This window comes from Lepus europaeus, chromosome 20 (assembly GCF_033115175.1).
Source record: "Lepus europaeus isolate LE1 chromosome 20, mLepTim1.pri, whole genome shotgun sequence".
Taxonomy (NCBI): domain Eukaryota; kingdom Metazoa; phylum Chordata; class Mammalia; order Lagomorpha; family Leporidae; genus Lepus; species Lepus europaeus.
In genome coordinates this window covers 45,445,227-45,589,405 of record NC_084846.1, presented here as the reverse complement: position 1 = coordinate 45,589,405, position 144,179 = coordinate 45,445,227, and the positions used below count along the sequence as shown (strand labels likewise).

General features: G+C 40.6%; 1 protein-coding gene across 1 annotated transcript; it reads right to left on the bottom strand.

Moving 5' to 3' along the window:
• Nucleotides 1–48,424: 48,424 nt before the first annotated feature.
• VWDE (von Willebrand factor D and EGF domains) lies at nt 48,425–126,590 on the bottom strand. Its single transcript, XM_062178552.1, is given in 44 exon segments — nt 48,425–48,520; nt 56,133–56,344; nt 61,008–61,103; nt 61,871–61,966; nt 62,060–62,155; nt 63,117–63,212; nt 64,448–64,543; nt 65,100–65,195; nt 66,446–66,541; nt 66,624–66,719; nt 69,289–69,435; nt 69,438–69,566; nt 69,598–69,837; nt 73,368–73,393; nt 75,214–75,473; nt 76,603–76,739; nt 77,689–77,732; nt 77,885–77,985; nt 78,103–78,258; nt 78,945–79,140; nt 79,620–79,822; nt 81,972–82,051; nt 82,054–82,149; nt 82,152–82,213; nt 85,030–85,108; nt 85,314–85,526; nt 88,111–88,188; nt 88,191–88,254; nt 89,810–89,932; nt 90,465–90,707; nt 94,094–94,103; nt 94,442–94,511; nt 97,530–97,621; nt 97,623–97,715; nt 97,717–97,757; nt 99,146–99,327; nt 104,776–104,834; nt 105,748–105,835; nt 105,924–106,341; nt 106,431–106,653; nt 111,013–111,257; nt 113,618–113,714; nt 124,631–124,827; nt 126,387–126,590. Coding segments are annotated over 44 exon segments (5,772 nt in total).
• Nucleotides 126,591–144,179: the final 17,589 nt, after the last annotated feature.

The window sequence follows — 144,179 nt, the reverse complement described above, 5'->3', positions numbered from 1 at the left end:
TGTGTTTCTGCATGGGTACAAACTGATGAGATCTTTACTAATTAAAAAAAAAAGGTAAACTCAAAAATATTTTTTAAAAGATGAAACTAGCACAAGCCCACTCTCCTTCACATGTATTTATTTGTTATCGATTTATTTTAAAGTATTTGATAATTTACACTTGAAATCACAAATAAAGAATCTAGATAAAATGTGGTTTCTTTCAGAGTAGAAAATGGTTTAAAGGCTTTCATTAACTATTGGTGACACAGGTACAGAAATGGTTTTAATTGAGCTTTCTTTTGGTAAGAGACTTGGTATAGCCTCATTGGAGAGCAAACTGTTGTCATCCCTTAACTTCAAAACACATTTGCATGAACCCAGCAACTCTTGTTTCTAGGAACTTTTCTCTCTTGAATATCTACATGAATAAATATATAAAGAAGTAGGAGTTTCAAGTTTTAGCATATTTGTTTCAATATACACTGCAGGAAATATTATTACTGACTGAAAAATATTTTTTCAAAAAAAGGGGGAATAACTACTCAAAAAGAGGAATTTATAATTGTTGAGCAACTGAAGAAATCTCTGTGAAATATAAAAGGAAAAGATCCTGTGGAAAAAAGGAGGACATTACACAAAGAACAATCCAGTTCCAAAGGACCAAAGCAAGAGGCTACCTGCATTAAGGGTAGGGATGGGAGTGAAAGAGAGCCTCAGAGCCACGTTGAGTATAGTCAGCTCTGGATCAGAACAGTGGGAGCTGAACCAAGCAAGAGAGCTTCCAACTGTAGAAAGCAAAAACGTGGCACTACACATGGAGAAATCAACAGGTGCACCATGATAATGGGGACTTAACACTTCTTTCTCAGGATACTGAGGAGTTGAGTGAAATAGGTAACCTTTGATCTAATAATTACATGTGAAGATATGTAGCCCAAAGCAGAGAGTACACATTCAAACACATAGAATTGTGTCTGAATGTTAATATATACTATTCCTATTTACTACTAGCATAGACTACACTACTATACAGTACAATATAGATTACCTCCACTCACTTGAGTGCAATACAACTAGGAAACAAAAATAACAAAATTCCATAAATCTGGACCTTTAAATAATGTATAACTCAAGGCACAGAAGAAATTAAAGTGGAGATCCTTTAGATTCGAATGTCTCTGAGAAAATTACAGTTCAACACTATCAGGTATAATTAAAGTGACAGAAAAAAATTGGAGCCTTAAATGCATTTATTAATGAAAACAAGAAAGATTTAAAAGAAGTAATAGTGAGGCTGGCACTGTGGCACAGTGGATTAAAGCCCTGGCCTGCAGTGCCAGCACCCCATATGGGCATCAGTTCAAATCCAGGGTGCTCCACTTCCAATCCAGCTCCTTGCTAATGCACTGGGAAAACAGTGGAGGATGGCCCAAGTGGAGACCCAGAAGAACCCCCTGGCTTCAGATCAGCTCAGCTCTGGCGATTGTGGTCATTTGAGGAGTGAACCAATGAAATACCTTTCTCTCTCTTCTACCTCTCTGTAACTGTCCTTCAAAGAAAATAAAATAAATCTTTTTTTAAAAAAGTAATCAAATTTCTAACTCAGTAAACTAGAAAAAGCAGGGGGAAAAATTCCAAAGCAAATAAAGTTAGAAAAAAATCTATGACAAAAGCAAAGGCTACGATGCAGCAAAAATTATTAAAAATAGATTCCAAAAAATCACACCTGCTTCCAGCATTGTAGTGGGCTGGAGTGCCTAGAGTGCTCTGCCCAGCACAGAACTAAAAACACTAGAAATATATAGATTGAAATGTTTTTATTTATGTATTTGGAAGAGAGAAACAGACTATCTGCTGGTTCATTCCACAAGTGCCTGCAATAGCTGGGACCGAGCCAGGCCAAATCCAGGAGCCAGGAACTAGAAATCTGGGTCTCTTAGATGTGAGGCAGGGATCACCTGCTGTCGCACACAGTGTGCATTAGCAGGAAAAGAACTGGGAGCAAAACCAGGGCTTGAATCCATGCACTTTGATGGGAGTTGTGTCTTAGCTACTACGCCAAAATGCCTGCCCCAGAAAACCATTTTAAATCCATGCTTAGGCTGGAGAAAAGGAGACGTCTTTGGAGACTGACATCACGCAGACTAGAATATATAGAATACATAGATAAGCATCATTCAGGCATGAGCCATAGCACTTTGGGCTGTGAGTTTAAGGTTAGTGAATCAGCAGTATATATTAAGTACTTCACCTTTAAACAGAAACACACACAAAACAAGGTTATGTATTGATCAGTTGATGAAAATATTATGACCAAAGGCCGGCAGGGACCTAATTCTGTTTCTCCCCTACATGTGATTCATTCAGTATTTGCTAACTCAGTGTTCATGGTAACTATATAGAACAGCTACTATAAATAATAAAAATCAATTGCACACGCACGCACACACACACACATCAAATGTGAAATACTATACTCAACACTATCACAGTCCCCATTTTTGCAGCTGATCCTCTACTTCTTGTTCCATATTCCTTTTGCCCACAGCAAGCACCTCCAGTGCTCTTGGTTGTTTTCCTGTTGGTTGACCCAAACCTTCATTCCTAAGGAAGGGGTCTAAGCCATTAGCAGTCCTGCCTCAACTGAATGATAGTTTTCCATTGACTTTAATTACAGGTTGTGACAGTGCTGAGATCTGTATTCCAGAAAAACTCCTCCTTTCCCCTCTACATAGCAGCAACCTCAGTTAACAGCATCGATCTGGCCAACCAGTACAGGACCTCCCTTCTCAGCCTATTGATTCAGAGACATGAAGAGCTACCCAGGTAGAATTGAGAGCTGTGATGATTATTGCCAGGACTGAAAGCGAATGGAATTTTCCCAGGTGGATCTTAAAACTGCATTGGGGGTAAGCATTTGGCCCAGCAGTTAAGATGCCCATTGAGATGCCCATGTCCCTCATCAGAGTGCCTGGGTTCAATGCCCAGGTTCTGGTTCCAAGTCCAGCTCTTTGCCAATGCGGACCTTGAAGACAGCAGATGATGGCTCAAGTAGTTGGGTTCCTGACGCCCATGTGGGAGATGTGGCTTGAATTCCTACCTTCTATCTTTGGCTGCTTAGGAGTTAATCCATCTGAGTAGGGAACCACCAAATTCTCTCTCTCTTTCTCTGCTTTGCAAATAAGTAAATAATTTTTTAAAAAAAAATTGCATTGGATCAGTGATTCAGTTTTACTTCCTAGCCCCCCCATTTTTACAGTAGAATATTTATAACTGTTCTCTATGCCTGTCCTCCCTCATGGACTGGAAGGGCTGGAAGAAGATGATTTTTTGTCCTCAGAGTCTCAGGCCCGAGGTCGGAGCAGAGTTGTATCTGCGATGCTGTGCTAGGAGCCCAGTGTTCCCCTGCTCTCAGTGACTTACACGAGATTTTGGATCTTGAGCTGATGAAGTCTAGATGTGAGGACTGGAAAGCACAGTCCTGGTAATGTTCAAATCTCTGGTTTCTTTTTGTTGTTGTTGTTGTTGTTATTGTTTTAAGATTTATTTTATTCATTTGAAAGGCAGCGTTAGAGGGGTAGAAAAAGAAAGGGAAAGAGATCATCAATCCACTGGTTCCTCCCCAAATGGCCACAATGGCCAGGACAGGGCCAGACCAAAACCAGGAGCCAGGAGCTTCTTCATGCCCCCTCCATGTGGATGCAGGGGCCCAAGCCCTTGGGCCATGTTCCACTGCTTTCCCAGGTACATTATCAGGGAGCTGGGTTGGAAGTGGAGCAGCCAGGACTCCAACTGGTGCCCATATGGAATACTGGTGTCACAGACATCGACTTTACCCACTGCGCCTCAATACCGGCCTCCAAGTCAGGTTTCAGCCTGGTCTAATAATTGCTTTTCCCTCTGTTGCTATTGCTTTGTCCTTGAATTCACTAGAGTTTAGATCAAAACTTCAATCTCATTCTAAAGTTAAAATTTCTCTCCAATTTCAGTACAGACCTCATCTCTTGGGTCAGAAAGAAGCAGAAGAGGAAGGGATGATCTATTCCTTTATGTTTGTGACCTACTTCTTCCCTTTCTACCCTAGATTTCAAATGTGAAAATGCAGAGACAAATAACTAGACGAAAGGAGACAATGGTCTTTTTAATTAGATGGTAATGTTTTTAATTCCCTGTGATATGACAAAGACCTACCATCATGTCTTCTTGTTAAAGCAGGAATCTATATATTGTCTCTGTTGTATAGAATAGTTCGGAAGTCTTTGAGAACTCTGTCATAGGGACACCCTGTACCGTTCACTGAAGTTCTGTTCTACAACCTTTCTCCTGAAGTCCTATTGTCCCAGGAGGCAGTCTCTTGTCTAACTCTGTCATATTGCAGCAGTGACCCTAATCATATGACCTGGGGAAAGTTTATGGAAAGGGGGGTTTACTGTGAGTTGAGTGTTAATTTCAATATTCAGAAGAGACATATAATAGTTTGTAACAGTGAACATCTCAAGTAATGGGATTATGTGTGGTTTTAATTTATTAGGATGAGTTATAATTCCTATTTTTTCTATAATGAACTGGAATGCACAATTAAAGCAATTAGTATATTCAACTAGTATGAGTCAGAATTGTTCCAGAGAGGCACATTTTATAGCTTTTAGAAAAAATTTTGAAAGTTGTCAATTCAACCATATGTATCTTTTAGTTCCAATGTGAGCAACAATTACTAAAGCTGAACCTCATAATTGTTTGTGATACATTGGTGACCGATCCAAATTTACTATAGGAGGTCTGTGTTTATTTTTCCTAGCGATATTCAGCAAATCACTTAAACATAGATTCTGCAATCTGTTTTCTTTCTTTTATTTGGTGCCATTTAATACATTATTCTTATTATGAAATCCATTTTCCAGATGAAGACAGTTTTATGTTTTGTTCCCCATATTAGTAAGTGATTTTCATGGAGCAGGAATCAAATAATATTGGCTAGAAAATGGAAGAGTACGGAAATCGGGTTGATATTGCTCTGTCAATCTCTATATGAAGTATGCTTATGGAAATGAGTATGTCATTTATGAATTATATACAAACAGTGTGGTGCAGGTGAATTGTGCTGACACTGTAAAGGTGATTACCGTGTCTGGATTTATGTGAGCTCAAAGAATAAAGCAGCTAAAGGACTCATAAATCAGCTGCCCTTTGTGTGAGTGACTTTTTTATGGATCAGTCATGTATCTGCGGGGAGTCTTTCATGATTCTAATGACACAGCTCCTCACCGAGATAATGTCGCACCTTCCTTCAGGGGGACTGCCAGTTGCCTCACAGTAGTCATTCTCCTCTTCTTGCTTGGAATCCTGAGTTTTAGGTGGGCCCATTGCCAACCAGTTAAAGATTGCCTCTACCAGCTTGTCCTGTGGCTAGATGTGGTATATGATTAAATCTAATCCATTCATATGTGAGCAGAAGCACCCCATGGGACTCACGGGTGGTTTGATAGTGTTTAAAGGGAAAGGCATTCTCTTTTCACCATTCTCTTTTCTGTTCCCTGGAACCCAGAGTTAATGGCAAGAGCTCTAGCAACTCTTCCAGGCTACGAAGTAATCATGAATTTGGGACCAACACCAAAGCTGATGAAGCACAGACAACATTCTGTCTTTGATGACAGCATGAAGCCTCCGTGCTGCTCCCAGACTGTTTGGCTTCAGGCTTCTTTTACAGAGAAAGAAATTTCTATCTCATGTAAGCAAATGTTATGTTGAATTTTTCTGTTGTATGCAACTGAATCTGATAGAATCCTAAAATTTCTCTTACACATGGGAGATTTATAATTTTTAAAAACTAACAAGGTCACAATGTAAATCTATTTATTATACTCACACACACAAAATACAAATCTAGGAGGAGGAAGTGATCACTTTATTCAATTGCAGTTGATATTACTCAGTACAATGAAAACTAAGAACCAAGCATCAAATTTAGTAATGGGAAGATCACTGATTGCTTTGAAAAGAATAGCTTCAATGACATGGAAACAGTCAAAGCACATTTGGAGGAATTTCAAAAGCAAAAAGGAGGACAGGATTTGCAAACAGGATACCAACAATCCTTGTAAGCAATTTTGTTGCAACAGTGAGGGGAAGGAAGGTGAAAGTATGTAACAAGGTAAGGGGGCTAGGAGAGGATGTTTAAGAGGAAGAAATAAGAGCATTGTTGAAATGATAAAGTCAAGATTGTTACAACAAGAAAGAAAAGGAAATCTTGCTAGGAACTGCCAGGGAAAATGGGAGGGACATGATCTGGTGACCAGAGGAGTGATTTCTTCAGAGGGAAACAGATTACACATTTCCAAGGCCAAGTGGGAAGGCAGAGACTGGGAGAGCTGATGCTGACTGGCTAGTACAGTAGTCAGAGTGTCTGGCCTTACCTATTGCTGCAATTTTCTCAAGAAAAGTAAGACATAAGGTCTTTGCCTGAGAATGCAAATAGTGAGAGAGACTTGGAGGTTTGAGAGTGATGCTACTCAAACTTCAGTATGTGTAAGAATCTTCTGGTACATTGATTAATTCAGAATTTATTCAGTAGCTCCAGGAAGGGTCTGAGATGCTTAATTTCCAAGATGTCATAAGAATGGGTGCTGATGGCCATGGCCCACACATAGTGTAGCAAAATTCTTGGGGAAATAAGAAAGTTGAATGAATTAGCTTCATACATTCAAGTCCTGAGTAGCTGCTGAAGAACAAATGTAATCATAAATTTGATTCACGAAGTGAAAATGTGACAGAAGAGAAACACATGAGTCAAGGGCAGATACACAGGAGATAGGTAATCATTAGATTTTAGATGTATTAGTAGAGGCAAGAAGTTATGGATTGAGTGCTTGTGACCCCTTTATCCCGAATTCATATGCCAAAGCTCTCATCAGTGTGATGGTATTTGGAGGTGGCACCTCTGGGAGGTAGTTAAGGTTATGTGAGTCCCTAATGACTGAGTCTCTCCTGCTGAGATTAGTGCCTTACAAGAGAGATCTCTCTCCTTCCAGGTGTACCCAGGAAAGGTCACATGAGGACATGTGAGAAGGCAGCCATGCAACAGCCAGGAGGAGAGTCCCCACTAAAAACTAATCTGGTTCCATGATCCTGAACTTCCCCAGGCACCAGAAATATGTGAATAAACTGTGTTAAATCTTCCAGTCTCTGGCATTTTGTTATGTCAACTCAAGCTAAGTCAAAAAGAAATAGAATAAGAAGAAAGTGAGGTAGGTTTAAAAAAAAAAAAACAACCACCCATGGATGGCGGCGTTGACATTTTTGAGATAGGGAAATTAGACGAGATTATGGTGGGAGAGATGCCAAATCTTGAAAACTTGAAGGTCTGGTACATGACCATGGGAATGAGTGACTGAATTGCGGTGGATAACAAAGTTTTAGGAGAGCAGAAGTTCAAGGAATTGACACCTGTGTTTTACAAGGACTATTCACGTTCTTTTCAAAGACTGGAACAGAATAGGAAAGAGCCACAGAAGCCAGGGGATGAAAATTATACTAGCTGAAATAACTGACAATACATTCAAAGAAGTAACTGTTAGAAAAAGAGATAACAACATGGTAAAAAGAATACTAATAGATACCTATCATTGAATGTTTTCCAGAACAAACTAAGTACGCCTTGTACAATGTATCTGGTAATCCTCACCCCAGCACCAAGAAGCAGGAGTATGGTCATGTTTACAAGCAAACAATCCAAAGCTCAGAGAGGTGCACTAACTTCCCTCAGGTCACACAACCAGTAAGTGATATAATAGGATTTTAGCACCAAGTGGTATAAACGTAAAGCTGCATGATAGGCCAGGACACTGATTTTTTTTTTTTTTTGGGGGGGGGGGTGGGGGGGCAGGCAGAGTTAGACAGTGAGAGAGAGAGACAGAGAGAAAGGTCTTCCTTCCATTGGTTCACCTCTAAAATGGCTGCTATAGCCGGTGTGCTGCGCTGATCCGAAGCCAGGAGCCAGGTGCTTCTCCTGGTCTCCCATGTGGGTGCAGGGCCCAAACACTTGGGCCATCCTCCACTGCACTCCCGGGCCACAGCAGAGAGCTGGACTGGAAGAGGAGAAACTGGGGCAGAACTGGCGCCCCAACCGGGACTAGAACCCAGGGTGCCGGCTCCACAGGCAGAGGATTAGCCTAGTGAGCCGCAGCACCAGGCAGGACACTGATTCCTAAGTTATTTTCTTAAAAAGTTTTTACATATATGGAAGCATAAATAATTTTTCTTCAACAGCAATGTTTCTCCTCAAAAATAAACAAAAACTAGGTTTAGAGCAACCAGATTCTCATTATCCCCCTTTTCACTGTACCTATAGCCTCTCTGCACACTGCCACACACACCTCAGGGTCAGGGGCCCAGACTTTAGGCATTGATGTCCCAGCTTTATGATAGTGATCATCCCCACTAACACCCTAGTCCCAGCTCTACCTACTTTAGCTTTCTCTTAAGCAGCAATGCCTATCATATCATTATTTGATAGGAAAAGTATATACTTTAAAAATGCACTGAACTACATAGTTATTAAATTAAAATGCATCTAACTACAGAGAAAAATGAAGTCTTGTGCCCCTGGTAGCAAGTGTGTCGCTTTTCAGGAAATTCAGGAATGTGAGTAGAGCACTGGGCTAGACATTAAAGGGCTGGAGCTGTGGAACTAGCTCTGCAGGTTGGGAGCTGAGCTTTTTTTGCAAAGTGTGTAACTTCTCATGGCCTCACTTCCTTTGTCCCTGGAATGAGTTTAGCACCATCCAGCCACATAGTGTATATTTCAAATATATCAAATATGCCAATAATTTTCATGTTCCCCACTTATTATTGCCATTCAGCAAGTATTCTGCCTCTTTTCCATATCTGTGGAGGGAGATAAAATGGTCTTCCCAGCACAGGTTCTCTAAAAGCTGGATAAGCACAATTTCTGCTTTGCTACCTGAAGTGGATGAAACCTGGTAACTCACAAGAGACAATCTGAGGAAAAATGAGTTAATTTTATAAACCTGAATTGTGATTCTCAGTTGCAGAATATTAAAAAAGCCAACATTTCTGTAAGAGCCATGCAGAACTCCAGGGGAAACTTGATCTGTCGGAATAATAATAAAGTATAATGATAATAGCCAAGCATACCTCACAGGGGTACTAAGCTTTAATGACTCAATATTTGTGGAACCCTTTGAGCACCTCTGAAGTTATGCAAGCATAAATGAATAAGTAGGGACATCATATACCATTGTTATTTCTGCATTAAATCTCTCCTGATAATTTCTTATAATATCTTATAAGGTAGGCACTACTGTATGAGATTAATATTTGAATAAAGTTATAGAAGACATAAAATATAAAATAATATATAGTAGTACCTCCCAATGAAATAATTACACTCTCAGATTAATGAAAGAGAATGAGGTCATTAATTGCCCCCTCTAAAAGTCATTCCTAGGTTGTAAAGAAGGAAAATGAGGATCTGGAATGAACACTTAAGAAATAAATGACTCGGAGGGAGGGAAATATTCCTACATTCTTGAACTGTATCTTTGAAATACATGAAATCTGTTCTCTTTATATTAATAAAAAGTGCCAAAGATATAAATGACTATAAAGAGTTTGAAAAAATATTTGCTAATTTTTTATAGAAAAGATAGCTAGGTTTTCCTTTTTTTAATATTGAAGAAATGTTAATGATACCTTCACTGTTTATCACGTGATATAAGCTTATATATTATTTTTATATATTTTCCATCCCACCTTTCTATCTTATTCTTATGTCCTAAATTAGAAAGAAATGTTCATAGCCCTCTATGTTTTTTATCAGATTTTTCAAAATGCACCACTGTGATTGATAAATCATCCTAAATTTCAATTGAGACAGCTAAAAATAGAATATAGTGGTTCAAACATCTCTTCAACAAGCTTTGCTGAAATTCCTGGATCTCCACCAATGAAAGATTCATTTCTACCAGTGAGTATAACCCTTTAGAATAAAAAATATCCTGAGAGGATTCCATGAAGAGACTGCTCTTCTAATCCTTGCTTTTCCTCTTTCACCTAATGACGTCCTTGTCCTCAAGACAAAGGGAGTTTCTAAGGATGGGAAAGAGAAGAAAAAAAAATGATCGTCTTTCTACGGAGAGTAATTTTGGAATGGACAACTTCATACCAGGCTTTGAGAAGGTTCTACTTCCTAAGAGAAGGCAGGGGGCATAGGCAGGTGAGAGGTCATCAATGCCAAGTGGTTGCCAGTAGGCAGCAGAGTCAGAGATGGTGTTTCTCAGTCAGGGAATGCTGCTCCCATCATGCCACTCTTCGGTTACGGTATGGACTTTTGACCACGATCAGTTGTTTTAAGTGTCGAACATGTCTAAATTTTGTCATCCCAGTGACACTGTGATCAATTAAACGCCGACCCCTGGATAAGAGGGGCTTTTCTGCCAGCAGGTGCTAGAGCTGCCTTTTCTCAGGTACACGATCAAGAGCATGTGTCCACTCAGAGCCCGTGTTCTGCCTTCTAGATCCTGCCATGGTTGCCTGGGCCCTCAGGGCCCACAAGCCCTGAGCTCATTTCCCAAGATGCTGTGGGGCACTTTCCTGGAGTCTCTGCTGGCTTGCTTCCGGGGTGGGCCATGGCAGAGATGCTCACAGATCTGGAACGTGTCCGTCGTGAGGGTGTCAGGCAGGCCCTGAAGCCCTTCTGAGTGTGGGATGACGTTGAGGTGGAAGGGGAGGGGAGGGGCGTGGATGCTGGGATGGGGAGAACCAAAGGTGGGGAACCAGCTTCCATCATCAGCTCATTCAGCTGCAGAACAGGAGTCTGAAAATTCTAAATTGGAACCTGCCCTCCCAACCTCAGGCTCCTCCCAAGATGCTGGGAGAAGAGGCGAGGGCATGAGGCCAGAGCTCACTAGGTGGGCAGAGGATTCCAGGTACAGAGTGGGTCAGGTGAAGGTTGAACCTTAAGCCACCAAGGAATGTCTCCTCTCCCCTGCCCTGGCTTTTTTGCCCCATAACATTTTTGGCAGAGAATGAAATTGCATTACTGATCCTTTAGACATACTTTTTAAAAAAATTTTTTTGTTGTTATAAAGCTATGTAGCCACTTATCCTCCATGTTTTAGTCAAGAATAGAGAAGTAGAGGCATGATGCTAATTGATTAGCTAAAGCGAACATAAGTGTGGGGTCAACTGATAACTTCTGCTCATTGTTATCCCCAAATGAAGCAGTTTTATTCTGCAGTCTTTTTCTTGTTGAGCTGAGGAGTCCTTAAATTAACAGCTGAGTACCATAGCCAACCAGTGCACTCTTCATGTGCAATTTCCCCTTGGTCTTCACAATATAAGTTTAGTAACAGCCAGTCAATTCCAGGGAAGCCATTAAACAACAATCAAATATTGAACAATCATGAGGAATTATTAGACAACAAATCAGGGATCCAAAGGTATATGTTAGTGGAATGTTTAGACTAGTGTAGTGGAAATATAGTCATTTAATGGGGAGTCATAAGAAAAGTTAGTGCCTTTTTGGGCACTGCATTTTAATAGCAGATCAACTATTTGTGAGGTATTATAGAAAAAAGCTCCTTCAATTAGGAATGTGGCATCACACTATTTAATTATGGGGTCTTGGCTGAGGCCCTGGGTCTCAATTTCATTATACATATAAAAAGAAGGATTATTTCTAATGCTTTTCTATTGCTTAAGATAAAGTTCTACAATCATTTTTAATATATTATATTATGGGTTTCTATATAATAAGCACTTATCTATGCAGACTTCTTATTAGGAATTTAATCATCTTCCCATTTTATATATAGATCAGTGCTTTGCTCACAATGGGGAAAAGAGCCACTTTGAGATATATTTCTTAGAGTATGACTTAAGCAAACTTCATAGTATGCATAATATTCCTTTTTTGCATAGTGGCATGAAAATAAAATAAAAATACCACCCGAGTCAGTGGTTTCCTCTCATCCCGCTCCCAAAGCTTGTACTCGGGAAAATCATAAGTTCCCGTTACATAATCTGGTTCTGCCTATGTGAACATAACAATTGTATTGAACAGGACAACAAACTATTTGGAGCCAGCATCGTGGTACGGCGGTTAAGCCCACTACCTCCTGCACCCACATTCCGTACGGGAGAGTGCTTGGGTCCCTGTACCCACGTGGGAGACCCCAGTGGAGCTCCTGGTGTCCACCTGGCCCAGCTCTGGCTGCTGCAGCCATCTGGGGAATGAACCAGTGGATGCAAGGTCTCTGTGTATGTGTGTGTGTGTGTGTCTGTCTGTCTGTAACTCTGCCTTCAAATAAATAAAAAAATCTTCAGGCCTGTAGCATCAGTGTCCCATATGGTACCTTTTTAAGACCAGAGTGCTCCACTTCCAACCCAGCAAATGGGAAAGCAGTGGAGGATGGCCCAAGTGTTTGGGCCCCAGCATTCACATGGGAGAGCGGGTGAAGCTTCTGGCTCCTGGCTTTGGCCTGACCAGCTCTGGCCATTGCAGCCATTTACGGGGTAAACTTTCTCTCTCTCTCTCTCTCTCTCTCCCTGTCTTTCTCTGTGGCTTTGACTTTCAAATGAGTAAATAAAAAATAATTTTTTAAAAAAATATTTAAAAAATAAACTGTTAAGTAAAATAACTTCCACCCTTATAAGAACAAATACATGTATTTGAAATACCTTCTTCTCAGTTACAACTTACATTTCATTCTTTTAAAATTTATTTTAACAAATAGAAATTATTTTAATAAATGTTAGTATTGTTGTGGTTACCTCATAGGTATGTTTTATTGTTTTCTTTAAAAATGTTGATTGTTTTGGTTTTTACGTTAAAGTCAATGCCCTATCATCAAGTAATTTTGTATGTGCTATAATATAGGGGTCCATATTTTTATGTTTTTTTAAATATTCATGATACAAGTGACTCAACACCATATTGGGAAAACTATCACGTCTCTCTTGAATTGAAATTGAACTTTTTGGAGCTGGCGCTGTGGCATAGCAGGTAAAGCTGCTGCCTTCAGTGCCAGCATCCCATGTGGGCACCGGTTCAAGTCCTGACTGCTCCACTTCTGATCCAGCTCTCTGCTGTGGTCTGGGAAAGCAGTAGAAGATAGCCCAAGTCCTTGGACTCCTGTACACACGTGGGAGATCTGGAGGAAGCTCCTGGCTCCTGGCTTCAGATCGGCACAGCTCTGGCCATTGCAGCCAGGAGTGAGCCAGCAGATGGAAGACCTCTCTCTCTCTGCCTCTCCTTCTCTCTGTGTGTAACTATGACTTTCAAATAAATAAATAAATCTTTTAAAAAAATTGAACTTTGTCCTAAATCAGTTGATCATATTTCATGGGTCTGTTTATGGATTTCCAATTTCTGTTTCATTAGTTTATTTGGCTCTCCTTGGACTAATATCATCCTGTCTTAATTATTGTGTTTTTAAAAGAGATATTTATATCTGATAGTTTAAGTTTTTGATCTTTCTCCTTCAACATTGCTGGATTATGCTAATCCCTTTTGCATTTTCACACACATTTTAGAATCAGTGTCTCAATTTACACTAAAGAAATGGAGCTGTGAAAGAAAGAAAGAAAGAAAGAAAGAAAGAAAGAAAGAAAGAAAGAAAGAAAGAAAGAAAGAAAGAAAGAAAGGGAGGAAGGAAGGAAGGGAGAAAGAAAGAAATGGAGCTTTTTTATGGCATTGATTCTATAGAAAAATATAAGGAGAAATCACGTTAAAATATTTCCATCTAATTCAGAATACAGTATCTTCATTAATTCTTTAACTTCTGTAAGTAATATTTTACAGTTTTGAATGTGTAGCAGTTTCTCAAGCTCACATTTTTTTTAGAATTAATTTATTTCAGAAGTAGAAACATGCACACAAAGAGAGAGACAAAGGAGAGGGAGAGAATGTCTTGACAACTCCCAACTGCTGGTTTATTCCCCATATGGCCAGAAATGCACCAGGTCAAAGCTGGGAGCTGGGAACTGAATCTGGATCTCCCACATGAGTGGCAGTAACCCAACTAATTGAGCCATCAGCTGATGCCTCCCAAGGTATACGTTGGCAGGAAGTTGCAGTAGGGAATTAAGCTGGAACTCCAATCCAGGCACTCCAAATGGGATGCAGATATCTTAACCACTAGATTGAATGAATACCACCAAACTCATTCTCTTGGGTTGGGTAATTTTCATTGTATTTGCAAGCAGGAGAGAGAACGGGGGTCCTGTTATGTTCACTGCATTATGTTGAGCAGCAGCCCTGCCCCTTACCAATTGGATGCCAGCAGCATCCCCACAGCCAACTGAATAGACTGAAAAAGTCTCCGTATAAGGCCAAATGTTCCATGGGGGTAAAACCACTGCACTTGAGAACCACAGATGTAGACTATACTTTTTATTAGATTTATTTCTAGGTATTTGTGTGGTTTCCTTGTGTGATCCTATCATTTCTATTTTTTAGATGCTGTGATCCAGTATTTTTTGCTACTACAAAATATATTAACACAGGGGTTGTGAGCATTTTGTGAGCATTACTCCATAGTAAACTTGACTAATGATTCAAAAGATACTTGTAGGAACCAAGCACAGACGTAGCATTTCTTCTGGAGGATACCGAATCAGTCTAATGTAGCTTCTGAAAGACATTCCTTGGTTGATACTTGCATACGTCTTAGTTTTGGAGTAATAACTGAATTCTAAAAAAAAATAAACAGTTATTTAAAAAGTTTACTTTAAAATGGAAGATTTCTAGTTTCAATTCCCACATGTAAAGTGCTTAGAAGTTGTCACTTTGATCCTTATAACAAGGAAAGGAAAATGCTGGGGGAAAAAATAACAGTTAATGAGTTTTCTTGGATCCATTAGAGAATCGAGGTTTCATAGGAAATCACAACCCCAAATGTGAGATATATGCAAATAGATAAAATTACAGTTAAAATCAGCTTACCAGGAGCATACGCCACCAGGGTGATAAGGTGGTAGGGCCACTTAAACAGTGGTTTGACAAATTGTCAGGAGCCATGTATGATCAAGTACAAGAGTCAGAAACTCCTGGGAGACACAGTCAGGTGGATCCCCCCTGTTTCTTGGGGTTATTTCTAGTTTTATCCCCATAGTCACTAATTCTGTATTCTCTGTCTAATATGCCTTTGAAACTATTTGATAAGTTGTTAATTTCATATTTTACTGTTCTAAATGCCCATTTTAAGAAACTTTATAAATTATTTGTATAGATCCATAGGAATGTTAACAATTATTATTATTATTATTATTATTATTATTATTATTTTTTGACAGGCAGAGTGGATAGTGAGAGAGAGACAGAGAGAAAGGTCTTCCTTTTTGCCGTTGGTTCACCCTCCAATGGCCACTGCGGCCAGCTCATCGCACTGATCTGAAGCCAGGAGCCAGGTGCTTCTCCTGGTCTCCCATGCGGGTGCAGGGCCCAAGCACTTGGGGGCCATCCTCCACTGCCTTCCTGGGCCACAGCAGAGAGCTGGACTGGAAGAGGGGCAACCGGGATAGAATCCAGCACCCCAACCGGGACTAGAACCCGGTGTGCCGGTGCCGCAAGGTGGAGGATTAGCCTGTTAAGCCACGGCGCTGGCCAACAATTATTTCCATAGGTCCTAAATTTCTACAGGAATCATTCATTGTTTCCTCATTTTTCTCTGTCATCTTCAATATGTAAATCACAGTGATTCCAAAGTGTTTTTCTCCAGTTTCATCCCCTTAATCATCTCTGGCTCTGATTCTATGGACTATTTTATATCTGGAACATCAGTCATCAGCTGATTTTTTGCCTGTTTATTTTTTATTTTATGTTAAACATTGTGAATATTTTTAGGTTGTACTCTTGATTGTATCATATATTTCTAGATTTTTGTCTATCAGTTAATTACTAGCATCTACTTTGAAACTGGCAATCATTTATTTGAGGATTTTTAGCCTTGTTCTATGTTGGCTGTCCTGTTACTCCTAGATTTTAAAAAAATATTTATTTATTTATTTATTTGAAAAGTAGAATTACACAGAGGCAGAGAGAGAGAGAGAGAGGGAGAGAGAGAGAGATCTTGCATCCACTGGTTCACTCCCCAAATGGCCGCAATGGCCAGAGCATGGCAAATCTGAAGCCAGGAGCCAGGAACTTCTTCTGGGTCTCTCATGTGGGTTTAGGGATCCAAGGACTTGGGCCATTGTCTTCTTTCCCAGGCCATAGCAGAGAGCTGGATCAGAAGTGGAGCAGCCGGGACTGAAACCAGCTCCCAAATGGAATGCTGCACTGCAGGTGAAGGTTGTACCCACTAAGCCACAGCACCAGCCCTACTCCTAGTTTTTATAGAATCCTCTCTGGATTCTCAATTGAAAGCTCTGATTTTTAAAAAGGATGCTCCACTCCAGTGCATCCAACATACAATCTCGGTTTTCACAACACTGTGGAGCTTCTGAAAATCTCTGCTCAAGCCTTCAGGATGCCAGCAGCAACTCTCCGCTAGACTTTCTGATGCTTCATACTAAACATGCAAAGCTAGGAGTTGGTTAAAAAACAGAGGAAAATTTTATACAGATTCTGGGGCTCACATGTGGGTGGGATCTGAAGAAACTCAAGAGGTGGTACTATACCCTGGGACCAGTACTGCCCTTAGGAAACAAGAGGTGGGGCTGGCGCCGTGGCTCACTTGGTTAATCCTCTGCCTGTGGCACCAGCATCCCTTATGGGTGCAGGGTTCTAGTCCCGGTTGCTCCTCTTGCAGTCCAGCTCTCTGCTATGGTCCGGGAGGGCAGTGGAGGATGGCCCAAGTGCTTGGCCCCTTGTACCCACATGGGAGACCTGCAGTAAGCACCTGGCTCCTGGCTTCTGCGCCTGTAGCAGCCATTTAGGGGGTGAACCAATGGAAGGAAGACCTTTCTCTCTGTCTCTCTCTCTCACTGTCTAACTCTGTCTGTCAAATAAAAAAAAAAAAAAGGAAAGAAGAGGCAAGGGCACATTCCCAAAAGAGCTGAGATGTTTAGTGATGGGACTTGCTCAACCCACATCACCCTACAAGGAAAGGCAGGAGGAAAAACTTCTGTATGTGGCTGTATGTTTGTATGTTTCTGTAATTTGTTATGCTTGTTAGACTTCAGTTTTTTCTTAATGTGAAATTTAAATTTGGGAATATATTAATTACTCATTGAACTAAAGAATTTCATAAATTTGAAAACATAAATTATTTTTATCATATCTTGACTTTTTTAGATGCTTCAAAGGCAAAGTTGTACTTTAAGTCTTATTTTTTGCTTACTTTTTAAAAAAGATTTATTTATTTATTTGAAAGTCAGAGTTACATAGAGAGGAGAGGCAGAGAGAGAGAGAGAGAGAGGGGTCTTCTATCTGCTGGTTCACTCCCCAATTGGCTGCAATGGCTGGAATGTGCTGATCCGAAGCCAGGAGCCAGGAGCTTCTTCTGGGTCTCCCGTGTGGGTGCAGGGGCCCAAGGAATTGGGCCATCTTCTACTGCTTTATCAGGCCATAGCATAGAGCTAGATTGGAACTGGAGCAACTGGGTCTTGAACCAGCGCCCATATGGTATGCTGGTTCTTCAGGCCAGGGTGTTAACCCGCTGAGCCACAGCGATGGCCTCTGCTTACTTTTTTTTTTTTTTTTAAGATTTATTTATTTTTTTGAATGGCAGAGTTATAAAGAGAGAAGGAGAGATAGAGAGAGAGGTCTTTCATCCACTGGTTCCCTCCCCAAATGGCTGCAATGGCCAGGACTGGGCCAGGCCAAATCCAGGAGCCAGGAGTTTCTTCTGGGACATGGATGCAAAGGCCCAGGGACTTGGAACATCTTCTGCTACTTTCCCAGGCACATTAGCAGGGAGCCGGATTAGAAGTGGAGCAGCAAGGACTTGAACTGGTGCCCATATGGGATGCCAGAGATGTAGGCCATGGCTTAACCTGCTCCACCGAAGTACCAGCCTCTATCCTTACTTTTAAATTCTTTCTTAATACATTACCAAGACCTCAAGGCCCTAGCACAGTGGGCTCCCTCCATCATACTGTGCCCAGATTTTGAATATCTTAAAGAGGACTTTCTATCCAACAACGAGGTCACTTAAATTTTAGAGACCATCGCAATACATGTCATCTCCATAGGTTACATTACATTTCGAAGATGATTTCATGGGACAAATCCTTAAAGCCATAGTGATGATAATTTCAATGCAGAGACATGGCAGGGGAAAAAAACAAATCACATAGTATCCTTTTGTCTACATGAAGAGAAAAGTCCCACTTCCCAGTAACCTTCACTGCCTATAACAGTTGAGTCGATCACTTGGCCTGACAGCAGACCACAGCCCAGATGTAATGAATGTCTTGACACTACTCTATTCCCTTCCTCCAACCTCTTGACCTGGTCCAGCTGGCTGAAGAGAAAGCCTGTGCTGTTTCAGCCTCCTGGAGCATAGACCAGGATGGGGAAAGCAGAGTATCTGTAGAGACAGGCAGAAGGTATTGGGCAAAGCAATGGAAACAAGACAGAAATGAGTATCTCACAAATGTTACTCTTGCATAGGAGTAAATTCATTAAGTGTATTAAGCTAAAATATAAAACAGTGATTTCAATGAGGTCTCAAAATTGAATTACTTTATCCTACATCTTTGATGTGTCCCACAACTTTTTAAATAAGTTCACACAAAGGCTTAATCAGAAATATGAAAATTACATTAGAAAAAATAATCAATCTTCTTAATGACTATGTAATAAGCCAACTGACTTTAAAGCGTTGTTGCATGGTAACTGGCTTGGCATGATTGTCCAAACCCTGTGGGGTTCAATATGAGTGCTACGAAGTGGAATGAAAAGATATGGAAAAACAAAGCCTCTCAATTGATTTTAATAACCTTTGAAATTAGAAATAGATGTTCTCTGACAAAGAGCTTAACCTCAATTTTCAGTTGAAGTCTTATTGCACTGTAGCTTTTCAAACAAGATATTAAAGAAAAGCAGATTTTGCATATGCAGCCTTATCTCTTATTAATTGTACACTATCCATAACCCATTTTCTAATGTTAAAAAATCATATTCCAGAATGACAATGGATACTGAAAAATAATAATAACAACTAGATATTTTAAAATTTCAGTTGCATTTAGAAACTTTTTTGGCAGCCTCTTAAAATTCTTTACATCAATCCAGCATCATAATGCTGAGAAAAACCAATGCATAATAGATTGTGTATAGTATATTATCAAATAAATTTATTTTTTAAGTTTGAAACTGCAAAAAGTAATGATTTGTAGATTACCTAATTATTATTTATTAATTAAATTGCACAGCTTTATAGATATAATTATATTATTAATCATTGTTTATTATAAATCATTACCCCTACAAAGTGTGCTATCAGGTAATTAAATGATGGTAAATTTGTACTAGGTAAAAATAGTTTTTACCCCTTGCAAATATATTCCCCGAAGTTAATGTTGCTAGTTGTTTACAAAATGGCTGTTTTTGTTTTCTGCTTACCACCTAAACCTCAACTTTGTCTGCGATGACAGTGTGTCTAACTACATCACCATGCTCCAGAGTAGCTTTCAGCCTACAGCGTTCTCTCCCAAAAGAGAAAATGTGAAGCTTTTCTAGATAATTTTTGTTTTCCTGATAGGGCCATCAATCATCTCACCCATTTTTATTTTCCTTTCTGACTAAAATACAGATGTGAACAGCAATCTTAGGATCATGGGTTATCAAGCAACCAAATACTTGAATGGCAGAGTATGAAAATAAGCAGCCCATTCATTGGTTATAATCAAGTAACCACAGCATCAGCTCTAAATACTCAAACCCTGAATTATTGTTATATAAGAAAAATTAATCCCTATTTATTAAGTTATAATGGCTAGGTTTTCTATTATCATCAGCTGAATGTAATTCTAACATAACCACATATATTTATATATGTTAGATAGATGGATGGATAGAGTGATTGATTGATTTGAGATGGGCAAGGTAGAGTGTCAGAAGGGATAAGGAGCTAAGTACTGCTAACACCTAAGCACGTGTACCACTCAAATCCCATCAGCTTCTATGTTGATTCAAGATGGCTAAAACTTGTGCAGCTAAGCAGTCACTTTCACTCATGCTCCAGACACCTTGACACCTGCCTGCTATATGCTATAGACCCACACACATGACATAGACCCACCCCAAATCTTGCCTCCTTTGGATCTTCACTGAGGTCCTTCCCTGAGCACTCTCCCTACCCTATACGAAGCATGACCCCAGCCTGGGTAGCGGCAATTCTCTCGTGTTTGCTTGCACTCAGGTCTGAGTGTGTACTATCCTTTTGCCTTTCAGTAAGTCTTGCTCTTGTGTTCACCTCTGCTGACACCTCCCAGTCATATTCTTACACATGGGAGACAAGAACCTGGGCTAAGTCTAGCAAGGGGTCACTCCAAGCTCAGCCAGGGCTCCTGATATCCTACAACATAATTTGAGGATCCACATCCCCACAAGAGTTAGAAATATTATCCGTATCTCCCATGCTTTCAGAACTCCAGTGTGCACAGAAAATATTGGAGATCTTCTTAAATGCAGGACCTGGAATTCTGCATGTATAACAAGTTCGCAGGTAGTGATGAGGCTGCTTGGCTAAAGATCACACACAAAGCAGTTTGAGCGGTAAGGTTCTAGAGATGACTTTTAAGCTATGTAATAACCTCAAAATCAAGATTAATGACAACCAGGGATCATTGTCTTTCTTTGAACATTTTTGGTACTACTCAGAGATTGGGAACAAAATATATGAATAGAATCAAGAGTGAGATTGAGGTGAAGGAAAAACTCAAGTCTGGTACCTTTTTAAAAATGTAATAGCCTTCATCTTGTTGCAAATGACTGGGTTTCATTGTTTCTTACTGCTGTATAGTATTCTATGGAGTACGTGTCCCATAATTTCTTTATCCAGTCTACTGTTGATGGGCATTTGGGTTGGTTCCAGGTCTTAGCTATTGTGAATTGAGCTGCAATAAACATTAATGTGCAGATGGCTTTTTTATTTGCCAAATTAATTTCCTTTGGGTAAATTCCAAGGAGTGGGATGGCTGGATTGTATGGTAGGGTTATGTTCAGGTTTCTGAGGAATCTCCAGACAGACTTCCATAGTGGCTTAACCAGTTTGCATTCCCACCAACAGTGGGTTAGTGTCCCTTTTTCCCCACATCCTCTCCAGCATCTGTTGTTGGTAGATTTCTGAATGTGAGCCATTCTCACCGGGGTGAGATGGAACCTCATTGTGGTTTTGATTTGCATTTCTCTGATTGCTAGTGATCTTGAACATTTTTTCATGTGTCTGTTGGCCATTTGGATTTCCTCTTTCGAAAAATGTCTATTGAGGTCCTTGGCCCATCTCTTAAGTGGGTTGTTTGTTTTGTTGTTGTGGATTTTCTTGATTTCTTTGTAGATTCTGGTTATCAATCCTTTATCTGTAGTATAGTTTGCGAATATTTTTTCCCATGCTGAGTGAATTAAGCCAGTCCCAAAGAGAAAAATATCATTTGTTTTCTCTGATCAGTGACAACTGAGCACCAAAGGGGAAACCTGTTAAGTGAAATGGACACTATAAGCAACAATGAACTGATCAGCTCCTGTCCTGACTTTAGATGTACAATGTAATACTTTATCCTTTTTAGTATTTGTTGTTGTTGTTGTTGTTCTAGTACTATTGGTTGAACTCAGTAATTAACACACAATTATTCTTAGGTGTTTAAATTTTAACTGAAAAGTGATCCCTGTTAAATCTAAGAGTGGAAAAAGAGAGGGAGGAGATGAACAATTTGGAACATGCTCAATCGGACTGGCTGCAAATGGTGGAGTTAGAAATGTGCCAGGGACTTGCTCCCTCATTTCTCTATTCTAAGCCCAACTTGTTCTTTCATTTCTCTATTCTCTTCAAGGTAGGAAACTAATTCTATTATGAAGGAATCTGTAGGACGCACAATTTAATCTTTAGGCCTTATAAAAGAGATGGCTAACATTTTTCTGTAATAGCATAGCCAAAATAAGAACTTAAATAATAATCTCATAGCTAGATTCACTTCGCCATCAGCGAAGTATACAGTAAGTAGAAAAAACCTCCCTTTCAGACCAAAGGGAAAGAAAGTTTTAAAGTGAGAATATAATTTTCCTCATGGGCATTGTCTACCTTAGAAAAACTACTACAGAACATGCCTGTGACTATAGACTTGTAGTTCAGGCCACCGAAGATTAGAGATGGGACACGGGCACTCCCTTGACTTGCATCGTCTGGTCTGCTTTAACACAAACCAGGAGGAAAAGAAAGCTAGGCATCAGAAGCAAGGGGTGGCAGGCCTATTAATGGCTGATCTGTACAGTGATCTGCCCTCAAGGAGACCCAACAGGCCAGTCCACTGCAGTGGCTTTCAATGTGGTAAGCCTGGGCTTCAGCAGAAGTCAGCTTGTGAAGAGCCTTGGCAGCTCTGCCAAGAGTTGGATCACTGGAAATGGACCTGCCCTGGAGTCGAAGGATGCCCAGGTCAGAGCCACAGATCTTATTGGCTCTAAGCTGAAAAGCCCTTCACTCAGCCCAACTTCCAAAGTGACCACTGCAGCTGAGGGGATGGTCAAGTAGGGTCAGCAACATTGCAGGCAGAACTGTAAATTTCTTGTTAGAGATGCCACCTGCCTTTACCTGGGCAGCTCTCCTCCCAGGCCAGCCAAGTAATGAAAGTCAACAGAGTGCCTTCCCCTAGGAGGTTCACACCTCCCTTTAGGATATACCCCATGTGAAGAGATAGATAGGTCTGGGCCTCTTAACTTACAAGGCCTAAAGCCCACCAGATTATTATCAAGCCCCTTCTATCAGGTTCTATTTGCCTCTCAATCAGAAAACTTAATTGTAGCTTAGACAGCACCTTTCTTAGCTCCTCTAATAATGACTCTGTCCTTTGTTCTAGACCCTGTCTAGCGTACTTGGGCCTCATTCCTTTGTAATCATAACCTCTACTCTACCACCAATGGCTCTACTCCCAACCTGTGTGTACTGATGGTCCTCTTCCCCACTTAATGCTGTATAATTGTTCAAACCTGGTAAATGCCACTCTTAGGATCATTGGTTACTATCCTCACCCTCTCTTTTATGACCTTGTCTAAATATGATCAGAGTCGGCAAACTAGGAAGGCTTCCATAGCCTTGGCAACTCATGATGACAGCCTAGGGTGGTTACTGGCGCCATAAACTAGAGTGTCAATTTGTTGGGTCAACAACAGGAGCCACTGTGCACTTGCTCCTCATATGGGATCTCTGTCCTTAATGTGCTGTACATTTTGATTTGATGCTATAACTAGTACTCAAACAGTATGTTTCACTTTGTGTGTCTATGTGAGTGCAAACTGTTGAAACCTTTATACTAAATTGATCTTCTGTATATAAAGAGTATTGAAAATGAATCTTGATGCAAATGGAAGGGGAGAGGGAGCAGGAGAGGGGAGGGTTGCGGATGGGAGGGAAGTTATGGGAGGGGGAAGCCACTGTAATCCATAAGCTGTACACTGGAAATTTATATTCATTAAATAAAAGTTTAAAAAAAAACAAAAAAGAAATGTGCCAGGGGATTCCAACACAATCCCATCAAGGTGGCATGTACCAATGCCATCTCACTAGTCCAAGTGATCAATTTCAGCTCACAATTGATAGCTCTGATAGGTCTAAGAGTCAAAGAGATCACACAAACAAGACAAGTATCTGCTAATACTAACTGATAGAATCAAAAAGGGAGAGAAAGATCCAACATGGGAAGTGGGATACACAGCAGACTCATAGAATGGCAGATGTCCTAAACAACACTCTGGCCTCAGAATCAGCCCTCAAGGCATTCGGATCTGGCAGAAGAGCCCATGAGAGTATAGCAGGCATGGAAAGCCAAGATATCATGGAAAAAAAAAAAAGACCTAAATGAAAGATCTCTGTGAGTGAGATCCCAGTGGAAAGAACGGGGCCATCAAAGAAGGAGGTACCCTTCTCCGAAGGGAGGAGAGAACTTCCACTTTGACTATGACCCTATCGGAATAAGATCAAAGTCAGCGAACTCTAAAGGCTTCCATAGCCCTGGCAACTCATGACTAGAGCCTAGGGAGATTACTGACGCCATGAACAGGAGTGTCAAATTGTTAAATCAGCAACAGGAGTCACTGTGTACTTACACCCCATGTGGGATCTGTCCCTAATGTGTCGTCTAAAGCCAAGTGATGCTATAACTAGTACTGAAACAGTATTTTTATACTTTGCATTTCTGTGTGGGCACAAACTGATGAGGTCTTTACTAATTATATACTGAATTGATCTTCTGTATATAAAGAGAATTGGAAATGAAAAAAAAATCCTGGTGTTAAAATGGAAATGGCATAGAAAATTAATTAATTTGAAAAAAAATTATGTAGGATCTCTGTCTTTAATGTGCTGTACATTGCTATTTAATGCTATAATTAGTAATCCAATGGTAGTTTTTTCACTTTATGTTGCTATATGGGCAAAATGTTGAAATCTTTACCTAATATATACTAAACTGATCTTCTGTATATAAAGAGAATTGAAAATGAATCTTTACATGAATGGCAGGGGAAAGGAAGCGGGAAAGGGGAGGGTTGCGGGCGGGAGGGAAGTTAGGGGAGGGGGGAAGCCATTGTAACCCATAAGCTATACTTTGGAAATTTATATTCATTAAATAAAAGTTTAATAAAAAATGTAATAGCCTTTATATGTTTATGTAAAGAACATATTATTATAATAACCACAGTGTTAACATTTTGTCCAAGCCATTTTGTGGATTCTCTTATAGAGAATCTCTTATAGAGAATAAAATAACATGGAAGGGCACTGTAATCTTATGCAATTGTGACATATTCCAAACCATCTTCTCATCTTAGTGATTCATAATGTATCTTTAGGACTGTGCGAAGTCCTAACTGTAAATAGAGTTTAACTCAGAATTTCCTACATATATTGTATGTCCTAGTTTGTTTCTCTTGAAGGTGGACTCTGAGACAGATTCAAGTGCATGGAGACAATTGGGGACATGATGCTAAGAAACACGGATGGGGAATACAGGAGCATGAAATCAGGAAAGAACACAAAAAAGAATACCATATGAATTTTCAAGCAAGTTGCCTCTTGGACAAGTGAGTCTTGCTTGGGAACTTGGGACAACTTAGCTCATACACCTAGTGAGGGGCTATCTCTGGTGAAGGGCCACATCAAAGGGTGTTAATTCCCAGGCACTTCTAGCTTGCCAACTACAAAAGAACTAGTTCCCACTGCCAGGGAGTCCATAACATCAGACATGATGTTTTGTTACAAATGAGAATTAAGAACTAAAATGATAGGTTAATTCCACTTGTTGAAGATATGAGATTTTCCTTCCTCCTTTTTGTTGGAACATTTCCCTTAAAGAATTTGTAAATAAGTACTTTCTCTCTTTTAGAAATGTACGAGGTCTTTCTAGAAACTAAAGAAGGCTTTTGTTCACTTTACCACCGACCTGAGAATGTCTTTCTCAGGGACCTGCAGCCATTTCTTTGGAAATGTAAACATCAGAGAGATAGTAGTAGGAGCTCCCAGTTTTTAGTGTGGCAGTAGGAGTCTAACATTAGTATGTTCCTTGCTTCTGTCATAAAGATGTGAGAGGTTTGTTTTTGCTCTGGATAAAGCCAATTAACCAATACAATTACTAGGCAGAGTGAGTGATGGGGCAAGGACATAGTTCTCAGAGCCGTTTTGGCTCCTTGCCTGAGAGCAGAGCTGGTCCCCCAGGGACTCCCCAGCTCCTGCATTCTTAGGCCACCTTGGTCCCATGCCTTGTGCATTCTTTTCCAACTAACTGATCCACAGAGAGGAAGGCCCATGGAGTTTGAAAAATCCTCAAAAAGTTCACTCAGCTCTGCTGCCCCTCGTGGGCCTTACCTGGCTTTTGTTGTATAAACACATCCTGTAACTACATTCTTGCTCTCTGCCACGTGTTTGCTCTGTGTGCACACTGGCAATTAGCTACCTCTGACGTTTTGGCTGTGAATTCCCATCATGTTCCCTCTCTGTTCTGCCGGATGAACTACATGTGACAAACAGGCTACAGATTCCTCTTATTGGCTGTTGTATGTGTTGAAAACATGGCTTAAAAGGATTCTATCTGCCTGCTTGGCTACATAAAAAAGTGAGATTCCTTCTGTCTTTGAGATCTCTTAGCAGATAGTCTGTGATGAGTTTCACATTCTTGTTTGATGCTTACACAGTAAAAGAAGTGTTTTCTTCCCCCCTCTACCTTTGTAGTGGAGATTGCTGGGTTGTAGAGAAGATATCTAGATTGAGAGAAGAGTATTTTTACCAAGTGAAGAGCTACAGATGCTGGTAGTGAGGTCTTTTGAAAATGTTACATGCTGGCCGGTGCTGTGGCTCACTAGGCTAATCCTCTGCCTGTGGCGCCGGTACTCCAGGTTCTAGTACCAGTTGGGGCACCGGATTCCCAGTTGTGGCCTGGGAAGGCAGTGGAGGATGGCCCAAGTGCTTGGGCCCTGCACCCGCATGGGAGACCAGGAGGAAGCACCTGGTTCCTGGCTTCAGATCGGCACAGCGCGCCGGCCGTAGCAGCCATTTGGAGGGTGAACCAACGGAAGGAAAACCTCTCTCTCTCTCTCACTGTCTAACTCTGCCTGTCCAAAAAAAAAAAAAAAAAAGTTACATGCCAAGAGGTATGAGGGTGTACACCAGGAGCCATATAAGGTATGAAGGATTGTCAAGCAGAAGACTATAAAGAGATAAGATAAGGCATTTTGAGCAGCAGTTATGGTGTCTCTTGGGGTGCCCGAGGTCCAGTTCACAGCGCCACACTCCGCACTTGACTCCAGCCTCGACGCCAGCTTGCTGCTAGTGCAAACCACGGAAGGCATCAGGTGATGCCTCAAGTGCTCCCTCCCGTACGGGAGACCCAGACTGAATTCACAGCTCCTGGCTTTAGCCTGGCCCAGCCCTGGTTGTTGCAAGCACTTGGGCAGCAATCCAGCAGATGTCTCCCCACACCTCGTTCAAATTAAATAAAGAAATAATGTTTTTAAATAGTTTTCAGCAAATATATGAAAACACTCTTCCCTCCTCCTGTTTGCCTAAAAGCAGGACACAGATTTACAAAGACAGGTGTACCGCCTCCTGTCCCCAACACACACGCACACACACCCCAACACCTGCTACCAGGGACAGTGAAGAGAAATTTGGCTCTTGTGGGCTGGGTGATGGTCCCCGAGGTGTCCAGTTGAGAAGCTGTTCTAACTAGCCTTTATCTGCCATTTGTTTCCCTTTCTCCTGCTGTTGCCTGGTGACTCAAAGTCCTTTTCCTTTCTCTTGCCATTTCTCTAAAACTTCACTGTTCTTCGTTGAAGGTATTACAAAAGCTGGAATTCAAGGTCACCATTCTTCAGAACTGCTAATTTCTGGGGTATTTCCCATCTTATGTATAGTATACATTAATAAACTGTATTTGTTTTTTCTCTTGGTAATCTGGCTTTTCTAACAGGGGCTTACCGTTCCAACTAAAAATCTATGGGTGTTTAAAAAGTTTTTTTCTTCTCTCCCAGAGCCCTCTGGGGACACACTGGGAATTAATGTGATTTTACAGGATAACTTTCTTAATGGTAGTAAGCATCCTTCTCACCTGGTAATGAAAAATTGCTTAGGTCCAGAAACTGGGAAATGGATCAGTGATCTTCCCACTGTAGCAACTGACATCAGCCTTCTACTGTCCGGCTCATGGTATTTTTTAGGTCATATAAGCCAAGAAGTATTTTTATCAGCTGCCTCTCCATCTTGCTTCTAGGACTCCCAGACTATATCACTCTTACTTCCAGCTATCAGCCATATGCATTTCTCTGCTGGAGGAATTTTTCTGGCTGCTCTACTCTGTCCATGCAGACTGGAATGTGCATGATTTAACCTCTGTCTTCTAGTCCTCAAAGAGTGGCTAAGTGGGAGTATGTGGACAAGGGTCATTGCTCCCTCGGATTTCAGCTAAGTTTGAAGTATGAATCCAACACTGTAGGAGACAAGGCTCAAGTTGACAACAGTAGTAAATTTCTTAGTTGACTTTCTTTTTTCTATTGGCTCATTTTCCTACTATTCTACAAACTCATCTCCTATCAATAAAATATTTACTTTCAAATGCTGTTTCAGAGTATGCTTGGGGTAGGGAGATGTGAAACCAAGACAACAGGCACCATACCAAATCCTCAAGAAGAGATAATGGAATTGGAAAACTTACCAGTTAAAAGTCAACAGGACCCGAAGGCTGGTGCAAACAGAAGCTGACAATCCTGGGGTGCTGCAGCAGCTCTGAGGCCTTCACCTGTGGCGAACAAGGTGACAGGTAGGTGGGAAGTAAGACATGGCTCATTTAATATCACTTGTGCCTGGGAGATTTGGAGGATTAAAAAGAATATTGTGGGCCGGCGCCGTGGCTCAATAGGCTAATCCTCCACCTAGCGGTGCCGGCACACCGGGTTCTAGTCCCAGTCGGGGCGCCAGATTCTGTCCCGGTTGTCCCTCTTCCAGACCAGCTCTCTGCTGTGGCCCGGGAGTGCAGTGGAGGATGGCCCAAGTGCTTGGGCCCTGCACCCGTGTGGGAGACCCAGAAGAAGCTCCTGGCTCCTGGCTTCAGATCAGCACAGCTCTGGCCCTTGTGGCCAACTGGGGAGTGAACCAGTGGGTGGAAGACCTCTCTCTCTCTCTTTCTCTCTGTCTCTCTCTCTCTTTCTCTTTGCCTCTCCTTCTTGCCTCTCCTTCTGTCTCTGTGTAAATCTTTCAAATGAATAAATAAATCTTTTAAAAAAATCTAATGGCATTCTCCAAAATCTTTGATTTCCTCTCATGAGTGGATGCTGTTTGCTGTGACAAAACCTGGAATGCACAACTCATTATCACACTTGCTCAGGAGCGTCCATCAGCAATCATGTCAGTCCAAACCAGCAGGTGGAAGACCTCTCATGTGCTCCACCTCTGCCTCTCTGTAATTCTGCCTTTCAAATAATTAAATTAATCTTTAAAAAAATCCACTTTGCACCCTTAAGCTTGATGAACTTTTTTTTATATAATTCCCTATTACTTTGATGATATTTCTGTGGTTTGTAGAGAAAATTGTAGTAATACAGTAGGATAATAGTAAAGATTTCTTAATCATTGTATGCTAGTATTTATTTCATGTCTTGAATTTGATGGGTCAAATATCTCTCCTTTTATCTGTGTCTAGAAATGCTACTGAATCCTACTAATACCACTCAATTTGAGGCAATTTTTAAATAATTTTGAATCTGACGGCATCCATGGAAACTGAGCTCTAATCAAAATCAATATGTGCATGTGTGCAAGAAATTCCTCTGAATCTATATCATCTTTATTCTCTGAATCTATATTGTCTTTATTCCTCTCTACTTATGTATCCTTAATCCTTTACATGTAGTAAATTGCAGTGTATATATAACATTATATTTTCAGATTGTTACATTATAAAGTACATGAAGTATAGATATTTACCTTTGTATTAATCATTCATGAAAACCCTCCTCATTATTGTTTCTCAGTATAGCTGGGATTCACCTTATTAAAACAGTTTATTTATATATCAGTTTAAAACTTAAGATGTTCATTTAAATTTTTTTAGAAAAATTATTTTTTTATATTTTATTTATTTGACAGATAGAGATAGACAGTGTGAGAGAGAGAGAGAGAGAGAGAGAGAGAGAGAGAGAGAGACAGAGAGAAAGGTCTTTCTTCCATTGGTTCACTCCCCACATGGCCACCACAGCCGGCGCTGTGCCGATCTGAAGCCAGGAACCAGGTGCTTCCTCCTGGTCTCCCATGCGGATGCAGGGACCTAAGCACCTGGACCATCCTCCACTGCCCTCCAGGGCCACAGCAGAGAACTGGACTGGAAGAGGAGCAACTGGGACTAGAACCCGGCGCCAATATGGGATGCCAGCAACACAGGTGGAGGATTAACCAAGTGAGCCAAGCCCCATTTAAATTTTAAAAGCTATTTGGGGCTGGTGCTGTGGCACAGCAGATTAGCACCCATATGGCTGCCAGTTCGAGTCCTGGCTGCTCCACTTTCAATCCAGCTCTCTGCTATGGCCTGGGAAAGCAGTAGAAGATGGCCCAAGTCCTTGGGCCCCTGCACCCACGTGGGAGACCTGGAAGAAGCCCCTGGCTCCTGGCTTCCGATCAGCGCAGCTCTGGCCATTGCAGCCAATTGGGGAGTGAACCATCGAATGGAAGATTTCTCTCTCTCTCTCTCTGTCTGCCTCTCCTCTCTCTGTGTAACTCTTTTTTTTTTTTTTAAATCTATTTTGAGGTCTCATAAACAGGAACCCAGAAATGCTTTTCCAAAATGCAGATTATTTGCATTTTTTAATCCATGGACTTAGCTTTATTTCTGAAGCTTTTGACATTTTTGGTATGAACTTGAGTGTTTCTTCACAAATAACTTTTCATCTGTTTGACAAGTTCCTAACTAATCCTTTCTAGGAACATTCAGATAATTCAATCATATTTAAATACTTGGCTTTTGTTATCACAAATAAAGGAAATGAAAATAAGAAATATATCACATGTGGTGGACAATTTATCTCTTTTGGCTTTATTCTGTTTCAAGTATTTTGATAAATATGTATAAGTCCTCTGATTTAACTTGAAATTATATTTACTGAAAATCTTAAAAGATTTATTCTAAGGCAGAGAATAAGAGACAGAGAGAACACACATCTGTCTACTGGTTCACACCTGAAACACCAGCAATAGCTGGGGCCAGGCCAGGCCACATCCAGGAACCCAGGATTTAGTTCACAGCTCCGATGTGGGTGGTGGCAGGGACCCAAGTATTTGAGCCTATTTGAGCCTATTTGAGCCGTCACTGCTGCCTCCCAGGGTGTATATTCACAGGAAGCTGGAACCAAAAGCAGAATTGGGACCGAAACCTGGCACACCAATATGGGATGTAGGTGCTCTGAGTATCATCTTTTTTTTTTTTTTTTTGAAAGGCAGAGTAGACAGTGAGAGAGAGAGAGACAGAGAGAAAGGTCTTCCTTTTCCGTTGTTTCACTCCCTGATGGCCATTGCCGCCGGTGCGCTGCGGCCTGCATACTGCGTTGATCCAAAACCAGGAGGCAGGTGTTTCTCCTGGTCTCCCATGCGGGTGCAGGGCCCAAGAACTTGGGCCATCCTCCACTGCACTCCCAGGCCACAGCAGAGAGCCGGACTGGAAGAGGAGTAACTGGGACAGAATCCGGATCCCAACCGGGACTTGGACCTAGGGTGCCAACTCCGCAGGCGGAGGATTAGCCTAGTGACCCACGGCGCCGGCCTGAGTATCATCTTAACCACTGCAGCAAATGCCCACTTCTAATGGAAACTTTATCAAAATTACTTTTTTTTTTTTTTTTGACAGGCAGAGTGGACAGTGAGAGAGAGAGACAGAGAGAAAGGTCTTCCTTTTTGCCGTTGGTTCACCCTCCAATGGCCGCTGTGGCCGGTGCATAGCGCTGATCCGAAGCCAGGAGCCAGGTGCTTCTCCTGGTCTCCCATGCAGGTGCAGGGCCCAAGCACCTGGGCCATCCTCCACTGCCTTCCTGGGCCATAGCAGAGAGCTGGTCTGGAAGAGGGGCAACCGGGATAGAATCCGGCGCCCCAACCGGGACTAGAACCCGGTGTGCCGGTGCCACAAGGCGGAGGATTTTAGCCTGTTAAGCCACGGTGCCAGCCCAAAATTACTTTTAATAGTAATACTGAATGATTAGGTTTTAGTTTTTCTTTTCCTTTTGATGCATAGTTACCAATGTGTAATTATCATTTACTCAGTGGAATTCATATTTATTTATGATTTGCTATAATTAACAATTAAATATATTTACAAAGAAACTAAATATTGAAATTTTCACAATAATCACCCATAGAAGTGAGAGTAAAAGCAGAGCTATGGAAATCACATTTCCAGGGTGGCTGCTCAGTGCAGCAGTTAGGATGCTGACTGTGAGACCACATCCTACACTGTAGTGTCTGAGCTCCAGCCCCAGGTCCATTTTCAACTTAGCTTCTTGCTAATGCATCTGGAGGCAGCAGGTGATGGCTCAAGTAGTTTGGTCCCTGCTATGTATATGGCAGCTCCATATTTGATTCCTGTTTTTTTTTTTCAAGATTTACTTATATATTTGAGAGATAGAGTTACAGAGAGAGGGAGAGACAGAAAGAGAGAGGTCTTCCCTCCACTGGTTCACTCCCCAAATGGCCACAATGGTGGGAGCTAGACTGATCTGAAGCCAGGAGCCAGGAGCTTCTTCTGGGTCTCCCACGTGGGTGCAGGGGCCCAATTCCTTGGACTATCTTGTACAGCTTTCCCGGGCCATTAGCAAGGAGTTGGATCAGAAGAGGAGCAGCCAGGACACAAACTGGTGCCCTTATGCCATGCTGGTGCACAGGTGGAGGCTTAGTCTACTATGCCACAGCGCAGGGCCCTAGGTTGCTGGTTTTGATTCCCATTCTCATTCTCATTCTCTCTATCCTTGTCTTTCTAACTAAATAAATAATGTAAAAACCACATTTCAAAGCTGAATGCTCAGGTCACAATTTTTTATATAAGGCTGCTACTTTTCAATATAAAATTTAATTTGTGCAGGAAAACTTTCAAAGCTCAATTACAAAGTTACCAAGGTTCTATTCTCATTAGAAATCAAAATATAGACTTAAAAGCACTGGTATCAGTTTCTAAAAACTTTTTCGGGAGTTTGAAACCTAACTCATCAGACAGGGCTTCAAAAATATAGAACTTTGCGAAGTAGGAATTTATCCTGTTAACGGAGGGAACATCTGGGCAGACTTGGATGAAAGCGGAATGCCACCATCAGCTTATAATACAAGCCAATTCAGACGGAAAGGCGCGTCTCAAAAAAGAAAACCCATTTTGAGAATAAAGGAACATACTCAAAACCTACAATTTATTCTTAATGATGCTTCGTTTTTCATTTCCTTCAAGACAGCCTTCTACCCAGGGGCAAAAATTGACAGACGGGTCCTTCGTCCCTTCATTTGAGCCATTCCTTTCACTGTGACTCTGGGGCTAGACTGCACAAACAGGACAATAAATCAGAAGGAACAAAGAGCTGTGAAAATGGTGAGACAGAGAAGGAAGAAAAACATGCTGAAAAATTCCCTGGACAGGGCTCCTTAATAATTGATAAAAGGTATCGAGTTTGCTGAGTCCCGTTATACATTTTTCAAGACAGACACATTTGCTCATGGTTTTTCCTATTTTTAAGAAACACAGGGAGTACTGCTTCACGTTTCCTTGTGGAAGTTATAGTTTAGTCAATTTATTTGAAATTAGGACAAACCCACTTTGGTTTTAGACATTTATAATTCTCACACCGTCTACAGTCTGAAAACAATGTATGGTTTTGTTGGCTTAATGCAAACCATCATTTAAACACCATCTTTTCAAAAGAAAGCCTTTTGCTTTAGCCCATTATACTCTGAGTTGAAATCTTCTCCTTAGACAAATCTCAGACTTCCGAGATGAGCTTGACTTGCTCACTCCAAAACGTGGGTACCAGCACTTTTTAACTTCTTGACCAGATCTAACTATACTTTTTCTTCTCTGTGTCTAGAGAAGAAATTACAAGAAACTTAAAGATCATGACTGGCTTCTATTCAATGATGCTCGAACCTGGCAGTCCTCAGAGGCAGAACATGTCCAAAGAATTCCAGGACCGCAACTGGTCCGACAATATTTGTGGACAGAAAGTGAAGGGACACAGAGACAGCTCAGGGGGTTACGATTCCACATTCTGCCTCCTCTCAGTCAGCTGTCCATCTGTAAGGGTCTGACCCTCCACTGCCAGCAACTGTTGCAGCTACTTGTGCCAAGTTAGGATACAGCTGGTCACTTAAAGACTCAAACACAGAGGCACCCTCAGGCTTACCACCTTTTTTTTTTTTTTTTTTTTTAAGATTTATTTTATTTATGTGAAAGAGAGAAAGAGAGAGAGAAAGAGAATCTTCCATCTACTGGTTCATTCCCCAAACGGCTGCAACAGCCAGGACTGGACCAGGCTGAAGCTAGGAGCCGGAGATTTCATTCATGTCTTCCACGTGGGTGCAGGGGCCCAAGGACCTGGGCCATCCTCCGCTGCTTTCCCAGACGCCTTAGCATGGAGCTGGATTGGAAGTGGAGCAGCCGAGCTGCAGGCAGCGGCTTAACCTTTTATGCCACAATGCTGGCCCTAGGCTTAACACCTTATTTAAATGTATAATTTAAAAGTTGTATGCTTTATGTTTGCTGAAATATTACGGAAACTTTCTTCTAAATAACAAGACATGATTTAAATATTTACTTAATTATTTTGTTTATTTGAAATATGTCTCCGAGCTGCTGGTTCTCTCCTCAAATGCCTTTTTAGCTATGACTGGGCCAGGCAGAAGTCAAGGGTCAGGAATTCAATCTGGGTCTCCCGCATGGATGGCAGGGACCCAAGCACTTGAGTCATCACCTGTTGCCTCTAGGGTGCACATTAGAAGCTGAAATCCGGGACAGAGCTAGACTGGAACACAGGCTCTCAGCATGTTAACCACGCTAACTCAAAAAAATCTACTTTTCATCTGTATTATTTTTCCTTTTCTGAAAGCTTTTAACCACACCATGCCAATCTCTAAGCATTCTCCTTCCTGTAATCACATTCTCCATCTTCATACAACAATGCCCATTCTGTTACCAGATGTGCTGCATCTGAAGAGAATTGCTCTGCCTCTCCCATTTAGCCTGGAAACAGATTCGTTTACCCATCTTTAATACTTCTGAAGCAATTTTACATAAAATACTCAGTAATGATGGGCATAGCAATATTCAGGTGAAGCAAACATGATTTGTTTTTCCTCATTTATTTGAGAATCGGTCATGACTCTACAGAATGCAGTTCTGTTTTCTTTGGGGGTAAAATACTCTTTGTGTCAAAGAATAAATCATGGCTTCAAAAAGAAATAAAATGTTCACTCTATTAAAACACAAGTGTTATGCTAACATAGGGAGAGAGAAGGGACTCAGCACCCTTTCCTGTCCCTACTCCTGACTAGATTTGCTGCTGCTGCTACTGTCCTGGCCTCACCAGGGAGTCTAGATGAGGCCCTCCATACAGGTCAATGTTCAGGGCAGAGTCAGGCAGAGGGTAGGGGTGGGCCAGTGCACTTGAATGGCTAACTACCAGCACAGATGCATGAAACAGCAGATTACATGCAACTGAAACAATAATTCATGATTTTGGAGTTAGGTCTGAAGTAGCACAAAGTGCCAGAATTGAAAACTAGGCAAGACTAGTGAATTTACATGGACACTGGAGAAGTCAGTGCCTTGTGTTTCTAATGAGCATTCTCAAGGAAAGAACGCAATAATGCAGGTGGGGGCAATATGAAAGGAGACAATAATAAATGTAATAATGATTCCATAATAATGATAGACACATACTCTACATTTAGTATGTTTCAGGTACTGTTCACAGCACTTAGTGTTCCTTAACTAGTTTAATCTTTATAACAAACAATGAGTAGGTATGACATGAGTCCATAGGTATAAGAAATATAATAAATATCAAATAGTATGAATAAAAAATAAATCAATATCCAGATACTTTGTAGTCAAACTGCAGAACACCAAATTTTGAAAAAGAATAGAAAAATAGCCCAAATAAGATGCTACTAACAATTACACAGTTATCAGAGATTTTGAATAACAGAGAGAACACTTATTTTGATATGAAGGAAGGACATAATTATAAACTTGGTATGAAATATCCATTAACACTGTTTCCAAGAACAGTAGAGCTGTTAGTATAACAGTTCCAAAATCACACTATAACAGGGGGTTATAGCAGTACTTTAAGATAAAAACAGAGTATCTGCTATTAGCATTCTTTCACTAAAGGAACTTCAAAGTGAATGTACTCAAGGGGCAAGAAAATTCCTCCAGGGGCCTGCTCCATGGCACAGTAGGTTAATCCTCCACCTGCGATGCCGGCATCCCATATGGGCGCCAGTTCTAGTCCCAACTGCTCCTCTTCCAATCCAGCTCTCTGCTATGGCCTGGGAAAGCAGTAGAGGATGGCCCAAGTCCTTGGGCCCTGCACCCACATGAGACACCAGGAAGAAGCATCTGACTCCTGGTTTCAAATCGGCACAGCTTCAGCTGATACAGCCATCTGGGGAGTGAACCAACGGAAGGAAGACATTGTCTCTGTCTCTCCCTCTCACTGTCTGTAACTCTGATGTTCAAACAAATAAATAAATCTTAAAAAAAAAAAATTCCTCCAAAAAGCAGCTCAAGGGGCAAGAATGGTGAGAGACTGATAAACATTTAAGCAGATATTATCTTTATAAAGCAATAATAATACTTTCTAGGATTTGGATGCACACAAAATTAAAATACAACAATAAAAGAAAGTTCAGAGGAGTTAAATTGCTCCAAGAATCTCATAATTTCTGAGTAACAGTGAAGAATTATTTTGTCTGTTAGGTTGACAATTTCAAAGATAATAACAGAAAGATTAAAACTAGTATATATTACTCCCAAGTCAGTCCAAGGAAAAGATGAACAAAAAATCAGATGTAACATCACAACCCATTAAAAAAAAGAGAAAAGGCCAGTGCCATGGCACAATAGGCTAATCCTCCACCTGCGGTGCCGGCACACCGGGTTCTAGTCCTGGTCGGGGCGCCGGATTCTGTCGCGGTTGCCCCTCTTCCAGGCCAGCTCTCTGCTGTGGCCCGGGAGTACAGTGGAAGATGGCCCAAGTGCTTGGGCCCTGCACCTGCATGGGAGACCAGGAGAAGCACCTGGCTCCTGGCTTCAGATTAGCGTGGTGCGCCGGCCACAGCGCGCCAGCCGCAGTGGCCATTGGAGGGTGGGCCAACGGCAAAGAAAGACCTTTCTCTCTCTCTCTCTCTCTCTCTCTCTCACCGTCCACTCTGCCTGTCAAAAAAAAAAAAAAAAGAAAGAAAGAAAGAAAGAAAGAAAGAAAGAAATTATTAACGTCTTAAGCAGACAAAAATTTTGCAAGATGAAGAATTGAGCAACAGAATGTAAAAGTATGATTGAACAGAAATGAACACACTCTGCACCATTTAGCAAAACTTTCTAACAGGCAAGGCTCAATATTGGTTACCTACTGCTAACACATTTGTCCAAAACATAGGGCTTAGAACAATATGCATTTATTATCTCACACTGTGGTTTAAGAATTTGGGCATGGTTTAACTTAGTGCTCCTGGCTGAAGATCGCTCATGAGGTTGCAGTCAGGGTGTTGGCTGGAGCTATGGTCTCATTTCAACCTGTGGCTTGAGACATACATCAGAAAGATAAAGCCAAATTCACTCACTTTGTTGTGGCCCACATCCAACTGCCCCGGAGTTGCTGGATTCAGGGTTTCCTTTCTTTTTCAGTTGACTAACCCCTTGCCCTGTGTGCCTTTCATAGGCAAACTCAACAACTGGTTTACCATACAACAAGCAAAGGAATAGGAGAGAAAGGGTGAGTGAGAGACACAGAGAGATTATAGTTATTTTATGACATAACTCAGAAGAATTATCCATTACTTCCACCATGTTCTTTTGTCGGCAGTAAATCACTAAGTCCAACCCACCCTAAAGAGAAAGCAGGTCGACAAGGTATAAATATTAGAAAGTGGGAACCATTGAGGACCATTTGGAGGTTGCCTCGTACAGAACACAAGCACACTATACACTATAGTAGCTTAGGGTAGAGAGAAAAGCAGGATTCTAAGAGGAGTATGTAAGTTAGCCGCACGATTGTATTTGCACTGGCATAATTCTGAACTGGAGACTCAACTGTGGGTGTCCACTGGCTATACTCTCTGACTTTAAAGAAGCAGTATTTTATATATATTATACATATTATAAATATATATATAAGACATAAGAGATCACTTCTTTTTTCTAAAGGAAGATAGTTGCCATCTTCTGAAACAAAACAAACTCTACCTGTTTCAGACTGACCCTTGATACAACCAGTTTTCAGTGAAAATTAACCACAGCATTTCATCTGATTAATGAGTCCTGGGGCAGGTCGTTTCATTCCTGCACACCTCAGGTCCCCTATACAATGAAACAGTGCATTCTAATTTTCTCTATCTTTCAAGTGAAATGTTCATTAATTCATTTTGAAGAGTCATTAATTCAGCTCTTTAATAGCCTCACAATTTTCACACAAAATACATTCTACAAACTTATAAGTAGAAACACTATTATGTGGTATATTTGCTCTCATAAATTTAGGCACATGTAAGCTTTTTTCTTGAAGGGGTTAACTATAAACTAGACTCTTTGCCATAAATATAGTCTCTGAATGTTAGAACTAATGCAAACAAAAGAACTTGGCATTATCCTTTTGATATGCAGTACATCTCTGTCCCCTCCACCCCCTTCTCTGGTATTATCAGAAATATATTTTGATAACATGAATCAAGCTAATAACATTAGCCTATGACAGATTACCTGTCCGGATTGGCCCCATATGAAAAATCCTGAGTAATTAATTTTAATCCTATGATAATACTCATGAGACCATAAAACATTCCCTTTAATTTAAATACAACAATTTCCAACTTTCATATATGTGCAGTAATGAGATGGCAAAATATTTTACTGTGAAAAGGTACAATTACAAATACCACAACTGTATGTATATAAAATGTATACAAAAAACATACTAACTACTTCATTCATTTTTATTGTTCCTTTTGAGCTAAAAAAAGAGAAAAAACAAGCAATATACAGTTTGAGGCAAATAATCTGCCAAAAAAGAAATCATAAACACCAAAACTAATTTAAGGTTACCATAATATATTTATATAAAGTAGTAAGTAAAATCTACCTAAGTTACCCCTAACCTCCCAATCTCACTCTCCTGAAGTAACCAGTTTGAAGAATTTGAAATCTTTTTTAGAAATTTTCTGATTTTAAAAACTTACATGTGCTTGTACGCATGCAAAATATAATTTTTAAATGAAAGCATTTCTAATTATTGTCCCAGAAATTTGCCATTTCACTGTTTTTGTCTAAGACAGCCATTTTATAGGGTATAATCATTTTTTATTGTCTATAGTGATTTTATTGCTAGATATATAATAATTTTCCTATGATTGTCAATTAAAATTCTTATTATTCATTAATTTTTATTTGTTAATGTTACAAACCATGCTACAATTAACATTGACATAGGAATTATTATTCTAATTAAGATAAATTATTAGAAGAATAATATGTCATAGACCTTTATTAAAATTTGATTTAGTGCCATAAATGACCACAGCTCTCAAAACTTCTACTGAGAGGTCCCATTTCATAGCACTGCTGTTAAAGTGGCTATGAAGATTTATTAAATGTGGTCCTCAATGGAAGATCACAAATCTTAACTTTAATTTTTACTTGTTAATTCAATTATTGTTCAATATTAGCTAAAGTATTGATAATACATAACAACTTTAATTCAAATTGTTGTGGGCTCATTTGTGTCTAAACTGTTGCCTGTTACTTACAGAAGCATTCTAAGCACAGGCACAAATACAAGGTACAAAGTGATGAAGTTTATTTAAAAGATGAGGACAAAATAGACACCCATGGGCATTGTTCAGGAAAAGTGAGCCAGGAAGGGAAAGGAGAGAGAGATGTCAGTACCCTGCTTGCTCTGGGCCCACGTGAAGAGAGAGAAAGAGAGCTCCTTCCCCTTTGCCAGAGTTCCTATGAGCTTAGAAAAGGGAGTGGATACATGGTACTGCCCCCAGGTTCCAGGTAAGGGAGGTACACCTTGAAGGGGACATTTGATTGACAGGTGAGTAGGTAGGATTACATAGGGCAAGGGGAGGTGTGGCTTCCAGCTAGTGATCCTAAAAACAGCTACCTGCCTTATCCCAAATCATTATGAACAGTTGAAAATATGAAAGCTCATCTTACAAATATTTTATCTATCTCAGCATAAAAACTGTAATAAGCTAGTTTAAGTGTGTTTTTTTCTTCTCTAACAGTTTTGTATGTAGAAAAAATAATTTACTTGTTTTTTTAAAAAAGTAATGAGTAGCAATCATTTTAATTAATTGCAATGTGGCTTTTAAAAAGAGCTTGGGGCCTATTTAGACTTCCACATGAATATTATCAGCATGAGTGTTCTATTGGAGGTTACTCAGGGATAATTCATTTTTGACTGGTTATTCGTTTTTTGTTGCAACCAGCTTGTCATTTGAATATCCCCTGCGGGTGGGTAACCTAACAACTTCCTCACTCTGCTGAGTAATCAGACTGGCAGAGCCTGTAAGCTCTCTGCCCACCCAGGCTGGGAAAGGTTTGCATTGTGGTAGAAACTCAGTATTTACTCACTTGGAAGACACTGGTGGAATTCGAATATTCTCTTCATTGTGTCCTTTAGCAGGGCCTGGAAGATCTGTCATCTAAGCAATGCTGACAAACATTGCCCTTCTTGGGAGATCTCTGTTCTCCCATTTCAGGAAGAAGAAAACTTAGGGGTATTCATTGGCACTCTCTTCCTTGCTATCACAAACCTAAGGTCGGAAGATTTTCAGAAAATCCTATGCATGAGGGCTTTATCGTGTGGTGCAGCCTGCCTTCTGTCCTCCCTAGTCTGTAGCTCCAGAGAGATCCCACTCTGGCCCCACAGAGCCTACACAGCTGAATGACAGCCGCAACATGAGCAGTTTAGGTTTGATGTTCTGGGAATAAAGAATTCCACTTCCTACAGTTATTTTTTTTTTCTTTTATGGGGAGAAAAAGAAACAACTTTTCCCAAAATATTTGGTTTTGGCTATTGTGAGCTCTTTTTCCAGTGCAAGTGCCCACATTTTTCAGCAAGCTCTGTGGCTGCCCTGCAAGTTTTTCTCATGGATTGAACCAGCCAGTCTCCGTCATGTCTTCTGGATACTGGAAAGGAAGTGGTCAGACTCTACATTTGCCTCTCATGTTCAGCTGGTGACATCTAAAGTGTTGCAGGCGTGGTGCCTGATGGCATTACACGGGTCATGGCTGGCCTCCTTGAAATGGGGACATAGGTTCAAATCCAAAGAAATAATTGACTTATCACATGAAGGAGTTCGAAAAGAATTCCTGTTCACTCTCTTAGTCCTCAGAAAATGTCAGTCAGCTGAGAGACTGCATCAGTAGCGTGCACAGTCAGATGAAGTATCCTGAAGCCAACCCTTTACAGAATCAAAGTCTTTCACAGAAACGAACTCACAGGTTTTGGTGCCTGCATTATTTGGGATTCTGTAGCGACACAGAATTGCTAGGTTATGCATATGGGTATGCGGAGAATTTATTAGGAGGTTTGGCTCATGTGATTGTGGCAGTGAGAAGTCCCTCCACGGGTGGTCTGCGGGCTGGATGTCCTGGGATGCTGGTAGCACCGCTCAGGCCAAGTGCAGGGGCCTCAGGACCAGAGAAGCTGAGATGTGGGACTCAGAGGTTGAAAAGCCCGAGTGCCAGCAATGGCGCCGCCGCTGTGGTCCCAGAGCCCGAAGGTTAGCAGCTGACATCTGAGACAGGAACGGAACGGATCCCAGCCCTTCTCATTTTGCCTCTCTACATCTCCAAACCATTGATGATGCCCACACACATCAGGGCTGGGTCTTCCCACCTAGTGCACTCACACTCGTATGCTAGCTAATCTCAGTTGGAAACACCCTCAGGCACACTCAAAGTTATGCTTTTCCAGTTTCTATGTATTCTTTAACCTAGTCAAATTGACATGGTAAAATGAACTATCACTGTGCCTAGAGCCATGGCTTCAGGTTATGGAATAAATAAGCAAACCTAAGAATTTCTTGCAATTAATAATCTGTTCTCCAGACTGGCCTTGTGGTGCAGTGGTTAAGCTGCCACCCACAATGCCAGCATCCCATATGAGTGCCAGTTCGAGTTCCAGCTGCTCCACTTCTGATCCAGCTCCCTGCTAATGTACTGGGAAAGCAGTGGAAAATGGCCCAAATATTTGGGCTCCTGCCACCCACATGGGAGACTCAGATGAAGTTTTAGGTTCCTGCTTTTGGCCTGGCCCAATCCTGGCCATTGTGGCCATTTGGGGAGGGGACCACTGGATGACAGATCTCACTGTCTGTGTCTCCCTCTCTAACTCTGCCTTCCAAAGAAAGAAAGAAACCTTTAAAAAAAAATCAGTTCTCAGCCAAGAATGGAACATCGATCTCCACTTGGGAAGCACTGAGTTAAAACTGTAAAGTAAATGAAGGCGATTATCCAGAGATCCTAGAGGAAGGAGCCAAACCAGACCAGGACACTATTTCTTGAGCACACTGGGCAAGAGTTATCACCAGTTCCTTTGTGAGGAAGATGGACACTGGATATCAGAGTCCACTTGACATTCATTTATTTTCTCTTTCATTTCTTTCTCTTTATCCATTTATTGAATTAGAAAATAAATTGGGATAATTATCAATATAATATGTATATCCAGGAAGTCTTATTAATTTTCTCAAGATCATAGTATCTCAAATCATAGACTATATATTATCATGGATATATATTTAGCTGGGGAAACCCTACTTACTGGAGACAAAACTATGGTGCCAATAAAGCATGTTCAGAGCAGCCTTAACCCCAATAAAGACTTTTTTTCTGTATTAGTGTTCTACATATTGACTTATGATTACATTTCAATGACAAGAGAAAAAGTATAATCTTTTTCAAACTTTTATTTATTTATTTAGAAGGCAGAGCGAGCAAGCAAGCATGAGCACAGGCCACCCATCTGCTGGTTCATGCCCCCAGATGTCTACAACATCAAAACCTGGCCAGACTGAAGCCAGGAGCCCAGATCTCAGTCTAGGTCTCCCAGGTGGGTGGTAGGGACCCAATAACTTGAGCCTCCCAGAATGCATGCTAGCAGGAAGCTGGAATCAGAAGTGGAGCCAGGGGGCCAGCCCTGTGGCATAGCGGGTAAGGCCACTGCCTGCAGTGCCAGCATCTCATATGAGCACTGGTTTGAGACTCGGCTGATCCACTTCCTATCCAGCTCTCTGGGATCCAGCTCTACTGCTTGGGAAAGCAGTAGAAGATGGCCCGGGTCCTTGGGCCACTGCACCCACATGGGTGACTCAAATGAAGCTCCTGGCTTCTAACTGGCACTACTCTGGCTGTTGCAGCCATTTGGGGAGTGAATCAGAAGATGCAAGATCTCTCTCTCCCTCTCTCTCTCTTCTTCCCTTCCTCCCTCCACCTCTCTGTAACTCTTTCAAATAAATTAATCAATTAATTTAAAAAAAAAAAAAGTGGAGCCAGGACTGGTACCCAGCCATTGCAATATGGGATGTGGCTATCCCAAGCAATGTCTTAACTATTGTGCTAAACACTTGCCCCCCTAAAAAGTATAATGTTGAAATATCTGAAAGCATTGGTTATTTTTACTTCTTTACTTTTCTAAGTTCAATATATACAGGGGGCAAAAAGTTTTGTCTAACTTAATACTACTCAAGAAATTTTAAGCTCAGGCTGATGCAGTAGGTCACATTTTCAAGCAAAAGTAATATCCTTTGTTAACACAATAGAAATTGTTATCTGCACCCAGGCAAGTGGCTATAATTATTGGATAATCACCAGGTATAATGAAGGTATCTAGGCTCATGGGAAAAAAAAAACAAACCTGGTGTCATACAAATGAAGAATCTTATTTTTGAAAAAAACATCATATTTGTATTAAATATTTAATATGTTCATCTATCAAAATACTAATTTAGTATTTATGGCATCTTTCTTGGCAACTGAGGATCTAGCACCACCTGCAGGCAAAATATACTAATTTCATTTGGATACAGAAACAATTTTACAAAACCTAAAAGGGAGGTTGGAATTATCTCAGCACTGATAGATAAGGGTATTCTTACCAAAAAAAGAAAAGAAAAAGAAAAAAAGAAAAAAGAAAAAAAAGAAAAAAGCTGTCGTGTTCCACACCAGACCGCCTGGGTTTGATTCCCTTCTCCTACTCCTGACTCCAGCTTCCAGCTAGTTCAGACTCTGCGAGGCAGCAGTGTCTCAAGTGATTGGTCCTGTCACCCATGTAGAAGACCTGAATTTAGTTCCTGGCTCCCAGCATTAGCCTGACCCAGCCCCAGCCCTTATAGGCAGTTGGGGAGTGAACCAGTAGATGGGAGTGCTTTCTTTCTCTGTCTCTCAAATAAATAAATTTTAAAGTGTGTTGGAATGCCATGTAGTTTGTCTTCTTGTTCTTTGAAAGCATGCCATTTGAAAGTGGCCATTGAAAAGCTAAGCCTATATGCTGAAGTCTTCCACAGTGTTGTAGGAAGGACCCATTCTTTTATTTTTACTTTAATTTTTTGTTAATTTGAAAGGCAGAGAGACAGAGATAGAGAACTCATCCATGTGATTATCCACTCCCCAAACGTCAGCAGCCAGACAGATATCCAGGGATGAGTTAAGCTGAAGCCAAGAGCTTGAAACTCCATCCAGGTCTCCCATGTGAGTGGCACGGACTCAACGATGTGAACCATCACATGCTGATTCCCAGGGTGTGCATTAACAGGAAGAAGTGAAATCAGCATATGAGAGAGAGATCTATACTCCCATGTTTTAGCAGCTCAATTCACAATAGCAAAGGTATGGAATCAATCTAAATGTCAGTCAACTGACAATTAGATAAAAAATAAAGAATATGTGATACATATACATAATGAAATATTATTTTTCCCCAGAAATTTTTAAGGAATACAAACTTTATGCATTTCATAATAAAGAATGAAATCCTGACACCTGCAACCAAATGGATGGTATGAGAGATCATTATGGTAAGAGAAATAAGCCAGACCCAGAAAGACAAATATCACGTTTTCTCTTATTTGTGGAAATTAATGTATATAAAGATTATGTGGCTATCATATCATCTGGTATAAGTTATAAATATTGCTCCACTGAATCATACCACATACATGACAATATCCCCTCCTTCCCCAATATTATGCTCATTACCATGAATCCTTCACTTGGTGATACTAATACCTGTTTTCAAGAAATATGTGTATGTATATAATGTCTGCATATGGGCTGAATGTGGCAAAATATTAAAATTCTTAAATTTTAGATTTTAAAGATTCCTAACAATTATATACATAAAAAAGGAGCAGTTAGAACTCAAGCCCCAGCACCATGATATGGGATGTGAGCATCCCAAGCACATCTTAGCCACTGGGCCAAGAGTGGGCCTGTAGCCCCTCAGTGCTCAGTGCAGTTGTCATGGTAATGATGGACCACAATCCTTTCAGAAGCCTACAGGGATGCTTTAATTTTTTTTAATCTTAGGTCAGAAGAAAAAAAAACTCTTGGATCAAATAAAACCTTTTAATATATGATGTTAACTACATTCATCTTTGCATCAGCCCTATTATAAAACAGAAGTTTTGCCATTGCTAAATGGAGGGAGGGGATTGTCAAGCCGAAAGTGCCTCTGGCCCACCGGGGCCGGGCTGCCCTCACTCAGGGGCTGACTGTTGAATGCTGCGGAACTACACGGTGAGCATGAGGCACAGCCAACTTAAGCCTTGGGAACTAGAGCAGAGTGTGGCTCCCACTGAACTCTCAAATTTTAGCCTTCTTATGCCTGCTTCTGTCATCTTCTTCAGCCTAATTCTTACTAATTATATGCCAGTTGATTTAAAATTTATGTTCAGTGATGTTACCTTGTTTCAAAGTGACATGTTGTTTAATTATTGATTTCTCAAAGTAAATTCTTTAACCAGAGAATTTAAAAAGACCACCATTGAATAATCTTAAAAATCTGAAACCCAAATGGGGAGCCCCAGTGATCATTCCCTCAGTTGGTTCCCCTGATTTGTTTTTAGCAACAAAACCATAATAAAACCCAGGTGTTGTGCATTTGTTAGGCGATGTCATGGTGCAGTAATTATCATCTTATATTAATTTTAAAATTATCTACCAGTTCTATGAAATAGAGATCGTATATCCCCATTTTACAAATGAAGGAATGAAAATGCACAGAAAGGTTCAGGCCTCGGCACAAGTTCACGTAACTGAGAAGACAGAGCCAGGGTCTAGGACTCAGTTAAAACCCAGATGCACCTGACACTCGGGCCTCAGCCCAGTGTGTCTCCCTGCTCTCCCGTCTCTACCTCTGCTTCTCCTCATATACTTAACAGATGCCTTGGAAGGCACAGATGCAAATTTCAGAGCTCAAATCAAACAGGCTACCAATTCATAAATTCTTCTCGAAATGTGTTCCTTTCAAAATGTTTTTGTCCAATAAGTTAATAACCTGAAAGTTTTATCGTGCATATTTTCATCCATCAACCCATAATGTGGATTGAAACCATAAATAAGATACTCAAGTAGGATACGTTAACAAAATTGTCACGTGGTCTTGAGCCTTTAAATATTCTTCTAAATAGGTGATATTATGCACTTGAGAAGAGTGAAAGGCCTTGGTATCAGATGGACATGCTATCAGATATGAGGCTAACCCCTGCAGGGTGTAAGCCCCATGATATTAGATTTCAACAATTAGAATGATCTGGGTTTCAGTGCCTTTATCTGTAAAACAAGAGTAAGTCTCTAAAATTTTTTCTGAATTAAAAGTGATTAATATTGGTTAAAATCCCTGGCAGTGTGCTCAATAAACTTAGTTTTATTTTCTCTAATTGAAAGTCTCTTAACTGAACAAGATGATACTCCTACCTTTCATAGCATTTTACTGAATGACTTACGAAAATGAGACGGGGGGTCATGCTGTGGCATAGCAGGTAAAGCCGCCACCTGAGGTGCTGCCATCCCATGTGGGCACCAATTTGAGTCCTGGCTGCTCCACTTCAGATCCAGCTCTCTGCTATGGTCTAGGAAAGCAGAAGATGGCCCAAGTCCTTGGGCCCCTGCACCCATGTGGGAGACTCAGAAGAAACTCCTGGCTCCAGATCCGCCCACTACCTGCCACTGTGGCCTTTTGTGGAGTGAACCAGCGATGGAATGTCAGGGTCTCAAGTCCGAGGCTGGCCCCTGACCAGCAGGGGCCAGTACAGACACCCCCCAACTAGGCGAATGGGAAGGGTAAGGTCCACGGGTGATGAACACACCACAAGCACCTGTGAGTTCTGTCGAAGCAGGAACCACTCTATTGAGGAAGCGCACAGGCTTCTAAAGCTTACGAAGGACATGCGCAGTAGGGGAGCCAATCAGCAAAAAGGTCATGCAGGCACGGGTGGACCACGCACAGGGGCACCTTAAGCAAGGTATAGGGATCACGCACTGTCCGATCTCCTACTGTTTAACCACAGCGGCCGCAGGCACGCCCCCAATCATCTGCCAGGCGCCATGTTGTTAGGGACTATTTTAGGCAACGCCCAACATTTCCATGATATCTCTCTCTCTCTCTCTCTCTCTCTCTCTCCCTCCCTCCCTCTCAAATAAATAAATCTGTAAAGGGAGGGAGGGAGGAAGGAAAAGAAGCGGATGTTAAGTGAAGACATCATCCTGCCTAACAAGTCTTTTGATAGGCCTATCTGTTCACATGGGTTTAACTTACCTGCCTGCCTTAAATTTAACAAAGAACTCCATCAGCAACCATAGTCTACCTAGAATTACCATAGTTTCTCAAGAACAGTCACTTACTTTAATTTCAGTATCACACAAGTCAAGCTCTGGAAACCATGGCGTACTGGAACCTTTCTGCGTTTACAAGTGCCGCATGTCCAGCTCAGAACAGGAACTTCCCCCCAGCCTGACAGATGAGCCTGTCGACCTCGTTACTCGGCGCCCTGATGGTGGGGAATTGCTCAGGGTGGGAGCTCACCCAACCCTCACTTCTCACTACCCTGGGAGATCTGGCTTGCTCAGGACTTCTGAACATAACGACGTGTCCTCTAGTCAATGAGGGACGATTATTGAAACTGAAAAATCACCTGATAGATCTGGCGGCCACACTGGATTCAGGAAAATCAGTGAAGGACAGCACTAGGCAAAGAGAAGATTTGCAGAGGTGCCAGGGAAGATCATCTATGGAGCTCTGCAAAGAGAAAATTCTGAGTGGTCTCTTTTCTTGATTGCTTCCAGTTGCCATTAAACCCAGCTTCACTTATTATCTTGATCGCTATGTCCTTTAATTAGCCAACCTTTTCACTGAGTTAAATTGGACAAAACCCCTCACATTGATGGCTCCCACCTGGATGCGGTGTTTTGCACCACAGTAGGACTATTTAGGATAAAACCAGAAAACTCTTTAATACCATCTGAGCTTCTACAGGCAAGCTCCAGGCCAGTCCAGGCCACAGCAAATATCAACACAGAGTTTACAGTGTTAGGTGTGCAGGTCCCTGTGAAGACGACTGAAGACGGGCAGAGGGGAAGGTGCAGGCAGGAGCTCGGCCCCAACGGCCGTTTTTGCACCTGTTCTCTACGGTTAAGGGGCGAGTTTTGTGAATATTAGTGATTTCAGCACACCTCTTTTTCAATGTTATTATAAATGGTTCCTCTACGTCACCAGACAAGGAAAATGTGTTATGTCTTAGGCAGTTTTTAAGATCACTGTCAGATTCTTACTACAAACAAGAATTGAGTTGATGTTTTTAGTCCCATTTGCTAATGCTGATTGGAAATATTAACTGAAGCATCTATTTGCATAAGAATTATTTGGTGTATTCCACTTCAATGTGCTCTACTTCACTTTCTATAAACAAAACTCTATTCCACTTTTTAAAAAGAAGTTTATGAATGCTGCCTGTTACTTCTTATTTATACACTATAATAATGGAGATTCACAGTATAGTATGTATCCTGTTATATTTTCTGCCTCTGAATCTCATTTTAGAAGTAACTGGCTTGGCTCAAGTGCTTGGGCCCTGCACCCACATGGGAGACCAGGAGGAAACCGCTGGCTCCTGACTTCGGATCCGTGCAACACGCTGGCCTTGGCGCAGTAGGTTAATCCTCTGCCTATTGCGCCGGCGTCCCATATGGGCACTGGTTCTAGTCCCAGCTGCCCCTGTTCCAATTTCACTCTGCTGTGGCCTGGAAAAGCAGTAGAAGATGGCACATATCCTTGGGCCCCTGCACCCACGTGGGAGACCAGGAAGAGGCTCCTGGCTTCGGATCGGCGCAGCCACCTGGGGAGTGAACCAACGGACGGAAGACCTTTCCCTCTGTCTCTCCCTCTTACTGTCTGTAACTCTCTCTCTCAAATAAATAAATATTTTTTAAAAAATGAAGTAACTGGCACACATAGCATAAGGAATAATTTATCAAGTAGCATAAAAAGGCAAAATATAAATTTGATTAATACAATTAATATACCTGGTTTAAGCTCCCACAATACTTTAAAAAGAATCATAAAATTATAATGGTGTTTCATAACACTGATATAATACATACATGTCTATATTTCTGTTATGGGCCTCAAATAGCCCCAAGGAGTTTTAACCCTAAATTTCAGATTTCATCCCAAATACTGCAATTAGGGCAAGCTTTATAATTTGTAAATATAAAAATAAATTTATAATTGTATTGAAAAGGAAATGATGCTTTAATATTTTAGAATAAAGACTACTTGGCATCCTTTCAAGTTCAGGGAAGTGCTTTAAATACAGAATCAAAGGAAAGATAAGAATACAGGGTAATTCAAAAAGCTCATGGGAAAAGAAGATAAATTTATTTTGGTGCAAAAATTTTAAAATCCAAGCATAGTTTGTTCATAGCATACATTTTTCATGAATTTTTTGAAGATCTCTCATATTTGAGGATATTTCATTTCAAGGGTAACACGAATAATCACAAAACAGCCAAGCATATTAATAAGGCAAGGTCTGTTTTAATTATATTTGGGCAAATATTTCTAATGCAAATATTCAGTTATATATTTTGAACTACTTTTGCTTAAATTCTTACTCTATCCTTGAAGTATTTTCCAAGCAGATTTTGAGTAATATTTTTAATTGACATCAAAATATCATTAAGAATTAAGCAAAAAAGTACATTTTTTCCCCATGAACTTACCAAATTACTGGCTTTTCTAAACTTAGATTATACTTCTAAAATATTACTTTCATTTGCATGAGTCATTAGATTTCATAAAGAGTGGTTTGTGTAAAATCTGTAAACCATAGCATTTCTTCATTATTAGTATATAGAGGTCCATTAAACATATTATAAATAGATAGTCACTGATTAATACTTTAATTGCATCTTGAGATTCTTGGTGTAGAGCTATGAAACATGTAAAAATTTAATGTATTAGTTTATGCATTTCAGAAGAAATCCTTGAATTATAAGTTTTTATCTACAAAAAGTTTACAGTGAAAATCCATTTATTAAGGCAATGGATAACATTGCTTAGTTTCACACTAAAACAAAAGTTGGAAACAAAGTTGGAAAATGAGTTGGTGGAAAAATTATATCTGTTTTCACACCTGGGATTTCAATATAACTATTAACTTTATCAAATTATTCAATTTTTTGTGTGTAGGATACCTTTTTTTCTAGTACTCATATGTTCAAAAGAGTTTAAATTTTTTTAAAAGATTTATTTATTCATTTGAAAGGCAGAATTGCAAGGAGAAAGAGAGAGAAGGGGAGGCAGAGAGATCTTCCATCCACTGGTTAACTCTCCAAACTGCCACAAAGGCCAAAGCCAGGAGCCAGGAACTTCCTCTGGGTCTACCACGTGGGTGCAGGGGCTCAAGGACGTGGACCACCTTCCACTGTTTTCCCAGGCACATTAAAGGGAGCTGAATCAGAAGTGTAGCAGCCGGGACTCAAATTGGTGACCATATGGGATACTTGGTTGCAGGCCACAGCTCTGCCTGTTATGCTACAGTGCCAGTTCCCAAGAGCTTAAAAACTTAAGTACACATTAAGTGTCAAAGATTTATTTTGAATTTGTATTTCTGAATTTTTGGTGATGTAATACATAGCAAAACTTGTTATATCCTCTTTAGCAATCTTTTTAGTTGTTTGCATGCATCTCATAATTACATTAGGAACATAGCCATTCTTCTCACCATACCTACCTTCCCACCCCTCTTCCCTCTCATGTTCCCTGTCCTGTTTTTCACTAAGATCTCTTTTCATTTAACTTTATATACAAAGAATTAACTCTGTTCTAGGTAAAGAGTTCAAGGCTTGGTCTAAGAAAGAAAAAGAAAGGGTGGGTAGGGGGGGAACTGTTCCTCAACAGTCCAGACAAGGGCTGATCTAAGTTATTGCATCACAAGGTGATTTCACTTTTTCTCCTTCCTCTTTTCCCTGCCTTCCTCCCCCTTCTTTCCTTTTAGAAACTTAATTTGTCTTTAAAGAAGGACCCAAAAATGATACATCTTTTGCAAGCTCTTAGACATAACTATAACTCATGAGACATAAGAATATTCTCCATTTATTACCCTAAAAGGGGACGGAGGTCTTGCATGGTGAGTTAGTGCACAGTGACTCTTATTATTTAACAATTACGCATGACATCAGATGCCTAGACTATGGAAGCCTTTTGGATCCACCAGCGTGACAGGCTATAACCAAAGTGGAAGTTCTCTCCTCCCTTCAGAGAAAAGTACATTCTTCTTTGGTGGCCTTCAGCAATCCTTTAAAACTAAGTTCCTTCCAGCAAATATGAATATACCTCAAAAAGCCTGTGGAAAATAGTTTTGGTTCAAAAATTTTTTAAAATCCATGCAAACAAGAGGCCTTCAAAAGGTTTGTGAAATCTGTATTATGAAAGAGCTATGCATGAATTTCAATTTTTTTGCATATATTTGATTCCATTTTCATGTAGTTTTTGAAGTACCTCATATCAGATAAAATCTCTTTAAGTATGACATTGGATACTAATACTTAAAAGAGCTTCATCAAAGTTGGCAATAATTATATTCTAATTATGTAATGCATTATCTTATAGTTTAGAAATCACTTAGTGCAGGAGCCAGAATTGTGGTGTAGCAGGTTAAACGCTGCCTGCAATGCCAGCATCCCATATGAGTGCAGATTTGCATCCTGGCTGCTCCATGTCTGATCCAGCTGTCTACTAATGACCTAGGAAAGCAACAGAAGATGGCCCAAGTGCTTGGGCTCCTGCACCCACATGAGAGGCCCAGATGAAGCTCCTGACTTTGGCTTGGCCCACCCCTGGCACCTGTGGTCATTTGAGGAAGGAATCAGAAAATGGATGCTCTCACTCTCGCTCACTCGCTTGCTCTCTTTCAGTAACCCTGCCTTTCAAATAACTAAACAAGCAAACATTTTTAAAAGGGATGACTAGTGTTTAATCTTGCTGCTTAAAAAAAAAAAAAAAGAGCTCTGGGGCCGGCACCGTGGCTCACTTGGTTAATCCTCCACCTGCAGCACCGGCACCCTGGTCCCAGTTGCTCCTCTTCCAGTCCAGCTCTCTGCTGTGGCCCAGGAGGACAGTGGAGGATGGCCCAAGTGCTTGGGTGCCTGCACCCACATGGGAGACCAGGAGGAAGCACCTGGCTCCTGGCTTCAGATTGGTGCAGTGCGCTGGCCGTGGTGACCATTTGGGGGGTGAACCAAAGGAAGGAAGACCTTTCTCTTTCTCTATCGCTGCCTGTCAAATAAAAAAACAAAAGAGCTCTGTACATTTTTATGACTTAAGATGGATATGGAATAAAATGTGTTGAGAAGTTTGAAGTCAAATATGAAATAGTAAGGAAAAGGAATATTTAACCCAAACTAATTGGCAATCATTTGTGTCTCTCAGGCAAAACTTTCAATTATATGTGTATTCTCTGTTGACATTACTCACTTCCCCAACAATCCATGTAATTTAATTTTGCTTTTTTAGGCACCCACATCCACTTCTCTTTTGATATTTATAGAAACATTTGGTTTTGAAATCATCTCTCCTGATTCTAAACATGATATTTTTCATCAGTGAAAAGTGATGGCTTTGGTCTTGAGCAGTGTGACAAGCAGTGAGGTGCAGACCTTGTGGCCATGTCCCCTGTTAGCTCACTGCTGACCCCACTGCACCACTGCCACAGGAATTCTCTGTTATGAGCTACCCTGTGTTAGAGTTTCCGAGGAGAAAACTTGGCAGAGTTGGAAGACAGAAAAAAGAGGAAGCTGTCATTCTGTTCAGAGGTGCTGACAGCTACAGAGACGTTTGTACAAAAACATTCACAGTGGTTTTTTCAGCAAATTTTTGAGAATGACCTCTTTGCTGAGACAATTAGTGGTAGTTTTTGCAACTTCTCAAGTATTGTAGCAGCCTCAGGAAAATGATCTGTGGGTGCCTCAGGCTGACATCTTCAGTGTTAACCTCTCTGTCCGTCAGCAATTGCTTTCCTGACCTCCACTGCCCGTTCTCATCCTAGATTCTCCCAACAGTCGTCAAGTCCCTAACTCTGCACTAAGCACTGTATATCTGCATTAAGCAGCAACTGGCTTCTGTTATGCTGACAGAGCCCTGATAACACAGACATAGTCACAGGTTGAGAAAATATTCAGTTTATTAAAAACTGAGTGTCTAGAATATCAGATATAACATCTCAGTATGTAAATATCAAATCTCATTTCAAGGTCAAACTTAATTAATTACATGGATGTTTCCTTGAATGACAACTATACTTGATCTTAGCAAAAAGGCTGAGAAGCGATCCTTGAATAACAACTAAGTTCATTCTATATTTGTTTCTTCAATATTAAAAATATTTTTTCAAATAAGCATCAAGAGTTCTTTTCAACTTTTTCTCAATAAAAAGAATTATTTTTAAGATAAAGGCTTGCAGCCGGCGCCGTGGCCTAACAGGCTAATCCTCCGCCTTGCAGCGCTGGCACACCGGGTTCTAGTCCCGGTCAGGGCACCGGACTCTATCCCGGTTGCCCCTCTTCCAGACCAGCTCTCTGCTATGGCCCGGGAAGGCAGTGGAGGATGGCCCAAGTCCTTGGGCCCTGCACCCGCATGGGAGACCAGAAGAAGCACCTGGCTCCTGGCTTTGGATCAGCGCGATGCGCCGGCCACAGTGGCCATTGGAGGGTGAACCAATGGCAAAAAGGAAGACCTTTCTCTCTGTCTCTCTCTCTCACTATCCACTCTGCCTGTCAAAAAAAAAAAAAAAAAAAAAAGAGATAAAGGCTTGCAATTCACAGACTTCATGTTTTAGCTGTAGTGTTTATCTGTATTTTTGTCTGGTGTTTTATCTGTAGGAGAAAGAAGGAAATCAAATTTAAATGAATACTAGACAGTCGTTTAGTAATCAAATCGATTCACATATTTAATCTTATCATGTGCTGCATTCTTTCCTCTGACATGACACATAAAGCTCTTTGGGTTGGGTGTGCCATTAGCCTCGGTATTGTTTTCATAAACTTGAGACCTAATCAAGATAATATTTCCAGGTCAAAGAACCTGTAGCTGAATGGAGCTTGCACAGCATGTGACTCAATCCTGGCTAAAGGTTATGCTTAAGAAATACTCATGTCCAGTAATACAAATCTTTTCCTATATCCTTCAGGAAAAGACTAATGATATTCACAATGCTTTGCAACATTTCTCTCATCTCTTTTCCCATTCTTTCTCTACCTCTTTCTATTCAGTGTGATACACTCATCTCTCCATATCCACAAGTTCTGCATCCATGGATTCAACCAACCATGAAGAGAAAATAGTTTTTTAAAATACTGCATCTGTGGCATGAGTGTTTGGTGTGGTGGTTGAAGTAAGTGCTTGGAACCTTTGCTTCCTCAATTTGGGTGCCTGGTTTGAGTTTTGGCTCCTCTGCTTCCAATCCAGCTTCCTGCCGATGCCCATCCCAGGCAGCAGATCATGGCTCAAGTGCTTGGGTCCCTGCCATCCTTGTGGGAGACCAGACTAGATTCCAGGCTCTTGGTTTTGGCTTATCTTACCCAATAACGACTAATGCAGACATTAAGGGAGTGAACCAGCAGATGGAAGATCTCTCTGTCTGCCTCTCTCTCCCTCTGCTTTCAAATAAAATGATTTTTTAAAACTGCTGGAAATGGCAACTGTACTGAACTTGCAGATTTTTTTCTTGTCATTTTCACCAAAATGATACCACACAGCAACTATTTTCATAGCATTTACAATGATCAAGTATTGTAAGTGATTTAGGGGTGATTTAAAACCTATGGCAGAGGCCGGTGCTGTGATGCAGCAGGTTAACACCCTGGCCTGAAGTGCTGGCATCCCATATAGGCACTGGTTCTAGTCCCAGCTGCTCCTCTTCCAATCCAGCTCTCTGTTATGGCCTGGGAAAGCAGTAAAGGATGGCCCAAGTCCTTAGGCCCCTGGGAGACCTGGAAGAAGCTCCTGGTTCCTGGCTTCGGATTGGCACAGCTCCGGGCATTGTGGCCATCTGGGGAGTGAACCAGCATATGGAAGACCTCTCTATACCTCTCTCTGTAACTCTTTCAAATAAATAAAATAAATCTTAAAAAAACCTATGGTAGGATATACCTATGCTATATGTAAGTACTATGTCATACAAGACTTGAGCATCTGGATTTGGGGATCTTCAGTGGGTCCTGGAAGCAGTCCCCCATGGATACTGAGTGATGACTCTGTTAAACTCTTACACAGTGCTTGCTGTATTCCACCTCCTTCACACTGCTAACATATGTAGCCCTTACAAAACCTCTGATGAACCGGCGCCCCTTGTTGCAATGGGAAAAGGAAGCTCAGAGGGAATAAATGACTCTCCCAAGGTCACAGAACAGACCAGTGGCTGGGTCAGTGGAAGGTGCTCCCTGCAACTAGCAGCAGGGTATGAGGATTCTGAAAGCTTCTTATCAAATCTTGCCCATTGTCTCCTTTTTCTGTACCTATGGATGTGGCCAATAATCCTTTGTCTTTTTCCCTGAAATTCTAGCAATCTTGGCTGGACACCTCACTTTTTGTGTGTGCATTGGCTACATCACTTTGGCTGTCCACGGCCAGGCCAGGAGGTGATCGGCTGGCTTGAACTCCCCTCTGGGACAGACAGGGGAAGAGAGGAGCAAGGGAAGGTGTTACAGCAGGCTCGGTGGAGGCCTGTGCATGGGGTTACTTTTTCTCCTGCTAAAGATAAATTTCTTTGTACTCTGTGTTGAGGAGCCCAAGAGATACAGAAACGAGTAGAAAGGACGGCCCTGGGGAGCAGCAGAACGAAGCCGGAGAAGTGAAGGTCGGGACTCGGGAGACAACAAGTGACAGAAAGGCAGGACGCGGGGTCCTCGGCTGCTCTTTCCCCGTTTTCCTCCCCCATCTTTACTGTTGTCCCTAGTGGGATCAAGATGCAGTCAGAAGTAACGCTGCAGGGACTAACATGATCAGCTACTGATCGCAAGCATTCCAATGGTAAATAAGTACAGACATACAGAATATGGAGAAGCAACCCAGTTCTGTCTTGTCCAGCTGGAGTTGAAAAGCTTTTGAGGCCACAGGGCTTTCCGACCATGAAAATCTCAAATAAGATAAATATATGTATATTAGTTATTATTTATTTATTTATTTATTAGAAAGGTAGGCAGAGAGAGAGAGAGAGAGAGAGAGAGAGATCTTCCATTCTCTGTTTCACCCCCTCAAATGGCCACAATGATCAGAACCGGGCCAGATGAAGCCAGGAGCCCACAACTCCACCTTGTCCTCCCACGTGGCTGGCAGGGACCCAGGTAATTGAGTCAGTTTATGCTACTTCCCAGGATATTATCAGGCAGCTGGATCAGAAGCAGAACAGCTAGGACTTGAATCAGCACTCTTAATAGGGGATGCCAGCAATGTAGGTGGTGGCTTAACACACTGTGCCACAACACCAGCTCCAAAATGATGTAGACTTAAGGTGATCTCAACCCAGAGAACCCGAGGTTCTGTTTGTCTTTTTCTCAACACTATTTAATCAAGTAAGTACTCAATAACTTTTGTCTTCTGATGTTCAAACACAGTCCTGGTTATTTCCAAAATGGGGGCCATAAACTTCAGTGCTAGCAGAAAACATATAGATGAAGATATTTCAAAATGGTTTGTGGCAAATGGAAATAAGTTTTTTTTGTTGCAAAATCTTTTTGAAAATCAAAGATACAATAGGTCTTCAAACAGTTATGACAAATGCAAATGATGAAAAACCATACAAGGGTTAAAAAAAAATTTTGTGAACCAACGGCAAAGGAAGACCTTTCTCTCTGTCTCTCTCTCTCTCTCTCTCTCACTGTCCACTCTGCCTGTCAAAAAAAAAAAAATTTTGCCCCAGAATAAACTAACCTTTCATTTCCATTTCCATAAAAATTGTGAATTACCCTTATATACACATTTTGCTTCTAAGCCAAACTAATCCAGCATCAAGCTTTAAGAAGAAAATACCATTTCCAAAATTACAATGCTCCAGCATACTTTTGATGTTCATGACCCCTGTACCTTCTGAAGTCCCACAGAGTATATAATTGCTTTATAAATTGATCTCCTGCAGATTAAGAAATTTTAAGAGATCTGCCATATTGTGCTAGGGAAGTGGCGTGGGTGGTTATTAAGAGTTATCCTGGTATACATAGGAATTAAGGTAGAAAAATGTCTTTCTTGTAGATATTTAGAGATGGGAATCTTACACAAACAAAACACAGTTCAATATTACATGCAAAAAATTATAATCAGTTTTAAACCAGATGTTCTGTAGCACTGGCCTTCCAAGAAAATGTGAGGCCATATTAGGAACCCCAAGGAGCCCTCTATTCTTCTGCTGGTTCTTTGTTTCTGAAATACAAATACATCCTAATTCTAATGATGTGAAGAGTTTTCTATTGCTTTTCTGGGGATGGATTTTACTAGGGAGCAAGAGAAGAGAAAGCATTTTTATTAGGGGAAAGAATGGTAATAGACAAGACCTTAATGATACATGACCCATTGAAAATGTTTAGGGCCGGCCGGCTCCGTGGCTTAACAGGCTAATCCTCCGCCTTGCGGCGCCGGCACACCGGGTTCTAGTCCCTGTTGGGGCGCCGGATTCTATCCCGGTTGCCCCTCTTCCAGTCCAGCTCTCTGCTATGGCCCGGGAGTGCAGTGGAGGATGGCCCAAGTGCTTGGGCCCTGCACCGCATGGGAGACCAGGAGAAGCACCTGGCTCCTGCCTTTGAATCAGCGCGGTGCGCCGGCAGCAGCACGCTGGCCGTGGTGGCCATTGGAGGGTGAACCAATGGCCTCTCTCACTGTCCACTCTGCCTGTCAAAAAAAACAAAACAAGTCTCTCCCTCTCTGTCTGTAAATCTGCCTTTTAAATAAATAAATCTTAAAAAAAATAAAGTCAAATAAATGACCACTGACCACAATAAAAAGGAAAATAATATAAACCACATATATAATTTAAAATTTTTCTAGATTATTAAAGCAGTAAAACGAGTAAAAAAATCTACTAGTGATCTACGGATGGATATAATCTAAGCACTCTTATCTTTAAGAACACATATATACACACACCACAGAAACTGAAACACCCAAAATTCAAACAGCATTTTTTAAAATTCCACAAAGATGGGGCCGGTGCTATGGCACAGTGGGTTAATCCTCCACCTGCAGTGCCGGCATCCCATATGGGCACCTGTTCTAGTCCTGGCTGCTCCACTTCCAATACAACTCTCTGCTATGGCCTGGGAAAGCAGTGGAAGATGGACCAATTCCTTCGGCCCCTGCACCGGCGTGGGAGACCTGGAAGAAACTCCTGGCTCCTGGCTTTGGATTGATGCAGCTCCGGCTGTTGTGGCCAATTGGGGAGTGAACCAGCGGATGGAAGATATCTCTCTCTCTCTCTCTCTGCCTCTCCTCTCTCTCTGTGTAACTCTTTCAAATAAGTAAATACATCTTTTGAAAAAAAGAAAAAAAAATCCACAAAGATACGATTAAAGGAAAACAATTTCACTGATTATGTTCTATATTTTAAACATTTGAAGTCATTTTTGAGAGAAGTTCAAATCAGTAACAGAAGGTAACATTTATATTTTCTTTTTAATAACTTAGCAAAAATTATAAAAAGACATTTCAGTAGTGGCTAGCATATGGAAAAACACAATTTTATAGACTACCATTGGAAGTTGAACATGAATCAGCTCTACTGAAAAGCTTCCTGAAGATTTTAACACTGTCTGTACTAGAAATCTTTTCCTTGAAATGCCTCCCCAGGCAATGAGAACATAACCATATTTCAGTCTCCCTATGTCTCAGCTGCATATCTTTTTATCAGCTGTTTTTACAGAGAAAATGCTTATACTACTTATAACAACGTCTAAGTAAATAAAATGTTCAACTTGAGAGAAAAGATCAAGGGAATTCCAGCATTTATATTATGAAACTTACCATAGCAGTTAAAATTATATCTTAAAAATATGATCTATCCTGGTAAGGAATGTTGAGTGAGAATGAGCACACTATAAAATTATATACAAGTTATTTTCATGGAAGAGGTACTGCTCCAGTATCTCAGTACTGAAAGCTTGCACAGTTCCCTTTGATACAGATGTAATACTGACGGGTATGTTTTCACCAGGGTGGCTGTACAGAGTTGGGCCGGTTGATTAAGGCACAAGGGCTCCATCCCTAAGGAAGCACCATTCACATCACAGACCTCACAGACTTGAGTGGTTATTACAACAATCTTTCAGTAGATGGCAGTAACACATTTTGTTTGAACAATATCAAAATTCTAGTTTCTAATTCACAAAAGGTGCATCAGTGTGCATAGCTTCAGACTGTGCCAAAGAACCTCAGTCTGCCGCCAGTGGACCATATCTGTACATTCATCGTTCTTGCTCGTGTCCACATGGCCTCTCTCCAGGAGGAGCAGCCCACGTTGGGGTTGGCAGCTCTTTTTCTGCAACATTTTATCAGATCTAACATCCAATGGGAATTATCAATGTTTGAAAATTAATACTTAACATATAGCACTTTGCTATATTTTTTCCTAGCAGAGGAGTTATAATTATAAATCATAATAGTAATTACTAATACAATAAGGTCTAAGAGTCATGGAAATTATATGCAAGAGTTCTGATGTGTGGGAACAACCATGAGGTTCATGAGACACTGAGGAGGTACTGACTTCCAGGGAAAAGGCACAGTCACGCTGCAACTGTGTCATTTCAGCTTACAATTTACTTGTTTACCAGTTTGGGAATGACATAATTATTACTCATTTGAAAATATTTTAGGTATTTCTAATTTTTCCCATGATATTAATTTTTTAAATATTATAACATTATTTCATGTATTCATATATTTAAAACTGTATATCATTCAGTTTTCCTCTATATCCTTAAGATTTCATTTCTGTAGAAATGTATGACTAAAACTGTATAAAAACAAGTTAAATAAACAAAAAAGGAGAAATTTAATTCTGGGTGATGAAATTTGAAGTAATTTTGTAAGCTTTTTTTGTATTTTCTAATATTTCCATGATATACGTGCACTTATCATATACAGTGAAGAAATTTTTAACTTGATTTCTGTATATTAAAATATTTTAGGGGGACAGTGCCAGGCCAAAGTCAGGAGCTTCCTCCAGCTCTTCCACATGGGTGATGGGGGCCCAAGCACTTGAACCATCCTCTGCTGCTTTCCTAGGCACATTAGCAGGAAGCTGGATCGAAAGTGGACTGCCAGGATATGAACTGGCGCCCACATGGAATGCAGGCGCTGCAGGTGGTGGCTTAAGCGGTGTGCAAAAAATTTTTGGGGGCCATCTGAGAGAACTTTGTTGCCAACAGAGCATAGTTTGAAGTTACTCACATCACACAAATATTAATATTGGCATGCTTTTTATGGAATTGATATAAAATTGGACAAGTTTTCATTTGTAAAGCCGTTTTTTAAGGTTAAGCACGTTGGATTTTCTAACACTGTAGTTTAACTATTATAGCAGGTTCCTGCTGAGATCGGATAGTAGAAAAGAAGTCCTGTGGCTTACGTATTTGACACTGCACTCCTTCCCAAGCAGGGGGACAGTGGCAGATGCCAGGAGCAATGCATTCACCACCATTTTTACATTTCTGAAAGCAGACAGCTGCAAGTAGAAACCAAGACAAGTTAAAATGCTCAATCACTAGACAAATCTGATCATAAACCACAACATTTTGGATTAAAGAGAAAAAAAACCACTGTGAGAGGTCAATGTTTACAGGACCTCTCACATTTATCCCTTAGCATTTTATCAAGAACATTTTTCAGTGTCACTATGTACTCTAAGGAAAATGTCATTTCCTTGTTTGTATTATGTCCCCTTGTGCATCGTGACTTAATGTTTCCCAACTGTTGGACATTTGCACTGCTTATCATTTTCTACTTTGATCAATACATGATAGCAGATGCTAAGTTTCAATCATAGTTTTATAGAAAGGGAAAAATGAAACATTTCAGTGATAGAAGACACCATCAACTCAGAAATTTCACAGAATAAAAGCTCTCCACCGCGGGAAGGGCTGAACAGGTTGGTTGGAGACGGGGCCGAGGAATCAGTCATTTTTAACACCCTCCCGTCCAACCTACTTCAGATTAGGAGCCCGAGATTTAAGGCCTGTTACTCATCCTGGCAAGTGTGGCTGAAGACCTGCAGAATACGACATGCCCTCTTCCTTTGCTAACCCAGAATGAGCTCTGGAGAATTTGCCTTTTACACCTATTGGGAAAAGATATCTACTAAAGCAGGAGAAAATAAGCAAAAGTAAAAGCAAACACAAGTAAAGAAGAAGGGAAGCACTGTTCATTTGGGGTTCTGCCCGTGTGCTCGTGAGGGGGCGGGCGGGAGGAGCACTGTACCAGCATTCTGCTTACGTGTGTTGCATTGCTTTCCACTCCAGCCAGGAGCACAAGAGCAGATGTCTGGCCGCACACACTTTCCTCCATTCACACACATAGGATCACAGATGCCTGAGGCAAAGAAGGGAACGTCGGCCCTCACACAGCAATGGTGTTGCATTTTGCTTTACCTGCGGTGGGCAAATAACATTCGGGGTGTCTTACTTTTTTGGCATCTCCTGCCAGTGTCGCCTTCACGACAGACGCACACATTATTTCTCACACAGTGGCCACCATTCTTACAGGGAGGGTGACAGAGAGCTGAGAGAACACAAGGCAGCACTCTGTGAACATTACAAAGTCCATGGTTATATATCATGTATTGCATCAAGTGCTCATTATCTATGGGTCCATAAAGCAGAGGAATGTGCTATTAAAATAAAAGATCACAACTGCAGGTCATTAAAACTGTCCTTTCTAAATCATACAATGCAGGGCTTATAGCTCGAAGCTGCCAATGGATTAGCACACCTTGAAATGTCTTGATGTAATGATCATAGCAAATAGAGGATCTGGTATTATAAGAGCACCTGTTACACACCTTAACTTATGCTTCACCATATGAGGAAATAAAGTGTGAAATGATATGGGCAAAACCAAGAAAATAAGTCAAAAGCTAGCTCAAAATGAGAATATATCTTTTTGTGGAAATCAGAATAATCTCAGTAGTTTGTCATGGTATTCAGAAAGTGTGTATAAAATAATGTTTGAATACCTACTGAGGTCATGAAGGCGCAGTTTTATAAGTGACATGCCTGCGAAGCTTGGTAAAAATCTTATTTTTAAAAATGGTTAGGTGTAGGGTCAATTTTTTAAAAATTTATTTTAAGGGTAGAAGAAGGGAGAAGGATGAGTAGGAGGGGAGGAGAGGCCTAGTTTCACTCAACTGTGTTTGGTTTGCACCGTGAGGTATGATCCACCTGGGTTCCTTCCTGGGTTTTATGTTCCATGCAGACAACTGCAGTGAGGGGTCCTACAAAATTTAATGAACAAATGCCAATGTTGTGAGCCTAACATATGTGGAATAAGTACACCCGTTTTACATTATCACTCTGATACACTGTATGAACTGGTCATTTGGTGGCCATACCTGCAACACCCTGAGAAACGGGAAATAAAGCACATCTTCTCCTTTCAAATTGTCTCATGTCTACTCAGAGCTCCGTTGCTGTCCAACTAACTTGCCATTTGTCTTTTTTTTCCACTTATAAACAATAATTACCATTCTGACATCGTGCACCAAAGAATCTGTTTGGACAAAGGCAAGTGTTTGGCTTATTACAGGAACCACCATTGAGGCAAACGGGGACACACAAAGCTAATGAACAGCAGGAGAGAAGGAGACCATAAAGTTTTATTATTTAAAAAATGAAAGCTATACAGAAGTACAAAATTATATATAATGAAATATTTTATTTTTACTGCAAGGAAAACCCATAACCTATAATGAATTAGAATTACCAAAAGTAAGAATGAAATAACTAGATAATTGCTTTGGAAGTGTGTTCATTAAGTTTACAAATAATATTAAGCTAAGAATGTGAAGACAATTATTAGAGTTCAAAATGCCCTCAGTAAGTAAAAAAAAAAAAAAATTACTGTAGGTTAAGAGGAGACAAATGCAATAGCACTATCAGGACCGTTTGTAATTTACTCAAATCCGAATGGCCATGCACACCTCTCTGTCTCCTACCAATTAAAACAGGAACATTGCACTCAAGTCCTGGCACACTCAAATACATGTCTATCTTTGCTTCTTCACTTTTAGTTTGCTATGAAAGGCACCTCAAATTCCAATTTTCAACCCAGATTTTACCTGTTCTCCAAGGTCTAATTACAAATATTTTCTCCCAGACTCTACTTGCCAGAATTAATTTCTTTCTACTTCTAAGGAACTGTGCATCAATGACATTATTTATCATAACCCAACATGTGTAATAGTCTTTCTTACAGTTGCATCCTGTGTCTCCTTCAATAACAGAATGCTAAGTGAAGTCAGGGCAAACGTTTTGATCTGTTTCACTTTGCATCATGCTTCACACACAGCTGGTGAACTGTAAACACTGGATTACATTTTCATTGAGAAGCCATTAAAACACAGTGGCTACATCAAACACAGGTAACTGGAAATGTTGCTGTCAATGCAGCAAGCCTGACACTGAGATAAATAAATAGCACAACATGATGGGTGCATGCTTACCTTGGAATTGCTTAGCTGTCTAATGAAACAGGATGTCTGTGTTGCAATAAAAAAAGTAAGAGAAACCAAGAAAAAGAAACACAGATTTTTTTTTTCTACACAACAAGGTAGAAGAATGAGGAAACTACAAAGGCAAAAAAGTATTGGTTGGACAGAATAACAGTAAAACTTTAAAATATTGGTGCTTCAATATAGGAAGAAAAATGATGGAAAATGTAAAACTAAGTCTGAAATAACAACTTCATACCTGTATTATCAGATCAGTTTTATATTTTTATGTGTAAGTGTTTAGCATATTAGCAGAATTTAATTTCTTTTCTTAATGTAATCATTGAAGATAATTCTGGGTTTACCTGCACTACAGGTTGGTCCATTCCAGCCAGGCTTGCACTGGTAAACATCTGGTGTAAGACATTCACCTCCATTTTCACAGTGCCTGTTACAGATCACTAAGATCATGGGACAAAAATAAAACAAAAGTAAATCAGGATTTGAATGGTCATACTGTTGATTACTTACCTTGCTCATAACTGTCAATCACATATGCTAATGAATGATATTAGAAAGACAAAATATACTTTGGCTGTAAATACTATCAAATTCTTACATACAGTTATTTTCTTGTTAATAGAGATGAGAAGTAGAAAACTATTGAGCTGAGTGGTAAACAAGAGTTGGCTATTAGGGGAAATTACTAGTTACTGATGAAAGTAATCAGACATCAATTAAATGATTACATACACATACAATTAATAAATCTGGATTCATCTTATCTCAAAGAAACGGTCATGGATAGAGTCAAGAGGAGAGTTACATCCGAGGCAAACTCCTTTATCTTAGTGTTGGGTACCCACAGTTGCCTCCAGTACTACCCAAGATGGTAACCATCATCACAGACCGTGAATGTGTGTTCTTTAGTTAGGCTGTTGGGTTCATTTCATTAAGTGTTACAGCCATCAACTATTCAAAAGAGTAAATTCATTGTTGGAAGAGAGTTTTGCTTACTTGTTTCACATCTTAGTCCAACAAAACCATAAGCACAGGTGCAGAGCTTGCTGGCCAGGCACGTGCCGCTGTGTTGACAAGGTGGGTGACAATGTTCTGCAGACACACGTTATCAAGTCAGCTCTTACTTTCACAAGTCAGTTTATGTTTATGAAGCACAGCCAGAATAACACCTTGTTGTAGGAGCAAATTAATGATGAGCTCAATTCTCCTTATCCAATTTAGCTATTGTGACACAATCACAAATGTAGTATTGACACAATCACAAAACACTCACAGCATGTTTTGGGTTGCCAAAGCTTTTATTCACTGGATATAAGCTTTGGGTTATAAAAAGCTTTGGCTAACCAAATATTTAACCCTAGGCACCTTCTAAAAAGTGAGATTTATGGTATTTCTGCCCTACAAACAGAACATTACTATGTTTCTATGTTTCAATTTTCATGTTACTGATATTGAATGTTAGTTCACCCTAAATTTACTTTACTTTGTTAACTTGTAGCTGGCCTTGTCATGAATGCATTGAACCTAGATATCAGTTTGCTCATAATTATAGGTACCATATACAAAATATATTCCTTAATGACACTATTTTTAAAATAAGCAACAGCCCTTTCTGCCATGGACCCGGCTTAGCAGTACCACTCTCATTTTCCTCTCTTTCTGCCATGGACCTCGCTTAGGGGTCGTGCTCCCTCTGTCTCTCTGTCCACCACAGAAAGCCCTTGATTGCACCTCTCCTGTGTGTGCTCTTCCGCCAGGGACGACTCTTGGACAGACCTCTCCCTCTCTCCTGCTACCCTGCTTGCACACAGACCTTTCTAATTATTGGTATTTTTTCAACTTTTTTTTCTTCTCTAGTTTACAGACAATTCTTTGGCCCACTCACATTGAGTATTTCTATTTTTAAGAATGCCATTTGACAAATTCTCCACTTAAGATTTCAGCGAAAGCAATGTAATTATCCCAATACAGATATGTTTTTCAAAATGACGTTTTAGGTTTACCTTATACCTTCTAACTAGCTGATATTTATCTGTCTTTGTCTTAAAGCTAAAATATTCACAAATAACTAAATATCAAATATCTAAATATCAAAAAATGAATCTCAGAAGATAATTATGCCAAAGACAACCTATTGTTCTTTAGATCTGATTCTGAAAATTTAAGTTTTCAAAATTCTCAAATTATTTTTAAAAACTATTTAAAAATCTTAAACTCTTGTAATCAGCATTAACAAATATGTATCAGTATATACACAGAAAAATGAGTTACCTTTTAGAAAAAGGTTTTAAAACAATGTTTCATTTTAGCTTTATCATTTGATTGTAAATCTGAATGATCACCTTTGTCACAGGTTGGGCCACTGTGTCCTGGAGGACACTGACAGAGGTCAGGCTTGACACATTTTCCATGGTTCTTGCAGTCAGGGTGACATACAGCTGTATAAAATAGGGCCCATGGTTTAGAAACATCACTAGTGAAATAAAATTTAGTACGTAAACCAAGGACTGACATACTCACCAGTATGGCAGTTAGACCCAATGTACCCAGGCCTACATTTGCATACATTTGGGGCAACACATTCCCTGGTTTTTCCACATGGGTGTCTACAAATGGCTGTAGGAATCAAGGGGGAAAGGCTGTTGTTGATACGACAGATGCATCTTGCCTACAGACTAAGCTATGATAAAAGCAAGATGCTCAAAAATTTGAACATTTTGATTCTGCTATTAAACAACTATTACTGGGCCTGTGCCGCGGCTCACTAGGCTAATCCTCCGCCTGCGGCGCAGGCACACCAGGTTCTAGTCCCGGTTGGGGCACCGGATTCTGTCCCAGTTGCCGCTCTTCCAGTTCAGCTCTCTGCTGTGGCCCGGGAGTGCAGTGGAGGATGGCCCAAGTCCTTGGGTGCTGCACCCACATGGGAGACCAGGAGAAGCACCTGGCTCCTGGCTTCGGATCAGCATAGTACACTGGCCACAGCCCACCTCCGGAGCGGCCACTGGGGGTTGAACCAATGGAAAAGGAAAACCTTTCTCTCTGTCTCTCTCTCTCACTGTCCACTCTGCCTGTCAAAAACAAAAACAAAAAAAACTACTACTACATTACTCATATAATTTTTTCCTTTAAATTTGTCTTACCATTAGAATGACTGAAGGAAATGATTAATAGAGTAATATACATCTATAAACACACACACACACACACATACACACAAGGCCTTCAAAAAGTTCATGGAAAATTCACTTTTAAATGCATTTTTCATTTCTCTAGAGCTCATTTTATTTGTTTAATTTTTGTATTTGAAAGGCAGAAAAACAGTAATAGAAAGACAGAGATTTTCTATCCTTTGGTTCATTCCCCAAATCCCCACAACAGCTGGGCTAGGTCAGGCTGAAGCCAAGAGTTGGAAACTCAATCTAGGTCTCCAATGTGAGAGTCCTAGACCCAAGCAGCTGAGCCACGATCTGCTGCTTTCCCAGTGTGAACATCAGCAGGAAACTGGAATTGGAAGCAGGGTAGAACTCCTCGAACACAGCACTCTGATGCTAATGCTTTTGAAGCCCCCTTACCTACTCACACACAAATATACATATAAATATATGCTGTATGTGAATCTACACACACACACACACACACACACAGGATGTTGAAGGTAACACTTAACTACACATGGGCTTACAGTCTTTTTTAGATGACAATGAGGTTTTAGATACTAATCAGCTAAATCTTGGTACATGACAGGGACAAGCAAGACTTTCAAAGAGCAAGATAACCTTCTTTCCATTGTTATGATCATTACCACGAATCCCTTACTTCATAATATTAATATCTCTATTTTCAAGAAAAATAGTATATATGTATATGATGTTTACATATGAAGTGAATGTAGTAAAATGGTAAAAATTATTAAATCTTAAAGGTAAAAAAATTACAAAGAAAGAGCAAAATAAATGCCAGGAATATATCATATACTAACAGATTTGTATTCCTTAAGCTATACCTGATATATTCTGTTTGGTTTTTAATATTTCCCAGAGTAACTGAAATGTATGAGGTCTATTTATTAACAATGAATTTTATATTATAAACATATGAGTGTTGAGGCTTACACAAAATTCCTCTAGGTAATACTGAAAACACAGGAATACTCTAAGAGCTCTTTTCCCTAACTCTGGTCTAAAATACACCTAAACAAGACAATAATAACAAAACATGACCAACAAAGGACACAGCTTCTGTGTCATCAAAGCCTAAAATCTGACTTACACCAGAGAAAACACTGCTGATAACTGTAAAAAGATGAAAAAAAAAACTTTTAAAATTAAAGTAATGCACAACTTGTTTTAGTTGAGTCAGAGAAATCAGAGACACCTAGTTTATGAAAATAAGCAAGTATGCTGTAATTAGCATCTTGAAATGGTAAATGCCTGCTGTGGGCTTCAAAAACCCAGATCACAATGTTAGTCAGATCTATAAGAACATCCTTGTTGTATCTCCTTAGATGCTTGGTACCAGGAAAGTCAGCTTCCAAAGCTCTACTTTCTCATTTATAAAATGGGAAAAATAGCACCCACTATGTGGGGTTCTTGGAGATCACGGACATGATTGATACAGAATGCTTCTACAGTCAGTACTCAATATTTACAATATATATTACACAGGTTTACTACCATATAATACTAAATGATTTTTTAAATCAGAAAACCTACTTTTTTCAAAATGTCATGTAAATAAACAGAAATAATAAATAGAAATAAATTAAGTAGAATAAAATTTGTCGGGAAAAAAAAGTGTATCTTCTTAATTAGTAAAAAGAGCTCTCTTTGTATCTTATATTTTAAAATGTTCATTTATTTTCATTGAAAGGCAGTGCAACAGGGACACAGAAAGAACTCTTTCAACTGCTGGTTTATTCATCAAATGCCTACAAAAGCCATGGATGGGCTATGCCAAAACAGGAGCCAAAAATGCCATTAAGGACTCCTGTGTGGATGGCAAGGGCCTAAGCACTTGAGCCATCATCTATAGCCTCCCAGGTATATCAGCAGGAAGCTAGGTTGGAAGCAGAGTAGCCTGGACTCAAACCGTCATTCAGATATGGGATGTAGACATCTTAAGTGGTAGCTAAACACTCTGTGCCACACCACCCTCCCTTTTGTATCTTCTGAAGTTTTCATACTACCCCTACAGTGGATACCATTGCCATAATACCCCGAGGGGCAACGTCCACATCTGATGTGGCCATCTATGGCCGGCACACAGGAAACACCTGGGAAACAAGATGATTCAACACAAGTTGATGCTTTGGTCGATCCAAACTTTTCTGGATTGCAGTGATTGCATTAGGGACTGATGATGCGAGCCCATCCTTATTCTGTGTGTAACCTTGGGAAGAACTGTTAATTTGAGAAATAAACCCTCCTGTTTCTGTTTGGATGGAGTTTGGGATAATATCCTTTACTGCAACATGGGAGCTGTCTGATTAAAGAACTACTGTTGTCCAGAGAAACTCCTGACTCATGAAGACTAAGATCTGTCCTGAGTGCATGATCCATGTGTTCATAACTTGGTATCTGATGGGAAGCAGCCTTCTCTGAATTATCCTCTTGAGTTGTAACTGATTTTGATGACAAGTGGTAGACGTTGGTGATTGTATTCAAGAACCTTCTGGTAGTAGCAGGACTTGTTCCAATAAATGAATGTTCAGTTGATGTTGGCTTAAAATCTTTATCTAAACACCCAAGAGAAATAGAAATGTAAGTCAATAATACGTATTAATGTTCTGCTCTACACACAGTACAATTTGACAATAAGTAACTGATTTCTTCATTTATTAACTACTACATGTGTATAACTATCCTTCCGTGCATAAGGGAATAAGTCATGACATAGCTCCTGATGTCAGGAATTTATAGGCTAGTTGGGTACACAAGATAACAGAATTTTAACTGGGGCCAGTATTGTGGTGTAGAAGGCAGGCTTATAAGAGCCCTCCTGGAATACTGGTATTCCATATGGATGCCGATTCAAGTCCTAGCTGCATCACTTCTGATCCAGCTCCCTGCTAATGCACCCGGGAAAGCAGCAGAAGGCGGCCCAAGTGTTTGGGCCCCTGCACCCACGTAGGAGACCTGGAAGAAACTCCTGGCTCCTGGATTCGACCTAATCCAGCCCTGGCAGTTACAGCTATTTGTGGAGTGAACCAGAAGATGGAAGATCTCTCTCTCCCTCTCCTTCCCCTTCCTTCTCTCTCTGTACAGCTGCCTTTCAAATAAATAAATCTTTTTTAAAAATGGAATTTCAATAGCATAAAAGTTGAAGAATAATATTTTATTAAGAACTTGAAATAGCCAACAAAAGCTTGTTGAACACTTAATACATATTAAATTCAAAGTAAAGGATGGCCTCTGTCCCTGAGAAAATCAGAGAACTGTGTCCAAGACACAGACATATGAGTTACTCATTTTAGTTGTCTGTGATAACTATTGTAAGAAAGACTGCTATGGGATGGAATCTATATGGAAGAGTAAGTAATTTTGCTTGGAAAGAGAAGAATAGAAGCTAAATGCATAAATAAAAGCTGATAAGTTATATAGGTGATATTTTGTGTAAAAGCCAAAGAACTGCAGCTGTAATAATTTTTAAAGATTAATTTATTTGAAAGAGTTACAGACAGATGGAAAGAGAGAGACAGATCATCCATCCGCTGATTCACTCCCCAAATGGCTGCAATGGCCAAAGCTGAGCCAATCAGAAGCCAGGAGCTTCTTCTGGGTTTCCCACATGGGTGCAGGGGCCCAAGGACTTGGACCATCCTCTGCTGCTTTCCCAGGTGCATTAGCAGGGAGCTGGATCAAAAGTGGAGCAGCAGGGACTCAAACTGGTGCCCATATAGAGGTTCCAGTGCTACTTTGGTGGATTAAACTTTTCTGGCAAAATAGTGTCTGCGTTAGTCCCAGATGTAATAATTTTACCAATGTGACAAAATAGTATTTCATATCCTCATCTTTTTTGATTCATCAACTCTAAATTAAAATATTTTTGTTATTTTTTAAAGAGGAAGTAATCATTTATCTCTATCTTCCCAAAAATTCTTTTATAACTATTTATTTAGTATAGCATAACCAATGTGGTGGAATGAGGTGAAAAGATCATATCAAGATGGCCACTGAGGTGAAAAGGTCATGCCAAGATGGCCGCTGACAACAGAAACTGCCTGGCAACAGGCCATGATTGGATGGCTTCAGAAACCACACGACAACAGAGGAAACCACATGACAACAGAGCCTGAGTGATGGTAGGCCGTGATTGGATGATTTCAGAAACTGCTTGGCAACAAGAGCCTGACTGGCAACAAGCTGTGATTGGATGGCTTTGGAAACTGCCTGGCAACAGGCTGTGATTGCTTGGGGCATAGACCGCCCCTTGACCAGATTGGCTGGTCTTGGCTTTTATAAGCTGTTGTACTAACTGAAATAAACGAGTCTGTGGGCTGCTTGCCTCAGGCCCGCTTTCACCCGACTCCCAGGGTCTGTGTGGTGACTCCGTGCCTCTTGCCCCCACCACACCCCTCCTCTCAGAAACGAATCCACTGCAACATTGTTGAGAAATCAACTGAACATCTGGTGTGACAACATGACTGAGAGAAAGACAGCGTGTCAGACTCCGCGAGGTCCCCCCTGGATTTCGGCAAGAAGGCCCCTCGGTGTTTTGTGTGCTGTTCGGTTCTGTGAGGGTGAGCACAGAACCCCCTCCTAAGCCCCTTTCCTTGTCCTTGTCCTAGGTCTAAGTGACCCCAGGTTAGCACACACCGCCCAGAAGCATACGCCGCTTCTCGGCTCCTCCTTTTACTCTCAGTTCGCCCGGCGAATTCACATAAGGGACTGATCATCCCAGAATTCGGAACCAAGTCATCTTCCCTCACTCGAGAGAGGTGACGCTCCGGAGACATCGTGTGGGCATACGGCCTTGACCTAACGAATCAAGGAAGTCCCCCACTAAGCACAGGACATACGTACGATCTGATACACCACTGTCTGTTTGTCTAACATAGGGAAACCTCCTGCAAAATGCCATCAACAGCTGAGGTGCTAGGAATTTGCTTTGTTATGGCAGCAGTGCTGTGCGTGTCTTTCCTTTGGCTAGAGTTGGCGTGCTGTGCCTCTCTTAAGCACTCAGACATGGGAAAGATATCCCCCTCTCAGAATCCTGCGCAGATTATCAAACATAGTGAATCTGTGAGTGATACGAGCCTGACACTCCAGGTCCCTGTCTCACAGACAACAGTTGATGACTTAGGGAGAGAGAGCTCCTACAGTGAAAATGACAATGTAGCATACAAGGTAGCAAACAATGTAGCAGACAAGGTAGCAATGCCTAGTCAGCCACCCCCCACATACCCGTGGGATGAACTTAGAGGACCTCTAGACAATAACTCATGCGAGGTCATCCCATTCGCACCCAGTGAGAATCCCCACATTTGTGGCAGTACTCGGACACCCCAAGCTCTTAGGGCAGCCGCTAGACCCCATCCCACCTGCACATTTGCTGTTAATGTAGGAGCAGATGCAGAATTCAGGCCCTGGATTCCAACACCCATAAATGACCTTACTATGCTAAAAAAGGCTTCTCAAGAGTCAGGTCCTGACTCTCCCTACTTTGAACAAGTTCTGAAACAATGGGCAGTAAACCTTCAAATTCATTTTGACTGGGTTGCACTGCTCAAAGCATGTTTGTCGAGACCACAGTTTTTACATCCTATCAGGAAGAGGCTGAAACTGTGGCAAGCAATAATGCTGCCTATGGAATAGCAGTGACCTTTGATATGCTTACAAGCTGTGGCACCTACATATATCCTCAAGAAGAGGTCCACATTGGAGTAGTTGCCTATTTTGATCAGGTCAGAGATTTAGTAATTAAAGCCTTAAAAAATATAAATCCTCCTGATTACAGTCAGCTCTTTAGAAATCTAGTTCAAGACCTAGGCGAATGGTTCCCCGATTTCCTTGCCAGAGTCTTGGAGGCTGTAGAGAAAAAGATTACTGCCTGGCCCTGATCAAGACAATTTGGTCAAACAATTAGCTTGGGAAGGTGTTACCAAAGAGGCAAAAGCAGCAATTGCCCCCATCCGTAATGAAGACATATCCTGGAGCGATTGTCGTAAAATAGTAAACAAAGTAGATGCCATGCTTATGATGGGACTTAAATTAAGATATTATACCAATAAGATATTTAACACAGAGCCAGACATAGTGGTCCTACCACTATCACAATTAGAACTGTCGACACTGATGCAGAATAGCATGCTCTTTCAAACTTTAATGATAAATTTCCCAGGACAGGTTGACAATCACCTGCCAGCGGACAGGCTACTCCAGACACTACAAACCTTAGAAATAGACTATCCAAAACATGCTTTCCCTGATAATCAACCTATACCCATGGCACCATGTGCGTTTACAGATGCCAACAAGTCACTGTTTGGAATAGTGATCAAATCTTTAACAGAAAAAGATAAGATCCATGTAGAACCCCACAGGGGATCAGTACAGTCGGGAGAAATGAGCAATAGTCAAGGTTCTACTCCTTAGCCAAGATGGACCGGTAAATATATTTTCAGACAGCAAATACTCAGTACAGGTAGCAAGGACGATCCCTTTTGCAGTCTTTAACCCAACCAAAAAGCCAATTGACCAGATATTCACAACACTTAAAGATCTAACTGAGAACAGAAAATACCCATGGTATATCTCACACGTAAGATCACATACTGGGTTACCTGGCTTTATTTTCCAAGGCAACAGAAAGGTTGATCGTCTTATCTCCTGCAACACGGCTTCCATTGGACACTTAGAACAAGCCCGTATTTTACACCAAAAATTTCATATGTCAGCAAGCAACATAAAATTGCTTTTCCCAGAGTTAACAATGAGCCAATGCAAACACCTAGTGCACTCTTGCAAGAATTGTGCACTCCTTGCCTTGTTAGGCCCACTGCAACAAGCAGGAGTGAACCCGCGAGGCCTTGCTCCTAATAAGCTATGGCAAGTGAACATCACCCACATTAACTCCTCTGGTAAACTTAAGTTTGTCCATGTGGTGGTAGATACTTATTCAAAGGCTGTATTTGCAACAGCTCAATCTGGAGAAAAGGCTAGTAATGTGGCAAAGGTGGTTAAATCAGCCATGCTGGTTCTTGGTGTTCCCTGGACCATAAAGACTGATAACGGGCCAGCATATACATCACAGGAATTTAATTCCTTCCTGAAATCTTGGAACATACAGTCTGCCACAGGTATCCCATACAACCCACAGGGACAGGCAATCATTGAAAGAACTCATAGGATGATTAAAGATCTCTTATAAAGACAGAAAAACAATCATATGCCCTCAGACCCACAGCTTGCTTTGACTGAGGTCCTTTTCTCTATCAATTTTCTTACTTTTGATTCCCAAGGGATAAGCCCAGCTTATAAACACTGGGGATCCTTTCCATCCCAGACCCCAGCCCCTATGGTTAGGTGTAAAGACCCCCTGACAGGAGAATGGAAAGTACCACACCCTTTGCTAACCAAGGGTTGAGGATATGCTTGTGTCTTTCCAGAGAATGCAGAACAGCCCATTTGGGTTCCAGCCAGAAACGTCAAGCCTGCAACTGACAGCCAACCAGAACCAGCTGAACAAGACTGAGAATACGCCTTGTTAGCAGATGCACCTGCCCTATTATCCTACCCTGAGAAACTGCCCATAGCCATATTGTTACTGTTTTGTACCCCACTGACTCTGGTCAGCCACTCAAATGGCCCACAGCCTGTGTGCAGTCATGCCATTCCTGATAACCATTATTCCTCATTCCTACCCCTATCTGAGCAAGCAATCCTGTGGTCTCTCGATTTGAGCGCTGGTTAGTCAATGATGGGTAAGATCCCCTGGGGCACAACCTAAGACAGGCACAGCTGCGTACGGAGACCACATGGAAACGGGGTCAACAATGGTATGGCCAAGAATCATGCTTCCTGTTGCTCAAAAATAAACGAAAAGGGGGAAATGTGGTGGAATGAGGTGAAAAGGTCATATCAAGATGGCCACTGAGGTGAAAAGGTCATGCCAAGATGGCACTGCAGTCATCATGGAGCGCAGAGAGAACAGCGCAGTGGTCTGTGACTCTGCTCTCCATGTCAGGAGCCCTGCACCAGAAACCATGGCTCCTTCAGGGCCAGAATCCAGGGTAAAATGGACATAAGAACCTTCTGGATCAAAGGCCAGGAACTGGTACACAAAGTTTTCGCCATAAAAAGTCTGTAATTTGTCTTATGATGTTTGCATCACTGGGGGTTGGTTGTTTGTAAAACAGAAAACATCTCTGTACTTTTGTAGAAAAGCAAATGGGAAGTGTGGCTCCAAGAGCTCCCACAGAGACAGGCACTGAGGTCAAGAATGGACTCTGCTGAAACTCCATGAGCTACTTTCACTCTCCTTTTTGAACATTTTGAGTAAATTCACTTCCATTCTTAGAAAATAGAAAATAAGGGGCCAGTGCTGTGGTGTAGTAGGCTAAGCTTCCACCTGAGGTGCGACCATCCCATAATGGACACCAGTTCGTGTTCCAGCTGCTCCTCTTCCAATCCAGCTCTCCTCAATGGCTTGGGAGAGCAGTGGAGGATGGCCCAACTCTGGCCATTGCTGCCATTTGGGGATTGATCCAGTGGATGGAAGACCTTTTTCTCTGTTTCTCCCTTTCTCTGTAACTCTGCCTCTCAAATAAATAAAATCTTTTAAAAAATATGAAATAAGTGATAGATGGGAGACTTAAAGCTTTGCTGTGACAGTGTGAAAGTATTTTGAATACAGCATGAAACATATAAATACATTTTCACTGTTCAGTTTGGATATACCCTGTCTTAAATTATTTCTAAGTGTTGAATATCTTCACCTCTCCCCGCCCACCTCCCCCCTCTCTCTCAGCCTCACTTCCTCCCTTGGCAGCCCTCTTTCTCTGTTTCTCCCTTACTGTGTCTGCCTGGATTGCTCAGTGGCTCCTTGGACTCTGCGAGCTGCACCTGCTTCCCCAGTTGGAACTGCAAGTCATTAGTGGACCTATCTTCAGTTCCTTCCAAGGGCTGAACTCACAAACTAGCAAAGAACTATTTTAGGGGATAGAGTATGTTCCCTTTATGCTCATGAAACAATGTTTAAAAATTGTATATTGTCTTATATTAAACATGTCTGCCTTCCTTGCCTGCTGATTTGACAGACAGAATTAATGGCTTCATTATATTGTATTGGGCATGAATACCCTGCTTGAAGCAATGAAGCACTTATGCAGGAGACAGTGGCTCTGGCTTCCACCACCCCTATAGATGCTTTCACAAGCAGGTTAATTTAATGACCTTAATTTCCTCGTCCTTAATATGTGGGGTTAGAAACAGATATTTTAAGACCCCATATCCCTCTGAACACTAGGAATATATCCTAAAATAAGTCATGGTATACCAACTAACAAACCCGACACCAACTCAGAATAATACTCTGGTTTATTTGTCTCTTGCACTAGATTTTTCCTCAAATTTCCATTGCCTTCCTGCAATAAACCATGAGTCTTGAGCCCAAGCTGTGATTCATCTGGCAAATAGTCTAGCGCAGTAATGAAACTTGCACACACATTAACATGTATAATGATGTTGCCAGGCACTGCATAAATGACACAAAGCTTTTTTGACTCCTTTGTTAAAATTACATGAGGCCAGAGGAAAGTCCTATCCTACTGTGTTTAATAATGCCTGAGCAAGAGAACCTGGACACCCACATGGAATCACACATGACAGTATTTAGAAAAGTGAGGAAGTTATGTGGTATATGACTAAATCTGGGATATTTTTGGCAGAATAAAGTATCCCAAAATCATCTATAGCCAACAACACTACACACACAGCCACAGAATGGCTGTGCTGGAAGGACCTTTATGGATTAATGAGCCCAGATTTCTTCATTAACAGGTGATGAACCCATGGCTTTTAGGCTTAAATGGTTAAATGCCTTGTTACAAAACTGGACTGAGACCAGGTCAAGAAGGAAAAATTGTGTTTATCTTTGAATTAACAATTTCCATTTCTCTCATTAATACATAATTCACAGTTGCTTTTCTTATCAAATATTAAAGCAAAAATCCACATTATATTGCAGTGCAATCACAGAAATTATATGTACATAGAGATTTTTTTCATCCTATATTTCCTTCTGACAAAGTAAATTATGCAGTTAGGTGCCAAATTAAACATATTATTACTACTGAAAGACCCATGTAAAGAGCTGTGAAGGAGTGATTAATCCAGTCTGCATTCCCTCTTGATGTTTTTTAGAAATAAACAATCTGCCACTTTAAAAGGTTGAAGATGTAACCTCTTCCTTGCTATTTTAACAAGAGTTATAGGAAGAATAAAAATTTCAATTAACTATTTATAAACTTGAGGAAGGCCTTTCTCTATTAGTCTTTCTAATATGAACATGAAAAATTCACAATTTGCCAGCCTAGGAAATTAAAATGCTTATGCTATGAATGTGAAAAGGATGAAAAGATACATACCTTTATCGTACTGAACTATGTCAATGACTAAAACATGTTCCTTGGAGACATTTGTCTCTCCATCTAGCTCATGAGTGCTCTCCTGGGGGAGATGGGATTCTTCGGAGACATAGAAATGTCCATTTTGACTCCTTGCACCTCCAGCAGTGGGCTGTTCAAGACCTGATCTGTGACCGCTCCCTCTCCCCCTGATGGTATTGTACATGAGTCATGTTCATGGAGACCACAGACTTGACCAACGCCACCATACATGATTATTGTTTTGGAATTACTGAATTTATGACCATCGTTAGATACCTGTAAGTAGTAGCTCTGTAAGATAATTTGCTCTAAGTGTAGCCTCATAAATTCACATGAAATTTTATATAAAAGTTTATTTTATTTATAAATATGAAGGTAGCGTTTTATGTTTACCTTTAATTGCCACTTTGCAATTAGTTTCTCAGCCATCAGGTACACAGCATCAGACAGCTGGACACCAGCAGGCAGCTAACAATCCACAGTTCTGCTATTTTTGAAAACCGCCTGTGTATAGACGGGGTCTCCCAGCACCCACTTACTGCTATTATACTGAAGGCATAATGAGAAAGCAATTAGCCTCTGTTAAATTACGGAAATATTTTGCTAGTCTATTACATACAATAAAAATGTATCTTTTAAAATACATGCCTGGTATAAAGAATCTATAATAAGGGAACAAAAGACATATTGAGAGTGAGTTTTATTAACAATAATGGAAAAATGTATATATCTTAAGTTTATGTAAACTGCTTCTAACAAGTCTTATATTTCTTGAGGATTTCAATTAAAAAATATTATCGATTGGCCATATATAATGGGTAACTATGTAATGACTTTGGGGCAAGAGGAAATGTAGTTGACTATGTACTTGATAAAGAGTGGATTAATCTCTGGCCTAGAAACACTGTTACTTGATCTCTAAAATACCCCACCTTTTCCATCTCCTTGAAACTGGTTTTTGTGCCCTCTGCATGGTTTCCAAAGGTTCTAGGACCCACCTCTCTGACAAAGCCGGACTGGACCAGACAGGCCAAAGCTGCGACAGTGCTTCACTTCTTTGGGCTATTTTAACTTTCTACCAAAGAGGTCATTGAGCCAGTCTGCATCTGGTGACTTGAGCTGCAAGATAAAAAACTCTGGGATTGTTGGTAGCCGTGTTCTTTACTATATGAAGAAAGTCAACACACAGCAAAATGGAAAAATGAAGCCCATGAAGTACAGCAGAGCTGACCCACATACAAATGTGTGCATATACGATCTTCATGGTGCTCATTGCAACCTGAAGCACGTTCTAATTGAAAAGTACCGTCCAGATGATTAGAAGATGGATAAAACAAAGCAGTGTCCAATGAGCAGCTACAATAGGATGGCTTTCCAGGTGATGCTGCAGAAATTGGCTTTGTGTCAAACATGCTTTTTCCTGGTAAAATCCTTCCAGATGCAACAAAGAAAAGAGCAATTAGGACAAGAACAATTTTCCTAGAAATGTCTTACAAAAAAAGTAGACTATTGAGTCACCATGCATTTTAATTCTAATATTAACAATCATAAATGAAAACAATTTATGGCCAGCACCGCAGCTCACTTGGCTAATCTTCTGCCTGCAGTGCCGGCACCCCGAGTTCTAGTCCTGGTTGGGGTGCTGGATTCTGTCTCAGTTGCTCCTCTTCCAGTCCAGCTCTTTGCTGTGGCCCGGGAAGGCAGTGGAGGATGGCCCAAGTGCTTGGGCTCTGCACCCGGATGGGGGACCAGGAGGAAGCACCTGGCTCCTAGCTTTGGATCGGCGCAGCACACTGGCCGTAGCAGCCATTTGGGGGGTGAACCAACAGAAGGAAGACCTTTCTCTCTCTCTTTCACTAACTCTGCCTGTCCAAAAAAAAAAAAGAAAAGAAAAACAATTTGCTTCTTACCTCCATTCATTAATAAATGCCACACAATTATTAAAATTTTTATCAATTTTGATTCCATTTTTGTCACGGAAATCATTTTCTGGATTTTCATCAAAAGTACCACAAAGTCCCAGTGTTTTTAAAATCTACACTAGGTGCTCTGTTATGCTCATGCCCCATTCACTAAGATCAGCACGGATAAATGCTCCTGAAGAAAACCAGACCTGAAACACAGAAATAATCCATTAAAAAAAAAAAGATATTGGAGCAATATTCCATAAGGACTTAGGAAAAAACTATTAGGTAATTAATAAACTCAGTTATTTCTTCAATACGAGGAGACTTAAAACCCATGAAAAATTAAAGTAAAAATTTCATGAAGTTTTCAAAGCCTTCTCATATAAAAAGAGAATAAAATGATAATTAGGAAATGACCTTCCTTTTACTGTCATATTGAGAATATAATGGATTTTTGCATTTTGATGACTTGAAATTTGATTACCACATTGGTCTTTTTATTGTGATTGTTTTCAATCTCATTATTTGATTAAAGTGAGGTATCTTACACAATTAAAAGAGATATACATCTTGAGGCTAATGTTATCAAGTAATGATTCTGATAATTGTTTAATACAGAACTAGATTGTCATGCAGTTAACTTATGTAGATAAATATAATTCCAGAGGAGCCCATATCCCTGTGGCTACTCAGGTTTGTCTTGCTATCAGTAGGCAAATAGAGTCAGAAGCCAAATTATAATCACAAGTTTGCTTGGAGAGTTGGCAAGCAAAGCAAAGGGAGTTTGCTTACAAACTTACAGCCTCTGTTGCATTACTATGAACCACCTTTCTGTCTAGGAAAGATCTTATCGCCCAGAATGGCTCCATGGATGTCTATGTGGTGAATTTTCTAAAAATCACTGAAGATATGCTACCTGTTTGCTCCCCAACCCTCTTCCAGGTTTTAATTTTTTTAAAAAAAATTTAAAAATACAACTTTTTCTTTTTACAAAAAATCCATGTGTTCACTACAGAAAATTATTTTAAAGGCAAACAAACTTCTCATTCTGACCAAGGCAGGAGTAGTTAATATTGAAATCTTATTGCAAATTCTTTGAAAATCTCTCCTATACTTCAAGAGCATCTTTGCCTGTCAACACAAATACATCCACTCTGTCATTTTCATAACCAGAGTGTTCTATTAGGTGACATCATTACACTGAGTTTTAGTTAAGCTCCTTTTTTGGTCATGGACTGTTTATAATTTTCCCTTCTTATGAGAAAAGATATAATGAATGTTATTGGTGTTATGCACACCCTTAGTTATTTTATTATAATAAATTTCTAAGAACTTATTCTTGGTAAAATCACATACGTAAAATCATGCATAGGATCATGTTATATATATCAGCACGTGCCCTCTGTAAAGTCTGTTACTATTTGTATTCTATCCACTCCTACCAATTCCACAAAAAGACACTTGAACTGTTTTTCTAGTATATATTTGATTACTAGTGAGGTCACAGAATTTTTTGCTGGTGATTTATACTTCTGACATATTTATCAGTTTTATTTCTTTTGTAAATTACCTTTTTTATTGTATTTGCTCATTTAAACTGGGAGTGCTGATTATTCATTAGTGATATATAAGAGTCTTTTCTATTACTATTTTATATATAGGAATTATGTTCCCAATTTTTTATTTGTATCTGGTGCTCAATGATGGAATTCTGTAAATAATGTTATGTGTAACAATCATCATTAATTTCAATAGGTGTTATAAAACATACACTTATATTTTTAATATCTTCATTTAAATTTAAATTTGATTTATCTGAAATTTACTTATTTGAAAGATGAGAGGAAGATGAACATGACCTTAAGATACAAACAGCTCACAGATATGAAATACAATCTTTAAAAAATATTAGTGAATATATAACCTTGGGTGTTTCTTGACATTAAATTCTCTCCACATATTTATCAGCTCTTTCCTAAAGTTATATCATGCTGCATTTATTCATTTCAAAAATTTATTACCTATTCTTGAATAATTTATTTTTAACTATTTCCTGTCATCTCTGCCTGACAAACCATTTATTAAACATTGTCAAACTTTTATGAATAATTACCTAATTCATCATACTGAAATCTTTAAATAAGGGAGATTAAATTTGAGTTTTAACTTTGTTGTGTCTATGTGTGCATCACAGATGAACAACATTTTACTCCCTCTAAGATCAGAGTTAATCTAAATGTTACTTCTAGAATGAAGTAATGTTGACAAATCATAGCTCCTATTTTTTAATAGATAATAGGAGCTCATACAAATTAAAGAGATGAAAATATATCTAATATTAAAATTCATACATACTGTGACTTTTGTTCCTAAGTAAGATTCAGTTATCTTGATATTGCTGGCTCCATCTTGGCTCTTTACAAACAAATACAGTGTGATTTGTACAGGTGACCACTGCACATATCCAAGGTAACCACATCACCTTCTTCCTTGGCAACAAACCCGCAGTTACATGACACAGGATAGTGCAGGCTTCAAAATCACGTGGCATACTCTTATAAAGCACAAATGTTCTGGCCTTGAAATTATCATATAACCTATCATTAACAAAAGACAATCACATTAAGAATCTACATGAAATATCACAATAGTATGTTACAAACCAAAAATGTTTATTTAATTCATTCACAGGCATTCCATACATCTTGATGCCAGAATGAGAAATTGAGATTTCCAATGGCTTCCCACAACATAAGGCACTGAATGAAATAAAATGGCATTAAATCCCCCAACCTCCCTCACTAATCATTTCTTCCCTCTTACCTCTGCAGTTCCCTGACTCCTGGGCAGGGCAGTTTTGCAGAATAGTCTTTGCATATTTGCAGGCCCAGGGCTGTTCACTGGACTTTATTCAAGCATTTCTTTCAATGTCACCTTCACTTAATGTCTTTTCATCACCCCTCTATTTTCATATAAATTGAAACCCCTCCTTCCAGCCTTCCTTTTCTACTCTGATTAATTTTCTTCACAGCCCATAATCTACTGATTTTATCTACTGATTGTGTTTGTTCAAAGGTCAGCTCACAGAGGCAGGAGTTTGCTTTGTTTACTACCATACCCACTTCACTTAGTCTTAGACCATGGCTTATCACCTTGCTGCTGCATAGCCGATCTGGTTAAAATAAGTTGATTAAATTCATCACCACTTGTAAGCCTTTAGCTACAACTGTTAGGTAGGAAGTCAGTTATGAGCTTATGTGTGTGTGACAGGCCTAAAGAGAAGACATCTATATGCATCTGCATCTCAAAGTCATCCTAACAATGTTCCAGGGGAAGCCCAGATTTTCGCATCCTGCCTGCCCTGCCCCCTTCTACCTGGTAACCTGCCAGGTGGAGGCCCTCACCCCTCCTGCTAAATCTTCCACAATCTCCCAGGTGCAGCTCAGCATCTGCATCTCAAACACCCTGCCCCTTCCTCAGGTCTGATAACATTTGCATCCATAAAGTCCTTTGTTTCAGACCTTCCACAGGAAGAAGCTTCTTAACATTTACATCCATTAAGTCTTTCTTTCCAGGTTGAAGCATGTGAAGACAAAGACCCATCTCCTTAAAACCCCCAGCCTCAACTGGACTGTGCGCGCTCAGCTCTCTGCATCTTTGCTGAGCCGCCCGCCTGGCCTGGCCGGGTGTACTCTCCACTCACCCATGCAGCCCCGCTCTCCCCCAGTCTGAGGGACTGGGCACTCTCTCTCAGGCCCTGTCTGGAGAGGTGCCCATCCGTCCTTACAGATGTTCCTTCTTAATAAACCTTGCTATTTTACCTCCCACTGCTCTCTGTCTCACGCCTGAATTCTTTCTTGTGCGAAGACAAGAACCCTGCAATTTCTCCGGTAACACAACCATAAAAGATCCTTTTTATGGGACCAACTCTTCCAACACTTCAATATTTGTTCCAACCACTGGAATACCATTTTCACTGGAGAGGTTCTCTATCTATTCACTCATACTGAGTACAATTTCACTGAAAATGATCACATTAAAGTTAAAAAAAAAACCCACAGACTACTTTGCATCAGGCAGACAATTTTGGCTCAATAAAATGAGGTATTCTTATCATTTTGCTTAAGGGAGGATGGATCCCTCAGAAGAATACAAATATTTCTATGCAGATATTAACAGCATGGCAGCTTAGATTATTTTTTGATCATTCTGCCTATTTTACTTTATATTTGATAGGGAAATATCCAGGTAATCATGATAGTTATAACAGTTTATGAGTATTCTTGTCATAAACTGAGTGATTAGTTTTTAAAAATAATACCAATTTTTAAAAAAAGATTTATTTATTTATTTGGAAGGCAGAGTTACAGAGAGACAGAGGCACAGAGAGAGAGAGAGAGAGAAGTCTTCTATCCAATGGTTCACTCCCCAGATGGCCGCAATGGCCAGAGCTGTGCCGATCTGAAGCCAGGAGCCAGGAGTTTCTTCCGGATCTCTCACATGGGTGCAGGGGCCCAAGGATATAGACTACCTTCTACTTTCCCAGGCCACCGGAGAGAGCTGGATCAGAAGTGGAGCAGCTGGGACTTGAAACAGCGCCCATATGGGATGCTGGCACTGCAGGTGGCAGCTTTACTTCCTATGAAACAGTGCTGGCCCTAGTAACACCACTTTTTTAGTTTAATAATTTTGCCTAAACCTAAAAAGTTTTTTTATTATTACATAGAAATGCAACATACTAAAAATCACTATAATAAACAGCTTAATCATTATTAAAAAATAAACTATTAAAGCAAAAATAATTTTCTGCTTTTTTACTATCCTTCATTTTTACAAATTTAGCTATAAAACCAGTCCATGTTTTTAGCAAGGATGAGATTTTAAGACAAAAATATTCTGCACAAACTAGTATTTTGAGAAAAGCCAGTGATGGCCACATATGCCTTCCTTTCTAATTTTTCAGTGGCTGTGACTAAGAAATTACTAAACAGTTTGCATTTTAAAACAGATATTACAGTACGCTGCTGTGGCTCAGTGGGGTAAGTTTCTGCTTATAACACTGATATCCATATTGGGCACTGACTGGATCCTGCTGTTCCACTTCTGATCCAGCTCCCTGCTAAAGCACTGGGGAAATCAAAGGAAGACGGTCCAGGTGCTTGAGCCCATGCCAGCCATGTCAGGGACCCAGTGGAGTTCCTGGCTCCTCGCTCTTCCTGGTTCAGCCCTGGCTTTTGCAGCCATTTGGTGAGAGAACCAGTGGATAGAAGATCTCCCTCTCCCCTCCCCCTCCCCCTCCCCCTCCCCCTCCCCCTCTCCCCGTCTTTCAAATAAAGAAAGTATTAAAATAATAAAATACCAACCACAAAACCAAAATCAAAGCTACCAAAAGACAAGTCTTTCAAGAAGTTACCAGCCATTAAATCTAATTATATGTGGGTCAGTAAATGAATAGCAGTAAGCAGTTGGGACATCCTTTACTCTGATCTTAAAAACAAAGAGGTTTTTTTGGTAAATATTACCATTAATTATTAGTGATATATATAATAAATTTCTTGGCAATCTCAATAATTGTAAATTAATTATCACTTTTTCACAGTTATTGAAAACTGAATTATTTAAAAGTGAAAAAACTCATAATTTTAAAGATATAGTGATAAAATACATATATCTTTAAAGATAAAATTGTACAGATATTTTTGTCGGGAATGTAGCCGTTCCACAGGAAGTCCTCATGAGCTATTGGCTGCTCTACTATGTTTGTAACTCTATCTCCATCTCCAGAAAACTCTGATACAGCAGGGTAGTACACAAAGGCATGGGTACAGGTGCCATTAGAACAGGAAGCATTCTGGAGAAGGTCCACAAGGCAGGAAGACAGGGCCAGATTTAAGCCAAGGTACACTTTACCTATTTTAATGAAAAAAATATGTTGAAAAATTTCCAAAGGAAATGTAATAGCTGTAATAACTTATTAACATGAAATATAAATTAGATTATTCTAAAATTATTTTCTTTCTTAAAAAATATGGTTGCATTTGCTCACTAAGTTAAACCAAAACTGCTGAATCTACCTGCTATTTCTATAGTTTTACTTAGGGCATGTATCCCTATTCCATCCATTGTTGAGTAACAGTAATGGCTTTTAATTATTCATTTAGAGTTCATCATCCCCACAAATAGAAAAATCAAAATCAATGAAGGTGATCTCACACCAGTAATATACTATATTCTTTCACCTAAAACATATCCCAATATATGCAGAACTTTGAGATGTTCCCTTGCCTATGAACAAAGAATAAGAAAAACAATTTGGAGAAGAAATAGTAACAGAGAAGGAGGAAATTGTACCAGGAATTTTTACAACTAAACAAAATAAATATATTTCCAAAAAACTGGCAAAGGAAGTAAGCTTTACATCAAGTTAATGCTTACAAAGTCCTCCTAAGAACCAAGAAGGGATAAGGAAGTTGCTAAAAGTTTCCTATCTCCTTTTTTCACATACAAATTTTTTGAGCATTAAGTTACATTGGTCAGATATAGATACACTTCACTAGATTCAAAATTCCTGAAGAGCTTTATTTGTCATATAATTTTGCTGGAAAATACGTACTTTCCCTAGGCACATAAAAACAGTAGAAATGCCCTCTTAACCAGCTCCTTGAGTGAACATGTACTATTTCTGGCTTAGAGACAGGTCATGATTTCATTTTCCTCGCGTCTAACTAAGAGAGTCAAATTTCCCTTAAACTTGTGGAAAAACAGTATAGTGTGCAGAAATACACTGAGACACCAATTTACTCTCTATGAAGGTAGAGATTTGATGAAAATAAACTTGACAGTGAATATCCAGAATGAAATGCAGAAAACCTTCTCCAGAACAAAAGAAGCTACTTTTACTGACAGAGAATAAGAGCATGCAAACTTCTAAAATGTAGGGCATCTTTTATATTATTATAGGAACACTTGCCTTGCTTAACGAGTTTAGAGCATGCAAATACATTTTAAAGTTTACTTGTAATTGAAGGAAATCTTTACCTGATTTTTTGAAAAATATCAATAACAGCCTCTTTCTATTCTCATTAACTACAGTAATATTTGCATAATGCACTTCTTGTAGAATTTCATCCATAGCAGACAGTGGTGTGATTTCTTATTCCTGGGCTATAATTCAAAATAGTGTTGGTGAAATCTGAGTGAAGAACTGGATATTTTCTAAGACTGTTTACTGTCAAGTTTCTTGGGATGATCTCTTAATTCCTCCTCCTATCTCCTATCCACCTCCTTTCTTGGGTGCATCACTCCTATGAGGCTCCTCTCACTACTGGTTTTCTAATCCTCATTTTTCTGATTTACTCAGGTGTAATATGGACATGAAGACCAAGATACCCTGTGTTCAGTGAATTCATAAAATAAAATGTAATGTCCTGCCCATGATGAAAAGGCATGTGATACGTAACAGAACTGTAATTTCTCTCACAGGTTACACTTTATTTATATCTCTCTTACTTTCTTTGATCTCTAAATCAGAGGCTTGAGGGGAGAGAACTCAATCAACTCCAACACTGCTGTCCATGGAATGTTTTCCCACTGTCTATCTTGTCCTGTGAGAGGATTTCCACCCTCTGCATGGCCATGACTATGACATATATGTGGTCATGAATCATATTTATATGAAAGAATAAATCATTTACATAAAAATAATTTTAAGAAAAAAAGATTCCCAAATAAGCTTATATTCAGGGAGACACATAAAGAACACAGTATGATGGGGCCGGCAACATGGCGTAGTGGATTAAGCCACAGCCTGTGGCACTGGCACCTGATGTGGGTGCCAGTTAGAGTCTTGGCTGCTCCACTTTCGATACAGCTCCTTGCTAATGCACTTGGAAAAGCAGAGAAGTATGGCCCAAATGCTTGGGTCCTGTACCCACATGGGACAGAAAGATGGAGTTCCTGGATCCTGGCTTTGGTTTGACCCAATGCTGGATACTGTGGGTATTTGGGGAGTGAACTAGCAGATGGAAGATCTGTCTGTCTCTCCCTCTAACTCTGCCTTTCAAATAAGTAACATAAATTCTTAAAAGAATATACTATGAGGTCCATGTTTCATAAGCTTTTAGCATCAGTTATCACATCTCCTTCTTTGGGAATGATTTGGAAAATCTTAAACAAAAGTTTGTCCCTCTATCTGAAAACAAGGCAAAAAGTAGGAGGGTGAGGAAGTGGAAAGCTTGGGGAGGAGAAGGAAGAGGAGAAAGATGACAATTAAGAGGACCTTATTCAATGTTAATGTTTTATTCCTACTTTGAGCCCAGAAAGAATAAAGGAAACAATCATCAATTTGGCCCAGTATTATTAATATAATTGAGCTATAATTTAATATAAACATGCAATATAGTTTACAGGAATTCACTCTAGTGTTTTTTCTCTATGGAAAAATAGAAGTATCATTTGAAATATAATAAGGAAATAAAATAAGTCAATATACTACCTTGATCAACGGTTTTTAGTTTTAATGAAATTTTGCAATCTTGATCAAGTCTACCAAGTCCAGAACAAATGACTGGAATGTGCTCTCTATCTTTAACTGGTATTCTCTCCCATCTTCTTATATAGTGCTCAATTCAGGTTGCAACTGGTTTAAGAAGATAGGTAACGCAGTTGAGTTAAAACAGAATTTATTTTTAAGGTATAATTTTAAAACGCATTTTTTTCAGTATCTCTTCTTATGTTAGATGAGCTGGTAGTAACTTAAGCATTGGATTTTTTTTTTTTTTTTAACTGAACAGGAACAGCTAAAACCTAAACGCACTAAAATATAAGCGGCACACAGTTAGGAGTCCATAGAGCTGCTGTACTGCTCTGAATCTGGACTCGGTCTGGTTCAAACTTGGTTTGGTTCCCCAACAGGTGGGGCACATCACAGCCAGGCCGCTTGTCAACCTGGTTCGGTGGTGGACATTGGAGAAGGGAGGAGAAAGAAGACTTTTGGCTTTTTACTTTTTTCCATTTGTTTGCTAATGTTTACTGAAACATCAATGGGGGAGTCTGGTTTTTCCTCAGGATTTATACTTACCATCTTATTATAAATGCAAGTTTTAGCATATATGAATCAAATGATTGTTACCACTCAAGTATCTCAATCCACAGGTTATTCATCAGCCTCTACTTTCCACACTTGGACGTACTGAGTCCTGCTGCTGCTCAGGGCTGGCCCCAGTCCTATTCCCGGGCCATTTTTTTGAGGCAGGGATTTTTAATGTAGCCTCAAGTTTTGGCTAGCTCACAAAACAGATGTTTTTTAGTCCTGAGCATTCTTCCTCTTAGCCTAAGAAGAAATAGTAGCTTGGGGCTGACCACTGGCCGTGGGGGTTGTCTGCTGGGTGTATGCCAATGTACATCAAAGATTCGTGAGTTCGCATGGCCTGAGCTCGCTTCCCTAACTCCTGTGGTTATGCTACTCTGACAATTAAATCTACTCCTCACTTCTTCTCAGGATCCCTACTACAAGTGCACAGACCTCACCCAGGAGTAGGTTTTATTCTGGTCCTGATTCCTAGGCTCACAATCTATCAGTTATCTAATCTTGTCCTTGCAGTAGGAATGAGTCCAGCTGGATTTCAGTCCTGTGAGTGAGACCTCCCTGTGGCATCCTGTTTGCCTGTCTGGACCTCTTGGCATTCTCCCTACTCCTTCCTCTACTGCTGGATTCTCTAGGACCTCTGCTTCTCTGCTGAAGTTCATCAGTTCTACCAGTACTACCAGCAGTAACCAAATATACTGCCCTGTTTACTTAGCTCAGTCTTTGCAGTCCACAAAGCCAGAACACTGGGCCAATTCAACTCTATTCAGGGGCTCCAGTCCTTGGGTTCATACCCAGCTTCCAAAATGCACAATAAACACTGATAGGCTAACTTTTAGTGGTATGATGGGATGAATTATAGGAACAGAGCTTTTGTTTTCTTCTAATTATAACAATTTCTTTAAAAAGTCACAAGTACATCCCAACTTCAGTTCATTAGCAGGGGTCCTTAAATGTTGTTGTGCCTTAAAACTATTGGGGTTATCCTTCAAAAATACAAACTCTTGGGTGTCAATCTTCTGATTCAATATGTGATGAGATCCAAGAACTACCATTGATGAATCAACATTCAGAAAACCTAGTTCTAAAGGAATCAACTTGCTGATACAAACCAACTGCTACCTATCTTGATGCCTGCAAAATATTCTTTGCTTTCACGGACTAAACTTTGTATATGTGGTTTCTCCAAGAAAAAGACAGAAGCACTACAGAATATTTACGAATACAGTTACTAGATAATCATTTAGCAATGAAATCATGGAGACAATGCATGCAAATTATTAGCCTTAAAATTAACTTTAATTCTTGGAAATTAGTGCAAAAGAGATAAAAGAACCAAATCCTTGCTTGAAATATGAAAAAAGTCCATCATGATATATAGTACTTATTCAAATCTCAACATCACTACAATGTAGTAGGCTTTTTATTTAACATGTATTTAAAAGTGGATGAAAATATTATTATAACTAGAAAAAGTTAAAAGTGTTTTCAACAATAATATATAATTTTAAAACCTGAAGGATACATACTGTACAGTTATAAAGATTCATCAATAATAATCAGCAAAGTGTAAAAGAAGATACTCATGTATAATGACCAAGATTATTGATTCATCCAGTTAACACTAGAATTAACACAACTTCCAAGGAGGAAAAAGAAAAATATCAGGGTTTTATATTCTGGGGACAAAATCTACTCTCAGGATATGATGTTTTAAAAAATAACACATCCAATAAAAAAGAAAATCTAATTTTTGAACATACCCTATCTCCAAGTCTGAGATTTATGCCATCAAGTTCTAAGAGAGAGAATGCCTGAACTGTGGTTTCCTGTTTCAGCTCCTCCTTGATTTCCCGAGAAGACATCCTGGTCCAAGCTACAAGAAATCCCACTGAGCTGTTCATGGGAAAAACATCAAAAGCACACCTACAGAAAAGCCTGGACTCAATCAATTCCACCACAACTTTCAGCCTTCCTGGAGGCAGAAGTGGCAATGAGGGCTGCAGCTGATGGGAGAAAAAGCAGGAGTTTATTTGAGCTCCATAAAGACCAGGGAGGAGCTTACAGAAAGCACACAGAGACTCTGGAATGTATCTGAAGCAAAAATAGAATACATTTAGGAAATAAATGATTGTTTTCTAGCAGTCAAGAAAGCAGCTCATTCACATCTGATCCATAATTACGTAAACACAGATACGGCAGAACAACTTGGCACCTCAAATTCATATTAATACATGCGGAACAGTTGCCTTTGGAAAGTCTAGCTCTTGAAAGCACAATAATTTACAGTCTTTAAAGCAACTATCTTTTCTAAAAGACATAAGAAACACATTGAAGTTTTATCCATTATAGTTCCTTGTTATATAGAAAAACCATTATAATGTAAATCCAAGTGACTATTTTAATCTGATAATTTTGTTCTTATAATTCAGCTCATCATTACTCTGGGTTAAAAGAGCTGTTTATTATGGGACTGACTATGTTGTCAGAAAAATATATTAAGCATTAAACACCAGTCTTATTTTTTTTTTTTTCAGTTTTCTGAGGTTAAAAATATTTGAAGATTCCTGCAGGAACTCAAAGATTTTTACAATTTCTAATTCTAGGTATTTGCAAAATTAAATGTGGGGGTCTGAAAGGTTTCTAAATAAGTGTTTGTCTTGTTTTATTTTGGAAAAGAGACAATACATGAATAAAAAAATTTTTTTAAGTTTTAAAATGCACAAGTATTTTTTCCTATTATTCTCATGATAATATTATGACAATCACAAAACTAATCTTTCACTCCCACCATCTAGATTCTTGAAAATTTTGGAAGACTTTAACTTAAGGTCTCCTCTGTGTGGAAAATGTAGATATGTAAGTGTTATGTAATGTGTTATTGCACATTCCAAAGACCTGATGACAAATGAATTGCTTTCAAATTAATCTAAATAACAAACATCTTACTAAATTTTAGGCCAAGTTAATGTACTGAAATTTGAAGGCAATACACATTACATTTAAATTTATATTTGATTTTTAAAAGTTATACATGTGACTAAAAATTTATCCTTAAGGAAACTAGATAAAAGAAACTTGAATTTATTTCCACACAGAGAAAAGTTATCCATGGAAAATATTTTTAGGGATAATAGAGGAAAATGACTGAAATAAGTCATGGCAATTAAAATTTCTAAAACAGTATTTTAAATAGAATCAACTATGTGGGTGGACTGATCATTGCTTGCAATAATGTAGACCAAAGAAAATTTGCTAAAACATATTTTAAGAAAAAGATTTTGACATCAATAAATTATTTTTGCTTGAAAATCACAACTGTTATCAGTGTCAATTCTAAATTAGATTACTAAGTTGTATTTGCTTTCTATTTTACGATGAAACTTCAACTGCTAACTTTTTAAAAAATATTTATTTATTTGAAAGCAGCATTACAGAGCTAGAGAAGGAGAGAGAGAGAGATCTTCCACCTACTGGTTCACTCTCCAAATAGCCGCAACAGCTGGGGCGGGGACAGGCAGAGGCCGGGAGCTTCTTCCAGGTCTCTCGTGTGGGTGGAAAGGGCCCAAGGACTTGGGCCATCTTCCGCTGTTTTTCCAGGTGTATTAGCAGGGAGCTGGATCTGAAGTGGAGCAGCTGGGACTTTAACCACTGCTCATAGGAATGTTGGTGCTATAGGCAGCAGCTTAATCCCTTGCGCCACAGCACTGGCCCCAATCTGGGGGTTTTGCTTCAATACTTTCATTCCAGTTTAATTTGTCCAAATTGTGTACAACTTTGTAAAGCATATTTTTCCAATTAATTGTATAAACATTTGAGTACAACAAGTAGCTGGAAATTATTAGTTTATTCAAGGGAGAAAAGTGATTTTACTATAATACATATGCATACAAAATTCATAACTATTTTTCAGAAAGGCTAAATAATTATATCTTACATATACTGCTACCATTATTAATGGATATTGTTTTATTCTTTTAAGAACTTAAATCATGGGGCCTGTGCTATGCTGTAGTAGATTAAGCCTCCGCCTGCGGTGCTGACACCCTATATGGGTGCCAGTTCGAATCCCAGCTGCTCCACTTCTGATCCAACTCCCTGCTGATGTCCTGGGAAATCAGTGGAAAATGGCCCAAGTGCTTGGGTCTCTGTACCCACATGGAAGATCCAGAAGAAGCTCCTAGCTCTTGGCCACGGACTGGCCCAGCTCCTGCTGTTGAAGCCATTTGGGGAGTGAACTAGCAGATGGAAGACCTCTCTCTCTGTCTCTCCCTCCCTCTAACATTGCCTCTCAAATAAATAAACAAATCTTAAAAAAAAAAAAAAAAACTTAAATCATAGAGCCTAATTAGGCTCCTATGTAACAATAGCTTGTTTAAAGAATACTAAAAAAGGTGATTGGAAATACATTAGCAACTGGAATAGGGCATGAAAAAGCAACTCAAGATGAATTATTCTGGAAATGAGTAAAGTAGATTTTTTAAAATGCTATTTATTTTAGAAGGGGAGATAGACAGAAGGAGAGAGGGAGAGAGAGCACACACCCATTCAGTGATGCACTCTCCAAATGTCTGCGTCGGCCAGTGCTGACCTGGGCCAAAGCTGGGATTTGGGAACTCAGTCCAGGCCTCTCAAGTGGGTGGCAAGGACCCAATTGCTTGAGCCATCACTGCCACCTCCCAGGGTCTGTGTTAGCAGGAATCTAGAGTCAGGAGCCAAAGCCAGGAATTGAACCCAGGCACTCAGATTTGGGATGAGAATCTTAACCATTAGGATAAATGCCACTCCTGAAATAGTCCTTTAAAAAGATGAAGTGTATTAATTTTAGACCTAGTATCTGAAGATTATATGACATATCTGACTTATCTCATATAGCTTATTTCATAAGGCACCTTTGTTAATTATATACTAACAGTACCTTGTTCATTTTAGAATATCAAATTTGGCTAGCAGGCCCTATAAAAAGGCTATTGTTTCAATCAATAATTTTAATTTCTGATCATCCTATAGGTAGATGTCATATATTTATTACCTAGTCATTTATTTAGAGTGGTTTATTTCAAGAATATTATAGTAGGGAGACTTAATATTTGGAATAACTTTAAAACATTAAACCAGATAGGAAATGAAAAATATAGATTGAAAGGAGAAAAAAATTTTGTACACTACTACCATCCTTAGTGTTTACTTTGCAAGAGCTAGTAAAAATGCAATCCTTCTACAAGACAAAAATGAGACTGAGGTACACAATCAGATTTCTATCAACAATATACCATGACTACTGATTTCAAAGACTGTACTATTATATTTTGTCCTTGTTTACACATTAGAAACACTGAACCAATCAGCCAGCAGTTATTGGAAATTTGTAGTTGATTTTTTCAAACGTTACTAGGGAAATGCTGCTATAAATATTTGGCATATATGCTGCCTTAAACAGTTCTCTAAGACATACTTTTGGAAGATGAATTACTAGGTGAAAATACATATGGATTTTTAATGATGTTGAGATAAATCACCAAATTTTCTCATGAAAAATCATACCTTGCATGCTTACCCAATCTGTTTACCATTCTGACAACTCCAAAGGTACAATAATTTTTTTTTTTTTACTTTTTGTATCTACCAGACTGTGGCTTTAACAAATATCAACATAGTTCAACATTTAAAGCCACAGAACATAAATACTTGTTAAAATTATTAGTTTATAAATATATTATTCAAAAGCAAAATGTGATACTTGCCAACACAGGCACCTCCAATTTCAATTTCCTCAGGGCCACATGGGTGTAATTTTGCCTCAGGAATCACTGCAAAACATAAAGATGTGTGTATTTATTCAACTGAGCATAAAGATGTAAATCTACCTATATCCAGGATGGCAATTCCTTGGAGAAATATGTTTTAATTCAAGCTGAGACTTCCTTGGCTTTTTTTTTTTTAAGTTTTTTGTTTGTTTGTTTGTTTTTTAATGTATTTGAGAGGTAGAGTTATAGTCAGAGAGAGGGCGAGGCAGAGAGCAAGGTCTTCCATCTACTGGTTCACTTCCCAAATGGCCTCAATGGCAGGAGCTGGGCAGATCCAAGGCCAAAAGCCAGGAGCTTCTTCTAGGTCTCCCATGTGAGTCATCTTCCACTGCTTTACCAGGCCCTAAGCAGAGGGCTGGATCAGAGAAGGAGCAGATGGGTCACGAACCAGCACCTATATTGGATGCTGGCACCACAGGTGGAAGCTTAACCTACTACACCACAGCATTGGCCCAGGTTTTTTTTTGTTTTGTTTTGTTCAATAATAAACTTTTCCCTTTGAAGGATGAGATAAAATAAAAATAAGGTGCAATATTTCAAAAACAATCATAGCTCTCATTGTTTTCCAAATGTGAATCTGTATTGCAAAGTAAGAAAACCACCAACATCAAGTGCTGGTGAGCAGGTGTACAACAGGAATGCACATTCATTGCTGGTGGAATTGCAAAATGGTGCAGCCACTATGAGCTTGGCCACCTTCCACTGCTTTTCCTAGGCCATCAACAGGGAGCTGGGATGGAAGTGGGCAGCTGGGACTAAAACTAGTACCCATATGGGATGCCAGTGCTGCAGGCCATGGCTTAACATGCTACTCAATAGCACCACCCCCAATACTGTCCTTTTCTTACCTCTCTGATCTCATCTACAACTCACTCACTCTGTTCATGCCAACGTGTTTCTCTTTCAGTTCCTTGAATAGCCACTTACATACCAATCTAAAGACATATGTATTTAAAAAAAAAAAAAAAAAGACGTATGCATTTGCTGTTCTACCAGGAATGCTTTACCCCTATATCATTTCCTGACTGCCTCATTCTCATTCAGAGCTCAGCTCAAATTCATCAGCTATTCAGACACTGACCTAAATAGTTTAAAATAGATTCATATGAAAGTTTAAAAAAATACAAATAAATTATACCACTTACCCATCATCTACAAATATCAACATATTATAAAACCATAAAACGCTTATTAAAAATAAGAAATGAGGTGCCCATGTTCTGGCACAGTAGGTTAAGCTACCACTTGAGATGCTTGTATCCCATATCAGAGTGCCAGTTTGAGTCCCTTTTGCTCTGCATCAGTTCCACCTCCCTGTTTATATGCCTGGAAAACCAGCGGATTATGGCCCAACTACTTGAGCACCTACCACCTACACTGGAAAGAGAGATGGAATTCCAGGCTCCTCACTTCAGCCTGGCACACCCTTGGCTATTGGGGTATTTGAGGAATGACTGTCATTCTTCCAAATAAATAAAATAAATCTTTAGGCCGGCCCCACGGCTCACTAGGCTAATCCTCCGCCTTGCGGCGCCGGCACACCGGGTTCTAGTCCCGGTCGGGGCACCGATCCTGTCCCGGTTGCCCCTCTTCCAGGCCAGCTCTCTGCTGTGGCCAGGGAGTGCAGTGGAGGATGGCCCAAGTGCTTGGGCCCTGCACCCCATGGGAGACCAGGAGAAGCACCTGGCTCCTGCCATCGGATCAGCGCGGTGCGCTGGCCGCAGCGCGCTACCGTGGCGGCCATTGGAGGGTGAACCAACGGCAAAAGGAAGACCTTTCTCTCTGTCTCTCTCTCACTATCCACTCTGCCTGTCAAAAATAAAAAAATTAAAAAAAAAAACAAAATAAATCTTTAAAAAGGACTAAAAAATTGACCTTAGAATTATCCTGTTAAATAAACTAAGGATTCTGTTCAGATTTTATCAGTTTCCACTCATACCATTCTCTATTCCAGTATCTAATCTAGGATATTATGCTGCATTGCTTATCATGTCTCTAACCTGTGACATTTATTCCACAATTTTCATGATTCTAATAGTTTTGAGGAGTATTACTCAGGTATTTTGTAGAATGTTCCCTAATTTGGGTTTATATGAATTTTCTCATGATTAGACTGGAGTTATGGCTTTTGGGGAGGAGTATCACAAAAGAGAAGTACCCTTCTTATTGCTTGTGATCAGGACATACATGATGTCAATGCACATTATCACTGGTGATGTAGCTTTGACCAAATGTGGTATATGCCAAGTTTCTGCACATAAAATCACTAGTTGTCCCTAGAGACACTGCCACCTGCAAACAGCCACTGACTGCAGCCCACTATCTAAACGAGAGGAATCGACCTCCGTCTTCCAGGTGAAGTAGTAGCCAAAAACTACTTGCAATTCTTCCTTAAGGAAGTATTATCTTTTTTCCTGTATTTATTTGTTTCTCTAATTACGCATTTTTGTAGCAGAGACCCCTGGATGTTTATTTTAGTCTTTGAGTTATAGTCACTTTATTTTTTAAGTCTGAGGCATTCCATGGAACGTATGTTCCATGAGGACAAATGTCATTGGTGTTGTTCATCAATGTAACCCCAGAGCCTAAAGTAATTCCCAGCACAGAATATTCTTTCAATAAACACTGGTGAATAAAAGGTGAAAAAAAATGAAATACACATTTTCATGACATGTTTAACTCATTATCTTTCATTCTTAATTATAAAGGAGATGAGCCACATAGAAGCCAATATTTTTTTTTACCCAATCATTGTGCTCAGAGGAAAAACGAGGAAGTATGCTTTTATACTATCACATAAATAAATATTTTTGAGGACATTAAGATATTTGCGAAGAATCCCAAACTAATCAGGCCAACTTAAGCCAAAAATGTAGCTTTCGTCTAGCAATAATGGTAGGCCAAGTTTTTTACTGGGGTTTGTATTAACTCATTTCAACCTATCCAGGAAACAAACGCACAAATGCACCAAGACCATCATTCCACAGTTAGCAGTTATGTGTATTACTGATGTTTTCTTACCTTCCGCACAATAGCCCATGCATCCCTGAGTGGACTGTAGAAAGTACACAAAAAATTTCCCACAGTTTCTTACAGACACAGGGATTTGAAAGACAGCAGCCTCTGGTCGCACTGAACAGAAACCGCCATGTGGCACAAGTGGTCAGGTGCTTCATCTCCCCAGGAGAAGGCAGTGTTTCTGAACCTCAGGGACAGCCAGATGGGGGCCTGTGTTCCACAGTGGCTTATCTTTTGTATGAGAGGAAACGAAAGGTGAAAATCCAGTTTAACTTTGCATCTTCTTCTACAAGACCTTTAAAATATTATTAATTTTAAATATTTATTGATTTATTCCCACTTTAAAAGGCAGAGAGAAAGAAAGGCAGAGAGGGAAAGAGCGAGATCTTCCATCCACAGGTCTATTCCTCAAGTGTGCACAACAGTTGGGTCTGGGCCAGGCTCAAGCCTGGAGCCTAGAACTCAATCCAGGTCTCCAGTGTGGGTATAGGGCCCAAGTACATGAGCCATCACCTGCTGCCTTCCACTGTGAGCATCAGCATGAAGCAGGATGGGATATGGAAGAACCAGGACTCAAGCCAGGCACTGCAATATGAGATGAGGCCTCTCATGCAGCAGTTCAATCACTGTGGCTAATACCTACCCCACTAATCATTTAAAAAAAAAAAAAAAAAACCTGGTAACTTGTCTTATACTATACAAGGAAAAGTAATTTTAAGGAATACCAAACTCAAGGGTAGGTACCTTATAATTAATATAACCCTATCTATATAAAGGTCTTTATTCTCTTTGTTACATTTGTATGGTAAACAAGAGAAATTAAATGTTGGCTGATTTTTAAAAGACTTATTCATCTACTTGAAAGTCAGAGTTACAGAGAGGGAGAACCTGCATCCATTCATTCACTCTCCAGACAGCCCCAATGGCCAGAGCCGAGCCAGGCTGAAGCCAGGAGCTTCATCTATGTCTACCACGTGGGTGGCAGGGCCCAAACACTTAGGCCATCTTCCACTGTTTTTCCCAGACCATTAGCGGGGAGCTAATGGGAAGTAGAGCGGCCAGGAACTGAACCAGAATCCAAACGGGATGCTGGAGTCACTACAACTTTGGCCCCAAATGTTGGATGATTTATTAAAATAGCAGCAAGTAACAAGAACTGAAGTACTTAAAATATACAGTAGGTTACTGCCTACAGATTATGTGGTTAAGCACAGGTGAACTGAGGAATGAGTGCCTATGTTCAAAACCTGGCTCTGAAACCTGCTAAGTTGGGTGACTGAGAGCATGATGTCAAATGATACCTTTCCTGAATGGCTGACAGAAATAATGATGATGGATTGTAACTTACAGTTGTAAAAATTATGTAAGATAGGCAAAGTGACTCGTTGGACTGCATGGAACGTGACATTATCATTATTATTATTACTGTTATAACTGATAACAGCTGGACTGATAGCTGGACTGATAACATGAGGATACTCCTTTGAATGAACTCAACTTGACATAAAATTAAAATAACACTTCAGTATGAAAAAGAAATTGGCTGTCAGAAGATTCAATCCTCATATGACAAGAGCACATGAGGAAGAGCACTAGTTAGCCCTGGTACATGGACACACCTCAACACACGTGGTTGACATTTCAGCAGGTCTGTCAAAGAGGAGAAACTGATACCATCAGGGGGAGAGGGAGCGGTCACAGATCAGGTCTTGAACAGCCCACTGCTGGAGGTGCAAGGAGTCAAAATGGACATTTCTATGTCTCCGAAGAATCCCATCTCCCCCAGGAGAGCACTCATGAGCTAGATGGAGAGACAAATGTCTCCAAGGAACATGTTTTAGTCATTGACATAGTTCAGTACTCGGTCACTACTGACTCCCAAGATGAAAGAAAGCAAATGAACTCCCCATGCACATAAAGACCCTCTGAAACCTCAGGGTCTCCTACAGCAGACAAACCAACAAAACCCATTAGAATACAGTTTTGAGGTTCGAAGCTTTCATGTAATTTGAACCAACAGAGCTGACTGCTCTTGAGATAATGTCTGCTTAGCTAGAACACATCAAGACACAGGCACTACAGGTTTCAGCCCAGTCCTCCCATTTGAATGCCACCATAGGTCCTGCTTGATGAGCTTTCCCTCAAAGCAGTTCCACGCCCTCAACATCCCATCTCTGCCAGATCCTGGACTGCAAGCTGAGCTCATCTCTTAGTCAACCTCACACTGAAGTTCCCTGTATTCTCTGGTACAAGAAAGAACATAACACTTTTCCTTCCCTCTACTCTCTCACCTTCCCTTCTTCCTTCCTCCCTTTTTCCTTTCTTAGCTAAAATATTGGATGTCCCCTTTCTCTAACAAGCACAAGAAAATATATGAGTTGAGAGAGAGAAAGAGACGTTTTGAAGGAGCATCAAAAAGCACCGTGGAGAAAGGAAGAGTTCTAAAAGCCAAAGTGACCTAACAGACATCTACATAACACCATCCTAATAACAGCAGGATACGAATTCTTCCAAAGTAGACATGGAACATTTCCACAGGATAGACCATAAGTTAGACCATAAAACAAACCTAAGTAAACTTTAAAAAAGATGGAATCTGCACAAATTGAGTTCTTTGCCCACAATGGAATGTAAACAGTAACAGACTGAAATTTAACACACTTACAAATATATGCAAAGCAAATGGCCCAAATAAGCACTAGGTCAAAGAAGAAATGAAAAGGTAAATTAGAAACTACTTGAAGAAGAATTAAAATGAACAAATCACATGCCAAATTTTATGGGATATTGTAAAGTAGTGCTCAGAGATAAACTTATAGGTATAAATGCCTATATTAAAAAAGAAAAAAGTCTCTTGTACTTTAAGATATTAGAAAAATAAGAGTATACTGAACCCAAGGGAGACATAGGGAGAAAATTTTAAGATCATTTCTAGAATAACTCTCTTTTGATGCCTACTCATCACGCTGGAAAGAGGATCCTTACATTTTTCTCTGTGGTTTTGACAGAAAAAGTACCCTCCAGGTGAAGGACTACTCAGCAAATGGGTTCCCTATAAAAAATGAATGAAACTGAGGGTAGAAATTTCCTTGTCCCACATTCCATCTGCTCCTCCTATCTTAACAACCAGTTCAAGATCTGTATTGGTCAGCATTCGGAAAAGTGGAAGATTTCCTATGTCTAAGCTTTATCCTATCTCAGCTCTAAACTTTCTCTGGCTCAAGTTCTCTTAACTTTCAAAGCTCTTGCTAAAAAGCCAAAACCCCTTTCTTCTATGTTGGCTGCTCCAGCTCTCACAGTCTCGCTCACTGTACCTTCCCTTCTGGCCCAGGAATCCCAATCTTATCTCAGAAGCAGCCCTTGTCCAAAGTCTACGAACACGAGTTTGGGAATGGACTATCTCTATGCCATCACCCGCTGGCTCTCATTCTCCAACCAGTCTTCACCCCTCCCTGTCCTGTTCATTTTACCATAAGAATAGCATCTTCCTGAGCTCTCAGGTCACCTATCCCACCCTTCTGACAGCTCTTTTGTTTTATCATGACCAAGCCAGACAGGAAAATCAGGTCTTTTGATGGGTTTTTGGGTACATCAGAGTGTCCCTGGAAAACTGCATTCTGCTCTCCCTTCCTCGGAGAGCCATTTGTCCATGAGACTGGGCACAGCCCGGAGCAACGCTTCAGTACCTCGTCAGGTCTCCTCAATTCCTACAAACTCGATTTCCTGGTCCCATGAGAGAGCATTTCCTAGATTGGCCCTTCAAACCAGTGGCTCACCAAGTTAATTACTATTTCCAGATATATTTCCTTTTCCCTCATTGTCCCTCTACTCAGTAACCTGCTAGATTCTCCTTAAAATCTCTCTCTCCAACCAAAGGATATGCAGTTTCATTTGCCTCTTGACCGGAAAACTTATTCATGGTTTAGACAGCACCTTTCTTAGGTTCTCCAATAATGACTCTGTCCTTTGTTCTAGACCCTATGTAAGCCATTTGGGGCCTCATTCCTTTGTAATCATAATCTTGATCAATGGCTCTATTCACGACCTGTGTGTACTGATGGTCCTCTCCTCCACTTAATATTGTATGATTGTTTAGAATTTTTCTACAGACAAACCCCTCTACCCATGAGCACCCTTTTTTTCCAGTCTTGGTTGGGATCAGCTTCGCAGCCTCTCTCTCCTCAATAGTGATCTCAGGAACAGCTTTGGGCCACAACGTTGTCTCAACTCCAAAACAACTCCAACAGTTGTAAGAGGAGGTCATTAATCCATTGAGACCTCAGCTGATACTGAGGTCTCCAAAACCGTGCCACCTCACTAATAGGCGTGGCATTCCAGAACAGACTGACCTTAATGTTAACCAATCAGGCCACATAAAACCACAACCATCTAACAGTATCACTAGGGTCCAGAGACCCCCCCCCCTCATTTCCTCTCCTCTATAAAATCCTGTCATTACTTGGTTAATGCCACTACTAGGACCACTGGCCGCTATTCTCACCCTGGCTTCTAAGTGTTTACAGGAGGTGATAATGGAACAAACCAAAGCCTTCACTAACCAGGCAGTCAACCAAATGCTGCTACAGGGATATACTTGGCTCCTCACCCAGATCTTGGCTTGAGGCATTGCCCCATGATAGCAGAGAGTGACTCATTGCCCGCATGTCAGCAGGAAGTGGCTCTAAAGACAGATCATCATCCCTCCACCCCTCCTGTACTTTTGGAGCTGATATAATCCCATGCAACACTTGCTTTATAAACAAAGGGGGCAATGTTAGTAAAATGGCAGTCTTATCTGTGGTGCAATCTTGTCCTCAGCTCTAGCCCCACCCCCCCACCATTGCTAGAAGTCAGGTGACAAAACGGCCCAACCACAGGGGTCAGCTCCACTCCACCCCAGTGGGATTCATCACTCCTAATGAAGTAGGCAGGCATACAGGTTAAAACCAATTAGGTTTGTGAGCTGGAAGACCACGCCCCTGTGTGACCTCACACCCTACCTGATACCTTCGCCATGCCCCTGTGTGACCTCATTCTCCTACCTGGCCACACCTGGGTGCCCACCAGCCAATCAGGTTAATTAACCACTCCCCTTTGGAAGTGGGTTAATAGCCTGGGACATGGTGTGTCCTGCCCTTCTGCCTCTTGGCCTCTTTCCAGGAGGGGGCTGGCTGTAGCCCTGAGCCCCCAGGGCACATGGCCTTCAGGCCACCTTCCCTAGGCTTCCTGGCCTAGATGCTCCTCCATGTGGCTGGTTCCTGGTGCTCGGTATGAACCCAGATTTAACTCTCTCTCTTAGATAAAGCTCTCTCTTTCCTATGATTTCTCTCACTGAATAAAAGCTTAAAATGTACCATGTTGCCTCATTTATTGATTCCGGTATTTAGAATTCTTCTCTAAATATTAGGCAAGAACCCTCTCAGGCTTATTAATATTGGGGATTTATTAATAAGCATATTGTGATATCATATGGCACCCCAAATTCCGGTAACATGTATGGCACCCCAGATAGCACTTCTGGGGAACTTTAAGGGGCCACGTTTTCATATAGTTTTTAGGGGTCCATTCTGCAATATCACTATTTCTCTAGCCCCTGCAAAGGTATAACAGGACCCGCTTCCCACATATGTGCTTTTTCTCTCTCGATCTCTCTCTTCCCCTTCACTCCTTCCCTCCCGCCTATCAGATTTCCCTCATCAATAAATCTTTTCCCTTAAAAAATAACTTAATACTGTAATATCACAGAACACTGTTGAAAGAAACAAAAATTCTAAGTAAAAAAATACATCCATATTTATGGATCAGAGGACTTAATGTTCTTTGGAATTTGCAGATTCACAACAATTTCTAACAGAATACCAGCTGGTGCCTTTAGATTATGAAATTCATATGGAAGTTCAAAGGTCCTAGAATGATGAAAGCAATCTTTAGAAAGAACAAAGTAGGAGGACTCAAGCTTTCCCATTTCAAAATTTACTACAAATCAATAGTAATCAAGATAGTGTGTGGTACTGGCATAAGGACAGACATTAGATCAATAAATAGAATCAAGAATTCAGAAATAAACCCATATATCCATGGTTAACTGATTTTTGACAAGGGTGCTACGACTGCTCACTTGGGGAAAAGACAATATTTTCAACTAATATTTTGGGATATCCAGATATCCACATATAATGGAATGAGGCTGGATCCTTAACCTTACACCAAATAAAAAACTAACTCAAAACTGATCAAAGACCAAAATATAAAACTTAAAACTGTAAGTCTCTTAGGAAAAGATATTGAGCTAAATCTTTACTACTTAAAACTGGCAATGGATTACGACAATAAAAGCATATTCAATAAAAGAAAAGATAAATTGATCATCAAAATGAAAAACTTCTATACTTCATAGGACACTAAAAAGTGAAAAGGGGCTGAGGTTTGGCCCAGTGGTTAAGTTTCCTGTGTCCCACATAGGAGTGCTGGGTTTGACTCTTGGCTCCACTTCAGACTCTGGCTTCCTGCTAATGCAGATTCTGGAAGGCAGCAGGCGATGGGTCTTGCCACTCAAGTGGCACATGTGGATTGAGATCCAGGCTCTTGGCTTCTGCTGGCAGCCACTGTGGGCATGAGGAGCAAACCAATCAATAGGACCTCTCCCAGTCCCTCTCCCTTCTCTCCTACCTCTCCCTTCTAAATAAATTAATTAAACATTTTTTGAAGAACTGAAAAGACAACTCACAGAATGTGAAAAATAACTGCAAAATTGATATGAAAAGTGTATGTAGAACAGAATATAAAATTACCCATTTGACTCAAGAAAAAAGCCAACAAAATAATTAAGAAAAATGGCAAAACATCTGCAATGGTATTTCTCCAAAGAATATATTCAAATGTCCAATAAGCACATGAAGAAACGCTTGACACCCTTAGCCATCAGAGAACTTTAGATAAGACCAGAGATGCCACTTCATACTTGTAGGATGGCAGACTCTAAACAAACCACAGAAGCGTTGGTGGGAATGTGAAGAACCCATAACCTTCAACACACAGCTGCAGAAACCTTCAAATGTGTAGTCAAAGAGTTAGCTCAGCAGTTCTACTGCTAGGTATACATCTAAGAGGAATGAAAACAAGTAGCTACACAAAAACCTGCACGATGCTGTTTGTAGCAGCATGGTTTATAGTAGTCAGAAGGTGGAAATAACTCAAACTGATGCATGTATATACAAAACGTGGTATCTCCTTGTAATTGGAACATTACCTTTCAAAGAAATGACGTACAGACACGTTACAATACGGATGAGCCTTGAAAACATTATGCTAGGTGGGAAAACAGACACAAAAAACCTATCATATGATTCCTATGATTATAAAAAAATACACAGCTTAGATACAAATTAGTGACTGCTTATAGCTAGAGTGGCAGGGAGGGTGATGGAGGATCCGAGTGACAGCTAAGGGCCCAGTTTTTCTTTTTGACTTTATAAAAATGTTCTAAAATTTCAGTGATGGTTATACACATGAGATACACTGAAAACAATAGGACCGTACACTTTAAATGAGTGATCTGTACAGTATACAAACTATGGCTTAATAAATCCGAAAAAAGTCTCAGTAAGTATATTTTCCAGTCACCTTTTCTGCTTCTATTGAAATGATTACCTTTACCATGACATGAGCTTTAAGCTAGCACGAGATAATATCTGCCTTTCCTAGAGAAGCCACTAACCTAGCACGTGGAAGCAAAAGGAGTTGTGTGGTCTGCAGTAAGTGTGGAAGTATCTTCTAAGTATTGGTCTTTTTTTCTAGAAACATCTAACTGTAAGGAATGTGTACTTCATAGGCTGTTATGTGCATCTTATAAAGCTCCTCCTAAAGACCTGGTAAATGCATAAGCAAACCAGAGAAGGCACAGCTGTTAAGCTGTTTCATTTCAGAAAACCATAAGCTGCGTTCTAGCTTTTTAAAAATTTTACCCTCCCCTCCTCCGAGCAAACTTACCTTAGTGAAGCTGGTGAGGATGCACAAGAAGATAAGAAGACAAAACTACACCCTAAGCACTTAGAAATGTTCCCCATGAATTATTTTTCAAGCTGCAGCTGACTGCACAACGGATCAGATGTATCTGAAAACTACGAGGACACCTAAATAATCACAAGTCACCGCTCCGTGAACACCGGCACGCAGGGCTGGCGAAGCTGACTACACGTCCTTTAACTGCACCGTATTTTACCCCGTGTTTTCCTCGCCAGGGATGAAGGGAGGCGGACAGATTTCTTCCGCGGCAGCCAAACGAATTCTAACACAGGTACGAAGAGAACCTAGAGACTCCCGACAGGGCCAAGAGGTTCGCTAGCTGGTGGTTTCCGCGCGCGGGCGCAGCCCAGACAGCGCAGCGCGGCACCTAACTTGCCCGGCACTTGGCACCCACTGGCGTTATCGGGCAGACCCAGCCAAACGGTAAAGCGCGGGAAACGAAGGCACACGAGCAGGACCGGGGGTCGCAGTGGAGGAAAAAGTCCACCGGCGCCAGGGAGCCGCAGACAACGCCGGCGCACCGGGCTGTCCAGCGCCCGCGGCGGCAGCGACGCCGGGAAGGTCCGGCGGCGACAACCTCACGAAGCCGGAAGGCGGCACCGGGGCGCCCCGCGCGCCTACCTCGCCCACGGGCCCCGGGTGCCAGCGGCGTCAGCACCAGGGCCAGCGCCCAGGCTCCGCGGGCACGGCGCAGGCCGGGACCAGCGGAGCCTCGGAGCCCTCCCTCCTCTCCAGACTTTGTCCTGGCTTCAGGGAGCGGCGCGTCCTCGCTCCGCGGGCGCAGCCAGCTCTTCTCGGGGACAGGGACCCGAGCCCGGGCGCTGCCTCCTCCCCGACCACGACGACCCCTCCCCCGCCTCCTCCCCTCAGTCTCCTCACCCTCCTCCTCCTCCCGCCCCGCTGCCCGCGCGCGGGCGCCACGCCCACCTGCCCACGCACCTTCCGCGCGCCGAGCTCCTGGGACGCACGTGTGTCAGAAGGAACGGGTAACACGGGCCGCTCTTCCGCTGGCCCTCCCGTCAGAGAAGCCTCGGAGGGTCGGCGCCCCGCACCACAGCAGCGCACGGCTGCTCGGCCCCCTCTCCAGGACGCGGCTTTGCTCCTGAGGGCCGGAGCTTCTCAGTAAGCCTCACTAGGAAATGGCGGGAGGAGGGCGCAGGGGCCTGCTGTGAGGGCGCGGCCCTGGCCTTGCCTCCGGGACCGCTTCAAAAAGGGTCGTGTCCAGCACTGTTGCCGTTGATTTCTCAACAATGTTGCAGTGGGTTCGTTTCTGAGAGGAGCATCGTGGTGGGGGCAAGAGGCGCGGAGTCAACACACAGACACCGGGAGTCAGGTGAGGGCAGGCCTGAGGTGAGCAGCCCGCAGACTCGTTTATTACGGTTGGTACCACAGCTTATATAGCCAAGACCAGCCAATCCGATCAAGGGGCGGTCTATGCCCCAACCAATCACAGCCTGTTGCCAGTCAGGCTCTTGTTGCCAGGCAGTTTCTGAAACCATCCAATCACGGTCTGCCGTCAGTCAGGCTCTGTTGTCATGTGGTTTCCTCTGTTGTCATGTGGTTTCCGAAGCCATCCAATCACGGCCTGTTGCCAGGCAGTTTCTGTTGTCAGCGCCATCTTGGCATGAACTTTTCACCTAAGCAGCCATCTTGATATGACCTTTTCACCTCATTCCACCACACAGCACTACCCAGAGCTTGGGGTCTGTCCACAGTGGGCTCCCTGCCGGTCCTGTGGTGACGCAGCAGACTCCATGAGTGCAGGGCGTCGACTCCACCCAGTTGTCTTAAGACACGTGGTTGCCTGTGCAGAGGGGCCATCCTGTGTGTCTGTGTGTGTGAGAACAACACCTCCCTCCCCCAGCTTTCCTCAGTCCTGGAGTACTTGGATCCATCACCTGGCTGAGGCTTAACCAGGGGCGCAGGAGACACGGGAGCACCAGCAGCCGCCTGTGCAAAGGGGCCATGGTGTGTGTGTGTGCGCGCGCGTGTGTGTGTGCGCGTGTGCGTGTGTTAACCAGGGACACAGGAGACACTGGGGAGCACCAGCAGCCGCCTGTGCAGAGGGCCCATCGTGTGTGTGTGTGTGTGTGTGTGTGTTAACCAGGGGAGCAGGAGACACTGGGGAGCAGCTGCAGCAGCCACAGGGGTTGTTGGTGAACCCCGGTCCCATATACAGGTTTATGGGATCAGGTGCTGAAGAAAGGAGGTGCCTCAGTGCCCTCAGAAAAGCGATTTTTAAATAGTTTCTATTCTTTTTCATTTAAAAAAGAAATTACCATTTAAAATTTAAAACTTCTCTCCAAGAGTAAAGTATTAACCTGTGTTGGAAAACAAATTTTGTATGGGCCAAAAAAACATGAGACCCCTTTATACTCAGCCTTCTAGGAAGAGAATTACATGCAGCCTTTTGGTGAGGGGGGTGCAGGTGATTTTCATCTTAAAATGAATATTTTAGTCTGGGCAAGATGAAGTCCCAGAGATTTCTTAGTGCATGTGTTTTGTTTCAGGCTGTGGAGGCCTGGTAAACCCAAGACAGAAACACAAAGAACAGTTTTCTCAGTCTCATCAGGAGTGGTAGTAGTTACAGTTAGGATCAAATCTTAACAGGTCTTTTGTGAATTAACTAGCAGAAATGCAATATACTTTTATACTTTCTTAGGGGAAAAATAACATCTCTGACTTCCATCAAACATATAATTCTAATATTAGTCTTATTTTTCCCTTCAGGTTTTTATTAAAAAAAAAAAAAGCCAGTTTACAAATCTACAATATACTTGTCCCAAAACCCAGTTTTCCTCCTAATGAATTAAGATGGCAAAAACTAAAAGAAATTTTTTTTAGATCTGAGTAGAAAAATTAAACCATATTGGGTCTTCTAGAATGCACTGATTATAATTTCATTATAAGACTGAAAAACAAGTATTAAAGTTGACATTCAACATATGTCTTGTGAGGTTAATAAAAAATTGGTGTGAGACTTAATTTACATTTTTATTTTTGCGAAGAAAAAAACAGTGGATGCGTGGTTTCCTTATTGCAGATGTTGTTGGTGCTTGTAAAGTACAGTAAATATCAGAAATAATAAAGAATGTATGAGGGAAGAAGTAAACTGAGCATGGCTAAGTACAATGCAACTTAAATGAAAAGTCCATCAGGAAGAAATTTTAAATAATAATTTTCTTGGAAAAGGAAGTATGTCAGCTTTTGTCATGTTCATTTACCCAATGATGATAGGTTTGACTGATTGGGAAAGAAAAATTCAGGGAGCAGAAAGACAGTAATTAAGGGCAGATACCCTGGATTCAGGAGACCTGGGCTCTGACCCCTAGCTCTGCTTCCTATTTAGAGCCTGTGAAGCCTTGAACAGACACTCATCCTCTCTTCAACTTCATTTTTCTGTACAACAGGAATGATAATACCCACAGAGTTTAAGAATCAGCAGTGTGTGTGTGCCTGTGTGGGGTGTGGGGCGGAAGGGAGCTGGAGAGAGAGCACTTGGACTAGTGTCTGTTATTAGTGCTACACAGTAACAGTTATGGATGGATCTAGTTGTTTAGCATTATGAAAGCAAGAGTTAAATTCTATGTCATTGTGCTTTTTCTTCTAATTATGTAAAGGTGCATGGTTTCGCAGCAGTACTGTTTTGCAGGTTACTGCATAATTTGGAGTAACTTTACTGAGAAACACCTATTTATGTAACACAAATTCCACTTATGTTTTACTAAATGAGAGAGGCCTTGCTCTTTCCTGAACCATGTTGGGACAATAGACTCTCTTGCCCAGAAATGCAAAATTGGTGGGGTTGCTTGATAGTGTACTTGAGCTGAGTACTGGAACAGTGAGAAGCCAAAGAAAACCTGTATTCAGATCAAGAGCCAAGTAGTAAAAGCTGACCAGCTGAGAGGGGAGGAAAGACCGAGGTGGATGCCCAAGGAGAAGTGGAGATGAGAAACCTGTGAGAATGATAAACAGTGAGATGGGAAACATGTGGGTGTGATGGAGAAACAGAGAAACCACACACGAGCGCAGAGAGGAGAGAGACACAGGCAGAGAAACAGAGGCCGGCAGAAGGTTTCCTCCATCCCAATGATTTTCCATTCCATGGTCCCAGACTTGGGAGGATGGCCTACTTTCCTGTCTAGAGTTTCATTAAATACCTCCAGGACACTGTCTGTAAATTGGGTTTAAGTGAGACTGAATTGGGTTTTTTTTTTTTTTTTTTTTTTACATCTGAAAGGATAGTATCTAAGCCCAGTAGAAAGTACAAGCCATATAAATTGTGGCATTTTCTGCTGTGCTTAAGTATTTTGCTAGAGAAAGAATAGAAAGAGTGCCGTTGTGATTAGTACTTAAATGTTGCAATGCCCTTGTCTAAAGGGGAAATGGGTCTTTGGCCACGCAGAACCTCTGCCATCCATTGTTCAGGGAAAGATCTGTTTATTTGCCTTCTCCAGCTACCAGAAGCTTTCTGCACAAAGTGACGCATGGCTCCTTCCTCCATTTCTCCAGGCAGTGGTGCGACATCCTTTCTCCTGTCTGCTCTCTGCTTTAGTCCTTGGATCAGTCTCGGAACTGACCATCCTGCCTCGCTCTCACGAGGACACACTAAATTACACTGGGTTTACCTGGGGAATCCAGAATAATTTTCTTAAGACCCTTACTTAATCATATCTGCAAAATCTCTACTTCAGCTCTCTACCACAGACACATCCATATGCGAGTATACAGTTAACCTAAATGTAGAAACATAAATTTTACTTATCAGTAGAAAAAGGTTAATAGATAATCTTTAATGCTTTCTACTGAAATTAGAGGATTGTACTGTGTGATTGAAACAGGCTTTTTTTTTTTTTTTACTATAAAATATGGCATTTTTGTGTGGGAAAATAATCCCAAATGCAACAAAACACTGATTACATTTGAAGTGGACATTAGAAATGATTTTGAATTGAAGTGTAAGTGTCATGGCTATTTGAATATTATTTCTACTCATCTAGAAGCTTTAAATAGAAGATTGTAGCAGGTGGCAAAGCTTTGTGACATTTATGTTTTTGTTTATATGATTTATGGACTTATCTCTTTTTAAATTGCAAAGCACTTTGAGCCCCACGATTATAACTTGTAATATAATGGATAGTTTGTAACTGGAAAGAGATAGTTAGATTTACAAAACAATCCAGTAGATGTCAGGGGATTTAGTTTTAGTGCTGATTTCCCAAACACCAACCTTAATTCATTTGAAATAAGCCACATAGTTTAGAATATAAAACTTATTTTAAAACTTTATTGAAATGTAGTTCACATAAAATAAAATTGATCTGTTTTTGGTCCACAACTCAATGAATTTTGGTGCATTTACTGTGCTTCACTAACATTACCACAAACTAATTTAAAAACATTTTACATCATACTAAAGGTTGCAAAGGAAGGCACCTTAGATGGATTTCAAGGCAAATACTGATTCTCTGTCCTCATCTTTGGAGAATTTGAGCTTGAATTTTCAACATGGAAAGTCAGCTGCTGAGACTCCATTGTTCTAAGAACTATAGCTTTACACTGAGGAGACTGAACAACATGAAGCAGTGTGGTGTAGTGGATAAGTCCTGGCCTCAGACTGACTTGTTTTGATGACAGGCCTTGGTGCTTCTCATTCAGGGAACTCTGGGCAAGGTACTTATCTGACAATGTTACTTTAGTATTAAACTGCATAATACACATGAAGTCTTCAGACATGTTCAGTGAATGGCAGAACTGTTAATGTTGTTGGCAGTGTTTTCCTGTAGCCCATAAATGCAACCTCATTAACCCAGCACATCTTTTCTTTATTTTATTTTATTTTTTTATTTATTTGACAGGTAGAGATATAGATAGTGAGAGAGAGAGAGAGAGAGAGAAAGGTCTTCCTTCCGTTGGTTCACCCGCCCCCCCCCACCAATGGCCGCTACGGCAGGCGCTGCACCAATCTGGAGCCAGGAGCCAGGTGCTTCTTCCTAGTCTCCCATGCGGGTGCAGGGCCCAAGCACTTGGGCCATCCTCCACTGCCTTCCCGGGCCACAGCAGAGAGCTGGACTGGAAGAGGAGCAACCGGGACTAGAACCCGACGCCCATATGGGATGCCGGTGCCGTAGGTGGAGGACTAACCAAGTGAGCCACAGCACCGGCCCCTTAGCACATCTTTTCATTGCATCCTGAAGAAGACTGAACCACAAGAAATTATCTGGAAATCCATAGCTCACCCAGGGTCTTCATGAATCCTTTGTCCTGTTTTTATCCTACCTTCCTCTTATATTAGCTTAAACATCACCTCTCAGGAACTTCTCTGATCTTGAAGGCTGGGTCAGAGGCCCCTTTATGCAATATGCCTCTATGACTTGTTACTGCCTGGTTGTGTTGATACTGGGCTCAAATGTGACACTGAGCATGCCATTTAGGCTTTCTGGAAAATGGAAACAACTTACCAGTATCCACCATCCTAATGATGACATACAAACTTAAATTATGAGTACGTATGTCAAATATAGGTACAGTATTTCATACAGTGGCTGTTAATGACTAAACAACTGACAGAGACACACCCAGTGATTGAAATATCCTATTCAGGTGTTTATAATAGACTTTGTGGTGGGGCAGACCTGCTATAGACATATCAGTTCTAGATCCTGCTGTGTCTCAGCTTCTTCATTTTTAACATAAGGAAATAAATGCATACCTCCTAGGTTTGTAGTGAGGATTAGATGGAATAGTGAATAGAAAACAGTCCCATTCCTGGCATACAGTACTCACTTGATAAATGGAACTCTTTAAATTATAGCTTGTAATTAAACTTTTCAAGTAAAGTAGGGAAAAAGGCATATCTAAATAGCTTTATTGGGTAAGTATGGCTATGTATGTATCTTGTTTCTCTGGGCCTATAAATGTATCTCCAAAATGGTTACACAAGTCAGAATTATTTGCTAGGATTTATTAGTTTGCAGTTCCCTAATATAACATGATTTCCTGTGGAAGTTTCCAAGGAGAGAGAAGGGAGATGACAGCTCTCCAGTGGGGTGACACTGAACATCATGTGCAACAAAGTCATACAGGGGAAGCCAACTGCCAGGCGGGAGTGACACATTATGTGTCTTGGTTTCATCTTTCATTTTGACACAATCTTGAAGAGGAAAGGAATGCATCTCAAAATAAACATAGATGAATATAATTCACCATGAAAGGGGACAAAAAATTGTCACGTTGAGCAAACACATAGCTTCTTGTAAATTGTCATGTTGAACAATGACTTTAATAATAGACTTTGAATGAAATGAAGGCTTTGAAAAGATCTCTTACTTCCCCTTTAACTACCAAACTAAATTCCAAGCCTTGCTCCAGGAGCCTGGGTTTCCTGTCTGTTATTTAGAGCGGCAAGTCATTTCTATTGCATAGCAATTTCAACTCCAGGCAGATAGGAAAAAGCTACATATCACTAACACATTACAATAAAGGATTTTGTAGATGATAAGAGGTCATTATCTGAATTAAATGAAGAAAGGAATCAAAAATATAAATCATTATATTCAGGTTTCTCTTCTGAAAAGCAACTATATAACTTACCATAGAAGAGCAAAAACATAATTAAGAAATTCCTGGGAGCACTTAGCAGAACAAATATTTTTAAATTTCAATTCATTTCATAAACAATCAGCTTGCTTTAATAATTTCAAACAGTGATCAGTTTGCATGACCTCCTTCTAATGATCTCTAAAAACAGTAGCAACCATGTTGGAAACCCAGGTGAGTTTTTTGCCTTCTAAACCCACTAAAAGCCCTAAGAAATTGAAATACTGATACTTACTATGTTTTTGTTTAAATATGTATGCATGCCATGACTGCAACTGAAAGACATCACACAAGTCAATCAAAAGTGAGAATGCTGTGTTAGTGAAGGTGTTCTTAGGAAATAAACAGCACTGTGATATACTAATTAGAAAGACATTTAATAGAGGCACTGGATACTCATGAAATCTTCCCAAGGGCTGAGAAGACTCTAGCTGGGGACCGGGAATCTCAGAGAATAATGGTCTGACTGATACAGTAATGTCTTCTTCTGCTCTTAGCGCTAACATGAGGAAGCTGTTGAAACCACTGTGGCATCCAACACTGCTCTCAAAGGCTGCAGCATTGCTGAATGGAAAACGAAACAAAGTCCGGCCTCATGCTTACTAAAATGCTTCTAGACACAGATGAAACTGAAGCCGGGACACTGGAGTGGAGCACTTCACAGAAGACCTACTTCTTCTCATTATTTCTGCCCGAAGAAAAGATGGACAAGCAGCAGCAACCTGGATGCTGATTCACACATTTCTTCCAAACACCACCTGGGTGAGTGTAATGGTGGGAATCCCATGTGTGTCTGGAAAGCTACCCAGGGTGAGTGTGGAAGCAAAACGTTTTATTTTCTCAGTTACTGTGGGCCAGGAAGGCAGACTAGAGGAGATGGGATTGACAGACTAAGAAGTCAGTTAATTCCATGAGCAAAGTATTAACCACATGCAATATTTCTTGTTTTGACTGATTATATGTTCCTACCTTTAATCAACCCTCCTCTTTTCTTCCCAGCAATTCTCTGTGTCCTCTGTTACCTCGTATTATAATTGACCCATTCACTCTTAGATTATTTATTTAATCCCCCCTCCATCTTCTTGTCCTATCTTACGATGCTCTATTTACAAGGGAAGTAGCCATCATTGCAGTTCTTCCTAAGATAGGCATTCATAGACTGTAAAATCAAAGTATCAGCATTCCCGTGAATTCTTATTGCATCTGTTATCCTATTGTTGTCCTGAAAAATACTGATTCCCAACTCTGGTGATCATGAGATCTAAACACACTTTTTAATGCTTTCTCATTATTGATCTGCCTACTTAGGGTCGCTAACCCTCTGAGCATCTGTACCACAGTAGTCTCTGTCCTTGGTTCTGAAATATCTTTGTTAAGTTATTCATATAAATCTTTTAAAAACACTTACTTATTTGTGAGGCAGAGTTACAGAGAGGCAGAGGCAGAGAGAGGGAGAGGGAGAGGGAGAGGGAAAGAGAGAGAGAGAGGTCTTCCATCTTCTGGTTCACTCCCCAGATGGCCACAATGGCTGGAGCTGCACCAATTCAAAGCCAGGAACTAAGAGCTTCTTCCAGGTCTCCCACACAGGTGCAGGGCCCAAGGACTTGGGCCATCTTCTGCTGCTTTCCCAGGCCATAGCAGAGAGCTGGATCAAAAGTAGAGTAGCCTATATGGGATTCCAGTACTGCAGGCGGTAGCTTTACCCGCTACACCACAGTGCCAGCCCTTCATATAAATTTTGAATGCCCTTTCTTATTGTTAGATCCGTTATCTTTTCATTCCCCAACTTCAAGGTCTTTTATCACCACTGTTTCAGTAACTCTGATATCAAATTTCTTGTTTATGGGTTGACATTTTAGTCACTACATGGTATACTTCTTTGTACTTTAAAACATTAAAAAGGTATTTGGTCTGGTACAATATACCCATCCCAGATCTCTTGTGGTTACTCTAGTATGGCATATCTTTTTAACATCCTTTCACTTTCAACCTGTTTATGTGTTTGGACATGAAAAATGAGTATTTTATTAATAGTGTACAGTTAGGTTAATTTTCAAATTCATTCTGTCAATCTCTATCCTAGATTGGAGAATTTAGTTCTTTATATTCAAGGTAATTACTGATAAGGAGAGACTTGCCTCTACCATTTTCCTATTTGTTTTCTAAACATTCTCAAATCCTTCATTTCTGCCTACTTTTGTGTTTAGCTATATTTTTGTAATGTACTTTTTAAAAATTGGAAAGCGAGTGAGAGAAACTATCATCTGTTGGATCATTCTCCAAAGGCCCGCAATAGTGAGAGCTTAGCTGAGGCTGAAGCCAGGATCTGGGGACACAATCCAGGTCTCCATATGGGTGTCAGGAACTCAACTGCTTAATAATCAGTGCTGTCTCCTCGGGTCTGCGAACTGTAATTGAGGAGCTGGAGCTGGGGATTGAGCCTAGGCACTCTCAGCAAGAGGTAAAAGCTTAGGATCTTCTCAGATCCTCTCAGCATAGTCCTGCCCTGGGAATGTATGATGCATTCTAAATCCTCCAGTACACTAGTACCCAACACTTTTTGATGCCTTTATTTCTCAAAGAAATGCTTTTAACAACTTTTCCTCTCAGGCTTTCAGAATGTCCATTATTTTTTTAAAAGATTTTATTTATTTATTTATTTATTTATTTATTTATTTGAAAGGAAGAGTTACAGAGAGGTAGAGGCAGATGGTGGCAGTGGCAGGAGCTGCACCAATCCTAAGCCAGGAGCCAGGAGCTTCTTCTGGGTCTTCCACATGGGTGCAGGGGCCCAAGGACTTGGGCTGTCTTCTACTGCTTTCCCAGGCCATAGCAGAGATCTGGATCAGAAGTGGAGCATCTGGGACTCAAACCCATGCCCATATGGGATGCCAGCACTGCAGGCAGTGGCTTCACCCACAGTGCCATAGCACTGGCCCCTGGAATGTCCATTATTAGCCTCAGCTGAAGTCTCTTGGCTCAGATAGCATCGCGCTGTTCATTTTATTTGTGATTTTTTGAGGAATGTCTTCTGCTTATCTTTTTTTTTTCTGCCCTAAGAGAGTTCTGGTTGCCAAATAAAGGTTAATACCTTAAGCCTATCCTTTAGAAAGCTCTAAGACAAGTTAAAACTGACAAATACAGTATTTTATCTTTGAGAATAAGGTCTACTCTGCTCTTCCCAGAGCCAGGAACTAAGGTGTTGCCCTGGAAATGCAAATTGCTGTCCTCAAGTCTGACTCTGAGCCAGGAGTAGGGCAGTGCAGTGGCAAGTAGAAGTCCTACAAAGCTTGCCTATTACTTTTATAGTGAAGTTTTCTTGAATCAACATTTGCTTTGCTGCTGTGGAATAGAAAACGTTTTTAAAAGACATTTTGCTGAAGGGTTTTGTGGTATAGATATAACAATAAAGAAGTGCAGCTCAGTTTCCTTAGTTTCTCTTAAGTTCTCTCATCTAAACCAGTACTTGAAACTTTTTTTTTTTTCTCTTATGACACACAATAGCTTTCCAACCTCTGGTCCTGACCTTGTCTCCAAACTTCATATTCAGATAATCAACAAATGCACCCAGCATGAACAAGACTTAACTCATAGTCTACCACCCAACATCTACTCACTGGGCTGTTAATCTGGGCTGTGTTTCACTTTGTATTTATGCATCATGAAAATGGAATGCTATGCTTGTCTCAAGTACATCTGTTCTTATCCCATGGTGCTAAAATTGCATCTGTTTATGTCTCGTGCACTACACTATAAGCCACTCATATTTTATTACCCAGTACGTAACAATGTTTAATATTGATAATACAGGTGAGCTACGTTTACTAATGAAAATTACAAAGTTTCATTCTTACCCATAGGTGGCACTATGCTCCTAAAATAAGAGGGAAAGGAGTCTGTGCATAGATATAATTGACCATAGCAGTTAAAAATACCTTACCTTTGGTCTTTACATGAATAGAAACTGAATAAGCTTTAATTTTCCAGAAATATAATTAATGAGAAAAGGCATAGTCTATTAAGTGGGGGAGCTTTTTTAAGTGAATGTTTCTATCTTAATTACTCAGTATCCATAGGGCCACCTATAATATCTTATTATCTCATTCCTTCCAGCAGTCCTTTTCATTTTAGAATAAACTCAGTGCTAATTTTATCTAGAATTATGATATGAAGTTTCAAGCCAACGTTTAAAGAAATAAAATATTCACTCTAAGTAACTCAAATCCTTCTTTTTTTCTAATTCTTTAGATGATCTATAACAAATCCACAGGGAAATAAGTTTTTTAAAAAGTTGTCTTTAGTTTGATGGTGTTATTTCATTATAAACATAATAGTTTCCTTGGGAATTTATCGCACTGAGACCCGTAAGTGTGCCTGAATAGATATGCCCTACATGTTGCAAATGGTTTGTAAAATGCGATGACATGTCCCTAACTGTTGTGAAACTACACCTATCTACTTCTCAAATACTACTATCAAATTCACATTTTATCTAGGCTGACTGAAAATACTTGTTTTTTGCAAAAATATTCCTATACATATATTTAAAATTTTTACTTTCATTTTATTTGGGACACACACACACAAACACATACTCATTCTCTGTCTCTTTCACACACACACACACACACACACAGAGTCCATCCTCTGGTTCACTCCCCCAAATATCCACAACAGCTAGAGCTGGGCTGGGCCAAAGCCAGGAGCCACTAATTCCATCTGGGTCTCCCACCCTGCATGGCAGTGAAACAAGTTGCTGAGCCATTCCCTGCTTCCTCTCAGGATGCATTAAGAGGAAGCTGCATCAGAAGCAGAGTAGCCAGGACTCAAACCAGGCACTCCAATATGGGATAGGGCATCCCAAATAGTGACTTAAGATGCTACACCAAATGTCTGCCACGTCCTATATGTTATTTTTTAAAGATTTAATTATTTGAAAATTAGAGTTACAGAGAGGCAGAGGCAGAGAGAGAGAGAGAGAGAGAGAGGTCCTCCATCTGCTGTTTCACTGCCCAGGTGACCATAACGGCCAGAAAGAGCTGCCCCAATCCAAAGCCAGGAGCCAGGAGCTTCCTCTGGGCATCCCACATGGGTGCAGGGACCTGGGCCATCTTCTGCTGCTTTTCCAGGCCATAGCAGAGAGCTGGATCAGAAGTGGCACAGCTGGGACTCAAACCAGTGCCCATATGGGATGCCGGCCCTACCCACTCACTATACCACAGTGGCAACTTATATATGTTTTAAAATTAGTTTTCTCTGGACCTCAAAATTACTTACCAAAAGATGGCTTTGTCATCTGTTCACCATTCGATTCTGGGATTAGTGTATCGCTGGCAGATAGGATTTCTCCTCATAAAAATTTCTATGACTTCTACATATTTGTTTGGATAGTCCTTGAGTGAAACTGTGAAGTTGGTTAACTTTGTGGTACCCTATCTCTTCTTGACAGTGGAAGCTCCACCTTTGCCTTTCCCATGTATGTCATTTCTGTCATGTGATATCTCTTTCCCTTAATTATGCCACAGTTAATTTCTAATGTTTTATTTATTTATTTATTTATTTATTGACATAGAGTTAGACAGTGAGAGAGAGAGACAGAGAGAAAGGTCTTCCTTCCATCGGTTCACCCCTCAAGTGGCCACTACGGCCAGAACTACGCTGATCCAAAGCCAGGAGCCAGGTGCTTCCTCTTGGTCTCCTACGCGGGTGCAGGGGCCCAAGCACTTGGGCCATCCTCCACTGCACTCCCGGGCCATAGCAGAGAGCTGGACTGGAAGAGGAGCAACTGGAATTAGAACCCGGTACCCATAGGGGATGCTGGCGCCGCAGGTGGAGGATTAACCAAGTGAGCCACGGCGCAGGCCCCTCTAATACTTTTTTCATTATACCCTGTTGCATTCATATTATAGTAGAGAATAATATTAAGGCTGACAGCAAAAAATTACAAGATTTCTACCCCTTGTGTTTCCCAAATAATCAGTTATTGCCACATGGTATTTATACTTCACCACATTTACACACATTAACAGATAATTTCTCTCTCTCTCTCTCCCCCATTCATTTTCATGGTTTGGGGGGTTTAGGATTTTACAAGAATAAGGTTATGTTATATTTGTGAAAAAATGTAGCTTTCAGGGTGAGCATTGTGGCACAGCGTGAGAAGCCCACATCCCATACAGAGTGGCGGGATTTGAGTCCTCCTCTGCTTTCAGCCCTGCTTCCCGCTAGTGTGCACCCTGGGAGGCAGCAGGCAATGACTCAAGTGCTTGGGTTCCTGCCATCCATGTGGGAGATCCAAACATTAAAATTTTTTGTACCTTACCTACTTTCTTCTCCCCTCCCCTGCCCCTCCCCTCTCCTCTCCCTCTCTTATCCTCCTCTCCTCTCCCCTCCTCTCCTCTCCCCTCTCCTCCTCCTCTCCTCTCCTCTCCTCTCCTCTCTCCCCCTCCTCTTCCCTCTCCCCATTTCCCTCTTCCCCCTTCCCCTCCCCTCCTCTCCTCTCTCCCCTCACCCCTTCCCTCCCCCTTCTTCCCTCTTCCCCTCCTCCTCCTCTCCTCTCCTCTCCTCTCCTCTCCTCTCCTCTCCTCTCCTCTCCTCTCCTCTCCTCTCCTCTCTTCTCCTCTTCATGTTTTCCTGTCTCAGAGATAGCTCCTTTATTTTGCTTAAACTGGAGGCCTGGAAGTCATCTTTGGTTCCCCCCTACACTATCCCCATAGCCATTCAGTTTTTAAAATAAGTCTTTTCCTTTACTATCAGCAAGGTTTATTTTTCAACTTCTCCACTGACAATATCTTAACATAGACCATGACCGCATATCACCAGGTTGAGGACCACAGCAACTCACCCTCCTGTCTCTTTAGTATCTCTCCACCTGTACCTCTGTAAACTCCTTTCATAGCTCCAGAGATAATCTACAGTACTCTTCAGAGTTGGTTCCAGCATTAGTTCTCTTAAAGCTTCTTACCATCAGAGTTCTCTTGTCCCATCAGGAAGGGTTCTGATACAACTGTCTTCAACATTCTTGCAGCTCCTCTGTCTGCTCACTGCACTAAAATCCCTCTTTCTAGAACCTACCAAGTTATGAGGTCCTTGAAAATGGACTGTTTTTGAGTCAATGTGCCATCCCTGGTGTTGGCCAAGTGCCTGAGTCATCATTGACACTCAACACAAACTTGCCTAATTAAATTGAGTCCAACAAAAGTATGAATTTTACTGATTAGAATACTTCAAGGTAGACCTTGATCTTCAGTCATGAGGGAATTAAGAACGAAGCCCAGGTTAGAGCTCTAGCAGTCAGAATTACCAACTCAATAACTAAATACATTTTCAAGAACTTGTCTTAGTATTTTTATTTCCAAGTCACAGTGTAGTCTATTCCAGAGTGTACTTTCTGGGCATCACATAATTTCATTAATACCAGAATTTTTATAGAGTATCTGGTCATGTAAAACTTCAATTATAGTGTAAGTAGTAGTAGACCAATATATTGAAATACAATACTTACGTGCTAGCGATAGACACAGTAGATAAGACACCGTTAGGGATGTCCACATCTCACAGTGGAGTGCTTGGGTTAGTGTCACAGATATGCTCTTGATTCTAGCTTTCTGCTAATGAGTACCCTGGAAGGGAGCAGTTTATGGCTCAATCGCTGGGTCCCTGCCACCCACATGAGAGGTCTGGATTGGGTTTTCAGCTCCTGTCTTCAGCAGATGGAAGATCGATCTCTCTCTCTCCCTCCCTCTCATCCTCTCTCCCACTTTCAAGCAAAAACATCTAATTCTTTAGGATTCACTTAGAGTTATACAAGAAAATATGAAGAAGAGTTTAAATATAAAAGTATTATTTTTGTGGATATGAAGCAACATTTTATAGTCATCCCCCTGAAATAATCTATAAAATTTGTGCTAACTCACTAAATCTTAATAACAACTTTTCTGGGATTCTGGAGGGCAGACCTTGACACAGCTGGGTAGTTAAATACCCTGAAAACATGACAGAAATACTTCAAGGATATGGAAAGTGTCTCTGTGAGCTTTTAAAATGTGTTGTAGAGCAATAATCTTTAAAACAAAGTAGATATAACCTTGTTTTTTAAAGATTTATTTGAGAGGCAGAGTTACAGATAGAGGGAGAGGTCTTCCATCTGTTGGTTCACTCCCCAAATGGCCACAATGGTCTGATCTGGGCCAATCCAAAGCCAGGAGCTTCTTCCAGGTCTCCTATGTGGGTGCAGAGGCCCAAGCACTTGGGCCATCTTCTACTGCTTTCCCAGGCCATTAGAGAGATGAATTAGAAGTGGAACAACTGGGACTCAAACTGGCACCCATATGGGATGCCAGCACCCCAGGCAGAGGCTTAACCTACTACGCCATAGCACTGGCCCCGATATAATCTTAAATACACAGGAAATCTGGAAAGAAACAGGGCTTTTCCAGAAACTGGAAAAGTGAATTAGCTTCAAACTATGTTGAAATAACTAGCTAAGTATTTAGGAAAAGAAAATGCTAGATTTCTCATTTATTTCTTATGAAACCTCTAAACATACAACATATGAAACAATAAAAATTTAAGAATTTAAAGAACTTCCCAAGTTGCAGGATTTACTTTCCATGTCAAAAATTAGTCAGGCTAAGCTTGTGATTATAGAGTAAGTTGAAAGTATGTCTTTGTAAAAATTAAATGAAAAATAAGAAAGGGAGTGGGAGGGAAGATGGGAGGGTAGGGTGGGAAGTGTCATCATGCTTTTAAAACTATGTAAATAAAATACATGAACTGTGTTCCCTTTTATAAATAAAAAATTTTAAAAGAACAAAATTACAGAGTCAGAAGCCAGGAAGATAATCTTTTCCCAGTGCAAAATTTGGGAACAAACAGCAAAAAAAAAAAAAAAAAAAAAGGACTTAAATAATAATACAAAGTTTATAAAGAATATTTTCCAAATGTCAGGTTCCCAAAATATCTATGAATTTAGAACTAGACTATTAAAAATACTAATGCATTTAACAGGGAGTATGGTTATAGTTGATGTTTGTTTTGTTTATATGTATATGTACTGTTTTAAAAATCAACAAACATTAACTGAGGTAACTATGAAGTTACTTTGTACATTGCTTATTGCAGCTCTTAGTACATAGCAGCTGTTTCTCATGATTCAAATGCATAATTGGTCATGTAAAACTTCAGTTACAGTTTAAGTATAGTGGACCAATTCATTAAAATAAAATATAATACATGAGGTCTGGCACTGTGGTGTAGTAGGCTAAGCCTCTGCCTGTGGTGCTGGCATCCCATATGGGCACCGATTTGAATCCCAGCTGCTCCTCATCTGATCCAACTCTCTGTTTATGGCCCAGAAAAGCAGTGGAAGATGGCCCAATTGCTTGTGCCCCGTACCCACATGGCTGACCTAGAAGCTCCTTGTTCCTAGCTTCAGATCGGCCCAGCACCAGACATTGCAGCCAGTGAGGGAATGAACCAGTGGATAAAAGACCTTTCTCTCTGTCTCCCCGTCTCTCTGTAACTCTACCTGTATATATTTAATTTATACATATATAAATACGACAGTTTTGGTGGTCTTGATGAACTGGATATGTTAAGAATTACATTAAAACTACATTCTGGAAGCAATTGTAGGAATTACAAAAATCTAAAATTTCCATAAGGACAAATGCATCATCAATTACGCAATGCATTAGCCTAAAAGATGTGAATCAGAATTATTTAAAGACAGAAAATATGTTAGATGTCTGCCTAAATGTTATTGTAGGGTTGGATGCTGTAAACCTGAATCAAACATGCACATCACCCTACATTCTTGAGCCCTCCCATCTCACCTCCCCTGCTCCTCTGGGGAACTGAGGATGCAAGGAGCACCTCCTGCTGGGCTGCTGCTATGGCTGCATTTGGAATCATAATTGTAGGGAGTCGCCGGGAAAAAACTGTATTTCAAATTCATTCAGCCATTTTTTTTAATTATGATTATTCCCTTAGATCACTGAGCTCTGAGTTGACAGAACTGCCAGACAACTCTCGGTGAACTGTTTTCTCAATTTTGGTGAAGGAAATAGTGGCTTCCGGGGGTCTCTCCATTGTTCTGAAGCAGTTAAGGTTTAGGTACACAGCGGGGATGTTTGCCTGCACTCAGGGAACTTTCTTCTCTTTTTCTAAGCAGTTGAATCCCTTGTTCATGGACTTTTCGCAGTTACATTTCATATCCTTGATGTACTTTAGGCAGTGTCTCTCGGTTGTATCTAAAGCTTTTCAATGTAGCTTTCAAACTATATTTTCACACTGTTTGGAAGTTTTGATTTGAACCATACGTGCTTCCTTTCTTTATTCATATAACATTTTATTCATAGAACCTTTTATATATCCCATTTTTCTCTTTCACGTTCTTAATGAAAAACATCTAACAGTGTTGATGAGTTTCTTCGCATTCACTTGAGGCTGGTGCCCTTGATTTTCATTTCTGGATTTACCATTTTAGCCCAATTCCTTGTTGCCTCATCAGCATACTCTTCTCTAGAGAGATCAGGCACTCTTACGGTCATTGGCAGAGTGACGGAGATTTCAACTGACTCTATCATTTCAACTTGCTACCTTGTGTGTTGAAGTTTTCAAGCATTTCTTCCTGTTCCTTTGGCTCCTTCACTCTCTCCTGCCATTCAGCATCTTCTTGGGCAAGCAGCTCTAGGCATTCCTGTAACTGAAGGTTTTAATCAAAATTATTAGTTATTCCCTTCTGATGTTGTTCTACATGCTTCTGAGATGCCTTTGTGATATCTTTGGCCTCAGTTACTTGGGATTGGTGGGATTTTAATGCTGCCCTTAAAAAGGAACCATCATCACTCCATTAAATGTATTAGAGGATTAGCTTTCCTGTTCTCTGTTAAGGTTTATAGTATCTTTCAGTGGAAAGGTGAGCTTGCTTGCATCTTTTCAAAGTGCTGTCAATGACAAAATTGATAATTCAGGTGACCTGAGGGCCCAAAGGCTTCTGTAATCAGTCTAATCGTCCCACTGCCTTTACCATCTTCAACTGGAGCAGAAAACATCTAGCTAGCTTGTTTTCCCTTAAAAGTAGGTCATACTTTTACTGTATAAACAGACAAAGATGCACATACCAACATTTCCTGTGGAAGACAATTTAGACAACACCATTACATCACACTGTGGACCCTCAAGGACCAGCTGGAAGGCAGTAACTCACCCATAGCTTCAAATGGGCACTACAGCCCTGCCTTTGACCAGTAACTTGTGAGCTGTAACTGCCGGCATGGAATCTTGTGAGTGTTCTGCCGCAGGCAGAACAAGCACTTGGCACCAGGACCAGCTCTCCATGTGGCTGAAGGTCAAGGGAAGGTACTTTTATAAGTTAGTGTTCTCTAGTTTTGGTCCAGTCATAGTGCAAGTAGAAAGGGTTATTATTCATTGTGGTACGTCCTGGGAATGGACAAAGCAGATTACAACTATAGTACATAGCCCTTATCTTGTGACCATAGGTCACATCTGATCCTACAGTGATCTGAAGAGTCCAGGCTGTGCCCTGACACACTGCTTCCCCCACACGTGAGCTCTCCGAGGTGTAACTGTAGAGCAGACTGCAGTGGAGCGCCCACGTCCATGTCTCTGGGTGCGGCTCTTTTAACCTGGATTTGAAGGTCTTTCCTGGCTTCTGCAGTATGGACACCTCATTCTGTTTACACGTACCATAGTAATTTCCCTCATCTCATAGGGATCACCTTTGTATGTGTGTTTTGCCAGACACTGAGGAATGCAGGGCTTCTAAAATTTACCTGTCATATCACTGATGTGTGTTTTTCATTTCTAAGAATTTGACATAAGTAAATTAGACATGAAATATCTGCATGTTCATATATTTCCAATGGAGCCAGCATGTCATTGTATAATCCACATTTCTAGATGAGGGACACTCATTTAATTGTGATCCAGTGACTCGGGATCCCTACACCATCATCGGCCTTGGTTGTAATTCTCAGAGTGACCTGGGGATGACTCCAAATCACCTATTCATCTTCCAGTTTGAGATTGCCTGTGTAATGAAGCAATCCTGGTTTACCTCTGTCAGTCTCAGTCCCCAAGCCCCCTTGATTATCATCTGAAACTTTATGAGCAACTCCATTCACAGAGCCTGTTTTTCCTAGGAAAGTAAAAAACTCTTTCTTGCTTTTATCTTTCGTAATATATTTTAATTTAAAAATATGCAACTGATTTTTTAAAATTAAAAAACAGAGGTGGCCATTTAGGCTAACAGGTAAGATGCCTGTGTCCTATAGTAAAACACATGGGTTCCATACTTGGCTCTGGCTCCTGAGTCCAGCTTCCTGTTAATTCAAACTTCAGGTGGCAGCAGTGGTGGCTTAAGGGACTGGGCCCTGCAGAGACCTTGTGAGTTCCAGGCTCCTGGCTTCAGCTTCAGTGTTGGTCACTGTGGACATTTGGGGAATGAACCAGCAGGTGGCAGCGCAAGTGCACTTGTGCACTCGCCGTGTCTCTCTCTCTCTCTCTCTCTCTCTCTCTCTCTCTCTCTCTCTCTCTCTCTTTCTTCAGACATATTTGAAAGAAAATTTAAAAAACAAAACATCCTTCAGGCCAAAGAGACTGCCCTGTGAAACAGCTGCAAATTAGCAACTTCTGCTCCTAAGTTCATAGATGAGAGAAGGGGGATCAGAAATCCTGATGATTTGAGCACATCTGGCGCATGGTCTGTGACCTCAGTGACTACATGCTAGTTCAGCGCTCACATCAAATGTCAGTTCACTTTTTGACGTGAGAAGAGAGGACTTTTCCACAGTCCTAGCACTGGGCCCTGTTGTGTGTCAGCGTTCTTATTTCTAACACAAGGGTATCTATGCCTATCTCCTAGGTCTGTTTAGCACTGACTGTACTTACAAAAATGATTAGGACACAGACCACATAGGATGCCCATGGGATGGCACAGGTGGGAAACGGCCCATGGACAAGCCATGGAAGGAGTCACTTAGAGGAAATCGAGCTGACCCTTGGCTGTCGGACTTTCAGCCTGCAGAACTCTGGGTAAATGGGTTTCTACTGTGAGACCCCTGCACCCAGTCTGTGCTGCTTTGTTACAGAAACCTAGTAAGTGACTTTTCCCAAGGTCTGTTCCCACTCCTCTGCCTGGAGGCATCTCGAGTGCTTTCACCAGAACGCTTGTCTGGCTTCTCAGGGATTCAAAACCGCTTCAGTCATCACCTGCAAAGACTTTCTAGGAAGCTGAACTCGTTGCTCATAACAAGAAAACGCAGGCCCACAGGACTCCTGATAACGATGCATCAGAAACAAGGAGGGGACCCAGGCAATCCGGGAAGCCGCGCACGCAGGAAAGGGAACCAGCGCGGCACCGCGAGGCGACTGTCGCCAAGACGGCCACAGGCCAGAGGGGCCCGGGACGCTCATCGCGCCCAAAGGGTCAGCTCATCCCCGCTGCCGGCCACACGGCACCCCGGCGCCCATCGGCCGGCCCCGACCTCGCTGACCTTACCCCAGGCCAGAAGCTTCCCCGCCCTCGCAGCTGCGGCTGCCCCACGTGGGCCCAAGAAGTCCCCGGGTCCAGGCCTCGGCCTTCTCCAGGCTTCCCTGTCTGTTGCTGCTCCGCCTGTGGTGGAGCCGGGACCCGGGCATCGCCGCCCCTTCCCGGGATGGCGCTGCGTGCTCCGCCCAGCCCCAGGTGCTGCTGCAAGGTGAGGTGGCCCAGGTGGGGGACAGAGCCTCACCCTGACCGCCCGGCCGCGGGGCCTGGGCCTGTGGTCCTGCCCAGGAGACGGGAGGACAGAGGGAGGCGGGTGAACACGCAGTGGGCTCTCTTCTACCCCCCTCCCGCCTCCAGGTCAGGTTTTCAGAACAGGAAGGGGGGAACCCACATCTTAGGAAGACCTGCACCTGGTCAGTCTTGCCCTGCATGCTGATGACTGCCAAGCTTGTCAGCGCTAATCACCATCCTGGCTCCAGACCCAGACTTGCAGACACTGGCCCGTGAACCCCAGTGACAGAACATGTCCACCCAGACCCCACATCCTTCCCACACCTGCTGCAACTCTTCCTTCATCCACTCAAAAACTCCGTATCACGCACGGATGTGGGAAGCCAGGAACATGTCTTTGCCTCTTTCTTGACCTCCACAGCCATCCAGTGTATAACACTTGAATTTTTCTTCAATGTCACTCATTCTTTCATTCTCACCTCTCCTTCTGACAACACACTGGCATACAGGTTGCCATCTGCTGTCTCTGGTGTTTTGGCCATGTTATCTAAGTCGTTGCCTCCGTCTTGTCCCTAGGCCTGTTTAAACTATTTTGGTGGCTTCCCTTTGGCCTTTGGGTAAGGTGCAGTCTTTAAGGAAACCTAGAGGACTCTTGGTGCCGGCTGCTCCCGAGATGCATTCCCGTTAGTATCCCACGGAATGTAGTCCTCGAGGTGCACCACAGCACCCGACCTTCCTGGCCTGGCCAGAATCTGCCTTATTTTGTTGCCTGTTTGGCATCTCTAACCTGAAGCCTCTTCTCACTTTTTTGCCTGGCTGTTAAGTGTCAACCACATCACTTTCTCCACAGAGTTCTCTTTATTTTGAGAATATGACTTCTGTTTAAAAAAATTTTATATACTTGAAAGGCGGAGAGACAGAGATTTACCATGTGCTGGTTCACTCACCACATGCCTGTAACAGTTGGGGCTGAGCTGGGCTGAAGCCAGGAGCCCTGAATGGAATCTGGGTCCTCCACTGGGTCCTCCACTGGGACCCAGATTGAAATATCGCTGCTGCATCAAACCCAGGTGCTCTGATGTGGGATGAGAGGTCCCAAGTGGAACCTTAACTACTGTGCTAAATGCCCAGTCCCATAGTTTTCTTGACGCATCACAAAGGGTTCCCATGGACACCTGTATTACACATTATCACAGCTCTAATCCCCAGGCACAGCATCCAGAGTCTCCATTTCTCTGAGTAACTACGCCAGCAAACTCTGAGGTCCCTGATGGCACAGGTAGTTGTCAGGGTTGACTGAGCACTAAAGACGTCATCATTCTTTAAAAATCTGTTTGCCTAATTAAATTAAGTTCAGTAAAATTATGAGATTTACTGATGTGGGCCTAAATGCACAAAATAATTCAACAGGTTCATGAGAGATTGGGGAAGAAAGCCCATGCCTGAGGCTCCAACGGCAGAGCTGTTTCTTTGACATCAGCTGAGAGACCTGAGCAGATGCAGTAGGGCACAGAACCACCCACCAACATCCATATTGTTTTCTTGCCTAAGTGAAATTTCCTCCTTCATTAGTTAAAAAGCAAAGATGAAATTGAATTTGATCTACATCTATGTATATGTTTGCAAATTGATTTTAATTGCCTGAGAGGCCAAAGAATGTTCAATAATTAAACATAAATTCTAAAATCTGACTAATTCTGTCTCCAAGACACAGGGTGGATTATTCCAGCTACATTTTCTTAGCATGATACAAATTCAGTAAGAATAAACCTGTAGTGTTGGGCACCAAAAAATATGTTGTGCCCAGATCGTTAGATCCCCGCAGAGATCCCCAGAGAGTCGATCACACCGAACTGCAAAAGCAAGGTTTATTCAGGAGTACAAGCCGCGACAGGGACCCCATCCAACCAACCGGCACAGCGGAGGAAGGAGTGAGGCCCTGGTCTTTGTTAGGGAGAGTTTTTAAAGGAAAAAAGGGCTACATCAGCAGGAAAAAAGAGTTACATACAGCATGGAAGCTTTGGGCACAGGGAGTTACTTTGTTTAGCAATCTCTACTGTGCTGTCCTTGGTCTACCGAGCTAGCTGTCCCTGGTAAGCTTTGACATCTCCGGAATGCCTGAATGTCTGCTTTTACAAGGACTCCAAGGACTCAGGTCTGCTATGGGAAAGGGAGGCTGCTTTTTTTTTATTGTTTAAAAATGGAGTCACTTTGGTTCTTCATTAGCAAAAAATATAAGTAGAGAGAGTAGTCTTATAAATAAAAAACTGATTCTATCATTTGGAAGATTAGGAGATTGAAGTCCACACTTAATCTTTCTCTGTACCTACACTGTATTCCTCTGAGGTTTCCAGACCTCATTCATGGTCTCAACTGCCAGGTCTTTGCTCATGCTTTTCTTCTGCCTGAGCTCCCTCTGCCCCATTGTTTCATCTAATGAATTCCTCATGATAATTAGGGTGAAATAAGCTCAATGACACCGAGTTCTGTGTTCAGTATCAATACAGGCAAGCCATTTCCACGTTTACTCCTTCTTGTTTTCTCTTACTGTTGTTTCCATTGATCTGAATCAATAGAACCAGCATAGTAATTGCCACATGGTTTCTCAGCTATTCTATCTTGTTCCATACTAAAAAAATTGCATTTCTTGGAAGCAAACAAGGCTATTAGGTAATATTTGAAAGAAATATTGCTTGAAAACTAAAGCTGTAAAGCAAATAATGGCATTTTTAATTTTTCTTTTTTTAAGATTTTATTTATTTATTTGAGAGAGTTATAGACAGTGAGAGGGAGAGAGAAAGGTCTTCATCCTCTGGTTCACTCCCCAAATGGCCGCAACAGTAGGAGCTGGGCTGATCCAAAGCCAGGAGCCAGGAGCCTCTTCCAGGTCTCCCATGTGGGTGCAGGGACCTAAGGACTTGGGCCATATTCCACCATAGCAGAGAGCTGGATTGGAAGAGGACCAGCTGGGACTAGAACCATTGCCCATATGGGATGCCGGCACTGCAGGCAGAGGATTAACCTATTGCGCCACAGCACCGTCCCCTGAAATGATTAGTTTCAATTGTATTGTGCTAGTGACAGAAGTGAAGCTCAGAAGGCTATTGACTGTGTGATCCCCCGTATGACATCCGTACTGTCTGGGCAGAGCAGATGGGCACTCTCCAAGGGCTGGTTTTCCTCAAGAGAAAGTGGTAGTATTCAGAGACACATAGGTTGTTTATACATGTCTGTCGAATGTCTTGCTTATGGAAATGGGAACATAACCATATACATTTTGACAGAACTCCCAGAAATGTACACTAAAAAGTATATTTTAGCATATATAAATTATTTTATAAAAAAGAAAAGAATGTGCCAGAAGTTGTATTTGTTACAAATATGTTTAACTCAAAATCTCCTTTGCAAGTATTTCCATCTCAGAAAGGCTTATGGGGTGAGGGTTTCAGGTTCCACTAGTAATTTTTCTCTAGCATAAGGAGTAATAACCCATTAGATTTACATAGTTCTTAATTTTATTTACTTTAATACATTCTATTTAATATTAAAATATTCAAAAAAGCAAAAAAATTAACATTGGCAGAAATGACAGTCCTAAATTTAGGAATGTAACTATGAGGCTAAAAACAACTCCAAAGAATGTATTTCATATTAAGTGAAATGATAGGGAAAATCCAGGGGAAAATATTTTACATGTTTTGGGCAGTACACACAATTCAGTAAACCCGATAGCAGCAACTGAAATGCTTATTTATGTGTAACTAAAATCACAAAGTGACTATTGTACCATTTCTGAATTTCTAATAAAATTAGAAATTAGGCAAAATGATTATGGGGATGACACTAAGTTGGTACACTTACATCAACATAAAAACTGTTTTCAGATGTGTGTATGCATACACACATTCACAAGTGTGCATGTCTGTGTACATTAGATTTTGTATTTCAGTGAGTGATAAAAGAAGAATTAATTGTCATTTTTCTTCAAAGTCATCTTTGTTCATCTTTCTTCAAAGCTATTTTATTCATTGTGTAAAATCTCCTTCAGAGTTTAACTTTTCAAAATTAAAAAATAGGAAAAATCCAGACATCCTGTTTTAACCTTTTCCTCAGAAATTATACTCAGAGTGTGATTAAAGAAAGGAAAGTCATAGGGAAATAATGATGGAGGAAATAAATATTAGCATGTCAAATATTATGTATTCATAACTTAAAATATGTCTACCCTAACAATAAATTTATAGAAAATTTAAGAAGACTTCAATAACTATATTAAAGAAGGTTTAAATAATGATTTCTTGTGGACTGAAAGATTTCAAAAAGTCAACTCTGCTAAATTAATCTAAAGTTTGTGCTAACTCAGTAAAGCATAACAAAAGTTTAGAGGAAAAAGTTGACAAAATTATATTGAGTATATGTGAATGGTTAAATATACAAAAACCACCAGCAAAAATTCTTAAACAAAATAGAGTTAAAATTCCTATGAGTTTTATCACTTCTCGGCCTTTTGGCTAAGATCAAGTGTAAAATTCCTATGAGTTTTAAAAGTGTATTATGAAGCTGGGCTGGCACTGTGGCGTAGCAAGTAAAACCGGTGCCTGTGGTGCCGGAATCCCATATGGATGCTGGTTCAAGTCCCAGCTGCTCCACTTCCGATCCAGCTCTCTACTATAGCTTGGAAAAGCAGTAGAAGATGGCTCAAATCCGTGGGCTCCTGCTCCCACATGGGTGACCTGGAAGAAGCTCCAGGTCCCTGGCTTCAGATGGGCTGAACTCCAACCATTGCAGCCATTTGGGGATTGATCCAGCATATGGAAGACCTCTCTCTCTCCGCCTCTGCCTCTACCTTTGTAATCCCTTCTTTCAAGTAACTAAATCTTTTTTTTTTTTTGAAAAATATGTTCTGAAGTAACAATCATAATTAAAACACAGTATGAAAGTGAACATTTAGTTTAACAGGTAAAATATCGGAATGTCTGAGTTTGTCTGGAGCTCCTGCCTCCAGCTTCCTACCAAAGCAGACACTGACAGGCAGTGCTGTTGGCTCAAGTGATTTGGTTCCTACCACTCACATGCAAGACTTGGATTGAGTTTGTGACTCCTAGCTTTAGTCCCAACTCAGTTCTGCCATTTCAGGAATTTGGGAGTGAACCAGGGAGTGGGAGAGTATTCACTGGTGTGCTCTCTCTCTCTCTCTCATATCCTTCTGCATTTCTGTCACTCAAGTAAATAAAAACAAATGTTAAAATAAAATAAACATAATAGAAGTAAATATAAGTATTTTGCAAGTAAAAATGGGACATTTTTGAATAATGGAGAACATAATTCACTTCAAAAATATGTTGAGCCTTTTGGAAAAAGAAAATAAGGCTAAATTTGTTATCTAAAACAGGGTGACATCAAACCTTTGTTTTAACAGAAGTAAAAACAGAGAAGAGTGTATGAAGACAGGGATGGAGGGTATGCAGCCAAAAGCTACAGAATGCCTTGAAGATGCAAGGACAGCTTCACCTTGAGAGCCTAGTGTGGCTCTGCTGACTTTGTGATCCCACCACTGGTCAGCTAGTCCTTTTTCTTTTCTTTTTTTTTTAACTTTTATTTAATGAATATAAATTTCCAAAGTACAGCTTATGGATTACAATGGCTTTCCCCCCCCCCCATAACTTCCCTCCCACCTGCAGCCCTCCCCTCTCCTGCTCCCTCTCCCCTTCCATTCACATCAAGATTCATTTTCAATTCTCTTTATATACAGAAGATCAGTTTAGTATATATTAAGTAAAGATTTCAACAGTTTTCCCTCACATAGCAACACAAAGTGAAAAATACTGTTGGAGTACTAGTTATAGCATTAAATCACAATGTACAGCACATTAAGGACAGAGATCCTACATGATATAGGATCTCTGTCCTTAATGTGCTAGTCCTTTTTCTGTATGCTGTACTAAACATGCCAGAAAAAGTAACAGAGAACCAGTAATGACAAACAACTCCAGGAGAAGGCAACATCACCATAAGTACCTCATGTGTTTGAATTTTCTTCTCATAACTTTTAAGATTGTTTTCCTCTCTCAGCCTTTTTTAAGAGAATTTTTTTTTAAAATACCATTTTTATTTTAATTTGAGTGTCATTGAGAGAATTGCAGACAGCCATCTACTGGTTCATTCCCTAAAATGCCTGCAGTAGCTTGGAGTTGGGCTAGAGCTCAAACGAGAAGCAAGGAATTCAATCAAGCTTTTGTAGAAATTCAGCTACTTTTGAGCCATCACTGCTGCCTCCCATGGTTTGTACTGGCAGGAACTTGGAGTAAGGAGCCAGAAGTGGGGAATGAACCCAGCCATTCCAATGTGAGACAAGGAAACATGCAACTGAACAACATGGATGAATTTTTTCCCCTTGGCTCCTATTATTCATTCTTTTGATCTAATTCTTTGTTGTACCATCCATGTAATCTTCAAAACAAGGCAGCACATTTAAGGAATTTAGCACAGTGTCAGTAATTTTTAACTGGCTGTTTTTGTTTTTTGCTTTTTTACCATTAGCAACCTGTACCCTTTTATGTTGAAGATTTCAAGCATTTCTTTTTGTTCCTTTAGATCTTGCACTTCCTTCCTGACATTCAGATGCTTCTTGGGCCAACAGCCTTACATTCCTGAAGGTGCATATTGTCATCAAAAGCATTAGTTATTCTGCTCTGATGTTGTTCTTCATGTTTCTGTGATGCCTTTAGAGTAGTTTTGGCCCCATTCCCATGAGGCTGAAGGAATTTTGATGTCTCAACCAGTGTCTATACTTCTAGCATTCGGGATGCATCATCTCCGTTAAATACAGTTTTAGAGGACTCACCTTTCGGGTATAGTCAAGAAAGTCCACTGCATTTCCAGTTATAAGTTGGACTTGTTTGCCCCTTTATTAATAGGTGCCAAAGAGAGGGTTTGTCATATTGGAGGACTGGCCGCCACGAAGGTGACCTATCAGCAGTCTCTTAGGCTTCTGTAATCTGTCTCATCTTCTCTCTGACCTCTCTACGTACTTTGACTTGGATCAGAAGGTTCTAACTAGTTCTTCCTCCCCCAGAGTAGGTCCTCTTTTCCTTTTAAAAACAAGCATATGTGGCCAGGGAGTGCAGTGGAGGATGGCCCAAGTGCTTGGGCCCTGCACCCCATGGGAGACCAGGAGAAGCACCTGGCTCCTGCCATCGGATCAGCGCGGTGCGCCGGTCGCAGCGCGCCTACCGCGGCGGCCATTGGAGGGTGAACCAACGGCAAAAGGAAGACCTTTCTCTCTCTGTCTCTCTCTCTCTCACTGTCCACTCTGTCTGTCAAAAAAAAAAAAAGCATAAAAATTTCCTAGGAAAACTGAAAGATAAATGAGCTGTTATTTTATAATTTGGATATCACTGTCAGAGCACTACACAGCTGCTCTTGGACCAGCCATGAAGACAGTTTCCTTGCAGACACTTCCTCTGTGGTTCCAAAGAGCAGCACACCTTAGCCTCTGCCAGGATCCTATTGGCTTCAACTGCCTACCTGGAAGCCTATGAATAGTCTACCTCCAAACCATACTTACATCTGGCTTAAAGAGATCATATAAATAGAATCAAGTACCTGGCAATAATAATAGATAGAATTAAAAAGGAGAGAATGTCCAACATGGGAAGCAGTCCACACAGCAGACTCATAGAATGACAATAGCGTTAAGTAACACTCTGACCTCAGAATCAGCCCTTAAGGCTTCCTGGTCTGGTTGAAAGGCCCGTGAGAGCATTTCAGGCATGGAAAGCCAAGATACTGTGTCAAAAATGTTCTACATGAAGGATCTCTGTGAGACCCTAGTGCAAAGAAGTGGCCATTAAAGAAGGATGTGCTTTTCTCAAAAGGGAGGAGAGAACTTCCACTTTATTTATGGCCTTGTCCAAATACTGACAGTTTGTGAACTCAAAAGACTTCCATAGCCTAGCCAGCTCATTTTAAGAGCCTCGGGTGGTGCTGATGTCATAGATATTAATTTGTTAAGTTAACAACAAGAGTCATTGTGCACTAACTTCCCATGCAAGACCTCTGTCCTCAATGAGTTGTATTGAAAGTTAACTGTAAAACTAGTTCTCAAAGAGTTTTGTGTGTGTGTGTCTATGTGCAAATTGTTAAAATCTTTACTTAGTATAGAGTTGCTCTTCTGTATACAAAGTTAATTGCAAATGAATCTTAATGGAGAACGGGACTGGCAAGGGGAGAGGGAGGAAGAAGGGTAGGAGTGTGGGTAGAAGGGCTGATATGGTGAGAAGAATAACTATATTCCTAAATTTGTACTTATGAAATTTGTATTCATTAAGAAATAAAATAAAAGGAAATTACTAAACAAAAAAAGGACATTTCATCCATAGGTCTTGGGAGGGAAGCCAGGTTTTCTAAATTAATGCTCACTAGCTTTTCTTCTGTGACTGCACAAATGCAAGAGTTTGTAAATGTGTAGGGCACTGTGGGAATAATAAAAGTGTTAAGACAGCTGGAACCATTCAAGCTATGAGGGATTTCCACTGGAGGCCACACAGGGCCCTACAGGAACCCCAGGAGATCTAAGCCATGCCATGCCTTAACCCTACTCCATGCACATACTTCAGACTATAATCATGGAGGAGGCCTCAGCAGAGGACACATGTGGTTATGTCTCTGAGTGAGGCTCTCTTGAAGATTTCAAGTTTCCTTGGCAGGCTAGAATACTGATCCTGTATACAAGGGTCACATACAGCCTCTCTCTCCCAGAAAAAGTCCATTCTTTGTGTTCAAACAAGCATGCAGACACCCAGGAACTAGGAATCCACTCAGGTTTGTTCTCACCAGGTTTTAATTTTAAGAATCTTGTGAGATCATTCTAAAACCTGTTCACAAATATCAAGTTCCACTGGAGGTAGTGTTCCAACATTGTACCCATTATTTCTGGTTGAGGAGAGTTTACTTGTGACCTAGTGACCCACAGACTTTCTCTCATGGGGCCCTGCCATATTCAGCCTCAGCTCCTAAGGTGGCCTACTTATGGACTCCAAATTATCCAGTTGTATTGAAAAGTGGAATCACCTTTGTAGAAAGAGTAGGCCAGTCTTAGTCTCTGGCCTTCTTTTCCTGTGTTCTGAGACTTTTTCATGTGTGACTCCACTCCTTGAGCCTTTGACTGAGGGGAAAATAGTGGCTCAGAGGTTGGTGTGAGGTCCTGGTGTGTGCCTGTGTCAGGCCACAGATTTGTCTCTAGTTTTGATGGCTGAAGTTTGAATTAGCCACGAAATGCACTGAAGTACAGAGAGAGGCCAAACAGATGTTTGTATTTAATAGTCTTTATCAATTTAAAAGAAATTTCCCCTCAAATGCATAACCTGTTTCTGGAACTAGGGTATTAGCATACCTTCCACTAAAACATCTTTGTAGAAACAAATCTTGGTTAGTTCCTTATTTTTAGCAAAAGCACACATAAGCACCTACGATTAATATAGAACATTAAAAAAATTGGGACAGCAAGATAATTGTGCTCGCAAAGCTTGATTATGGACAAACGAACGAAAGCAGGATGAAACCCCAGTCTCTTTGTGTAGATTTTTAATTTCAGCTTCTGTACTGCTATACATTCACATCAAGTGTAACTGCATACTCAGCCAATAAAATATTCAGTAATTAAGCATATACTCAAGAATCTGTCATTTTTCCAGTTACCATATAATGTACTGCAGATTACAATTACTGAGCATAACACAATCTAGGCCACAGAATATCAGTTGATAATGATCTCAGAGATCATTCATTTTATTCATCTCATTTCACCAGTTAAGGAATGGAGATTCATGCATACTCTTTTTTCTGTAACTGTGCTGTCTTGCACTGTGGCATCAAAATGTATCAAAAGTCCTTACAGTGCCATATCTTTTGTTGGACCTCTCAGTTGCAGAGATGCCCACTTGCTCGGGAGGGAGGACACCCAAAGATCCAGACTCCAGACGAGTTGATGCAAAAAGCACGAGTTTTTTATTGAACGTTTGCACAAACGGGCCCCCACCTCAGGCGGTGAGGAGCCCTGAGCGGCAGTTTCACACAGGTTATATAGGCAATGAATTAGCATATTCCTAATGCGCATGCGTAAAGTGTGGGCGGAGAATGCAGAGGTGGCACAGGATTGGCTGGTCCGGAGGGACAATTAGCATACCGGAGAATGCTGACGGAGAGTGCTGAGGGAGAGTGCTGAGGTGTTACAGGATTGGGTGGTCACAGTGACATCATAAGTGTGCGCCTAGAGACTCTCTGAAGGGGAGGGGCAGCTCTACTTTGGGTCGCCCAGAGGTTTCCCGGAGGGGAGGGGCAGTTCTGCTCTGGGCGTGCCTAGAGATTCTCTGAAGGGGATTGACTTTTCCTTCCCAGAGAACGTCCTGCCCGCTAGACTCTGGGGAACATCTAACCTCTTAAGAAGCCCTGATATTTGCCCAGGCCTAGTTTCTTGTCCCTCCTCCCGTAAGGGTCCTTCACTTTATTCATGCTGTTCCCTCTAACTTGCCTTTTCCACTAGTTTTTTTTTTTCTAAATGAATAGTATTTATTTATTTTTTTAAACTTTTATTTAATAAATATAAATTTCAAAAGTATAACTTTTGGATTATAGCAGCTTTTCTTCCCATAACCTCCCTCCCACCCACAACCATCCCATCTCCCACTCCCACTCCCATCCCATTCTTCATCGAGATTCATTTTCAATTATGTTTATATACAGAAGATCAACTTAGTATATACTAACGAAAGATTTCAACAGTTTGTACCCACACAGATACATAAAGTATAAAGTACTGTTTGAGTACTAGTTTTACCATTAATTAGTATAGTACAACACATTAAGAACAGAGATCTTACATGGGGAATAAGTGCACAGCGACTCCCATTGTTGACTTAACAATTGGCATTCTTATTTATGACGTCAGTAATCACCTGAGGCTCTTATTTTGGGCTGCCAAGGCTACCAAAGCCTCTTGAGTACACAAACTCTGACCTTATTTAGACAAAGCCATAGTCAAAGTGGAAGTTCTCTCCTCCCTTCAGAGAAAGGTACCTCCTTTTTTGATGGCTCGTTCTTTCTGCTGGGATCTCACTCGTAGATATCTTTCATTTAGGTCATTTTTTTTTTGACATTTTTTGTTTTGGCTTTCCATGCCTACAATATTCTCATAGGCTTTTTAGCCAGATCTGAATGCCTTAATGGCTGATTCTGAGGCCAGAGTGCTGTTTAGGGCATCTGCCACTCTATGAGCCTGCTGTGTATATTGCTTCCCATGTTGCATCGTTCTCTCCTTTTTTAATTCTATCAGTTATTATTAGCAGACATTGGTCTTGTTTATGTGATCCCTTTGACACTTAATCCTATCTTTATGATCAATTATGAACTTAAACTGATGACTTTAACTAGTAACATGGCATTGGTACTTGCCATCTTGATGGGATTTGGAATCCCCTGGCACGTTTCTAGCTGTACCATTAGACCTAAGTCCAAGTGAGCATCTGCCAAACTGTACATCTCCTCTCTTATTCCCACTCTTATTTTTAACAGGGATCAATTTTCAGTTCAATTTAAAGACCTAAGAATAATTGTGTGTTAATTAAAGAGTTCAACCAATGCTATTAAGTAGAACAAAAATATACTGAAAAGAATAAAATAGTAAGCTGTTCCTCAACAGTCAGGACAAGGGCTGATCAAGTCATTGTTTCTCATAGTGTCTGTTTCACTTCTAAAGGTTTCCTTTTAGGTGCTCAGTTAGTTGTCACCGATCAGGGACTGGCTTATTTCACTCAGCATGATGTTTTCCAGATTCTTCCATTTTGTTACAAATGACTGAATTTCATTTTTTTTACACTGTATAGTATTCTATAGAGTACATACCCCATAATTTCTTTATCCAGTCTTCTGTTGATGGACATTTAGGTTGATTCCATGTCTTAGCTATTGTGAACTGAGCTGCAATGAACATTGAGATGCAGACAACTCTTTTATTTGCCAATTTAATTTCCTTTGGGTAAATTCGAAGGAGTAGGATGGCTGGGTTGTATGGTAGGGTTATATTCATGTTTCTGAGGAATCTCCAAACTGTCTTTCATAGTGGCTTTACCAGTTTGCGTTCCCACCAACAGTGGGTTAGTGTCCCTTTTTCCCCACATCCTCCCCAGCATCTGTTGATGGTAGATTTCTGTATGTAAGCCATTCTAAGCAGGGTGAGGTGAAACCTCATTGTGGTTTTGATTTGCATTTCCCTGATGGTTAGTGATCCTAAACATTTTTTCATGTGTCTGTTGGCCATTTGGATTTCCTCTTTTGAAAAATGTCTATTGAGGTCCTTGGCCCATCTGTTATGTGGGTTGTTTGTTTTGTTTTTGTGGAGTTTCTTGATCTCTTTGTAGATTCTGGTTATTAATCCTTTATCTGTAGCATAGTTTGCAAATATTTTTTCCCATTCTGTTGGTTGCCTCTTCACTTTCCTGACTGGTTGTTGTTTTTTTTTTTGTTGTTATTGTTGTTTGTTTGTTTGTTTGTTTTTTCAGTACAGAAACTTCTCAATTTGATGCAATCCCAATTGTTAATTTTAGCTTTGACTGCCTGTGCCTCTGGGGTCTTTTCCAAGGAGTCTTTGCCTGTGCATATATATGGCAGGATTTCTCCGATATTCTCTAATAATTTGATGGTGTTGGGTCATAGATTTAGATCTTTAATCCATGTTGAGTGGATTTTTGTGTAAGATGTAAGGTAGGGGCCTTGCTTCATACTTCTGCATGTGGAAATCCAGTTTTCCTAGCACCATTCGTTGAATAGACTGTCCTTGCTCCAGAAATTGGTTTTAGATCCTTGATCAAATATAAGTTGGTTGTAGATGTTTGGATTGATTTCTGGTGTTTCTATTCTGTTCCATTGGGCTATCATTTGTTTCTGTACCAGTACTATGCTATTTTGATTATAACTGCTTTTGCTATTCAAGGTCTCCTGTGCCTCCAAGTGAATTTCAGCATCATTTTTTTCAGACCTGAGAAGAATGTCTTTGGTATTTTGATTGATATCACATTGAATCTATAAATCGCTTTTGGGAGAATGGACATTTTGATGATGTTGATTCTTCAAATCCATGAACATGGAAGATTTTTCCATATTTTGGTATCCTCTTCTATTTCTTTCTTTAAGGTTTTGTAATTCTCATCATAGAGATCTTTTACATCTTTAGTTAAGTTTATTCCAAGGTATTTGATTGTTTTTTTGTAGCTATTGTGAATGGGATTGATTTTAGAAGTTCTTTCTCAGGCATGACATTGTCTGTCTATACAAAGGCTGTTGATTTTTGTGCATTGATTTTATATCCTGCTACTTTGCCAAACTCCTCTATGAGTTCCAATAGTCTCTTTAGTAGAGTTCTTTGGATCCCCTAAGAAAAGAATAATATCATCTGCAAAGAGGGGTAGTTTGACTTCTTAATTCCCAACTTGTATCCCTTTAATTTCTTTTTCTTGCCTGATGGCTCTGACTAAAACGTCCAGTACTATATTGAATAGGAATGGTGAGAGTGGGCATCCCTGTCTGGTACTGGATATCAGCGGAAATGCTTCCAACTTTTCCCCATTTGATATAATGCTGGCCATGTGTTTTTCATAAATTGCCTTGATTGTATTGAGGAATATTCCTTCTATACTCAATTTGCTTAGAATTTTCATCATGAAAGGGTGTTGTATTTTATAGAATGCTTTCTCTGCATCTATGAGATAATCATATGGTTTTTCTTCTGCAGTTTGTTAATGTGGTGTATCACATTGATTTGCAAATGTTGAACCATCCCTGCATACCAGGGATAAATCCCACTAGGTCTAGGTGGATGATCTTTCTGAAGTGTTGTTGAATTCTATTGGCCAGAATTTTTTGAGGATTTTTGTGTCTGTTCATCAGGGAAATTGGTCTGTAATTCTTTCTCTGCTGCATCTTTTTCATGTTTAGGAATTAAGATGATGCTGGCTTCATAGAAAGGATTTGGGAGGATTCCCTCTTTTTCAATTGTTCTGAATAGTTTGAGAAGAATTGGAGTTAGTTCTTCTTTAAATGTCTAGTAGAATTCAGCAGTGTATCCATCAGGTCCAGGGCTTTTATTTGTTGGGAGGGCCTTTATTACTGATTCAATTTCTGACTCAGTTATGGACCTGTTTAGGTTTTCTATGTCTTTTTAGTTCAATTTAGGTAGGTTGTATGTGTCTAGGAATCTATCCATTTCTGATAGATTTCTCAGTTTGTTGCCATAAAACTCTTTGTAGTAATTTCTGATGACTTTATTTCTGTGGTGTCTGTTTTTATATTCCCTTTTTCATCTCTGATTTTATTGATTTGGGTCTTCTCTCTCCTTTTTTTTTTAGTTAGTTGGGCCAGTGGTGTGTCAATTTTGTTTATTTTTTCAAAAACCAACTCCTCACTTTGCTGATCTTTTGTAATTTTTTTTATTCAATTCTGTTGATTTCTTCTCTAATTTTAATTATTTCTCTTCTCCTACTAGTTTTGGGTTTGGTTTGCTGTAGTTTTTCTAGATCCTTGAGATGCATTAAAAGCTCATTTATCTTTCCAATTTCTTGATGTAGGCACCTATTGCTATAAATTTTCCTCTTAACACTGCTTTTGCTGTATCCCATAAATTTTGATATGTTGTGTTGTTATCTTCATTTTCTTCCAGAAAGTTTTTGAATTCTCTTTTGATTTCTTCTATGACCAAGTGTTCATTCAGGAGCATGTTGTTTAGTCTCCATGTCTTTGCGTATGCTCTAGGGATTCCTGAGTTGTTAATTTCCAGCTTCATTCCATTATGGTCTGAGAAGTTGCATGGTATGATTCCAATGCTTTTGAATTTGCTGAGACTTGCTTTATGGCCTAGTATGTGGTCAATCCTAGAGTAGGTTCCATATACTGCTAAGAAGAATGTGTATTCTTTAAGTGTAGGATGAAATGTTCTGTTGATATCTGTTAAATCCATTTGGTCTATAGTGTCAATTAAATCTGCTGTTTCCTTGTTTATTTTCTGTCTGGTTGATCTGTCCATTGCTGAAAGTGGAGTTTTGAAGTCCCCCAATACTATTGTATTGGAGTCTAAGTCTCCTTTTAAGTCCCTTAACATATCTTTTAAATAGACTGGTGCCCTGTAATTAGGTGCATATACTTTTATAATAGTTACATCTTCCTGTTGAGTTGATATCTTAATCATTATATAGTGCCCCTCTTTGTCTCTCTTAACAGTTTTTGTGTTAAAGTTTGTTTTGTCTGATATTAAGATGGTTACACCAGCTCTTTTTTGGTTTCTGTTGGCATGGAATATCTTTTTCCAACCTTCCACTTTCAGTCTGCATGTATCTTTGTTGGAAAGATATGTTTCTTGAAATGTCTTTATTTCACCTTCATTCACAAATGAGAGCTTTGCAGGATATAATACTCTGGGGTGGCAGTTTTTTTTTTTTCTCTTAGTACTTGGGCTATATCTTGCCATTCCCTCTCAGCCTATAGGGTTTCTGATGAGAAGTCTGCTATAAGTCTAATTGGAGATCCTCTGAGAATAATCTGGAGTTTCTCTCATACACATTTTAGATTTTTTCTTTATTTTTCACTGTGGTGAGTTTGATTACAGTGTGTCATGGTGAGGATATTGTCATGTTTATTGGGAGTTCTCTGTGCTTCCTGTACTTGGATGTCTGTTTCTTTCTCCAAACCAGGAAAATTTTCTGCTAGTGTCTCACTAAAAAGGCCTTCTAATCTTTTCTATTTCTCCATGCCTTCAGGAACTCCTAGAACCCAAATGTTGGGTTTTTTAATAGTAGTATCCTGTAGATTCCCAGCGATATTTTTTAGATTTCTAATTTCCTCTTTTTGTCTTTTTTTTCAACTTTTTAAATAACTTTCCAAAGTACAGCTGTTGAATTTTAGCAGCTTTGCCCCCATAACCTCCCTTCCACCCACAACCATCCCATCTCCCACTCTGTCTCCCATCACATTCTTCATCATGATGTCTTTGTATACTTTCCTGTGCTCTGCCTTCTAAGTCTGATATTCTCTCTTCTGCCTCACTGATTCTGTTTTTAAGGCTCTCAACTGCGTTTTTTAGTTTTTTATTTGTTCTATTGAATTCTTCATTTCATTTTGATTCCTCCTTAAGATTTCATTTTCATTCGAGATTTTCTTTCATGTCCTGCATGGATTTCAGTCATTCATGTGTTTGTTTTTGATTACTTCTAAGTATTCTTATCATCAATTTTTTGAGTTCCATTTCTTGCATTTCTCTGTCTAGTTGTCTTCTTAGTCTTGTTTTGAAGTGTCATGTTCTTTTGGGAGCGTCACGTTGTCTTCCTTATTCTTGTTTCTTGGGTTGTTGCATTTGTCGTTCGGCATTTTTGGAGATACTCAGTTTCTTCTTTTTTTTTTTCCACTGTGACAGCTTTTCTTGTTGTACTATGACTCTGTAGGTAAATGGACTATCTGCTTTCCATGGATTTCTAGAGGCTTGTGGTGGGTATGGCCAGAGAGTTCTGTTCAGTTCATCAGGGTTAAGGGTGTGCCTAAGGTGACACATCCAGGTTTGGTGTGGTAAATCAATCTCTCTCTCTCTCCTTTTTTTAATCAGAAGGGAAGTATGTCCGCTCAGCTGAGCTCTTCTCGATGGCAATTAGTGCCTGAGCGCTAGCCCCAGTGGGTGTAATATTCGTCTGCTCTGTCCCAAGGACCACACAAAGGATCTGTGCAGTCCTCAGTGTGAGCTCAGATTCCCCTGCAATGTCTCTCACCAGGTAGCCAGGGCTTCCTGAGCTTGTGGCGTCTCCCCTGAGACTGCTCAAAGTCTCAGCCACACCGAGAGTTCTCCCACATACCCTCAGTTTTGTGTTTTTTTTTTTTTTTCCTCACAGTCCTGGTTCAGAAGCTCTACACATTCGCTAGTTCTCAGCCACCTGTTATTACTCCCAGCCAGAGTCAGGTTTCTCTGCTCTGCTGATTGCTGGGTGCAGCCCCGAGCTGGCGCAGCTGTTACATATGTCCAAAATGGTGCCTGCTCTATCAGCTTGTAAGCTTTTGTAAGGTGATTGGAGAGAGAATCGTGTTCATACCATCCCTTTTATTTTTTCTCTCCTCTAGTTAGGCTGGTGTCCTTTCCCCCACAGGGCTTCAAGCCTCATTCCGTCTAGGCTCTTCCTGCCACTTTTCCACCAGTGTCTCAGGCTACTGTAGTTTCGTCTCACCTCACTTTCCAGCACTAGTGCAGAGGCTCTCAG